Source organism: Lutra lutra, chromosome 12 (assembly GCF_902655055.1).
Source record: "Lutra lutra chromosome 12, mLutLut1.2, whole genome shotgun sequence".
Classification (NCBI taxonomy): Eukaryota; Metazoa; Chordata; class Mammalia; order Carnivora; family Mustelidae; genus Lutra; species Lutra lutra.
In genome coordinates, this window is record NC_062289.1 from 7,586,359 (window position 1) to 7,708,254 (window position 121,896).

The 121,896-nt window shown below is 42.6% G+C and overlaps 1 protein-coding gene and 1 long non-coding RNA gene across 6 annotated transcripts; both read right to left on the reverse strand.

Moving 5' to 3' along the window:
• Positions 1–58,722: 58,722 nt before the first annotated feature.
• LOC125082473 (uncharacterized) lies at positions 58,723–82,620 on the reverse strand. The gene is made up of 5 exons (XR_007121980.1): positions 82,516–82,620; positions 61,195–61,368; positions 60,856–61,110; positions 59,601–59,731; positions 58,723–59,011 (listed from the first exon to the last, which is right to left on the reverse strand). It is a non-coding gene; the product is annotated as an uncharacterized LOC125082473 (long non-coding RNA).
• A 401-nt stretch (positions 82,621–83,021) lies between these two features.
• SOCS6 (suppressor of cytokine signaling 6) lies at positions 83,022–121,647 on the reverse strand. Of its 5 annotated transcripts, none has more exons than XM_047698165.1 (3): positions 121,544–121,647; positions 115,487–115,675; positions 83,022–88,666 (listed from the first exon to the last, which is right to left on the reverse strand). In XM_047698165.1, exon 3 carries the CDS (start codon positions 88,545–88,547, stop codon positions 86,940–86,942), a length of 1,608 nt encoding a protein of 535 aa, XP_047554121.1. In that variant the 5' UTR covers positions 88,548–88,666; positions 115,487–115,675; positions 121,544–121,647; the 3' UTR covers positions 83,022–86,939. The 5 variants fall into 5 exon arrangements, with proteins under 5 accessions (XP_047554121.1, XP_047554122.1, XP_047554124.1 ...); XM_047698166.1 differs by lacking the exon at positions 121,544–121,647 and adding an exon at positions 120,482–121,008; XM_047698168.1 differs by lacking the exon at positions 121,544–121,647 and adding an exon at positions 88,954–89,141.
• Positions 121,648–121,896: the final 249 nt, after the last annotated feature.

Genomic DNA, 121,896 nt, shown 5'->3' on the forward strand with positions numbered 1-121,896 from the left:
GCTTTTTTTTTTTTATTCTATTGAGACTGAATATTGTTTCAGACCTATGTTGGCCACCCAAGGGTCTTCATCTGTACAATGCATGTCAATCATTAGAGAAGCCTTGTTAAGCATGGAATCATGTCAGCAACCTTGACAATGAGTTTGTGGGAGGTGTCTGCACTCCTACTAAAACCCCTCTACTCACGCTATTATTAAATGCCCACATTGCCCCTGCATTGCTGCGTCCTAAGAAAGTTCCACTTGTGCTCCATGGGTATGACACAATTTCCACGCCCTCTGTCACTGATGGAGTGAATCACTTAATACCAAGTGGCAAGATGGCTGTCCTGGGCCTGGGCTCCACGCCGATTAACGTTGAATGCAGACCCTCTCGAGATGACTCTTCCTCCTTTTTCAAGTGAACTTTGCCTCCTTAGATCTTTCACTAGCATGTTACTGGGTGACACCTCCCCCTTGATGCAACGACCCATTAGGGCTGTATTTCTAAACTGGTAGAAGCTCCTGCTGCCTGCTGTGTAGCTTCGCTGCAACTCTCACCCAGCGCAGTACGGCCGACTGGATTTTAGAAGCTGTTCTCATGTTTACATTAATCATTATTATTTAGTGCCCTTTGTTTATGGTTCTCACATGCATTCCAGAAAAATAAACAACTCCTATGCAGTGAGCTGCACTGCACAAATACAACCTTGCCTGATATAACGGACCCTTCCACATGCTTCATTAGTTAATTCAAGCATGGCTAGTACATGCGTGTCATTTTCCTACATTTTATATTCTTGCATCTTTTCTCTTTTTTTTTTAAGATTTTATTTATTTATTTGACAGAGAGAAATCACAAGTAGGCAGAGAGGCAGGCAGAGAGAGAGGGAGGAAGCAGGCTCCCTGCTGAGCAGAAAGCCCGATGTGGGGCTTGAACCCAGGACCTGGGATCATGACCTGAGCCGAAGGCAGCGGCTTAACCCACTGAGCCACCCAGGTGCCCCTTCTTGCTTCTTTCCTTTTCACATTTATTCATCTGAACTTGGAAGTTGGGGGAAGATATAGAAATTTAAAACAACAACAACAAAAAAAAAACCACAGTGAGTCTTCTCATATGAAATTCATCCCAGTATTAAAACAAATGAAAGAATATTGTGTGATTTCCAGGAAAATGTCAATAATGCCTGGCTGAATTTGAACAAATAGCAAAAGGCTCAGCAATGCTTTCATCCCAACCAGAGGAAATCTTCCAGGGTAAGTCAGGGGAGGGAGGAAACCGGGCCACAGCCAGGGACTGGGGAGAGTCTGGGTCCCCCAACCCTGCACATCCCCAAGGTTTGTTTGTCCTGAGTTTCTGATGAATCCCGCTTCTCTCGCTTCAGAAGCTGCCCTGCATTCTGGCTGTTCCTCTATGCAGATTTCAAACCACGAAGTAAACACAGCATGCTCCAATTTTGTGCTGGTGGATGATAGGCTAGCGATATTTGAATGTCATCTAACACTGATTTTCAGAATTTTCCTTAAAGGGCATATCTTGATAGGCCAGATGTGAACACCAACCAGGGTCCCCAGTGCACAACAGGCTGCCCAGCTCAGGGGTTGGGGCCCCCCGGCTGCCTCGTCGTTGCACTGTACCACTGAGCTTCCACTTCCCTGTCTTAGAATCAGAAAACGGTGCTGACTTCCTCACAGAGTTTCTGGGATTAAATAAGGGATACATGTTGAGTATGTGATCTGTCGGTTAAAAAAAAAAAAAAAGCAGCAGTGAAAATCAGCATCTTCTCTTACAATTCAGGAACTAACTGGCCACAGGCAAGAGAGTTCCACTTTGGCTTTCAGACATCACCACAGAGAAGATAAAGGCGATAACATATTTCCTCCCTCCACCAACCTCTGGCCATAATCATGTATGTGAAACTCTGAATTCGAATTCAGGAAATGGTCGAAGTCTGAAGTCTGTGAATTCAGCCCTTATTTGTATGAGTGTTGCAAACTTATGGAGATGATCTGACCCATCGAATGTTCAGATTAGAATTAAACAGTGGCTTTATTGTGATTCGTTCTCATGACTGTTTCCCGTGGTACCTACCATCAAACTCTTCTTAACGGCATGGACTCAATACCGAATCTATAGCCTTAGTCCTAGCTCCTAGATGGAGGTTATCATTAACTGAAGTGACAGGTTTTGAATGAAAAGTGGATTATACATTTTCATTATCTCAAGATGTAAATCATTATGTTGTAATGGTACCAAAAATCCATAGAAGAGGTCTTCAAACACTCTGCATTACTGAGCCCTTCACCTGGGACAACCATTTCTGATCCTTGTTTCTAGGAGCTTTAAGTACTAGGAACTTAACTTCTCAAACCATTCCATCCAAACCTAGAAACGTTTCAGTAGATCCCTGAATTGACTGATTCAGCAAACATTTGCTGAGCACTGCCACGTCTTGAACCCTCCTCTCGGAAGGGCAGAGATGCCAAGGGAGCGGACGTTAAGCAGTCACACTTGAGGGCTTCACGGTCTCTCAGGTGATGCAGAAGTGAGTCAGGAAGGGCACCTGTAGCAGAAGGGGACCCGCTGCATAGGCTCCACGTCAGCAGCTCTGAGGTGGGAGATCTTCAAGACTTCCTAACGCAGGACAAACTCTTCCTCGGTGGGGGAAAACCGCGTATACCAGATGGCCAAGGACGGTTTCTGGAGGCGATCCTCCTTATCACTCACCACACCACACCCCTCCCCTCTCGTGCCTCCAAACAGCTCCGAGCATTTCTGCAAAGAGGTTCCTCTGGTAATGCAGCAAGCCCTTGCCTTCTGTTTACGAGGCAGCAACTGCCACTTTGTTCCGCAAGAAGAAAAGTCGCTGTGCTCTGCTAAAAGTAGGTGAGGAAGTGTCACTGCTGGCAAATGAATTCTATTTTCCTGCCATTGCCAAGAGTGCCAGGGGAAGAGAATTTGGGAAGAAAATAAGTATTTTGTCCTGACCAACCCACCTGGGATTGGGTCCCGATGCCTACCGAGAAAGGAGAGCGAGTTCAGGGTTCAGTAAGGATCAGTTTTAACCAGATCCAGGCAGGTGACGGCCCAGATCTCAGGAGCTCTGCATCATCCGTTCTGGAGCCAAAGCTGAAGAAAAAAGCCCTTTCTCTGCCTCTTAACATCTTCCTCCATAATAAGATGATAATAAAACACGTATTTACATCACAAGGAAGCTACTTAGAAAAACTGGCTTAAGTAGCTTAAGTTCAAAGATCTTTGAACAGACTCAGTGCTCCCGAGCAGTGTAAACCATCCTACTCGGTTAATGCCTCCTCCCTCTGACAGGCCACCCACCTGGCCTGGCAGCAAAGTTGCAGGAACTTTTCAAAAAGCCAGGGCAGCAGACCACCCTGCCAGGGTCACGGGTCTCCAGAGCCTCAGAAAGATAACGACTGGAAAACAAGACTTGGAAGATGGAATGTCTTGCATTAGATGAGAATTGATAAATGTGCCAATTTTTTTAAATGTTTCTGAATGTAACATCAGAGCCTCTGGTTGTTTCCTGCAGGAAACCTCTGTCACTCGAGGGCAGAAGACAGCCCCCAGAGGGAACGGAGGACAGTACTAGCACCACAAGACAGTGTGGTAGGGCTCCCGGTGTGCCGCTCGCGGTCGCCCCTCTGACTCAGCCAGCCCTCCGCTGAGCCCGAGGAGGCCAGGCCTGTAATGACTCCCTTTTCCGTGGAAGGTCACTGAGGCTCAGAGTTAATAGAAACTAGAGATACTCATGCCAGGACCATGAAGAGAGGAGACCTGAGCAGAAGGGGACACAAAAAAGCTTTGTTGCATGCTTCGGGCCCATTGATGGGAAGCTCATTTAAATGATTAAAACCTCTTATGTACTCTCCAGGATATTTCTAAAGAAACTACTTCCTCTTTTCAAATACAAATAGGGACATCAAAGAGAGAACACAGTGGCCACTAAAGGTTCTTGTAATGGACGGTCCTTTGCTGTATGAACTTGGTAAGCCTACAGGTCTATTTCCACTCATACACCTGTCCAAGGGTGACTGGGTGGTGCGGCTGGTTAAGCAGCTGACTGTTGATGTCAGCTCAGGTCAGGATCTCAAGGTCATGAGATGGAGCTCTGTGTTGGGCTCTGGGTTCAGTGCGGAGGCTGCTTGGGATTCTCTCCCCCTGCCCTTCTTCCGCACTCTCTCAGTTTTCTCTCAAACTATAAATAAATTTTTAAAATCTTACACAAACATCTGGCCAAATGCTGCTGTGAAGCGGTTTTGTAGATGCGAATCAAATCCATAACCAGCTGACTTTATTCAGGGCCGTTCTCCTAGGAAATCTGGATGAGCTGCTTCAGCTGGTCGAAAGACCTGAAAAACAGGACTGAGGCTTCCCTGAAGACATGCTGGCTGGGGACAGTGCCTTTGGAACGTTCCAGAATTCCCAGCTTGCCCTGTGGATTTCAGACGTGACCAGCCGGCCTCACAATCGTGTAACCCAATTCCTTGCAATAAATCTCTTACAATCTATCGCCGACTGGTCCTGCTTTCCTGGTTGAACACTTATTCTGAGCCAGTTCTGAAAATGTTCACCGTAATTAGTATATATAAGCCTGAGTTAGTAGTAAGATACTGTGCATGTATAAAAGCTAGTATTACAAAGTGCATTTTTAAGTGGTTTTAAAACTTTCCCTGCATTCCTATTTACTGATGAACTTAAGCTCTCTCAGAGGAAGGGCTCGGAAAATCACCTTGCTAAGCCAAAGTAAACTTCAAATTAAAATTCCTTTTAAATGATTCTGAACAAATGCTGAATGAACAGTCTTAATAAAATTCCAGAATGTTAAAAGACAGGGACTCCTTCCCTCTGATTTAAAGGACACATTAACGTACCCCCATCAGAGGGTGCCCACCTAATCCCCATGGAGATTTCAAACAGCATTAATTAATTAACAGCACAGAATATTCAAATGGCATTAAAGCAACGCCAATGACATCCTGAATGCCTCTAGCTTGGTGACCTCGGACAAGTCTCTCAACATCTCTGCATCTCCGGGTCTTCATCCATGAAACAGAGATACAAAGAGTGCCTGCCTCCTAGGACTATCACGATGACTAAGTGAGTTCATATTCTGACATGCTCAGAAGAGTGGCCGGCACATGGTACGCAGCATTTATTTGTGGGTTTGGGAAGCTTGGCAAGGACTTCACAGAGAAGCTGGTGCTAGAAAGCTTTGCATTAGGGGCAGAGCACCAAGTTCGCTCCCGAGTAAGGGGGAAACTGGTCTGAGCAGAGCTTAGAGGCAGGAAAGAGGAAAGCTCCTACTGCTGACCCTAATTAAACCAGCCTGGATGGTTCTTACTAGAAACCCCAGGAGAGAATGAGTGTCAGATAGTGGTCAAAACGAAGTCCACATTCTTTTTTTTTTTTTTTTTTTTTTTTTTTTTAGATTTTATCTGTTTATTTGACACAGAGAGAGACAGAGAGGGAGGGAACACAAGCAGGGGGAGTGGGAGAGGGAGAAGCAGGCTTCCGGCTGAGCAGGGAGCCCGATGCGGGGCTCGATCCCAGGACCATGGGCTCGTGACCTGAGCCGAAGGCAGACGCTTAACCCACTGAGCCACCCGCCGCCCCCAAAGTCCAGATTCTAAGTCTAAAATCCCATGTTGGAGATACCTTTAAACCCACATGTTGTTTTTCAAAGGCATTTTATGGCTAAACAAGCTTACAAACTGTTAAATGAAGCCTGACAGGTTTCCTTAAAGGAGGACGCCCCTCCTCTAGATTAACCTCCATCTCCTAATGTGTTGCCAGTGGGGTGCGCCCCGCAGCAGCTCCCGAAATGGACACCGCAACCCTCGTCTCCCGAGCACCTCCCAGGAGCACTGGTCACAGGGGCACCTTGTGCAAACGCCGGCGGCAGGAGCTCTATTTCTGAATTCGTGAAGCTTGGCCCGTGGGGTCCCGCGGACGCCCCAGCTCCGCTTTCCCACACAAAGCGCGCAGCCCGCGCGCGCCCACCACCCCGCTCTGCGGCTGCTGCGCCCCAGGCTGTAGTCCTCTGTCCTGATCATCCCAGGGTCAGGTGCCAGCGAGACGGAGCCTCTGCCTCCCAGGGCCCACTGAAACGATTCACACAAGCCAGTTCTGAGCCTGTTTGCCCTGCCTTGCTTGCCTTTCCTGAGGAAATCACCATAAACGCTGCGGCGCCCGCTCTGCCCTCGCTCCCACCGGCTCCTGCCCCCTCTGCTGCTTCCGGGGGTGACCCCGTGTGGCCCGGCAGGCCCCTCTGCTTGAGGACCGTGAGTGGCGAATTATCTCTTCAATAGCAGTTGCTGATCTGTTGGCCTCACCATACCCAAATAATCATAAAACGTACATTTTAAAACATTGGTGTTGGGGCACCTGGGTGGCTCCGTAGCTTGAGCGTGTGACTCTGGGTTTCCACTCAGGTCATGATGTCGCAGTTGTTGGGTGGGATCGAGCCCCGGGTCAGGCTCTAGGCTCCACGTGAAATCTGCTTGAGGTTCTTTCTCGGTCTCCCTCTGCCCCTTCCCGTCCGTTTGGCGCACGCGCTCTCCCTCTCTCCCTAAAGCAGATAAATAAAATCTTTTTTTTTTTTTTTAAGATTTTATTTATTTGACAGAAAGAGAGAGAGAGATCACAAGTAGGCAGAGCAGCAGGCGGGGAGCGGGGGCGGGGGCGGGGAGAAGGCTCCCCGCTGAGCAGAGAGCCCGATGCGGGGCTCGATCCAGGACCCCAAGACCATGACCTGAGCGGAAGGCAGAGGCTTAACCCACTGAGCCACCCAGGTGTCCCAAATAAAATCTTTTTAAAAATAAAATAAAACATCAGTGTTGGAAATGAAGAACTTTTAAAGACTTTTAAGAGTCACATTATTATGTTTCATAAGTGTTTGTCTTAAGAATTACCTCCATATCTCTGCCCCACATTCCATTTCTCCACAGCGTCCCCGGAGTCCCGGATTGAACATTTAAGTGAGAGATGCAGCGGAGTCTGGATCGCCCAAACTCCCACCTCTCTAGAAGTCCTGATAACCTTGATGCGTATTTGTGAGCACAGAGGATCACGAGAACGGACACTTAACCCAGCCCAGATACCCTGCAAGTGTGGGCAAAGGAAGATGATGGACCATCAGCCAGCTGCAGCTTCTTCTCTGTGTGTAGATCATTCTAGAGGCTATGGCAATCAAGATTTGTGATTCACCCATACTTTTCAGTCGGAGATACATTTAGGGAATTGAGAAAACTGATCCTGTGTCAACACTTCAATCTCATTTTTACTTTTTTTGCATCTGCAATATAAGGGGAGGAGGTTTAAATCTGTTATTTTTGCAAAGTAACCTCTAGCTCTGAAATTCTGTGATTCAAAGTTACTCTATATGGCTCCTAATTCCAGCAAATTTTATAATCCTATAAACTTGCTCTAAGTCATAAAAAAGATTGATGCAAAATTTTTCCATCCCCTTTTCTCTATTATGCCTGTTCTCCAAAGCGTACTTCTCTTTTGTTAATTACAATTGCCCTACTATTTATTGTGAGCCAATTAAAATAAATATTTTACTTTGGAAAAGGAAATGTACTTTTTTCCCTAGACTGGTGCCAACCTTCATTCCACACCTTGTCCCATCATTTAACCAACTGTAAGCTTTATCCGCACTTGGAAAAGGCATTAGGGAATTAATGACTCATTGCCCCACCAAAACTCTTTTAGGTTGAGAGGACACCGGCTGCCTCCCCTCCCCTGAGGCGTAGCACTTGGCAGGGCTCTGAATGGGAACCACAATGACCTTGCTTGAAAGTAAGGAAATGAATCATAGGGCTTGACCAAAACTTACTAGTTCTGTCTCCAAATGAAGGAACAATGATAAAGTCGATGGTTGCCTGACAAGCAAATTGGAATAAAGAGTGGAAGACGGAAGTCCATTAGCTTGATAGCTTCTGAAGGGAGAAGCTGCTTTGTGGGCCTGCCAGTTTCTTCTCAGGTGGGAGCTCAGATTCCTTGTACGTACAAGATCAGGTTCAAACCAGGTGATATTTCAAATTAGTATCTTTAGTCATTGACCAAGGAGTCAGTTCTGAATCCATTGGCCTTTGTTTTTCCAGTAAAGAAAATAGATTCCCAGGTGTGACCGGATTATAATAAAGCTACGAGAGAAGTATGATCCTTGCTTAAGAAGGTATTTGTGCAAAGGAGAAAAAAGGCCCTACAGTTGGGAGCTTGAATCTTGACAGGCAGACCAAAGTCCAAATGCATGATGGCACAATCAGAAGAAGAACGCGAACAGCAAATGAAAAGACAATGGACATTTAGCTTGGCCAAGGGATGATCAGTCACGAGAAAGAAAGGTAAAAGCAGTAATAAAGTAGCAAAGATCTGCTCCATTACTCAGCAGTGTGGAGAAGCAGGTATATAATGACATATCATTATATAAATCATAGCAGGTATAAATGATAGCAGGGACACAGGAGATGTGGACCATGGATTTCCTATTTTCAGGACACTAGTGCTAGAAAGATTGTCCTTGTGCAAGGGCCCAACTATGCAGTCAGAATAATTACTCTTATTCTCCTATAGAAACTGCTAGATGTATTCATTCAATATGCATTCACTGAACTTCTTACTGTACGTAACTGAACTAGTAAGCACTAAGTATCTATAGATATAAATAATTGTTGCTTTGACATTTGCTCTTAAGGGAGGAAATGGGTGAATTAACAATCCGCTGTAATTGCAGCGCTGCTGTGGAAGCATAAACAAAAAGAACAAGGGAAAAAATATTACAACCAAAGACTCCTTGCCGAAGACAAGACCGAAGTCCAGCATTAAAGAACGAATAAGATTTTGACAGGCAAACAGAGGAAAAGCATTCTAGAAAGATGGAATGGAGAGAATAAAGGCATTCCTTAAGATGGTTTACAAAACTATCCCAAATATGATCTCTGCTTAAATGTCCAGCTCATCGGGGCTCCTGGGTGGCTCAGTGGGTTGGGGCCGCTGCCTTCGGCTCAGGTCATGATCCCAGGTCCTGGGTTCGAGCCCCACATCGGGCTTTCTGCTCAGCGGGGAGCCTGCTTCCTCCTCTCTCTCTGCCTGCCTCTCTGCTTACTTGTGATTTCCCTCTGTCAAATAAATAAATAAAATCTTTAAAAAAAAAAAAATGTCCAGCTCATCATTATTTAGGTGTTGTCTTCAGTGGGGGAAGTCCCGAACCCGCTCAGCGCATCTGGACATCCTTCTTGGCCGGCTCCGTGGCGAAGAGAACCTTTTGCCCCTTCAGATAAATGGACCGCCTCGAGCCAGCATCTCAAGCGTCTCTCAGACTTCAGGAAACTAGATGCCATCACGTCAAGTGTTTGCTTTATTGGTCAAGGGAAATTAGCTCTTCAGTTTCAAGCTCGAGGGTGCCGGGCAGAGCTATGTCTAGAAGATCTATTGCAGCGCGTGGCTTGACCTGAGTGAGCAGTCCCAGAGTGGAATGCTTCCGACACAGCCTCGGGGGCTCCGCTGGGACGAGCCCGCTGCATCCCCGCAGGACTTCAGGTCATCAGGAGCTGCTCTTGCTACAGATCTCACAGAGCAATTAACCAATAATCATTTCTAGCGAAGCACTAAAATACAATCTGGGCAGCGTTTTGAGATTATTTTCTTTAACTAGAATGGCAATACTTCTGTGTCTTCCGAATGTTTAATATTTTCCCTTTTCCAAAGCTCCCAAATTGTTGTTCCAAAGTATACTAAATACGTTTTTTAAAAAAAGATTTTATTGACTTATTTGTCAGAGATCACAAGTAGGCAGACTGGCAGGCAGAGGGAGAGGGAGAAGCAGGCTCCCCACTGAGCAGGGAGCCCGATGCAGGGCTCAATCCCAGGACCCTGGGATCATGACCTGAGCTGAAGGCAGAGGCTTAACCTGCTTCATGGAATGAACCACCCAGGCGTCCCCAAAATAGGTTTAAAGATTTCCTCTGTAAACTGTGGCTATACAGATATACTTTCTGAATTCAGAAAAAGTAATCGTCACAGGTTGAGAACGTCCCAATCTGCTGTTCTAGGTAAAGCAGCCTCTTTCGATGTCTCCGGGCACAGGTAAAACGCGTGTACCTTTGGCCCACGGAGAGATGCTGGAGCAGCAAATGCTCGCAGAGATTCACGGAATGAAAGGATCAAGACGGAAGCAGCATCTGTCCCTGCGCACCAAGAACGTCGCGAGAGGCCGGCCGCTCTGTGTCTTGTCACTGCCGCACAGCTGAGTTCTGGCCAAAATGAAGGGCAAAGGCGGGCAGGGGAAACCACGGGCCGGGAGGCTCAGAGGTGGGAGCCATGCCCCCGCCCCGCCTGCCTCCAGGGCAGGGTTTGGGGCCCCGGGCGACCCTGCTGGTCCGCCGGGATGATTGCCCACTTGCTGCCCTGCATAGGGAAGGGGGCCACGAGGCGCCATCAGATGTCACACTGCCGCCACACACCCTGCTGGTCGCGGCCCTGCCTCGTGGGGAGCTGGTGCCCGGGGAACGTGCTCTGCCGGCCGGGGCCCCAAGCCTGGCTGCTCCTTCAGTCACAACTTGGGCTCCAAACTGAGCGGTAGCTGATTGGGACAGGCTGTCAAGAGAAAAAGCCGCTGAATTTGCTGTCCAGTGAGTCTGAGAAAAACAGCTGTCACAGCCCTTCCACGGGAGCCGAGGGCCACGCAGGGTCCCTCCATCGGTAGAGCCCAGTTAGTACCCCCGTGGGAAAGAGTCCGCCACAGGATGGCGGGGACAGCTGCCTGCCCTCTGGTCTCATGGACCCCAGGGCAATCCATGCTGCTCCTGTCCTGGGGGCCTCGCCTGGGCAGACTGAAGAGGATCCCGAGTAGAGGACAGAGGAAGACTCACATCAGCGTCAGGGGGTTCTGGAATCTTCCTTGGCCCCCACATTACTAAGTCAATCTGCTGCCTCATCCAGGACAAGCCCATGGTGAGTAACTCGAGTCCTCGGTGGGGTTTGGGTATAAAAAAGCCAGAAACCACCCTAAGTGCCTAGAGGTCTTGAGAAAGAGGCATAATGAATTCTTTCGCTGCGGACAAATGGTAACCGCAGATCCCCCTTATCCATTCTTTCCATGGTGAGGCCCCATGGCCTTGCCCTTACCTTCACCTTCAGCCATGGCTTCAGGACCAGCCCCATGTCTGCATCTGTCCAGGTGGTGGTTTTCGGTTTTTAAATCTGAGCTAATAGGCATGCCTGGGTGGCTCAGTCCGTTAAGCTTCTTCTGCCTTTGGCTCAGGTTGGATCGAGTCCTGCACTGGGCTCCTTGTTCAGAGGGGAGCCTGCTTCTCCCTCTGCCTGCCGCTACCCCAGCCTGTGCTCTTCTCTCTGATAAATAAATAAAATCTTTTAAACAATCAATCAATCCATCCATCCATCTGAGCTAACAGACCAGCCTAGCGTGAGGGGATGGGGGGTGGGTAACAGGGGACTGAAAGTGGTGATGAGGTCGGCTCTGAAACACTGGATCGGGGAGGAGCAGGTCTGGGGAAGCCACTGACCAAATCAGGGAGAACGTGCGGGATGAATGAATTTATTTCTCTCCCGCGTTGTTACTGCAGTCCTTGCTAAGGCTCACATGTGACCAAGAAGGATAGAAAATACTTATTACACCATTTGTATTCGTTTGCATTGCAGTGACCTTTGGTGTACAGGCTGGGACAGTGTCGAAGCAGGGAGAACCTGCCCCGGACACTCTCCCCTCCCCCAACCGGCCCTCACTTTCCGTTCCTATTTCCAGTTTACTCCCTCAACTTCATCAGGGACTTCCTGTTTCCCCAGTCCCTCCCCAGGTAAAAACAGATTTTATATGCTTGAATGAAACTTATTTGTGTGGAAAAACTTCCCCTTTGCCTTTAACTTGTAACAGTATAAGCAAATAATACTAAGGAAAGGTCATCCCTCATATTGCCTTCGGCTTAAGACTGGTTTAAAAGGTAAATCCATGCGTGTTGTAAAGTAATCAGAAGAAATAATCTGGAGTGAAAGCTGGTGCTTTGCTTGTGAGACCTCCCCCTCCCCACGGGATGCTGGAGCCCGCCGTTCTGGGAAACCTACATCAGAGCACGTCTGTCGACTTGGGTGGCCGGTGGGGGGGTGGGGGTCTGGACTCCATGCCCCAGCGTCCAGACTAAGCAACTATTTTCTTTCTTCCTTCCCATTCCTTCATTAATTTACATTCGTTCCCTCTTCAATCTTGGAAATCCCAAGACTTCCAGGCACTGGAAACCCAAGTGTCACTGTTGTCTCTTGCCTGCTTCCTTCAAGCCCCATGGTTAAGATCAGGCTCCGGGTAAAACACGGCTGTGACCAGGGCTCTAGAGTAGGAGGAGAAAGGGGAAGTGCCGGGTTCCCTGATCCTCCCAGCAGTGCCTATGTCTTGGTCTGATTAGGCTGTCCCGGTATTACAGACCTGGGGGGTGGGGGAGGGGGGTGTTAAGTGACATAGATTTTTTTCACCATTTGGCGGCCAGAAATGGGTTTCTGGGGAGGGTTCTCTTCCTGCCTTGAGAATGGCCCCTTCTCCCTGTGTCCTCACGTGCCGTTTCCTCTCCATGGAGCAAGTTAGCTGCGTGTTTCCTCCTCTTATGAAGACTCCGATCCTACCAGGGTAGGGCCCCACCCCTACGATTTGTTCAACTTTCCTTACCTCCTTAAAGGCCTTCTCCAAATATAGTCATACTGGGGATTAGGGCTGCAACATATGAATTTGGGAGGAGGGAGGACACAATTCAGTCCGTAACTGAGTGAACTGGTAAGGCTGCGAGGATTCAAGAGTCAAACACTAAACCTTTACCTCCAACACGTGATGGCCACAGGGGAGGATGACGTGGAGAACAGCGGCCATGACACGTGTGGTAAAACTTTACAAATATCAGATGAGCAACAAAACTAAGAGGAAAAAAATATGGCTTTGACCTAAGTATGTGAGATTAAGACCAGTATTAATTATAATCATTTATTTAAAATGTGTAAGCAATTTGAAACAGAAGGGCATAAGGGGTCCTTAACCCCCATTGAACCATGCTACGAGCCCTACTCTTCATTTTACCCTTAAATCCACAGTAGCACTTGATGGATTGAATGAACTATTGAAAAAAGTAATTGCTTGGAAGAAGGAAGTGTTAGCAAAAGAAGCTGGAAAAAAGGAGACGGAGAGTCTAATGGGGTAGGGTTCATCTAAGCGCTATGTAATGGAGAGGAGACTATGGCCAACGAAGTCTTAGAGCTAATTCACTCATCCATTTATCCCCTAATTACTGACTGGTTGTCTGTTGGTGTTTGATGAATCCCACAGGTGAAATCAAGCTGGCATCTTAGCAAGATGACGGGCTGCCCCGTGGAAAAAAGGATGGGAAGGGGCAAGGTTGGAAGCAGAGGTCACTGCAGTCAGTAATCCTGGACAGAAATAACAGAAGCTTAGAAGGAAAGAGGCAAATTCAAGGGATAGGTATTTGGAAGGTAGAATTTCAAGAAACACTTCTTAAGATCAAGGTTATAATAATGGTAGTTAAAGACTAATGAGCATTTGCTGTATGTCTTTGCGCTCTTCATCTAAGCGGAGTTAGAAGTAAGTCAGTTAGACGTTTGCATTCAGATCTTAGCTGCCCTCACTAGCTCTATGACCTTGAAAAGCTCTTAACCTCTCTGTGCCTCAGTTTCCTTGAGAGTTAGTGAGGATTAAATTAGCTCATACATGTCCCTGTCCTCATGCATTTTGATGTCTAGTCTAGTACATTCTTTCTCTGACCTTAAGATCCACTAACTCACCTTCTCAGGAAGCAGGTACACCAGACCACTGATACTCATTAGACTGTAACTGGTCACTTTAATCTATGTTATCCCCAGGGCACAGGTCAGATCCTGGCACATCCTAAGAAATTAATTGTGAAATGGTGCCAGATCCGTTAAATGGCTTCCCTGATCACACCCAGAGCCCTTCCGTCCCTCAGGGGAGCCCTTCTCATGTATTCCTAACAACCTCGTGTGATGAGGCAATTTAGAATATTACCACATGGACATCAGATTAACTTTTTAAAGATTATTTAATTACGTTGGTATTATTTGCTTAATATTTATACTTTGTATAGCATTTTAGCAGCGAGGTCCACCTCTCGATAATTATGTTAGTAAGGAAATTCTTCTCAGGCTTAGCCCTACTGTCAGAATTCCATTTCTAAACAGGTCAGAAGACAAGGAGAACTCTAGAAGTCTGGGATGCTCTTTGCCCCGCGCAAGTCCCATTGGAGCCTTCCTACTCCCCTCTTACTCGAAAGCATCCTCTTACACACTTAATCCATGGGGATGTTTCCGGAATTTCCCTTGGAGATTAGTTAATTTAATTAATTAAAGCATAATTAATTAGATTTTAAATTTGATTTTTAGTACATTTTAAGTGATTGCAAAACCTAATTTGTCTTATTAATTTTTTCTGAATTCAATGACATTGAGTAAGTTGCTTTGGGTTATTTCCTCACTGGGACTTTCCACATTTTCCAAACAAATGGGTGCTTTTCTGAGCCTGGGCTGGGACTCCTGTCTCACATGGACTTAGCAGTGAAATCTGCCAATGGTTTTTCACTAATAGCTATTACTTTAAGACAAAACTGGTTTTCTTCACAATTTGTTAAGTGCAATTTTCTCCAGTGACTAGAAGTCCAGGAAAAAAAGTAAAGAATATCAAAATGATTTCATAACCAAGACCAAAGGCTAAGTTAAAGAATTAAATGGTTTACATTAGGTAAACATTTACTCAGTAGGATAGGGATCTGCAGTAGAGATAAATATTTAAGGGATGAAGTCATCCAGGATAAAGGAACTATAACGGTAGATCACCAGAAACAAAGTAACATTAAGATTCAAATACAGGGGACGCCTGGGTGGCTCAGTTAGTTAAGCAGCTGCCTTCGGCTCAGGTCATGATTCCAGCGTCCTGGGATGGAGTCCCGCATCGGGCTCCTTGCTCAGCAGGAGCCTGCTTCTCCCTCTGCCTCTGCCTGCCATTCTGTCTGCCTGTGCTTGCTCTCTCTCCCTCTCTCTCTGACAAATAAATAAAATCTTAAAAAAAAAAAAGATTCAAATACAGATAAGTATTATAATAATTCTATAAGACAGAATCTGGCAACACACTGGAAGAATAACACAATCAAGTAAACTTCATAAAAAGAAATCGTTTACTATTCAGATATTAACGGAACTGTGTTAAGAGAAAAATCATGTAATTATCTCTGTAGAGGTTAAAAGCATTTGATACAATTGAACATTCTTTTTAAAAAACCTCTAAATGTAAGTCTAAAATATAAAACTAAACATACATCAGTGCACATACAGTATGCTTAGTGAAGGAACACTAGATGCATTCGTACTAAAATGAAAAATATATCAGTAGTCCAGTATTATTAAAGTCCAGTTTATTATATAATAATATTATTATAATATAAGAATATTAAGCTATTATAGTATATAATATATTAAATATTATATATCTATATTGCATAATATATAGATATATCAGTAGCCCAATATTATGAAAGTCCAGTTTATTATATAATACTAATAATATTATTATTATACAATAATATTAAGTATTATTATAGTATATAATATATCAAATATAGATATATTAAATATAATATATCTATATATTATAATATATAAGTATTATTAAAGTCCAGTATTATTAAAATTGTTCTGTAGTTATTAGCCAATGAAAGTATTCAAATAAAGGAAATATAAAATATAAAAATTTAAAATAACACACTATATTTGGAATTTCTTTCTTTCTTTCTCTTTTTTTTTTTTTTTAAGATTTTTACCTTTAAGTGATTGCTACACCCAATGTGGGGCTCGAACCCACAGCCCTGAGATCAAGAGTCACACACTCCACTGACTAAGCCGGCCAGCTGCCCCCTGGAATTAATTTCTGATGACAGATTTGTAAACAGAAAACACCCAAAGGAATGGACAAAAAAATCTTACAAGCAATAAGAAAATACAAGAATTAATAAACAAAAGCCAATTACCAAGTAAGTAAAGAACATGAAGTTAGAAAACCTGATGGAAGGGAGAGCCATGTCTGCAATGATAAGATAACTAGTGGTAAACAGAAGAAGACATCTAGCAGCCGAGTTGTGTTTAATGCAAATGCTACGGAGGGACTGGGACGGACACCACCTGCCCCGTTCTCCCACTTTCCCCTCAGATGTTAGCCGGGCGCAACCAGCCAGAATACAGATTGTTCTCAGTCTTGCTCGCGGTAAGCAGGACCCTGCGGCTAAGTGCAAGTCCGTGGGCTGAACACAAGTGGGGCGCGCTAACCTGGGGCGAGGAGGTCTTTAGAGAGGAGGCAGCACGTCCCCCTCTCTCTGTCCTCCTTCCTGAGCAGGGGCAGGTGGGGCTGGACCAGCCACCTCGTCCATGAGGTAGTGCCTGCGCTGGGGGCAGGAGAGCGGTAAACAGGAGGCCGGGTCTCTGATGACAGAGCCCTGGACAAACCCCTCGGTGCTCCCGGGAAAGGATTCTCATTTAAGGAAATGTTACTCCGTGTTTGCAATCAGTCACAGCCAAACTTGGAAGAAGACTGAGAAGCAGGACAGGCTGAAGCGCCGCCCTCCTTACAGACTCTGCTTTCTGTGTCGATTTCACACCAATTACCAACCTCCCTTTCCTCCATCTCCCACTTCCCCAGAGGAGCTCTTTTCTGTCTCTGTTTTATTGTGTTTTTATGTTGCAAATGCCTGAAAATAAATAACTACTTCCTAACCCCTTTCTTCATGACCCCCATGTGACCTAAGAATGCATTCTCCATACTGCTCTGCATTATCTTCCTAAATTACAAGTTTGGTTCTGCCAGTCTTGCGCTGGAGATCATCTGTCAGTATTACACCACTTACAAACTCCTTAAACCCTTTGCGACTGGACTGGCCCGTGGCTCTCTCTTCTGCTTCCCTCCTACTCCACCCCCACGGGCACCCCAACCTCCCACCTGGACAGAATCCCCAGCTGTTCTCCCGGTGTGCTGGGCTCGGTTGTGTCTCCTCCTCTGGGAACGCCCCACAGCTGCTCTGCTCTGCTCACCCTGCACCCTTCTCGCTCACATTATTAACGCCCCCGACACCCCCTCCCGCACCTCTTCTCCGTCCCCCCCCCCCCCCCCCCCCGCTCCAAGCAGATGCTCTTCTTTTATGGTCCTTTGCAGGGTTTCCCTGATACCCTGACATAACCTCGAAACATCCTAAACATTGGTTTCTCTTCCTCCTGCCTCCAGGAGAACATAAACTCCTTGAGAACAAAGCCTGGACCTTGTGCACGTTTGTGTTGCAGTAACAGACACAATTTGAGTGACTTAGCAAACCGTTAAAGCAGCTGTAACCTCAAACGCAGCGTTCCTCAAGCCCTGAGAATTCACGGGGCAATCTAGAATACTGCCTCCACGCCCAGTTTGAGAAACATTGCATTAGAAGTTAAACAGCATCACTTTATTTTTTTTAATATTTTATTTATTTATTTGACAGAGAGAGAGAGGGAACGAGAGAGCACACAGGGAGGGGGAGCGGCAGGCAGAGGGAGAAGCAGGCTCCCCGCTGAGCAGGGAGCTGGACGCTAGACTCCATCCCAGGACCTGGCATCTTGACCTGAGCTGAAGGCAGACGCTAAAGGACTGAGCTACCCAGACGCCCAAACAGTATCACTTTAGATGGTCAGTGAACGCCGGTTCAGTTAAAAACACAACACAGACGCTGAGCCCCAACAGTAGCCCTGGGGCATGACAAGTTCATTCAGATAACCTTGAAAAAGCTTATGGGTTTTTAAAAATTATTATCCACACAAACTAGCCAAGTATTTGAATAATAATGGCATATCCGTGTGTGTGTGTGTGTGTGTGTGTGTGTGTACAATTTTTAAATATGTCCATATTCACTGCACATCCCTTAAAAACATGTCTGTGGATTCTAGCTTGAGAAGCAGAGCTGTTTATTACTCCTGTAGGAGTCATATACCCCTTACCTCAGAACAATGCCTATTTTGCAAACTATATGTGGACGTGGTCTCATAAATGCCTCAAGTCTCTGGTGGGCCTACTTCACCGCTAACATGAAGGCTGTGGAACACCAGCCTCTCGTCTCAAGCAGAACCGCTGCACGGCGGGGGAGTCAGCCCTCGGGAAGCACCGGGTGAGGCCAACCGTCTCCTCCATCTTACTAAACCATCCCTGACTTCCCAAAGGATTACCCCCCAAGAGGAATTTTGCTCCAGATCCAGGCCAAGTGAACCTTGGACCCAAGTTCAGCCAAGCGTCTCTAAACCCCCTCCCTCCAAAGACCCCGCAGCCTCGGTTCCCTGGAGTAGCTGCACACACAGCCCACGCTAAGCCGTCTGACATGCACACGGGAGACTTGAAAGCCTAATGGAACACGAGAAACCTCAGGGACAGAGAGCAGAGAGCCAAGCACAGGAAGATTTATTTTCCGTAACACTGGGACGCTCCTTCTGATCTGGGCTCCCCTGGAGGCACCTGTTAGACCACGCCTCCCGCAATGAATTACTAAGGCAGCCAGAAGGCAAGGAAAAGCAAAGTGGTTCCCGAAAAGAATCACTGAAAAAAGGATTCAAGGTCAGCACGAGTCTATTTGGAAAAAAGGAACCTGGGAAGTGTGAAGGAATATTTTGATAGCTCACACGCAGTTAATCACAACATGCTTCAAAAGATGAAGGCGTGTTTAACATATTTTATACATTCAAATAATTTTCGCAAACAAAATTAGTCCTAAAATTGCATGCAGTTTTGAGAAGCCATGTGTCTCTTCCTTATATTTAACTCTGTAAGTGTGGCCACATAACGAGCTTTCGTTCTATACTACCGCTAAAATGACTTCTTAAATAGGACACACGGCTGTACCCCAGGGGAAGCCAGAGGATGCTGAGGTGCTCCATAGGTCTTTGGTTGGGAAAGAAAAATCAGAACTAATTATTCATTCTTTCAGTTCTCCTTCTAAACAGAATTTCCCCTCATGTCACCATCCTGTGTATACAAATGAAGTCAAGCAAATTGAACTAATTTGAATTTCACTAGATTATACAAATTACAACACATAATCTTACTATCATAATTATCAAAGCGGATAGCAAGAGGTAGAAAGGACATAAAAGAATGCTTATTTCACTGTTGTCCACTGAATTGATGAAAAGAGGAAATACATGTTCTGAACATACGTGAGAAGAATGTAAATTGCTAGCTATGTTATGAATTATTTTCAGTGGGGGGTGCCTGATGGTTCACTTGCTCAAGCATCAGCCTTTAGCTCAGGTCATGATCCCAGGGTCTTGAGATCGAGCCCCCATCAGACTCCTGGCTCCATAGGGAGCCTGCTTCTCCCTCTTCTTCTGCCTTTCTCCCTAGCTTATGTTGTTATCTATCTCTCTATCTCTCTCTCTGTCAAATACATAAATAAAATCCTTTAAAAAATTAATAATCTGGGAGTTTAAAAAATATGATCATACTATTGCTATTGAAACATTGCTTTCTACAATAGACCTGACCCTTCTATCTCTGTGGGGCTATGCTGTTGCTGTGTATTTATATGGTCATGAGATTTTAGTGACTATCTCTGAAGGAGAATGTGTCAGAAGAAGATAAAAAAATGGAACATATATATATAGATTAAGTATTCAAAGGAGCAGAATTCAGTGGGTAAAAGTTAGGGATAAATAGAGGGGGAAAATGTGAAGGGGAAAAAAGGAGGGAGAAAAAAAGAATTTAAGGTGCATAAAGAAGAGAAAATAAAATGGGACCATCAATAAGCCTTCATACTAAATGTGAGGAGGGGACGAAAGAGAGAGAGAGAGAGAATGGGAAGGAGGAAGAAGGCAACACTCAGAATGTAAACACACCAGCACAAAGGAAAGGAGAGAGAAGGACGAGATACCAAGGGGTAAAGACCAGGGACCAGAGCAGATGCTATTGGTGGCCCTCCCACATCACTTTTGCCGCCGTGGTTGCTCTAGGTGTTGGTGACCTAGGTAGCCTATGACTGGCCCTGAGCATTGAGTGTCACACCCTCCCAGAAATGGCCAGGAGGTCATGCCTTCCCACCACAGCCTCAACGTCATGTCCAAGGGATGCAAAATAAAATACAGATTTAAGTGTGAAGTGCAAAGCTTTAAACTTTTAGAAGGAAACATAGATAATCTTTGTGATTGGGATTAGCCAGGAATTCTTAGATAAGACACCAAAAATAATCCAGAAAAAAAAAAATGATAAATTGGGACTTCATCAAAAGTAAAAACTTGCTCCGTGAAAATACTGTCAAGAGGATGAAAAGACAAGGCATAAAACTTGGAGAAAATGTTTGCAAACCACATATGCAAAGACACATAATGAATTCTCAAAACTCAACAGCAAGAATTTAACTCGGAAACTGAGGCAGTTCACCAGAGAGGTTATCGGATGGAAACAAGGACATTTAAAAATGCACACATCATCAGCCATGAGGGAGATGCCAGTTCAAAGCACAGTGAGGTGCCTGTACCCAGCTGCTGGAAGGAGGCGGGGGGAGCCCCGTGCTGCTGAGAAGGCAGAGTGACTAGAGGCCCCCACATCATCGGGGACAACGCCAAGTGGTGGGGCTACTCTGGAAATCCATTTGATATTTCTTAGAAAATTAATCATACTCTTAACATATGACCCAGCAGTTCCACTTCTGGCTACTTACCCGAGAGAGAAGAGAGCAGACGTCCATCCAACAACTTGCACACACATGTTCAGAGCAGCTCTATGTAGCCAAACTCGGGAATCGTTTACTCTAGAATCTTCGCCTCAGGTTGTGTTCTAAGGCACCGGGTTTTCAAGATGAGGAGGAGTCCTGAGTAAAGATGAATGTGCAGGGGCACCTGGGTGGCTCAGTCGGTTAAGGGGCTGCCTTCAGCTCAGGTCATGATTCCAGCGTCCTGGGATCGAGCCCTGCATCGGGCTCCTTGCTCAGCGGGGAGCCTTCTTCTCCCCCTTCCCGCTGCTCCCTCTGCTTATGCTCTGTCAAATAAATAAATAAAAATCTTTAAAAAAATAAAAATAAAGATGAATGCACAAATAACTGAATGAATGAATGCTAAAAAACAGAGGAATAAAAACTGAAGAGGGGCATCTGGGTGGCTCAGTCGGCTGACCCAGGTCGTGATCCCCGGGTCCTGGGAGTCTGCTTCTCCCTCCACCCTTCCCTGTGCTCCTGTGCTCTTTCTTTCCCCCTCTCAAATACATAAATAAACTCTTTTTTTTTAAAAAATGAAGATAGAGGGGTGCCTGGGTGGCTCAGTGGGTTAAGTCTCTCCCTTCGGCTCAGGTCGTGATCCCAGGACCCTGGGGTCAAGCCCCGCATCGGGCTCTCTGCTCAGCGGGAAGCCTGCTTCCCCCTCTCTCTGCCTGCCTCTCTGCTTACTTGTGATCTCTGTCTGTCAAATAAATAAATAAAATCTTTTTTTAAAAAATGAAGATAGAACTGCAAGAGAGTTACAAATAATAGAAGATTGCCAAAGTTGTACGCATGTGACCTCTTAGACACAAATTATTGCTTAAGCCGGGAACAAATAAAGACGTTTTAAGGGATGAAAAACTTAAGCACAGGATTAGTCTATATAAATGGCTTTTCTGGAATCCCCTCTGGAGAATAGCTTGGCAGTTCTTTTCCAAAATAAACATGTTCTGACCAAGCAACCCCAACCTGGAGGTTTTAGCCCCAAGAAATGAAGACCTCGTCACACGGGAACTTGCATACGAACGTGCGTCGCTGGTTTTTCATCGTGGGCCAAACTGGAGACCACCCAGATGTCGTGCAATCGGGTGCGTGATCCCCCACACCGGTCCACCCGCACCACGGAAGACCACTGAGGAATAGGAAAGGAATGAGCATTTCCTGGACGAGTCTCCAGGGAACTATGCTGGGGGGACGAGCCAGTTCCCAAAGGTTACTTACTCCATGATTCCATTTGTGTAACATTCTCGGAATTACGGAATTGCGGAAGAGAGCAGCTTAGCTGTTGTCAGGTGTTGAGGACGGGAGAGAGGACGATGTGGCTATTGGGGTAACAGGCTGGAGCCCGTGGTGACCACACAGCGTGGTATTGTGGTTGTGATGGTGCTTATGCAAGGCCACACTGCACGGTGTGGTCAAACTGGATGGGGATACAACAAATAAGTGCATATCTAATGGTGAACTCGGGATAAGTCTATGGATGGTGCCACAGCAATGTGGTGGACACCGCACTGTTGCTCCATAAAATGTTCACGTTGGGGACAGGGGCACTGGACCGCCCCAGACATTTCTTTGCAACTTCCGGTGAATCTATGATTATCTCAAATTAAAAAGTTCTCAATTTTTAAAAATTAAGTAGAAGGGCTTTCTGAACACTATCATTAGCATTTTAAGCACACCTTTAAGTATTCTACAGACACGATTCCCTTAGGTCTTCCTTTTTCTATTAATTCAAATATTGTGCATACAGAATTCAGAATTCAGGAAGGTAACACTTTGCTACCAGATAAAGGATACTCACATACATTTAATGAAGTTTACAAAACTGACAAATATCTTACATATTTTAATGCCACATATTTCTTCAGACAACAAATGATATTTATAGCTGCAATGATAATGAGGTGACTCTTTACTCAAATTGATTTTTTCATAGAAAAGACACTGGCAGTGGGAAACCAGTCCATAGCCAGAAAACGAATGGCTTCCATTTCCAGTGAGAAGACCGATGTAAGCGGCGGCAGTCACTTTAAGTCTATCTGACAGCATCTGCATTTACTTCTATTAAATTCATTTACCTTAATTGATGGAACTTTGGTACTAAAGGAAGCAAAGGTTGCCTGCTTGCCCAATGACATGGAACCTTATATTTTTCAACTGTCATAAGCCCAACTGTGCAGTGCTGGTGACTGGCTATTTAGACAGATTAGAGGGGCAGAATAGAAAACCCCAAAATAGACTCACATGCCACAGGAGCATACAGTAGGGATAACAGCAGCATTTCATATGGCATTACTTAGTAAATGATGTTGGGGCAAGTTTACCATTAAGTAAGGGGGGAAAAAAACAGTTTTTATAGCTGAAAAAGGTAGCTTCCCATCCACGCACACTCCCGTTTGTGCCGAGAAAGCAAGTCGAAGATCCAGACAAGACCACCACACCAACGTGAGGGCTCGGAGTTTGGCTGCTTTTTAAGAGAAACCTGCTTTTTTCTATGAAATGTCCCAGTTTTTAGTTGATGGCAACCATTTCAAACATTTTTAAAACCACGAGCTGCCTTAACAAATTACTATGAGCTGGGAAGCTAGAACAACAGAAGCTTTTCCACTCATGCGTCTGGAGGCAAGGAGTCCAAAATCAAGGTATTGGCAGGGCTGGTTCCTTCTGGTGGCTCTGAAGGAGAATCTGTTCTTAGCTGCCTTTCTCCTGGGCTCTGGGGTTCTTGGTATTCCTTGGGTCATAGACTCATTGTTCCAATCTCTGCTCCTCTTATTTCCAAATTTGCCTCTTTTTTTTTCTTTTTTTTTTTTAAGATTTTATTTATTTATTTGACAGAGAGAGATCACAAGTAGGCAGAGAGTCAGGCAGAGAGAGAGGAAGGGAAGCAGGCTCCCCGCTGAGCAGAGAGCCTGACGTGGGACTCGATCCCAGGACCCTGAGATCATGACCTGAGCCGAAGGCAGCGGCTTAACCCACTGAGCCACCCAGGTGCCCCCCAAATTTGCCTCTTACTTCTGTAAGGACACCATTCATTGGATTAGGGCTCTCCTTAGTCCAGTAGGACCTCATTGAACTTGACGGCATCTGCAAAGGCCCTATTTCTAAGTCAAGTCACATTCCCGAGTATAGGGAGTAAAGACTTGAACGTACTCTTCTGGGGAACACAATAAACCCAGACACAAGCAGAACAATCAGGAAGCCCAGTACAGAGCAGGCCACTGGTTTGTCTTGTCTTTCTGCTGGTAAAATAAATTCTAGATGGTTTAAAACATTTGTAAAATAAAAAAGCACCAGGAAAACATTGAAGTGAGTGTTTGCACACTCAAGGCGTAGAGAAAGACTTTATAAGCATAACTTATAAGTGCAACATTTATACAGAAAAAAGAGACTGAAACATTTGACAGATTTAACAACCAAAATAGAAATATCTCTCTATGTTAAAAAAAAAAAAAATTACATAGTGCAGTGCCTGGGTGGCTCAGTTGGTTAAGGGTTTGACTCTTGATTTTGGCTCAGGTCATGGTTTCAGGGTCTTGAGATCACGTCCCACATCGGGCTCTGTGCTCAACTGAGTCTGCCTGAGATTTATCTCTCCCTCCCTCTCTCTCTCTGCCCCTACCTCCCTCTCTTTCAGCAAAGAAATAAATAAAAATTTTAAAAAATTAACATAGTAAAACTACAGATCAGGAATAACAATATTATAGAAGACCAAAACAGTCTGAATAAACATGATTAGGATTTCATTTTATTGATTTATAACCCTCAAAAGAAAAATTTGCGTAGGACCATAACAGAAACTTAACAAAAGAGGAAACACAAATTCCGTAGATATATGAAAACAAGTTGAACGTTATTAGTGATCAATGCACTGTAAATACAAAGCAATGACAAAGCTTTTTCTCCCCATTAAATAAATCATAATTAAAACCCAACCAAGAAACCAGTGAATCCCCCGTGGTGACAAGAGGGGGTGGGTATAGGGCCCATCTCACACCAGCAGTAGAACTGTAACTTCTCCAACCCTTCTGGACTCAGTTTGCCATCTGGTAGTGGAAGCCTTCAAAATGTTCATTCTTTCTTAACAACAAAATTTTTCTTCTGAAAACATACTGTAAGTCAGTAAGTGAGGAAGACAAGTATTTGAACAAGGCTATTCACTGCAGCAAAGTTTCGAGCTGCAAAAACGTGGAAGCAGCCTAAGCATCAAATAGGTGGCCTTCCTGGGAAATAGGGTATGAGACAGAGCTTTTGGGTGTTACTGGGGGGCTGCTGGCCGGAGCGAGTGGGGAAGGAAGGCTGGGAGCAGGACGAGGGGAAGGGAGGGTGCGCTGTGTTGCACTGGCCAGGAAACCTCAGCCAGGATCCTAGGAGACGCTCTCAGCGGAGATGGGCGAGGCGCTCTCTGGCTAAGGGAGGGCCATCCCTGCATGGTGCTGGGAGCTCTCAGTGGCCAAAATCTGCCCTGCTTTCTCAGTACCCCCTGTGGTTGCCACAAAGGTACATCTATTGCCAGTTCCTGGGCTATGTCACACCCCTCTTTCTTCCCCAGCGTTACTGGTGTGCACCTGACAGATAAAAGTTGCCTACATTTACGACGGGCACGTGATGGTTTAATACACATACTGAGCGGGAAAAGATGACCACAACCAAATGTGTGTGGGAAGAAGGCTCAAGATCTACTCTGTAAGCAGATTTCAAGTGTACAATGCAGTGGTGTGAACTAAAGTCGCCGTGCTGTACAGGAGATCCCAAAACCTACCCATCTTTTTTTTTTTTAAGATTTTATTTACTTATTTGACAGAGAGAGAGAGATCACAAATAGGCAGAGAGGCAGGCAGAGAGAGAGGAGGAAGCAGGCTCCCCACCGAGCAGAGAGCCTGATGCAGGGCTCGATCCAAGGACCCTGGGATCATGACCTGAGCTGAAGGCAGAGGCTTTAACCCACTGAGCCACCCAAGCACCCCCGAAACCTACCCATCTTATAACTGAAAGTGCTAAGTCGCAGTTCTCGACATCCCTCAGTAAGATTAGGCTAAATTCATTTTCCCACCATCTCATGAATTACTGTGGAAAAGTCTTAGAGCAAAGCATGCAGTGATAGAAAGCAGTTAATCAAAAACTGTGTACTTATCAGGAATCTACCGTATGCCAAATGCTATTGTAGGCACTAGAGCAGATAAGAAGATAAGGAAGATAGTCACCCGAAGGTGACGTCACTCTGGTGATGGGCAGGTTGTGGAAGTGATGACATTTTTGTTATTTTAAAAGGACATACACAAAGAGACGCTTATATTAATATACACACAGCCATGTCATATTTATAATTTATATAAAAATTGGAAAGAATAACCACTAAAACGCTTTCACCCCAGTTGGTGAAATTATGGATAATTTTAAAATCTGTATTTTTGTGGATTACTTTTGAAACAAATGGTGGAGAATGAAAGAATACTTTTAAAAAGGAGGAATATTTATATTTTTAACTGCCTTTTTGTACACTGGGGGAAATCACAGTCCTAGTACTTACTCCAACTGTATCTCAAAATTGTAGTGTCTCTAGAAATGTTGGAATTATTGGCCCACAAAGCTTTGGGCACTGGTCCTGTCGCCCGGGTTTAGCTCCTACAGGCTCCTGCGTGCAGACAGGCATCACTAGAAGCAGATCCCAGGGAACGGGTAAATCTTTCTTCCGAAGAACAGAAGTCCATTTGCAGAAGCGACTGTGTACTTTCACTGGGTCCACAAAATGCCACGAGGTTACCTTTAGGGCTGGAGGCCTTTGATTTAGAGGCAGGTCTAGGCCTGCTTTCCTAAGGAGACAGGGAATGGTACTTCGGCAAAGATTGTGGTAATAAAGAGTGTTGACTGTTAGGAGCATAAAAACCAGTGAAAAGAATAATGCAAGAAGGTTAAGAGTACACGGTAAAGAAAATGCTGTTAATGAAAAGTATCAAGGCTCAACGTATATGGTAAGCGGACCATCCCTGTTGAATGATCTGTTGTAATGCATGATCCGAGACTGAGCCAAAGGTTGATTTTATTTCACTGTTGTGTGTCCAGATGAGCAAACTAAAGAGAAAATAGTGACAAAGGAAGAAAAGCAACAAAAGCATCAGGTATTTCCCCCAGAATATCGTTTGTGTATTCTGTCAAATTCACAGAATAATGCAATCAAACTGGGATGGAATGTTTGTATGGAGGCAGATATTCGTGTGATACAGTGGGAAGTCACATAGACTCAGGATCACTGGTTCACCTTGATGGCTTGCAGAATCCAAATGCTTCACCGTTACTAGAACCAGAGTTTTCCTGGGAAAATAGCGTCCAATTTCTTTTCACATTGAAATAAAATCCTTGTTATATATATTAAGAAACTTCACAGACCTCCATTCTCTTTTTAAAACACCTGGTAATAATGTTTATTACTATTTTCATGTTTCTGAATTTCTTGTGTGAATTTCCACTTAACAGAATGAAACAAATCATTTATTTCTCAAAGTATGTGAGATGACAAGTTGTTACGTAGAAGGAAAGACAAATACAAGTTTTGAAACCAAAGACACTTGGGGTTTGGAAGGCATGTGCAAGAGCTTAAAAAAAAAAAAAGACAATACAGGAAATTGTGGCAAAATAAATAAGAGTCCTCCAGTTCCATCCCATGATCTTTTATCAAGAATCTATTTCACACCAGTCCTTGCCCTGTATTCAGGGAATTCGAAGATGAGTAAGACACAGTCCTAATAAGCATATATATGAGTTTGGCAGACATGCATAAATAAATAGATCATTTGGATAAAATGCTCCAGTGCCATGTTAGAGGTATGGATTGAATTGTAAGCGTTCAAACAAGAGAATTTTTTAAATGCACACGGAATGTCTTTCTAATCAACTGAGAAACAGAGAGATACAGAGATACTTTATAGTATGTGTGGTGGGCAGAATCATGCCCAGAAAGACAACCCTGTCCTAAGCGGGTCTGCTAGGTTGTACGGCGAGGGGGAGCTAAGGTTGCAAATGGAATCCAGAATGTCCAGCAGCTGACCTTAACCCAGGGAGGCTAGCCCGGATTATCCTGCCTGGCCCAAGAGAATCGTCCTAAAATCCTTACAGATGGAACTGGGAGATGGAAGGTCAGAGAGCCGGCCAAAAGGGGGTGAGTCCACCGCGGAGGAAAGGCACAAGGGATGGGTCCCGCCCAGCGGGTTTGGGGCCAGTAAGGGGCCAGGAGCGGAGGAGGGCAGGCAGCCTCCAGGCACCTGCAGGGGTGGGAGACAGACCCGGTGGGAGCCCCCAGACACAAGCAGGCCCACGCGGACTTCAGCCCGGAGACACCTGCGCCCGACTTCGAATCCCCAGAACCGTCCTGGCAGAAATCCGCGCTGGGGTGAGACACAGCAGTGGCGGTGACTTCCCGCGGCGGGGGCAGAGGCAGCAAATGGATAAAATACGCACAAGTACTGAGACCCCAACATTCTATTTGGGATCTAAAGAAGTAAGTTTTCAACATTTAAATGGTCTGAGGTCATGATTTAGTCTAAGTTATTTCCGACTTGCCTATGGTGGGCTTCCCAGGAGAGGCGAGGGGGCAGCCCAGGAAAGGGAGGATGAAGCTCCCAGGGCCCAGGCTCCGAGGTCACTGCGTCCTCCCCAAAGCCCTGTGCTCCACATTACAGAGAAGGAACCGGGACTCCGAGAACCCGCGGCAGAATGCGAGTGTGTCAGAGCGCACAGCCCGAGCTCCGTCGCCACACCACAGCCTTTGGAATAGAACCGCGGGCTCCCGAGCACCGTGCGCCGCGGGTTCGGGGCCGGGGAGGGCGCGCGTCCCGCCGGAGGCCCGCTTGCTCTGTCCTTAGCCCGGACCAAAAGAGACTGTTCTGCTTCAATACCGTATTTCATCTTTTTCTTTCACTTTTTAACATCCGCAATTAGGACGCATCTTCTATCCATAAAGCCTCACCGTGCCGTTTGGCAGCCGCGCGTCTCTCTCAGGGACAGAGAAAGTAACGGTGTGTCTTGGGATGGAGGCTTCTCTGGCCGGGAGTCAGGACAGCTCGCTTCCCTAAGCGCAGCGCGGGGCTCTACCCGCCCTTCCCGAGGAATCCATGCCATTGTTCGTTATTTTCAGTGTCAGGAAACATGTCGCCTTTCACCAAAACGCCTCGTGCTACAGCTGAAGTTCTCCCGCGGCTGTGAAAGAGAACGGCCCCGTTTGTCCTTCCCTAGTGCCTATTCTGTGAGCGAGGAGCCGTGGAAGGACCCAAAGGAGGGGGTTGATGGGGCCTCAACCCTCAAAAACCATACTAGAGGTAAAACGAAATGGGAAACCCTATAAGGCCGTACAGACTTAGGGACCTAATTGCACTGGCCACCACGTGTGGAGATCCGATCAACAACAAACAAATGCTCTTTCATTTTGCTTTGTTTCTTACTTGGTTTCTGGTTTTGTTTTTTATTTTTATTTTTTTTTTAAGATTTTATTTATTTATTTGACAGAGAGAGATCACAAGTAGGCAGAGAGGCAGGCAGAGAGAGAGGAGGAAGCAGGCTCCCTGCTGAGCAGAGAGCCCGATGCGGGACTCGATCCCAGGACCCGGAGATCATGACCTGAGCCGAAGGCAGCGGCTTAACCCACTGAGCCACCCAGGCGCCCCATCTGGTTTTGTTTTTTAATATAGTCTCATCGTTGAGCTTGGTTCATTAAGCTCATTAAAAATTTATATAAGCAAAACAAAATTTATATAAACACATTTTTTTCCTGAAGGTTTCACCTGGGGCATCAAGTAACCTAGTGTGGTGGGTTAAAAAAGCTATGCACCTCCAAAAGCTGGGCTCAAATCCTAATCCTAAAGCCTGTGAAAGGGACCTCATTTGGAAACAGTGTTTGCAGATGTGATCAAATTAAGAGGAGCTCAGACTTGCTGAGGGTGGACTTTATGTCCAATGGCTGTCGTCTTGACAAGAAAAAGGGGAGGGAGATTTGGATGCAGAGACCCAGAGGAGGCACAGAGAAGGCTGTGTGAAGAAGGGGACAGAGATCAGGGTGATGTTGCCCCAAGCCAAGGAACCCTGAGACTGACCAGGAGCCAACAGAAGCTGGACGAGGCCAGGAAGGATTCTTCCCCAGAGCCTTCGAGGGGAGCATGCCGTGTTAACAACTTGATTGCACATTTCTGGACCACAATGAGAGAGCAAGTGTCTGTTTTCAGCCACCAAAGTCACAGCACTTTGTTAAAACAGCCTCAGGAAACATGTACATCCGTATGTCAGATGTTAAAGTAAGCTGTGGCACACACTGCTTAGTTAGACTTGCAACTTTTCAAAGGAAGATGGTTATAATGAAGCTGCACCCTTATCGAGTACGAAAGGGTAGAAGGCTTTGAGGTGGGGGTGAGTTTGGAAGAAGCTTCTCTGCAGAGATCCCAGGACATCCGCTGGCAAAAGGACTTCCAAAGGACCACTCAGGGAGTTGACAGGCCCCCCATATCTAGAAGGGTCCAGTGCACAGCGTCTGACTCCATCCTGCTAGGTAGGGAATACCCATCAGGCTAGCTGGCTGCTTCGGGGATTGTAACAGACTTAATGTTCTATTTCCCCTAAATTGTTCTGTTGAAATCTAACACCCAAGGTGATGGTATTAGGAGGTGGGACCATTGGGAGGTGATTAAGTCATGGGGACGGGGTCCTCATGAGTGGGATTCGTGCCCTCATACAAGAGAGCCCAGAGAGCTCTCTTGTTCTTTCTGTCATGTGAGGTTACAGAAGGAAGACAGCCGTCTAGAAGGAAGCAGAACCCCACCAGACACCAAGTCTGCAGGTGCCTCCATCCAGGCTTCCTGGCCTCCAGAACAGTGAGAAGTAAGTGTGTTTTATAAGCCACCCGGTTGATGGTATTTTTGTTATAACAGCCCAGACAATCCAGTACCAGATATTGGTACTGGAAAGTGGGGGCGCGGTTGTAACAAATGCTTCACACTGCAGAGGAGGCTGGGAGACTTGGCAGGGGGTAGGGGCTGGGGGTGCTCTGAGGTGCACCCAGGAGAATTGCTAGAAATGGACCATCAAGGATGATTCTGGTGAGAGCTCAGAAGAAAAGGGGAAGGCTGTAGGGAAAGCCTCAGTCTTCTCAGAGAAAACCGGGGTGTTCCCGAGATCCTCAGGGCTTCTTCTCCCATCGCAGGCCTAGAGGGCAAGGGCCAGGGGGTGCAGAACGATTTCAAAGGAGGGGCATCAGCCCAAATGGAGTGAGGCAGTTCTAGGAGTGGTCCACATGGCAGAGACAATCAAGCACAGGATGCGTGAGCATCTTGTATGGACTGGATCTGGGCCACGTGGGGGGAGGGGCCTGTTGAGCCTTCCGGTCCTTCCAGGAGGCCTGTCCCCTGTAGCAACAGAACTGCAATGGGACAGAATCAGGGCAAAAGAAGGTGGGGGCAGAGGGGGTGTGGGCAGCTCGATGACCCACCCAGGCTGTGCAAGGGAAATGCAAGCAAGAGGTCCCCAGAAGCACCTGTCACGTAGGACCGCGCTGACTGGCAGTATATACAGCTTTACAATCAAGTAAAGAAAAAATTTAGATATAACGTCATGTGTTAAGAAAGTTCAGGAAGGGGGCGCCTGGGTGGCTCAGTGGGTTAAGCCGCTGCCTTCGGCTCAGGTCATGATCTCAGGGTCCTGGGATCGAGTCCCTCATCGGGCTCTCTGCTCAGCAGGGAGCCTGCTTCCCTCCCTCTCTCTCTGCCTGCCTCTCTGTCTACTTGTGATCTCTCTCTGCAAATAAATAAAATCTTAAAAAAAAAAAAAAAAAGAAAGTTCACGAAGAACAAGATTCTAACGTGAGGACACAAAAATGATGGGGCGTATTGAACTCGAGCCAAAGAGAGGAGGGAGTGGTATTGGGGGAGCAATGGGACACAGACCACCTCCTTGTCACGGATATGTGACAAGGTTTTTCCCGAGAATAAGAAAACTGGCTCACAATCCATGGAAACAAAAGGATTTAACCTAAGTCTAAACTCATTTTTCTCAAAGCAAAGCTCTGATAAATTCTTGACGTGCCTTAAATAACTCCTGGAGGATAATTTATCAATTAAGTGTTGGAAAACACAGTAAAGCCATTATCAACGTGGAATTAGTTGGGACTGACTCAGATTTAGTTGGGGCTAGGAACATGATGGAATGCTAAGCTGAAAGTGACAAAGTCATCTCGGAGAATTTATCATCATTTAAACTAGAGTTACTGAAGTCTTACTTATGTCTCCTTAAGCCATATCGGCCTGGGCACTCATGGAGTCACAGGAATAATAACATTCCCGATGGCCCCTCATTTTATGCCAACACCCTTGACGTTACAGGTCCTTTCCTTCTTCATGATGTTCAGAGGAGAGCTCCATTTATACCCCCAAACATTTATGATTTCAGTTTCACATTTGTTGGCCAATTTTGTTGCTAAGTATTTTTTGATAATTTCAAGTCGCCCAAACACTGCAAGTAGATAGGCATGACTGGCTCTGGCTTGACGCATAGACTCTAATCGCCCTGCCTTCCAGGTCCAGAGAAATTCAATCCCTGCACCCAAAATATGCAACTTGAAACCATGCTTAGGACACTATGAGAAATTCCAAACATGGAAGGAAATGGGTCCAAAAGACAGAGATGACAACTTCTGGTCCTATTTGGATTAAGCGGTAAGCTCGGCTCTCAGGAACTACAGGACTAGGTTTGAAATGAACTCCTAGCAAAATATTAAAACAGGTTATAAAACAGATGCTTTGTCACAAAAGGGAGAGCAGAGGTCATGAGGAGCCTATCCAAACTCACTAAAAAACAAATCCTTCCGTGCTCACACTATCACTCCTGGAGAGTGAAAAGATAAACAGGCAGGATCCCGAGGACACCGAGTCTAGGAAGTGTTAATTTCAGAGTAATGCGGTGAGGTGCCTGGACACAGTCACCCAGACTTAGGGTTCATCAACCACAGCAGTGACCCTGGGTTCTCTATCCAAGCCTATCCTGTCCACTGTTCCAGTTAATGACTTAGGGGAAGGCTCAGGAGATGGTCATACCAAATTTGCAAAGGAAATGAAAATGCCAATTACAGAGGAAAGCACCAGAACCAATACTACCTGGAGAAACTGAAGTGAGAGGCCAAAAGTAGCAAGTGAAATATATTATTACCAGTGGTTAGCCCCAATAGTAACAATAACAATAGCAGTATTAGTCATAAAATATAAGAATAAAAGTAAAGATCAAATTTAAGGATGAAAATAATTGCACAAGGATAGGACTTGAAGAAAACTGGAAGTTTATATTTTCTTAAATTTGGATTTAAAATTAAGTACATATTTACTATTTACCATCTCTATATCATATCCATTTTTTAAAAAAAATAAGAGCTTTAGCAATCTCATTGTATTCTATATTGGCCAGAACACATTTTTTGTTGTAATCACCTGTTGAAGAAGAACATTACCAAACTGTAATGATTCTAGAAGTGTACAAGCAGGATGGTAGAATATAGAAATGTACAGCCAGCAAGAACCTTGAAGACCACAATCCCGACATGAACAAATTGAGACTGTCGAGATCCTAGAAGACTGAGATAAGTATCACCATTTTATCAAAGCTCACTTAGAACCCAATCTATGTACAGGTCACATAAAGAACATTTACAGGAATTAAGATTATATAATCTGGAAGAAGGAAAACATAATGGTGGAGTGGTGAGAGGGGTGGTTACCTAACAGAGAAGCCATCAAGAGAATCGAGAGGGAAGATTCAAGATCAAGGGTATGAGTTACAGCAGGGAGGTGTGTTAGAACTTTATACTGGTGAGAACTGTAAACAGCCAGGGTGGCTCATCTCTCCACGAGGAGAGGGCAAGGTCACCAGGAATGTTCAAAGAAAGAGTAATCACTCACTGGGAATGCGGCAGGAGAACTTACAACACTGAACAGGAAAGTGAAGGCCATTAAACTGTCAGGTTCTGAATTTCACGAAACCTCGGAACCTGGCCTAAAGTCACTAGCTTTTTCTTGTGTGCAGTGAGGACATTAAGAAGAACAACCACCAAGTACGAGAACTGCACTTCATTCAGGACATTTCAACCCCGAAATTTAATTAAGTTCAAAAACAAGGACTTTCCTCTAACTTGAAACAATTTGGCTTTATTTTCCTCATTCCACCACGGGCTAGTGAATTTACTCTTCATGGAACGTTGTATTTCCCAAAGAAGGCCATCGAACCATATCCCATTCCCCATGTTTTTCTTTTTTTTTTCTTTTTTTTTTTTAAAGATTTTATTTATTTATTTGACAGACAGAGATCACAAGCAGAGAGAGAGGCAGGCAGAGAGAGAGGAGGAAGCAGGCTCCCTGCTGAGCAGAGAGCCCGATGCGGGGCTCGATCCCAGGACCCTGAGATCATGACCTGAGCCGAAGGCAGCGGCTTAACCCACTGAGCCACCCAGGCGCCCCTGTGTTCTCATTTTTATAGAGAAGGATCCTGAGACTCCAAGACTAGTCATGACCTGGCCCTTCCCACGCAGGTCATCGGTGTTGGCCACCCCCAGGGCGAGCAGTCAGGCAGCTATCACGTTCCCGTCCTGTCACAAGGCTTGCCAACGCGTGAAGGCCACCACCTCCCTTCCACTGAGCAAGGCCACAGCCACCACCTCCCTTCCACTGAGCAAGGCCACACAGCTGACACAGATTTGTGCCAGTAGCTTCCCCAGGGGAATACACAGCAGACATGCGTAAATGAATAAACCTCAGGCTTGATGTTCTGTCTATCCAAAACCAAAAAAATGATTTTTTTTTCCTTTCATTCTTCTCTGGGGTCATCTCAGTGCCGGCCCAGCTCTCTGGCCATAGGCCGGCCCTCTGGTTCCCGTGTGGGTGACATGAAGGGTCCACGTTCCCTTCCCATCGCGTCTTGCTAAGCCGAGTTGCTGCTAAGCTGACTTGTCTGATTTTTTCCCTGTCCTTGCATGTGGGGTCGACTCCCTGGCAGGGGCCTGTTTTTCTTTGCTTATGTCTGCTTTTTTCTAGAGCACTCTTCCACTTAGGCAAACGGTTTGTATTTTCTTTTCCTTTCCGTGAATAAATAGCAGAACCGAACAAGAACTCAAAGTTGTCTGATTTCCAATTCATTCTCTTCCTACTGTATTACAAAGTTTCGTGCTACAGCGCATGGATTTTGTAAGAAACATAGTTCCACAAATGTTCACTGAGTACCAGGCTCTCTGCTAGGAGGCAGGGAAACCGACACAGTTAGCTCAAGGATCTTTCGGTCCAGGGGGTACAGAAGACACTCAGGCCATCATGATAGTGTGTGTTAAGGCATGTGTTAGGCAAACACAGAAAACCAGAAGGAAGAGCCCCCCCCACCCAGTGCAGAGGAGGGGTGCTTTGATTCTGGGGGAGATGTTGTGGCACGAAGGGACAATGCCCATGGAGAGAGGGAGAGAGCCCCCACGTGCGGGAGAGCTGTGTTTCTTCCCTCTGACAGCCTTGAGACAGTGACGGATGAAGTTCGGACTTTGGAGCTGATGGCAATAGGAATCAGAAAAGAGTCCAGAAAGATGTGAAAAGAGAGCCAAGGTTTATTCCACAGAGGAGATGGGTATATGAAAACGATGGGGACATCGTCCCTGGCTGCAAGGAGCTCATCACCTCCCAGGAGAGACAAATACATAAACAAATCATTACAGAACAATTCACTCGGTTCTAAATATACGGTGCACAAAGGGCTGGGGGACCCAGAAGAAGAGGAAGCCGCTAACCCTGCCTGGGAGGAGAGAGAAAGGTTTTGTGCAGGTGACAGTTGAGCAAGATGACAGACGAGTGAGTGGCCAGCAGAGGACGTGGACCTTTGGGTGGGACCAGGAAAGGCCCCTCCAGTTCATTACCCAAGCGACAGTAGGTGACCAAATGTTTGCCTTTCTCTTCACATTTCAAAGCCTCAGGAATCTGTCAGGTCCTGTTAGAGATAGCAAATGTTACACTGTAACTTACTGCTCTCTTCTCAAGGATTCTGAAGGTTTGTTTGCAGAGGACGCTCTGTCGGGGCATTCTAGAAACAAAAGCAACTTTTCAGGAGTCCTTGCAGAACCGGGAAGCTCTGCTCATTTCTAGAGGCTCGGTCCTCTCAAGCTTTGTGGTGTGATCACAAACTCAGGAGCAATCGGGACTAGTGTGGGCTGTGCCAGGGTGGGGCCCATCTGTGCCCAGTCTTGCCCATCCCCCCCTCCCCCGCCCGACAAACTGACTCCGAAACCATGCATCCAAGTCACCGGCTTAGAAAGAATCTTCCTTCTCTTTCGTGGCACCAAATTTTGCCAAGAACTGAAATGGGAAGAGTGCTACATGTACTGCGCTCTTCACGCACTCCGACAGATACATTGGTTACTCACAAAAAGTCATGGGATACAGGGTTCTCTTGCTTTTTTTACACACAGCTCAATCTTGGTACACAGGCAAGGCGAGGCTAAAAGAATATCTGTCTCTACTGACAGCACAACACGCCTTCTGCTTTGGAGGGAGGATGGTCAGAACAGACTCAGGTTCATTAGAGGAGCGGAGCTCTAAGGTTTATGGTGACGGTTGTAGAAATGTTGAACTGGGAACAATATAAATGATTTGAAAGGACGGAGAGTCATTGATCAGGGAAATACAAACAGAAGACAAGAATAGTAACATTAATAAAAGGTAATATGAAATTCCACTTTAAAAAGTCACAGAATTATTTGGCAATGATAGAAAAAGATAGTAGAATCATGAATCTTTCAGTACTAAGTAACATAGTAGTAAACACATGTGAGAATAAGTCTTAAAATCTACATGGAATTTGGTAACACCACAATCACTATGACACAAGGCTTCTCGACCGTGGCGATCTTGTCCCCTCTAGGACATTTGGTGATATCTGGAGACATCTGTGGTCATCACAGCGAGCTGGGGGCGGGCTGCAGGCAACAGTCCAGGCCAGGGAGGCTGACAGGCCCCTGTAAAGCCCAGGACAGTCCCACAACCAGGAGTTGTCTGAGCAAAGTGTCCACAGTGCCAACGATGCTGAGGACAGAGAAGGACCGAGCGCAGCTGCAAATACTGACAGGTGTGGAGATCGCCACGTCCTAGGTGGTGCTGGGTCCCCCAAAAAGTGATGTTCAAGTCCTACCTCCAGTGAGTGTGACCTTACTTGGAAATAGGGTCATTACAAATATAATCCAATCCAGACGAGGTCGTACTGGAGTCTAGGGGGCCCTCATCCAGTAACTGGGGTCCTTACAAGAAGAGGGAAATTTGGACACGGACATGCAGAGAAGAAGGCTCCGTGAGACAACGGAAGCAGAAATCGGAGGATGTGTGCACAAGCCAAGGACTGCCCGCCACCTGCAGAAGCTCGAGAGGCCCGAGCAGACTCTCTCTCAGAGCCCCGAGAGAACCAGTCCTGCCGAACCGCTTTGATCTGCGACTTGCCGCCTCCGGACCTGCAAGAGCGGACGTTTCGGCTGCCTGAAGCCCCCCGCGGGCGGAGCCTTGTTACAGTGGCCCCCGGGCCCTGCCACACACATGGAAATCCATTCACCCCCAAGCTGTCCGGGTCTGTTGCTTCCTCACCATGAACGCATCTCTGGTTTTCTCGGGGATTTAGGCGCAAAAGCGGTCACTATGACACCTTCCAGACTCTAACCTACTTGATGCGCAGATGCATTTCCACCACCAAACTTAGTGCCTGGGTTGGGGAGCGAGAGCCACCTTAATCCCATGCTTCTGTCCAACAGACGGTGTGCCAGACGGGCCGGAGAGCCAGGGAAGGTGTGCAGCGGAAGACAAGAAAAAGGGACGGCAGAGCCCGAGGCCCCGAGGCCACGAACCTCACACGCACCGTCCCGCACCTCCGCCATCCTGACAGCCGGTGACAACCGTGTGGGACGGGGAGGACATTGGCAGCGGGAACTTTTCAAAAACTCATCTGCCATGAGGACCTTGTTCCCAGCTGCCTCCTCTCACGATACTTAACAGGATAAGACGTGGGGCAACAGAGAGGCTTTACAGCAAGAAAGGGGTCGCAGCAGCCCTCGGCAGCGTTGTTCTACGAAACAAACAGAAAGCCTACAAGTTGCAAAAAAAAAAAAAAAAAAAAGTAGGGGTTTGTGTGTGTGTGTGCGTGTGTGTGTGTGTGACAGTGAGGGAGGAAGAGAAGGAGGCAGGGAGGGCGTGGATAAAATAATAAAGCATTTGAGAAGGTGAGAAAGAAGGAACGAGTTTCCTTTTTTCAGTGAAACCTAAATGACAGGTTCCAGACCTTAGCAGCCAAACTGGGTTTCCCGCAAATACACGAGCGGTCTCGGTCACGTAGCAACCTGAGCCCACGTCTGTTTGGCTGGGGGTGTTCTGTCCGTGGACCTAGCCGTGCTTCTGCTTTGGTACGAACGCCCACAGTCTCGGCAGAGAGTCAGGCCAGAAGCACACTGTCGTGGTTAATGATCATCTAGGAAAACAGGGTCACTTGGCATAAGTTCACATGCCCCCACCTTTTTGCTCAGCTATTTGGGTAGTCTGACGGGTGGTTTCCCTTGCATTGTCCTAAATTTCGAATTCATTTTTCTCTTTAAAAAACAGATTCATATTGTTAGGGCTACTTGATTGCTGTTTTTTAATTAAAAAGTCTTGATTAAAATGTTTTCACTAAACACGTACTGGCAAACTCTCAAATTATTTCAAAACATTTCATTCTTTGCATTTCTGTTCCCAGTGCTGTCCCAGCCACCCTGTGGGGACTCAGCTGTGGCTGCAGACTTGTCAGGCAGACGTAGCCAGCAGCCAACAACAGATGGCCAGACCCTGTCAGTCACTGCTGATCTGGGCCAAATCCCGAAGAGTGAGCATTTCAGGAAGCTGGTCACCTTCCAAGGTAACCCAAACAAAAAGGAACCAGGAATACCTACTAGAGTGACAACTTGTAATAAGATAAAGGCAAAGATTAACAATTAAAAAATCAGAATTATCTGTTAAAAATTTACCTTACTTGGCCATAAAGATTAGGAGTGCTTTTCTTTCTTCCATTATCAGAAAGCCAAGAGGATTTTAATAAAATTGTGCTAAATTATTCCAAGGGGGAAGTGTAAGAAATTATACAGTCTGATACAATTCTCCTCCCAGATCCTGAGGGTTACAGCCCATTTAGAGTAAAACTAAAAAATACTTGACTTACCCTTTGTTTGATTTAGCATCTAAATAGACTATTCACTATTGAAGAAATAGGGGATCATATGAACTTCAGTTATATTAAAAGAGGAAAACAATATTCCTCCTCTAAATTAGAGTATATCCTCTGTTCTCTAAATACCAACAGAATATGTGTATATCTTTGCTTACTACGCTAATGGTTAATTTCCATCTAGTTTTAAAAACTTTAATGTTAATTTTCATAAATTATCAAAGAAACTGAAATTAAAATATCTAATCGAGTCATTCCACACTGACAGCAATATTGTTTTTCAGGTTATTTCAAATGAGTTCGCTGTGGTTGACCTTTTTCATCCAAAAAATGGAGACTCTATTTGAAAATCTGCATCCTAAGATAAAAGACATTATCCTGTATGAACTGCGGTAATGCACCAGCGCCAATCACACTATTAAATGGCTTGGGCAGACAATAAGAACAAAACGCTGAACCTGTCAACCCTCTGGTTTTATGGGTCTCCAGATAATATAAGGCACAACAATGAAAGACCATGTGTCTCTGCATCCAAACGCTAAACTGCAGAAAGCCAAGTAATAAAGATATATTAAAATAACCCAAAGGGAAACTCTTCCTGCCAATAAGCTATATGGTGCAGTATGAGACAGGAGATTTTTTTTTTCCTTGAGACATAAGTGAAAATGTAATTAGGTTTGTCCTAAGAATTGGCTAACGTTTTCCTCTTACGCTGTGGTTTCTCTTAAAACTGTTCCTTCTTAATGATCTCCTGGCTCATATCAAATTGCAAACATAAATTCAACAAATTACTACAATGGTCTTAAGAAGGGTAGAAGGTATGGAATATTTGCTTGCTTTACCAAATGAGCTTAAAACTTTATATATACATTTTTGACCATTGCCTCTGACTCCTGGAGAATGCTGGTGCCAATTTCTATCTCCACAACAGAATGTTAGCCCCCTTTTTACTTTCTTTGTTTTTAAGCAGAAAAAAAAAAAGTAAAACTATCCTTTTACTTGTATTAGTTTATTTCAAGAATGCTGACTAAGCAAAATTATAGAAAATGTATACATGTTTAAAAGAAAAGAAAAATTACCCTCATAACCCAAGCATGACAATTATTTCTATTTTGCATATCTTCCATCTTCCTGTCCACAGTTAGTTTTAAGCATAATATACATGCAAGTTTATATTCTGCTTTTTTAATTTAAAATCATAATAAAACACTGACTAAGCAAAATTATAGAAAATGTATACATGTTTAAAAGTAAAGAAAAATTACCCTCATAACCCAAGCATAACAATTATTTCTACTTTGCATATCTTCCATCTTCCTGTCCACAGTTTTAAGCATAATATATATGCAAGTTTATATTCTGCTTTTTTTTTAATTTAAAATCATAACAAAACACTTCCCCAAATGTCCACAGATATAATTTCCACTTGTATGATAGTGACTTATTGCTATGTGAGATATTTTTGTTCCTCCAATGTTTTACTATTGTAGACGGGGTTGCAATTAATATCTTCATGTTTCTAGAACAGGAATGTTTAACCAGAGACTGATAACCTTTCAACAGCAGGTTTGTCGTTCTAGCAACTGGGCAGAGGGCAGGAGTGGGGGTGGGGGGAAGGTTAGGGGTGGGAGGAAGGGAGGGAGGTTTGGAGGGAGGGATGACACACTGGAGAAACTTCTATGTCTCTTCCATCCTTAAATTCTATGATCCCTTCCATCACCATGATATGCGGGATTTTCCTTGGCGCTGTCCTCCAGCATTTTTCTAATTGTTACAAATTAATTATCGTAAGGTGATTTCAAATACCTTTTGGGAAAGTCGCAGCTAGCATGAAACGAGGGAGTGAAGGTAAAGGTCACCAGGCTTTGTTTGTGGTGAGTTCAATGCCACTATTACTGTTTATACAGCACCGCAGATATGCTAACATACTTTAGAGATTGCAATTAAATAATTTTTAAAAAGCAAATGCACTCTGTACTAAGTATGCTTTCTCTACCATCTTGTTCTGTATTCTTCTTGAGCAGCAATTGTCATCTCGTGGATTTTATTTCCACTTGCGGCTAATTATATTTTCTCATTCCTATCATCTAAATAACGTTGCTACTATCTTTTGTTTTCAAGTCTCTGAAAATTTTTAAAGAATTTTAAAGCTTTTTATTGACCTAACAGCTCCTTGGTGCCCCACTGCAATAATAAATTCTCAGTCAGATGCTAAGCAGGATTTATAAGTGTGTCTAACTTCTTAGTTGTGATGGACTGGAAACACCCGATTTAAAGGCTTTTAGTGTATAATGGAACCCCCCCCCCACCACCACCACACACACACACACATCACTATTTACAAAGGGACAGCTAGGACCAAATTTCTGTTTTAGAGTAAGGATTTCAGAGGAAGTTTATATGGTACTAAAGGCTACCATGTACAAAATGCTGTAAGATTTCTCTCTGGTCTAGTTTATTTCAAAGTTGCCGTCTACTGTAACATTAGAACCTAGGAACTCCACGAGAAGAGAAGTCTTATTTTCTTGTTCAGTGTAACCTCCAGGGAAAACAGGCTAGTAGTACTCAAAAAGTGAAGCACAAAGTTACTATATGACCCAACAGTTCCACTCGGTAGACATAAATCTAAGAGAAATGAAAACATATACCCACACAGAAATTTGCACAGGAATGCTCATAGCAGCACTGTTCCTAATAGACAAAGAGCAGAAATAACTCAAATGTCCATCAGCTGATGAATCAGTGGACAAAGTAGTGCAGACCCAGGCAACAGAATATGATTCAGCCATAAAAAAGGGTGAGGGACTGACAGAAGGGAGACACTGAGGAACCTTGAAAACGCTATGCTAAGTGAAAGTAGCAAGTCACAAACCACAACATACAGCATGATGCCCCAGTATGGAGTGTCCGGAACAGGCAAATCCCTAGAGAGAGAAAGTTGATTCGTGGTTGCCAGGAGTTGGGGGGTGGGGGTAGAAATGGGCAATGAGTGCTAACAGATGTGGGGGTTTGGGGGGGTTGGGGTGAGAGAAGGGATGAAAAGGCTCAGAAGTGAGATAGTGCTGGTTGTACAACCCTGCAAATATCCTAAAACCACTAAATTGCTCACCTTAAAAGGGTATGATGGCAGATGAACTACATATTAAAATACATATTAACAATTTTTAATGATATCACAAAAAATAATCCTGCCCAGGGGTGCCTGAGTGGCTCAGTGGGTTAACTGTCTGCCTTCAGCTTAGGTTATGATCTCAGGGTCCTGGGATCAAGCCCCGCATCGGGCTCCCTGCTCAACAGGCAGCCTGTTACTCCCTCTCCCTCTGCCTGCCTCTCCACCTGCTCCTCCTCTCTCTCTCTCTCTGTCAAATAAATAAATAAAATATTTAAATCATCATCATCATCATCATCATCATCCTGCCCATTGCTTTGCAAGAAGAAACACATTAAATGGGGAAAAGAAGATTTTTAAATTATAAACTCCTATATTTTGAGGGTTAATATGTCTTATTCACCTTTCTAAGTGCAGGAGCTATTATGCTCCCTAGCCTGTAGACTATACCTTCTGCATCAGTGAATATGCTTCCCATTATCGGTTAAGGAAATGCAACTCAAACTCACCTAAATAATAGAGGAATTATGGGTCCATTTGACTTTAAAAAGTCCAGATTTAGACTTCAGGTAAGGCCGGGTCATCAGGGACCCAATTTCTTTCTTTATCTCAATTCTGCTCTTCTTTAACAACTTAAACCCCTAACTGGATTCCTTCTTACTCTTAAGACAGCATCCGGTAGTTTCTAAAGCCATAGGCTTCCTTATTTAAGTCCCCGGTAACTGACTCAAAGTCCAGGAAATGATTAACTCTTGGTCTTTATTGGGCTGATTTAGATCTTGGGCCAAAATGAAACGAATCCCTGAATCCAGCAGGCTGTGTCGGAGAGTAAAGCAGAGCAGCCCAGAGCGGAGAAGCAAAGCTGAGGCACTGTTCTTGGTGGGAAAAGAGAGCCGCTCATTCAAAACCCAAGTAGAAGAGACGGGGAGAGAGACACAAGAACAAAGGGGTTTTGATTCCAATTAGGAGGGCTTCTAGGCTCTAAGTGCTAACTATTTGGTGGTTGGGCCGGGGGTGGGTGGAAAATTCCTCCTTTTGCTGTGTTGTTCTTTACATTCATGCGACAAAGTGCACGTGTGGTTCTCTCAGGTAAGATCTCAGTAAGAGACGTCAGACTCCGTAGCAGCACCTTTAGGTGCAACAGTAGAGCCGGACAATTAGATGTATATTCTAAAAAAACAATGGTAAACGCTTGCTTGAACTCAATCAGTCTCACCCCTCTGGGTCTTCCGTCAGAAAGAATGAAGAGGTGCACCTGGGTGGCTCAGTGGGTTAAAGCCGCTGCCTTCGGCTCAGGTCATGGTCTCAGGGTCCTGGGATCGAGCCCCGCAACGGGCTCTCTGCTCGGCGGGGAGCCTGCTTCCTCCTCTCTCTCTGCCTGCCTCTCTGCCTACTTGTGATCTCTGTCTGTCAAACAAATAAATAAAATCTTTTAAAAAAAATAAAAATAAAAATAATTTTAAAAAAGAAAGAATGAAGAAATGGTCGCTGGCAAGGGAACATGGGCATTGTCCTCGCAGCTCAAGCACCGAATGAATCAGAAGGACCAAAACAACAGGGTGAACCGACAGCAGGGGAGGAAGGAAGACGGGCCTGGGGTGTGTGGGGAGCCCCAAATCTCTTAGAAACAGGTTTCTAGGCAAGAGACAACTAAAAAATATGCCAGTTTTACTTCAAGATATTTATCCACAGATATTCGCCTCCTTTTTACATTTAGAGATTTGTAGCTTAAAAAAGACAACCGGATGCTGTCGAGTAGCAAGAGAATTCTTTACTCGTTAACCAGGGTAACGAGGAGTACATTTTCATACAAGAGATTCTTTGTGTTGGCGAGAACATAAGAAATCCTCAGACGAGAGAGTTTCTCAAGAAAAACGTTCCAGAGCAATTTGCAAATGATTGACGTCTCCCCATCGACAGGGGCATAAATGACCGAAATCTTCTCTCCTCATTTTACCACAAGCCATCTTGCTTCCTGTTTCTAAGATTTTTCCCAGTCTAAAACTGATTTCGCAATTATTGAGTTTTTTCCAGCGCATGGGCAAACACACTAAGAGTTAACGAGTCTGTTGTCCTGCTCTTCCACGACCTTCAGAACACAAGCTCCAGAGTCGAAGAGAACAAAGCCGGCCTCCGCAGCTCACTGGCTAAGTGACCCAGAGCCTGAACCCTCCATCCTGTCCCCTTCAAAGAGCAGTGACAATACCCTCCTTCGTAACAGTGTTGTTCTGACCATCAACTGAAATAATGCCTATAAACCACTTGGTCCAGTGCCTAGAAACACCACCCAAAAAATACTGTTGCTATGTTATGATTATGATAGTTCAGAGGAAATGTGTTCCAAACACTTGAAATGCAATCATTTATTTAAACATTATTTAATATTCCCCATGTGGCTCTAAGATATGTACATCTGAGAAATGAGGCAGAACTCTCCTCATTGATCAGACGCAGAAACTAAGGATAGAAGGGCCACATATTCCACAGAGAGAGACGCACAGCCAGACAAAGACGGACCAGTTGCCTACAGAGGCAAAAGCTGCCAGCTCCCAGGAACGTCGACTCTTGGAGCCCCAGACTGCACTAACTAGTAGCAGGATAGAGTCCCAGAAAGTTCAAAGAGGGCAAAAATCAGGCCAAGCAATTATTTAATGATCTAGTTAGTTAAAACAGATCTCACAGCCTCCTAATAAAAGTAATAATGACAAGAGCCCACATACAGATTTTTTTCTAGTCACTGGAATGACTCATTACCATGTCTCGATGCGTTCCATATACTGACTCAGTAGACTTTCCACATACTGACCCCGTATATTGACTCACGGTCTTTACGACAGTCCTTCCAGATGGAGGCTCCACGGAACCGAGCAGATTGGGAAGGGCAAGTTTGGGATGCAAACCCTGACCACTTGCCTCCGTGTCCTCTGTTGCCCTCTTACCCTCCATGTTCTTCATGGCCCATGGTAGCCACCAATCACCTGTAGCCATATTTAAAATTTAAATGAACTCACTTAAAATCAATACAATTACAAATTCAGTTCTTCAAGTGTATTAGCCACAATTTAAGTGCAATCAATAGCCACACGTGGCCCGTGGTTTCCACTGGACAGTGTAGACAGAGTCTTTCCATCATCGCAGACATTTCTCCTGCCACCCTGTGCTCCTGACCGTCACACTTCACTGTCCCAGGGACTCTAGTGGTCTGTCTGCTTTGCCTGTCTATTGTCATAGTTTCACCTGAATTTAAAAAAAAAAATTAAGTTATTTCCTTCTCTTTGAACAAGCAGCTTACTCAGGCCTACAATTTACACAGCTAACATAGTAAAGGTTGCAAAGCAATTAGAAAACATATTCCCTGCTCTAAAAAACTTAGAATCTACTTGAATAATGAGTTCTCTGAGGCTTATCACAATTGGGCAATGCTGACTTCTGGTGGAAAGAAACATAAAGGATAGAAGAAAGGCATCCCACAATAAGCAGACCGGACTCGCAATACTGAATTAATTGCCAAATACTTTCCTGCACTCTTGTTGCCGAGAACCATCATTTCATTCTCCCACAGAATCATTGACACATGTTGTGCTTAGTTCCTTGTCCGGCCTGACCAGAGCCTGCGTAACCTGGGCTCCCCCGAAGCAAGCTATCATTTGTTCTTACAGGGCCTCCCGTCAGCTGTACAACCAGAACACGGAATCCGAGGGCCTCTGATGTACATTCTGGCTTGAAAATCCTTTGTAATAGTGGTTCTTCTGAGACAAGGATTTGTATCTAAGAAACCCCAAAATTAAACTCAGGTAGGAGTCACGAAAACATGACAGGCATAGGGACAAAGTGAAGGGTGATTTGTGCTGATCCCATAGTGGAATCAAGCTGCACCCCATATGGGATCTTCTATCCCTAACCAAAGTCAAAACTCCCCGAGATGAAGGAGTGCTTGGCGCCAGCCGTGTGTTTCCCGTGGGCACCTTGGCTCCCTACGCCACCTTCTACCTTCGGTTCTACTCTGCTCCTTCCCTTCCCCCACCTCCCTCTGAAAGTGGTCCCACACACTTTTCAGGATGCAAGTGTTTCATGATCTATTATGAGAATCAGGGACTGTGTCTTCCCTCACAACCCTCCTCCTTTTCTCCCCCCCACCTTTTCCCATTCCTCCAACTACCATCATGGGGAACATTTTGTTGTCAAAGCATCCTGCGACGTGTTTCATTCCCATCATCTCATTTAACCTCAGAGCAACCCCATCTGGCAGGATGACAAAAGCCACTCACAGAGAGAAAACCAAGGTCTAATTCAGCCAGGCCACATAATAAGAGACACATTCAGGTCTGAGTGTCTCCAGGGACACTGCCTCGTCACTGCAGAGGGCCCTGGGCAGTAGCCTCGAACCAGCATTGCCTGGGATGGTGGGAAGAGCCTTCCCAAGGATATTTAAAAACCTGGTTTTCATCTTATTCCAGGATAACTTCAACTGTTATTTGGGGGAAATTATTTAATGTCTCTGGATTTCAGGTCTCTCATTTGTAAAATGAGGAGTTGGGGTAGAGGATTTTTGAGGTCACTTCTGGCCCCAAACCAGGATTCTACCACACCACTACATGCACATTTCAACGTTCCTCCAAAGTACATGACATCTGCCGCATGTTGGCAGATGACAACTAGTACTGACTGATTGTTGCTATGAGTCAGGCATTTTTCACGCAGTATCTCATTCAATCTTTATGACAATCTTGTAAAGTAAATACCACTGTGGAGTAAATTCCTTTTATGATTCTGAAACCCAGGCCCCAACTCCAAAGGACAGAGGCCAGACCCAAATTCAAGGCATCTGCCTCTCTACTGAAAGGCCAGGCACTGGCTCCCAGTCGTGTCCACAACTCATACCCACTGCCCCTGTGGTCAGAGGCCAGACGCTGCACTTCCCATAGTATAAAATATCTAGGACTCGGGAGTCATAATGCATAAGTAGATTAACTCTCAAGGGGGAAAAAAAAACAGAATAGAGAAAAAAACAAATATACTTTGATGACTAGCCTCCTGATAGACTTTGACGGAGCAGGCATATGCAACTTTCACCCGCCTCATTTAACCTACAGAATTAACCTTTATTGGTGAATGAAGCTGACTTCTGTGAATCTTTAAAAAAATCATATGACAAACATTGATGTTGTACCTCCATTAAGCTTAAAATCCTTAATATCTATTTTTTTAACTGGCATTTCTCCCTACCAGTTGTTTTAAGGTGAAAGCAAATCCTGGCTCAGTAATACGATCAACGAATGAACATTTAGCATGTCCACACCTTAACTCACTAAAGTCCTGGCACATTAACAGCTTCATATGGGACCCATATGCCCACCCATACTTGGCAAACCATAGTGGTATATAAGGGCAATTAGGACATTTCTGGAACTATCACTCATTATTCTCTTGGACTAGATCTCTCCTCATGAAAGCAGTGACTATAAACTGCTTTTTTTTTTAAGATTTTATTTTTTTATTTGACAGACAGAGATTACAAGTAGGCAGAGAGGCAGGCAGAGAGGGGAGGAAGCAGGATCCCTGCTGAGCAGAGAGCCCGATGCGGGGCTCGATCCCAGGACCATGGGATCATGACCTGAGCGGAAGGCAGGGGCTTTAACCCACTGAGCCACCCAGGTGCCCCTATATAAACTGCTTTCTTATTAGCTTAATTAAATGCATCATATGAAAATTCCTCTTGCCAAGTGAATACAAGGACAGATATTTGATAAAGCAAACATAGTAATATTTTAACAATAGAACCAAGGTAGTGAATATGGATGCTTACTGTACAATCCTTTTAACTTTCATATTTGAAAGTTTTTTAAATACTTGTTATGCATTCTACAGATATTATGGACTCCTTACTATATACCGGGCACTGGTAAATGCTGAAAAAGGACCTTATAGTTTAATGCAACAATTCTGCAGACCTGGCTTCTACTAGACTCAGAACCCAAAGAAGAGAACCAGATACTCTTTCAGTCCAAAGAGGAAACCCCCTAATGAGCCTACGTAGCCTGGAAAGGAGGCAGTTATGTGCCAGGGATTGAGAACCAATCAAAGATGGCAAATGAATCTGAAAGCCAATCAGGAAACTCCCTGCCCACTATCCATTCCCCCCACCTCTGTATCACTTCCAAAATCCCCCACACTAAGGGAAAGTCCCTCCCAAATAGGACATTGACCAATCAAAGACTGTCCTGAGACTTCCTCCTTTTTCTCTGTAAAACCCATTGTCCTTTTAAATCCTTGTGAGTATCTAGTAGCCAAAGGACTGCGATAGTAGCTCACTCCCTTACTATAGTAAACTCTGTGAAAACAGACTTGGATGAACTCTGTTGCGGCCTTCAACTTTCTGATAATCCTCAACTACCATCATCTACATGGTTAGTTAAAACAAATTGTGACAATTCTTAAATAACAAATGTCATATCTATATGTGTTTTCCCTCACAATCCCCTCCTTCTTTGTGTTGTTCTTAAGAGAGAAGAGGATAAAGTTACCAGTTGCTTGACCAGAATGGGCAAGGAACCTCCTTCAGAGCATCTTGTTTGGGAAGGTCATCTGTAGTGCCTTTCCCTGGGGGAACATGCTGAGAATCACTAAGTGTTCAACTTTAACTCTGCATCCCTATGTTAGCAAGTGCTTTGCTCACCCCATAGTAAAGGACCAGGAAATGTGGACAGTAATGGTTGCCTGTAGGATGCATATTTATGAAATACTAGCCTGAATAATCATGACTGAGTCACTCCAGCAGATTCAATAAAAATTATTGCATTGGTCCATCCGTGTTTATTCAATCTGTCCCCTCCCATTTGACCAAACACTGAAACACTCATCCTGCAAGATTAATTCAAGCCTCACCTCATATATGATGCCTTCTCCCGTCATGCCAAATCAGACAGATTAACCTCTCCTTGAAACACTCATAGTTACAGCCTTAGAAAGAAGGAAAGAAAGGGAGGAGGAAAGGGAGAGAGAGAGAGAGACATGGAGGAAGATAAACCTGTTCTAGGGACGCCTGGGTGGCTCAGTCTTTAAGCGTCTGCCTTTAGCTCAGATCATGATCTAGAGTCCTGGGATTGAGCCCTGCATCAGGCTCCCTGCTCAGCAGGAAACCTGCTTCTTCCTCTCCCACTCCCCCTGCTTGTGTTCCTTCTCTCACTGTCTCTGTCAAATAGATAAATAAAATCTTAGGAAAAAAAAAAGATAAACCTATTCTATAGTCTTGTGGAAAATGGAGAAAATCCAGGATCCTTGCAAGGACATAAACTCAATATTTTACTTCTTTTTTTAAGGTTGTATTTACTTATGAGAGAGAGAGAGAGAGAAGAGGAGGAGGAGGAGGAACACAGGGAGAGAGACAAGCAGACTCCACGCTGAGCACTGAGCCTGATGGGCTCAATCTCAGGATCCCAAGATCATGACCTGAGCCAAAACCAAGAGCCAGACGCATAACCAACTGAGCCACCCAGGTGCCCCTCAACATTTTACTTGTAAAGATGACAGTGAGAATGGCAAATAACACTGTTCTGTTTCTTTCTCCTTCACAGCCATCACATTTCTCAGCTTTGACCCCAAATTTTTGCTGCTCTTCATATACACTGTCCCTCTAATTTCCTCATAGAGACTCATTAACTCTATCAACAAAGTTTCTACAAAAGGGAAGCCCTAGGAATGTAATGCAATAGCCTTTTCTGTCAATTGTCAAAGGGGATGTTGGAGTTTCACTATTGGTGGGAGATGATAAAATCTAATAAAAGAGGTCAGCCCAATACAAGCCAACAGCTTTCTGACATATTATTCAAAACTGGAAGACGTGTGGGATTGTGAGTGTCTCATCTTTGGATGTCTACACACGGCACCCAGAGAAGTTCCTCTAGGGTTCCTCCAGATGGAAAGTTAGGAAAGGTGACTTCTTTAAGTCTTTCTAACTTGAAAATTCAAACAAGATCTCTAAGACAGAAATTAAATAGGGTGGGGGTGGGGAAGAAGGAAAGAATAGGGAGGAGGAAAGTTAGGAGACAAAAATGTTCCAATTTGGGTCTTGGGAGGAAGCAAGATGGAGGAGGAGTAAGAGACTGAAATAGCTTTAGGTCCCATGAGTTCAGCTAGATAGTTATCAAATCATTCTGAACACCTACAAACTCAACAGGAGATAGAAGAGAAGAAAAGCAGCAATTCTAGGAATAGAAAATCAACCACTTTCTGGAAGGTAGGACACGCAGGGAAGTGAATCCCCAGCAATGGGAAGATAGACTGTGGGGGAAAAGGGCCGGCTCCCAGCAAGCAGTGCAGCAGTGGAACACAAAATCAGAACTTTTAGAAGTCTGTCCCACTGAGGGATGTTGCTCCAGAGGCTAAGTGAGGGTGGAGCCATCATGGGGACAGTGTGGTCTCAGGTCCCGTGGGGTCACAGAAAGATCAGAGGTATCTGACTGTGGCAGAGCTACCAGGTATTGGGTCAGGGAAGCCAGCTGCAGAGATGGAGCTGATGGGGCTCTCAGCTTGGGGTTACCTTAAACTGTGATCCATGGCACAGCCAGACCACTGCTCTTCAAGTAGGGACCCCACAAGTGGCAGATACGGAGAGACTCCCTCCCTCCTCTGGGAGGAGTGGTGCAGGAGCACAATGAAGGAATCTGCTGGGTTTGGAGACTCCAAATGGGGCCATGTGCCAGAGAAAGCAATGCTAAGTCAGAGGCCGGGTGAGCTCAGAGCATGGCCAGAGACCAAGGAGATGGGAGGGATTGACTGCTTTCCTCTGAGGGAGCACTGAGGAGTGGAGCCCCAAGCTATTGGCGGCTCCAGGATAGAGACTGGGAGACTACCATCTTCATTCCCGACCTCCAAAGCTCAAAGGAAACCATATAGGGAACAAAAGCTACCAAGAGCGAACCCAAGAAGATTACTTAGCCCAGTCCCTGGCAAGGGCAGTGCAATTCCACCATAGGCAAAGACATTTGAGAATCACAGCAACAGGCCTCTCCCCCAGAGATCATAAGAACATCCAGCCAAGACCAAGGACATCAGTCAATGAGAACTGCAGAACTCCAGAGCTAGGGGAAATCAACACATAGAATTCATGGCTTTTTCCCCATTATCCTTAAATCCTGAAAAGTTAAATTTTTCTAATTTTATTTTGTTCTCATTCTATTTTTTTAAGTAGAGGAAAACTCTTTCCTCTTTTAAAGATTTTTAGCTACTTTATCTTATCAATACCTTTTTTTTAAAAATCATTATAAATTTTCATTGTTATAGTCATATTTTATGGCTTCATTGTATTTAACCTTATTTTTTCTATACATATAGCTTTTTTTTTCTTTAAAATTTTGGGATATAATTTCTTCTAATATATCAAAATATACCTAATTCTAGCTCCAGTTTGATCACATTCTTTCCTCTTTTTTTTTCTTTTTTAAGATTTTATTTATTTATTTGAGAGGGAGACAATGAGAGAGAGCATGAGAGGGGAAAGTATCAGAGGGAGAAGCAGACTTCCCATGGAGCTGGGAGTGTGATGCAGAACTTGATCCTGGGACTCCAGGATCATGACCTGAGCCAAAGGCAGTCACTTAACCAACTGAGCCACCCAGGTGCCCTTTTTTCTTTTTCCAACCAACTTCTCTTATCAATTCTTTTTTTAGAATCTTTTAAAATTTTCATTTTTATAGTCATATTCCATCACTTCAGGCTTACCCTTGTTTTTGTATATATATAAGTTATTCTTTATTTAAAGTTTTGGAAGGTAGTTTCTACTAAGACACCAGAATACACCCAAAATCAAGCGAGTGGCTTTGTTCGATTCACCAGTATAATATATATATATTTTGTATTTTGTATTTTTTACTTTTTTCCCCTTTTCTTCTCCCCCTGGTTTCAGGTCTCTTCTGATTGGGTTAGCATATATTTTTCTGGGGTCTTGGCCACCCTTTTATTATTTTACACTCTCATTCATATATTCTTATCTAAATAAAATGACAAGGCAGAAAAAATCACCACACACACAAAAAAAAAGAACAACAGGCAATACTGACGGCTAGGGACCTAATCAGTACAGACATTGGTATATGTCAGAACTAGAGTTCAGAATGATGAATATCAAGGTGATAGCTGGGCTTGAAAAAGACATGGAAAATGCTAGAATCCCTTTCTGGAGAAATAAAAATCCCTTTCTGGAGAACTAAAATCTAACCAAGTTGAAATCAAAAAAGCTACTAAATGAAGTGCAGTCAAAAATGGAGGCTCTTGGGTGCCTGGGTGGCTCAGTGGGTTAAGCCACTGCCTTCGGCTCAGGTCATGATCCCAGGGTCCTGGGATCGAGTCCCGCATCGGGCTCTCTGCTCAGCAGGGAGCCTGCTTCCCTCTCTCTCTCTCTGCCTGCCTCTGTCTACTGTGATCTCTCTCTGTCAAATAAATAAATAAAATCTTTTTTAAAAAATGGAGGCTCTTACTGCTAGGATAAATGAGGCAGAAGAGAGAATTAGTGATATAGAAGACCAAATGACAGAGAATAAAGAAACTGAGCAAAAGAGGTACAAACAGCTACTGGACCAGGAGGGGAGAATTCGAGAGATAAGTGACACCATAAGACGAAACAATATGAGAATAACTGAGATTCCAGAAGAAGAAGAAAAAGAGAGAGGGGCAGAAGGTATATTGGAGCGAATTATAGTAGAGAATTTCCCTAATATAGCAAAGGGAACAAGCATCAGAATCCAGGAGGCAAAAAAAAAAAAAAAAAAAAAAAACCTCAAAATCAATAAAAATAGGTCCACACCCCATCATCTAATAGTAAAACTTACAAGTAATAGTGACAAAGAGAAAATCCTGAAAGCAGCTCAGGACAAGAAGTCTGTAGCATAAAATGATAGAAATATTAGATTGGCAGCAGACTTTTCCACAGAGACCTGGCAGGCCAGAAAGGACTGGCATGATAGATTCAGAGCCCTAAGTTAGAAAAATATGCAGCCAAGAATACTATACCCAGTTAGGTTGTCATTGAAAATAGAAGGAGGGGCACCTGGGTGGCTCAGTGGGTTAAAGCCTCTGCCTTCGGCCCAGGTCATGATCCCGGGGTCCTGGGATCGAGCCCCACATCGGACTCTCTGCTCAGCAGGGAGCCTGCTTCCCTTCCTCTCTCTCTGCCTGCCTCTTTGCCTACTTGTGATCTCTGTCTGTCAAATAAATAAATAAAATCTTAAAAAAAAAAAAAAAAGAAAAGAAAATAGAAGGAGAGATAAAAAGCTTCCAGGACAAACAAAAGTTAAAAGAATTTGCAAACACCAAACCAGCCCTACAGGAAATATTGAAAGGGGCCCTTTAAGCAAGAAGAGAGCCTAAAAGTAGTAGACCAGAAAGGAACAGAGACAATACACATTAACAGTCACCTTACAGGTGATACAATGGCACTAAATTCATATCTCTCAATAGTACCCTGAATGTAAATGGGCTAAATGCCCCAATCAAAAGACACAGGATTTCAGAATGAATAAAAAAATAAGACCTATTCATATGCTGTCTATAAGAAACTCATTTAGACCCAAAGACACCTCCAGATTTAAAGTGAGGGGGTGGAAAACAATTTACTATGCTAATGGACATCAAAAGAAAGCTGGGGTGGCAATCCTTATATCAGATAACTTAGATTTTAAGCCAAAGACTATAATAAGAGATGAGGAAGGACACTATATCATACTCAAAGGGTCAGTCCAACAAGAAGACCTAACAATTTTAAATATCTATGCCCCTAACATGGGAGCAGCCAATTATACAAACCAATTAATAACAAAATCAAAGAAACACATTGACAATAATACAATAATAGGGGACTTAAACACCCCCTCCACTGAAATAGATCATCCAAGCAAAAGATCAACAAGGAAATAAAGGCTTTAAATGACACACTGGACCAGATGGACATTGCAGATATATTCAGAACATTCCATCCCAAAGCAACAGAATACACATTCTTCTCTAGGGCATATGGAACATTCTCTAGAATAGATCACATTCTGGGTCACAAATCAGGTCTCAACCAGTACCAAAAGACTGGGATCATTCCCTGCATATTTTGGGACCACAATGCTTTGGAACTAGAACTCAATTGCAAGAGAAAGTTGGAAAGAACTCAAATACATGGAGGCTAAAGAGCATCCTACTAAAGAACAAGTGGGTCAATCAGGAAATTAAAGAAGTGAAAAAATTCATGAAAACAAATGAAAATGAAAACACAACTGTTCAAAATCTATGGGACACAGCAACAGTGGTCCTGAGAGGAAAGTATACAGACATACAAGGCTTTCTCAAGAAACAAGAAAAGTCTCAAGTACACAACCTAACAGTACACATAAAGGAGCTGGAGAAAGAACAACAAAGAAAGCCTAAACCCAGCAAGAGAAGAGATATCATAAAGATCAGAGCAGAAATCAATGAAATAGAAACCAAAAGAATGGTAGAACAGATCAATGAAACTAGGAGCTGGTTCTTTGAAAGAATTAATAAGATTGATAAATACCTGGGCAGACTTATCAAAAAGAAAAGAGAAAGGACCCAAATAAATAAAATCCTGAATGATAGAGGAGAGATCACAACCAACACCAAAGAAATACACTTATAAGAACAAATTATGAGCAAGTATACACCAGCGAATTTGACAATCCAGAAGCAATAGATGCATTCCTAGGGACATATAAACTACCAAAACTGAACCAGGAAGAAATAGAAAACCTGAACAGACCCATAACCAGTAAGGACATTGAAGCCCTCATCAAAAATCTCCCAACTAACAGGAGCCCAGGGCAACATGGCTTCCCAGGGGAATTCTACCAAACATTTAAAGAAGAATTAATACCTATTCTCCTCAAACTGTTTCAAAAAATAAAAATGGAAGGAAAACTTTCAAACCCATTTTTTGAGGCCAGCATTCCCTTAATCCCAAAACCAGACAAAGACCCCATCTAAAAGGAGAATAACAGACCAATATCCTTGATGAACACGGATGTGAAAATTCTCACCAAAATACTAGCCAATAGGATCCAACAGTATATTAAAAGGATTATTCACCAGGACCAAGCGGATTTATTCCTGGGCTGCAAGGATGGTTCAACATCCGCAAATCAATCAATGGGATACAATACATTAATGAAAGAAAGAACAAGAACCATATGATACTCTCAATAGATGCTGAAAAAGCATTTGACAAAGTACAGCATCCTTTCTTGATGAAAACTCTTCAAAGTGTAGGGATAGCCTCAATATCATCAAAAGCCATCAATATCATCAAAGCCATCTATGAAAAACCTCAATATCATCAAAGTCATCTATGAAAAACCCACAGCGAATATCATTCTCAATAGGGAAAAACTGAGAGCTTTTTCCCTAAGGTCAGGAACATGGCAAGGATGTCCACTACCACCACTGCTATTCAACATAGTACTAGAAGTCCTAGCCTCAGCAATCAGACAACAAAAATAAATTAAAGGCATCCGAATCAGCAAAGAAGAAGTCAAACTCTCACTCTTTGCAGGTGATATGATACTTTATGTGGAAAACCCAAAAGACTCCACTCCAAAACTGCTAGAACTTGTATAGGAATTCAGAAAAGTGTCAGGATATGAAATCAATGCACAGAAATCAGTTGCATTTCTATACCCCAACAGCAAGACAGAAGAAAGAAGAAATTAAGGAGTCAATCCCACTTACAATTGTACCCAAAACCATAAGATACCTAGGAATAAACCTAACCAAAGAGGCAAAGAATCTGTACTCAGAAAACTATAAAGTACTCATGAAAAAAACTGAGGAAGACACAAAGAAAAGGAAAAACATTCTGTGCTCATGGACTGGAAGAACAAATGTTATGAAAATGTCTATGCTACCTATAGCAATCTACACATTTAATGCAATCCCTATCAAAATACCATCAATTTTTTTAAAGAAATGGAACAAATAAGCCTAAAATTTATATGGAACCAGAAAAGACCCCGAATAGCCAGAGGAATGTTGAAAAAGAAAGCCAAAGTTGGTGGTATCACAATTCCGGACTTCAAGATCTATTACAAAGCTGTCATCATCAAGACTGTATGGTACTGGCACAAAAACAGACACATAGATCAATGGAACCGAACAGAGAGCCCAGAAATAGACCCTCAACTCTATGGTCAACTAATCTCCGACAAAGCAGGAAAGAATGTCCAATGGAAAAGTCTCCTAAACAAATGGTGCTGGGGAAATTGAACAGCCACATGCAGAGGAATGGAACTGGACCATTTCCTTAAACCACACACAAAAATAGACTCAAAATGGATGAAAGACCTCAATGTGAGACAGGAATCCATCAAAATCCTTGAGGCGAACACAGGCAGCAACCTCTTCGACCTCAGCTGCAGCAACTTCTTCCTAGGAACATCGCCAAAGGAAGGGAAGCAAGGGCAAAATGAACTGTTGGGACTCCACCAAGATAAAAGCTTTTGCACAGCAAAGGAAACAGTCAACAAAACCAAAAGACAACTGACAGAACGGGAGAAGGTATTTGCAAATGACATAAAGGGCTAGTATTTAGGGGTTAGTATTCAGATAAAGGGTTAGTATTCAGAATCTATAAAGAACTTACCAAACTCAACACCCAAAGAACAACTAATCCAATCAAGGAATGGGCAGAGGACATGAGCAGACATTTCTGCAAAGAACACATCCAGAGGGCCATCAGACACATGAAAAAGTGTTCCACATCACTTGGCATCAGGGAAATACACATCAAAACCACAAAGAGATACCACCTCGCACCAGTCAGAATGGCTAAAATTAGTAAGTCAGGAAACGACAGATGTTGGCGAGGATGTGGAGAAAGGGGAACCCTCCTACACTGTTGATGAGAATGCAAACTGGTGCAGGCACTCTGGAAAACAGCATGGAGTTTCCTTGAAAAGTTGAAAATAGAGCTACCTTATGACCCAGCAATCACACTACTTGGTACTTACCTTAAAGATACAAATGTAGTGATCCGAAGGGGCATGTGCACCTAAATGTTTATAGCAGCAATGTCCACAATAGCCAAACTATGGAAAGAACCTAGATGTACATCAACAGATGAATGGATAAAGAAGATGTGGAGTACATATACAATGGAATACTATGCAACCATCAAAAGAAATGAAATCTTGCCATTTGTGACGACGTGGATGGAACTAAAAGGTATTATGCGGAGCAAAATAAGTCAATCAGAGAAAGACAATTATCATATGATCTCCTTGATTTGAGGAATTTGAGAGGCAGAGTGGGTGGTTGTGAGGGGTAGGGAAAGAAAAAATGAAACAAGATGGTATCAGGAGGGAGACAAACTACAAGAGACTCTTAATCTCACAAAACAAACTGAGGGTTGCTGGGGGTTGGGGGGTCGGAATAGGGTGGTTGGGTTATGGACATTGGGGAAGATATGTTTTATGGTGAGTACTATGCAATGTGTAAGCCTGGTGAGTCACAGACCTGTACCCCAGGGCAAATAATACATTATATGTTAATAAAAATAATTTTTAAAAAATGTCCCAATTTGTATTATGGTTACAAATTCTGTACTAGGTCCATTGGCTTGGAACTCATGGTATACTTCAGGCTCCTAGAATAAAAGCCTGGGATTTGTGATGTGATCAGGCTGGACTACAGTATTTCTCTGGCTCTGTTTAAGTACACTGCTGACCTGCTGTCTCTGACACCATTGGGAGTGGTCCTGCAGACCCAGATAGACAGTTAGGTTAGGCACAGCAGAAAAAATGGGCCACCTGATGACTCAGAAGCTACTCCTCAGCCTGAGGTTCAAAACACCTCCAGGTCTACTCAGCATTGAGCGGCTGGTTCCAGAGGGGAAGCCAGGATGCTGGGACCATGCAGGGAGCACAGCAGTCCTGAGGTGAATCCTAGACCCCTCTAACAGTCGAATGAATTTGGCCTTTTCAGAACTCATGTCATCATCCAATGAACCTTCACTTTCTCACTGAGAAACAGAATTATATGTAAAATTGTGCACATAAATTAGAAAACAGAGTAAACACGAATGAGAAGGCTACTATTGCTTACTTGGAAAAGAAAAGAAAACGGCGAACTTTTTTTTACATCTGATCACTTTCACCTACATTTACCATGGAAATAGACATGGAAAGCAATGCCTACCGAGTGGACTCCCAGACATGGTTTGCCAATGGTGATGGGTGTGGCATAGCTTGCCCGTTGCTTAGACAATATCACTTCCCTATTTCATCCTCCTTAAGAGAACCCAGCAATATCAATGTGTGCAGTTAAGAAACTAAAAACAGTCACTGGACTCCCTTGCAGCTAACAGTGACCGTGGGACATGGTTCATAACAACAAGATACATGTTTCCTGGGATTTCTGGGAATGTCCCAAGTCCTGATACAGCCATTTATCCTTCCTTCTTTGTCTTTCTGGAATGTTGACCTCATTTTTAGATGCTCGGCAGTTCTGCTTGAAGGACAGCAAAGCAGAAGGGCAACATGAGACTGACCCTGGAGCAGCACCCTGGACCCCAAAATGACCACCTTCCCCCTCTATGCAAGAAAAAGTAAACCCTTTATTTTTTTTGACAGTATCAGGGTTTCTCAGCTAAATCCATCCCAAGTAGAGAGTATTGATGCAGAAACAGCAAGATTTTCCAAAGTTCTTAGGGTTTTATCGATATCAATTTGTTCCCTTTGTTTTCAAATCAAGGAGCTCACGCTCAGTAGGACATACGTCACCTTCACTCATCATTACAACAGCCTTGCCACACTCAGAGTTGGGGTCCTGTCATCTTGGTGATAAAGTTTGACTGTCTTTACAGTTAAACTTCATTGCACTTCTCTTCCAAGGTAAAGTGCTGAACTGCATATCTTACTGGATACAATAAAAACAAACAGACTCATCCATAAAAATGATGCTAATGATAGCTTCTATATTCCTGTCAATGGGAAACTACTCTAGAAATAGTACATAGAGTTAATTGCATTATATATGGCCTTATTACAAGGTCATTCCATGCCATCCTCCAACTATTTAGAGCCAAAAAATACAATTTTTAATATAAATGCAAGGAAATGAAAAAAAAAATAACTTAAAGGAGAGCACCATCTCTTTCAGATGATAAACTCCAACCATCAGTGGACCTATACCCACCATGTTGTGAAGAGAAAACTTACAGTCCAGGCACCTTGGCCATTTGGAACCTATAAATAAAACTGCTCACACCCAGTTCCTAGAATTCGAAGAGCTACCCATTCAACTGTCCATCCTGTATTTATATAATCATCAGTATTAATGACTGCCTGCAGCCTTCACAAGGCAGTTGTAAGAAACAGATCAAGACTCATTCAGTCTTCTTTCCCCTCCATTCCTCTGCGTGCACAGGTCTCGGTGATTTACTGTGTAAACTTCAAAGCAATGTAAATAGACCCGTTCCATCCACTCGTGCACAGAAGCTGATTACCTTTCAGGAATAGTGCAACAGCATTTGGAGCCCATTCTTCCATCCTTGATGGGATGCATCAGCGGTCATGATGGTAACTTTGTTGGAGTTCATTCCCAAGACTGTGGTAGGCTGTTGGCAGGCAATGACTTCTGTGAGCAGAATAGAAGGGAAAGAAAGAAAAAGAACTTGTTAGTGTTGACTAACACTTTGGTCAGTCATTCCTTATCCCTTCTCCTTGCCCACCTCTGAATGTAGGTACTGAAAAAGCAAAATACTCCCTGCCACCCTTGCTGCTCAGAGAGGCTATGAGATCCCCTTCTGCCCAAAGAGATGTGAAGTAGAGGGACTCTGGGGACAGATTTTTATTCTTGCATAAAAGAAGACAAGTGGGGCCCCTGGGTGGCTCAGTGGGTTAAGCCTCTGCCTTTGGCTCAGGTCGTGATCCCAGAGTCCTGGGATCGAGCCCTGCATCAGGCTCTCTGCTTAGCGGGGGGCCTGCTTCCCCCGCTCCCCCTACTTCTCTGCCTACTTGTGATCTCTCTTTGTCAAATAAATAAATAAAATCTTTAAAAAAAAAAAACAAAAAAAAGAAGAAGACAAGTATGTGAGAAGAGCCTTCTCTCTCTCTCTTTTTTTTATGGTATTATACATTTTTTATTTTATTTTTTTTTACAGTGACTATTTCAACTTTTATTATTCTTTTTTTAAATTTTTTATTTTTTTAATTTCTTTTCAGTGTACCAGAATTCATTGTTTATGCACCATACCCAGTGCTCCATGCAATACATCCCCTCCATAATACCCACCACCAGGCTTCTCTTGCCATCTATCGACTCCCTACTTCTGTACTCATACAACACCTTGTTAAGACTCACTCTCTGTGGTATGGCAACCATTTGGTGACGGAAAAGCATCAAACCTAAGGATAAAAACTAAACGTGCTAGAGGTTGGAGCAAAAGGAAAGAATGAGCATGGGACACACAAGATATTGTCCCTAGCCACTCTCAAAACACCTACCTCTAAATCATCTTATTACACTTACAATAAATGTCCTTTCTTAAAAGGTAGATTGTTCCACTCTGCTCTAGTATTCTACATCTATAAGAACACTCAGATTAAGTGTGTATAAGACTCAGATTAAGCATCAGGACCTATAAAATTATAGGGGTTCTAAAAATATAACACAAAAGTAACTCAAGAACAATACAACAGTAACAGCCAAGCCCATGAATAACCAGTCTACCCCAGCTTGTAGTTCGTGGAAATATTTACCTGGCAGAGTTTGAACCAGCTGGAACCACTCCAGGGCTCCTCAGCCTCCAGGTCCATTTAGAATGAATACCAGACTTCTGTGGAAGGAATTTCAAAATGGCCCCTTCATTGAGAAAGTGCTTACTTACCCTATGGGCACAGCCACGAAGGCCAAGGAAATCATGAGAATTGTTTTCTGTATTTATATGGCAAACACCTCTGGACAGATTGACAATTTCATTTTGTTTTTAGTAATAATGAAGGCTTTACTATTTCCTGGTGGGGAGATGGAGGGATAAAGGATAATTATTGCCATTTTTGAAAGGAAAAGCTACAAAGAACATGAAATTAAGTGATTACCTATAAACCCCAGTCAAAATGCAGCCCCATGTAGAGACAGCCAGTGAGCCGGCAGAGGTCAAAATCCAGAAACTGAGTCCCAGTCTATCTCTGCTCCTCAGGCTCCCTCTTTCCCGATGACACAGCACACAGTGTGGTGAGTCATTCTGTTCCTTGAACCTCCCAGAAGCTGGGCTAGGATACAGAGAGAACACAGATTAAAAAGGCAAATCAAACCAACTCATTCAAAGCACTGTAATTAAAGTACCCTAGTGATTTTTGACTCTCAAACATTTAGAATCAAGGGACCTGAGAAAAAAATAAAAAGAAGGCACCAATATAAAAGAATATATGAGAACATTGAAAGTCAGAATGACTTTCAAATAGTGTCTACAAAGTAAGCAAAAATGGAGTAACTAGAAGTAGCAGAGAGAGAAGAAATATTTTCAAAATACATTTATTATTCAAGAGTTAACTGGGATTGGGGTACCTGGATGGCTCAGTTGTTAAGCGTCTGCCTTTGGCTCAGGTCATGATCCCAGGGTCCTGGGATCGAGCCCTGTGTCAGGCTCTCTGCTCAGCACGGAGTCTACTTCTCCCTCTACCCCTTTTTCCCTGTGTGCCCCCTCTCTCTCAAAAATAAATAAAATCTTAAAAAAAAAAAAAAAGCCTGGAAGAAATTAGAAAACAAACAAAAAAAATGTTACATGTAGAGGAATAAAGATAAAAATTACATCCATCTTGCCCTCAGAAATCATGCAACCAAGAGAATGAAATGAAATATTTAAAGTGTTGAACAAAAAACCCACAGAAGCTAGAGTTCTGTATCTTGAGAAATTATCCTTCGAAAGTAAAGAACAACTAAAGACTTTCTCAGACAAACAAAAACTGAAGGAATTTGCTGCCAGCAGATCAGCCTTGCAAGAAATGTTAAAGGAAGCTCTTTAGAGAGAAGGAAAATGATGTAGGTCAGAAACTCAGATCTACTAAAGGAGGAACATCAAAGAAGGAATAAGTGAAGGTAAAATAAAAACTTTTCCCAATTGACCTAACAGATAAATTTTGTTCAAAATAATAGCAAGAATGTATTCAACTATGTGCGCTGATGTCTATACCTCGTATGTACATATGTATGTACATATGCCTATATATGCTGATAACTGAAATGAACGACAGCAATGATTCAAGGGGTAAGGAGGAGGATTAGGATTATTTTGTTGGGTAAGGCATTCACAATATCCAGGAATCAATAAGCAATTCAGGGCTATTTAAATGTGAACTTGGGTTAGTTGTAAGAGTACATGGCAAACTCTAGGGCAACCACTAAAAAAAAAAAGTAAAAATAATAAAAATAAAAGCACAACGGATGTGCTAAAAATGAAGAGAAAATAGGATTATAGAGAATGCTCAATCAAAACCACGAAAGACAGAAAAAATGGAAGACAAAAGTAGGTATTAAAAAAAGAGTAACAAATAGAACACAGTAACAAATATAGTAGATATTAATCAAACTATATCAATAATCACTTTGAATGTTGATGGTCTAAATACACCAGTTAAAAGACAGATTGTCAGAGTGGACCAAAAACAAGACCCAGCTATATGTTGTCTATAGGAAACCCACTTTAAATATAAAGGTACATACAGTTAAAAGTAAATAGGTGGGGATGCCTGGATGGCTCAGTTGGTTAAGAGTCTGCCTTTGGCTTAAGTCATGGTCCAGGCATCCTGGAATCAAGCCAGGCATCAGGTTCCCTGATCAGCAGAGAGGCTGCTTCTCCCTTTCCCTCTTCCTGCAGTTCCCCCTGGTTGTGCTCTCTCTCTCTCTCTCTCACCCTCTCTCTGTCAAGTAAATGAATACGAATCTTAATAATAATAAAATAGCAAATGGGTGAAGAGTTAATTTATCTGAAGTTTCTAAGGCAAAGCCTCACTTAGAGTAAATACTATATAATTATCTTTTATTATTGGAAGAATTCAATAATATAATCAATAGATTTTTTAAAAAATATATTCCATATATTTATTTAATATAAACATTTGGAAGAGTTAAAGAACTGATCATATTTTAAAACATTAAGAACACCTCAATAGATACTAAAAATCACACAATGTAAAACACATTCTCTGGCTAAAGTGCAATAAGTAACCAATAATTTTTTTTTAACTGGTAAAATTTAAACATCCTCTCCCTGCCACTTAATCCTAATTCTAACCCTGAATATCTTTTTTTTTTTTAATTTCTATTCAGCGTAACGGAATTCATTGTTTTTGCACCACACCCAGTGCTCCATGCAATACATGCCCTCCTTAATACCCACCACCTGGCTCCCCCAACCTCCCACCCCTCGCCCCTTCAGAACCCTCAGGTTGTTTTTCAGAGTCCATAGTCTCTCATGGTTCACCTCCCCTTCCAACTTCCCTCAACTCCCTTCTCCTCTCCATCTCCCCATGTCCTCCATGTTATTTGTTATGCTCCACAAATAAGTGAAACCATATGATAATTGACTCTCTCTGCTTGACTTATTTCACTCAGCATCATCTCTTCCAGTCCCGTCCATGTTGCTACAAAAGTTGGGTATTCATCCTTTCTGATGGAGGCATAATACTCCATAGTGTATATGGACCACATCTTCCTCATCCATTCATCCATTGAAGGGCATCTTGGTTCTTTCCACAGTTTGGAGACCGTGGCCATTGCTGCTATAAACATTGGGATACAGATAGCCCTTCTTTTCACTACATCTGTATCTTTGGGGTAAATACCCAGTAGTGCAATGGCAGGGTCATAGAGAAGCTCTATTTTTAATTTCTTAAGGAATCTCCACACTGTTCTCCAAAGTGGCTGCACCAACTTGCATTCCCACCAACAGTGTAAGAGGGTTCCCCTTTCTCCACATCCTCTCCAACACACGTTGTTTCCTGTCTTGCTAATTTTGGCCATTCTAACTGGTGTAAGGTGGTATCTCAAGGTGGTTTTAATTTGAATCTCCCTGATGGCTAGTGATGATGAACATTTTTTCATGTGTCTGATAGCCATTTGTATGTCTTCATTGGAGAAGTGTCTGTTCATGTCTTCTGCCCATTTTTTGATATGATTATCTGTTTTGTGTGTGTTGAGTTTGAGGAGTTCTTTATAGATCCTGGATATCAATCTTTTGTCTGTACTGTCATTTGCAAATATCTTCTCCCATTCCGTGGGTTGCCTCTTTGTTTTCTTGACTGTTTCCTTTGCTGTGCAGAAGCTTTTGATCCTGATGAAGTCCCAAAAGTTCATTTTTGCTTTTGTTTCCTTTGCCTTTGGAGACATATCTTGAAAGAAGTTGCTGTGGCTGATATCAAAGAGGTTACTGCCTATGTTCTCCTCTAGGATTCTGATGGATTCCTGTCTCACATTGAGGTCTTTTATCCATTTCGAGTTTATCTTTGTGTACAGTGTAAGAGAATGGTCGAGTTTCATTCTTCTACACATAGCTGTCCAATTTTCCCAGCACCATTTATTGAAGAGACCGTCTTTTTTCCACTGTATAATTTTTCCTGCCTTGTCGAAGATTATTTGACCATAGAGTTAGGGTCCATATCTGGGCTCTCTACTCTGTTCCACTGGTCTATGTGTCTGTTTTTATGCCAGTACCATGCTTGGACATCTTATTTTATGAAGGTGGAGAGCTGGTTGATTATTAGTGATGGTGTTTCTCATGGAAACATGAGAAATTTTCCCCAAGATAGTTGGTCTTAAAGTCCTTGAGTTCTGAGTTTTCTTACCTAAAAAAAAAAAAAAAAAAAAAAGGCTAAATTTGTTTTGTGAGACGCAGTCATGGAAATGAGTTGTGCTTGGAGAGTAATAGAAGAAGGTGACCCAACTTGGAAAGACTGTTGGATTCCATAGATTAAGTCTTGGGGGCTTCTGTAGGACTTGGTGGTGGGCTGGCTCCTCAGCCCCCAGTTAGGAACCAAGCACCATGGGTTTTGGAGTTTCGGCCAGGATCTGCAAAACCAAATATAATCTTGAGGGTGCAGAAGCTACCATGAGAAGTTGCCTTCTAATAAAATATTTTACAGTCGTCTATTACTATATTACAAACTATCCCCAAACTTTAAATTGTTGTTGACTTACGACAAAAGAGTTATACTACAATTTCTGGTTAAATCATTATCGAGCTGTTTACATTATTATAAGCAAGTAAATTTTTTAAAAGATTTTATTTCTTTATTTGACAAAAATCATTTTATTATATTGCACAGTTTTGTGGGTCTGGAATGCGAGTATGGATCACCTGGGTGATTCTTCTGTTCCATGTGGGTTTGACAAAAATGACTCTGGTATTCAGTTGGCAGATGGGCTGGCCTAGAGGGTCCCAGGATGACTTCTGTACATGAAGACTCATGCACGCATGCCTGGACAAGGATGGTTGAAGAACCAGTAGAACCAGGTGTATTAAGTAGAGCACCATGCATGACCTCCCAGCATGTGATGTCAGTGTAACCAGACATTGTACCTGGTAGTTCAGGGCTCCAGGAGTGAAGAAGGCAAAAGCAGCATGGTCTTGTATAATCTAGGCCCACACGTCACCTCATGCCACTTCTACTGTTGACTGGTAAAAACCATCACAAGCCAGCCCAGATAAAAGCAAAGGGCACATAACCCCAACTCTGACTAGTACCAAAAACTTAACAGCCACTCTTTTAAACCACCACAACTATATAGACATGGGCTTAGACCACTTGGAACTTCCAAAATGGACTGAAAATCAGGGGCCCTTCTACAATTTTAGGAACTGCATAAACCACCAGAATTCATATATAACATGCTTAATGGAAACAGAACCAAAAGGAGGTTGACTATTGGCTTAGTTATGTTTTTAATTACATTAAGAAATATCAACTCTTATTTACTAAAGCTTTAAAAATATTACATATTTAAAAGATTTATTCACGTAAAAAGTAAAATGTTCTACAAAGCTTAAATAAAATACCTCTTCCTTGCCATATTAGTTTTCTATTGGCTGCTATAACACATACCACAAATTCAGTAGCTTCAAACAACACATATTTATTATATTACAGTTCTGTAGGTCAGAGTCTGGCACAGGCCTCGCTAAGCTAAAATCTTAAAGTCCACAGGGCACTTCCTTTCTAGAGGCTCCAGGGGAGAATCTGTTTTCCTTGTTCCTTCAGGTTCTTGGCAACATTTGGTCCTTGAGGTTGTAGAACTTGAGGTCCCTGTTTCTTTGATGAGGGATGATCCTGACTCTTAGATGCTACCTGTGTTCCTAGGGTCATGACCACTCCTGTGGTCACATCTCTCTCTCTCTCTCTTTCTCTCTCTCCCTCCTCTCTGACCCCAAATGTTCATGTGATTGGATTCACTTAAATAACCCAGGATAATCTCCCAATCTCAAAATCCCTAATTAAATCACATCTGCAAAGTTCCTTTTACCATGCTACTTAACATAGTCATGTTTTCTGGGGATCAGGACAAAAGCATCTTTGGGAGGATCTGCCTACCATACTCACTACTCCCCATCCCAATTCCAAAGTCTTTTTTGTTATACCAGAGTATAGCATGATTTCTGGATGTTCTTTTAATTTAACCCTTAACACTAAGATAATGATTTAACTCTTTTATGTGCCCACACATTCACACACACATACATATTCTGTCTTCCCCCATTCCCCCAAAAAGAGTTATACCACAATTTCTGGTTAAATCATTATCCAGCTGTTTATATTATTATAAGAAAGTAAATTTTTTTTCAGATTTTATTTATTTATTTGAGAGAGAGAGAGAGAACACAAGCCTGGGGAGAGACAGAAGAAGGGAAGCAGACTCCCTACTGAGTAGGGAGCCCAAAGCAGGGCTTGATCCCAGGACCCCAAGAACATGACCTGAGCTGAAGGCAGATGCTTAACTGACTGAGCCACTCAGGCACTCTTAAGCAAAGTAAATATTTTAATAACTAAAAACATGTTATGCTATGATTATTTCTTTCCTGTATAATTGCAATCACTATTTGCCATCTTTCTTTCACTCACTTAATTTTCAGTATATTGATCATCTTGGAAGTTTTCATCAGAATTGGAAATCATTTCTCAATATATTTTAACACAGCAAGAAATCTATCAAATGTTTTCCTTGCTTGAAAACATCCCTCCTTCGCCTTATTCCCTTTCATTGGAACTTGGATTGATTGCTATCAAATCTATTATAGCTATTGAACTGGAAATATTCTTTTAGTATCACTTCCAGAATTGACTTTTTATTTCTCCTATGTTGAGGATCACCTGTCTCTTGGTCTACTCCCTTTTTTTTTGCTGCAGTACATGCACCAGTAACTCTCTGAGAAAAGGCGCATGATTTATTTTATTTTATTTTTTAGTTTGCATGTCTTAAAATCTTTTTTTTTTTAATTCTACCTTCATATTTGCTTAATGTTTAGGTTTTGTATAGTATGCTGGGTTGGACTTCTTCCTCCCCCATCTCTAAAATGATGTCAAGATTTGAGTGAGGATGGTATGGGGAGCAGCCTGTATGGTATCTTATAGCAAAGGAATAACAGAGGTCAATTGTGAAAAGGGAGTTAACCAGAATGACATCTCCACCACAAGTTTGTTCTTAGGCACATCATTTTTATAAAAGAGCAGATGGTATTTGAGGATCTGGGAAAGGATTCCTTTAAACTATCTATGCTTGCATATTTTAGAATAGTTATGTACTTAAATTCTTGACTTTCATATACCTAACCAATTTGAACATTTCATTTACTTAACCAGTTTGAATAATGCTATTCTAAAGCATCAACTCTTCCTGGAAGACGGGTACCTCCAGGAGTAGAGAGACAAAAAACACTGGCTCCCTCATTCTCTCCTTCTTTTCCACTTACCATCCCTGAGGACCAGAAACAAAAAGCTTTAGAAAACAAAAGTAATTTCTTTCTACTATATCACATCCTTCTTCCACCTTATAAATATGGTTCAATGGCCTCTTTGTGAGTCTGTTGCTTAATAACCCAAATTTCTCTAGAGTTTGGAATACTTATAAATAAAATCACCAATAATGACAATTTTCATTTATTTTTCCTTTTAAAATGTATATCAGAAATTTATATGGTCCCCTTTGAAAGATGATAAGAATTTAAGAAATATATATATTATAAATTTTTTAAAAAGACTCATGATTTGTAAAGATTCAAGATAAAGAAAGAAAGAAAGACTTCAATGATTTTCTAATCACATTTATCATGAACAATTTTGGCCTATGTTTCTACTAATGAAAACCATTATTAATTTTAGTCAAGTTGTAAAGAAAGTAATCAAGTCTTGGACACTGGATATTATGGTAATGTTATAACCTTATTTCCCAGGCTTTTATAATCTCCTTGTAGAAACCAGACAGTTTTATAGTGAACAGTTAAGCAGTCTATGATTAACTGCTAAAATGAGAGCTATAAGCATATAATATTTGACTCCATATCATGAAAGACCTAGGTTATTAGCAAATGTGTTGCAGAACTTTATCCTATAACCTACCTAAATAAAAAATAAAAGTTACTAAGCTGTAAGTTGGTGAGAAATGCAACTGAAAAACTCATAGTAAAACTCGAACAGATTATCTTAATATATATATTCAACCTCATGGTCCAAGCATATTCATGTCTAACACAAGTTCTGAATAGAAACAAACATTATGATATTAAAATTGAATTTTTACCCTAAAGCTAACATGGAAATGAAAACTGAAAAAAAAAAAGTACATTTATTTCTTTTACCCAGATTTTTCCTAAGAGTTTTAAGTTATTTGTACATTTGGACCTTTTGCATTTTAACTTCCTCTGAGAACAATAGAAGTATATTCCCACCCTGTTACAACCTTATCAGCCAGTTCTATAGAGAAATCCTTTCAACTAAAACAGTTAACAAGGTTAAAATCCAGATTCTATCAATTAATGATGAAAGTTAGCAATTTAGTAGTTGATCAATGTTACATGTTTAATGAACTTAGATGAACAGTTTCATGCCTTTGAACTAACAACTCACAATAATTAATTCAGTTAAATGCAGAATTCATATTTGATCTCCCTATCACATAGCAAATGTAGACAGCTTGAAAAACCATAACTGGCTACAAACAATGTAAATGTGCAGGAATTTCAGTATAGAAAAGCAGAAAGGAAAAAAATCTAGAGCTGGTCCAAATTGTTCTAAAAACTAAAGTTTAGATTTCCCTTTCTATTTGGCAGTTGCTGAATTTCTGAATTCCACCAATTGTCTTTAAATTCTAAACAGTGAAAAACTGCTTCCTCAGAAGTACTGGGGGGAAAAAAAAGGGGGAAAGAAAAAGGAAACTAAATTGCTTTTTAAAGTATTCAAAACCAACCATCAAACATCATTGCTGGGGAAATAAGGAGCCAGTATTGAGTGAGACCTCAAAGTATAAATACCAACTTCTGTAGTCCATGCCTTGGCTCTACTTCTCAACTGAAGTCTCCTAAATTACATGGTTTCTAGGAAGTGAATTACATTTACATTTTTCCCATAATCAGAGGATCCAGATCAAAGTTTGATTTCATAATCTTGTTGCTTCCTAAAGAGGTGTTCTGTCGTGAAAATGAGGTCATTGCCTGGGTAAACTGAGAGACCAGCTCAGAAAGTTATCAAAACTATGAAAAAACTGGTTTTGTGACTTAAGGATGTACAAGCACATTTTATTGAGAGCCCCAAGGTCCCAGGAAAGTACTGATGTATATTTTTGCCTCATGCTTTGGCATTTTTTTTTTCATTACAATGGTTACATTTGGAGATCCATAAGGAAGAGCAGTGCTGTACCAAAGGAAGGAAAAGGGGTTGGGCATATTAACCTTTAATGGAATAATTTCAGCAATTTAAATTTCCTTTTAGCTTTAATCTGTTCATATGCTAAGACTGGAGGAAATATTTTGGGATTGACTCTCTACCCCAAAAAATCAATTCTTGTTTTTGAAAAGGGAGTTTTTATTAGACACTGGAGTAACATGCACAAGTGCAAACAGAATTAGTACAAATGCTATCTCTGGAATAAAAACAAAGGCTGGGTTGGGGTTAAAAGACTCCTGGGATGGAGGCCACAAGAACACAGTAAAAGCAAATTAACTACAGGATGTTTTCCATCCAGAGTGGATTCATCTACTGACAATGAAAGGGGAAAAAGTTCTCTTGGTTATGGATTGGGTTTGTCTAGAATTTTTAAACAACCAAAATACCATTGTAGGTTCATATGCCTGTGAGAAATATCATTACAACTAAACATTTAACTAAAGAAGGAAAAAAATTGAAGTTTTGCCCATTAGCCAATACTAAGTTCTTTAAATTGTTATCATAAAAGTTGCTCATTTAAATAATTCAGTAAGACAAATATTTTTCTTTATTTCCATAAATGGGTCAAAAGGTACAAGCAATACCTGGTAATGTTCTATAGAGTTCATTCATTCATGTATCTGAAAATTGCTAGCTATTAAAAGATTGTTAATCAGAGTTATTCTTAATTAAGATGCTTTTGAATTTTTAGATATGTTTTAGTTTAGATAATATTTATTAAAATTTAAATATAGTAAAACCAGTAGCAAAGTTAAGATAGTCTCCCCCCTCTGTGTTCCTCATCTTAATGCTCCTTAAAAATCATTGAATTTTGGGGGGTGCCTGGGTGGCTCAGCCATTAAGCAGCTGCCTTTGGCTCGGGTCATGATCCCAGGGTCCTGGGATCAAGCCCCGCATCGGGCTCCCTGCTCAGTGGGAAGCCTGCTTCTCCCTCTCCCACTCACCCTGCTTGTGTTCCCTTTCTCACTGAGTCTCTCTCTGTCAAATAAATAAAATCTTTAAAAAAAAAATCATTGAATTTTTAAATTAAGAATTCCAAATAGTGTGTTCCCTTTTCCTCTCACTCCTTTGGCCCAAACAACTAGAAAAGGCTTTATTTTGACACGATTTTTACATTTTCTTTGATCTCTATTAAACTCATGTACACTGAGTGATATAGTCACTAGATTTACTAGGTTAATATATGGTAGTTGGAGATATAACACAACAATTTCTGACTAGAGATGAGCTCCCTCCGAATGAGCACAGAAAGGAAATTTTTCAATCAGTAAAGCTTGTTTAGCCATTAATGAATCAATAAAAAGTTTTTAAATCACATGACACCTAAAAGATTTCAAATGTTTTCACATAATTTTCCAAGAAATAGTCAACACTGGTATACTACACTGTCTCACATCTCTACATTCCAGGTACTTTATTCCTTGATAGGCCAGATAATTCCACTATTCCACCAAAAGAACAAACAAACAAATCACACACACACACACACACACAACCCTAATTATGCCTGTAAGTAGGTGACCTTACTCTATTATTCTTACACTACAAACCATTTCATAACTGATTAGCTATCTCATCAAAAACAACTATAGGAAAACATGAAGAAGGCACTGGAGAGCAACCAAATTTGACAGATTACAATGCTCAAAGCAGGAGAACATAGGAGGTCCACATTTACCCTGTCATTTTCCCTAAGCACATTTTCCAAAAGGGAGAACACAGGAAAAGTGTCCAAGCTGAATGGCAGTCTTAGCAGAAAAAGAGACAACAGTCAGTATTTGGAGCTGTCAAAGCACTTGGATCTGGGCAAAACCAAAAAAGAAGAGAATCACAGAGAAAGAGCCTAAAGATCTTCACACAAAGTCCTCCCAAGTCATTGTCTGACCCTGAAAATGTTCATGGGCAGTGTAAGCCTTCCTGAAGAAGAAAATAAAGAACCCTGGGGAAAAAAAACAGAATAGGGTGGCTATAGAGTCAACAGAACCCTTAGCATCTAAGAATTACTGGGGAAACAGAGGTCAGAGTTCAAGGTAGAATGATCTTGGTTAACATTCAAGCTTGAATTTGAGATCCTAGAGTGGCCGGGAACCATGGCTTTGTCATAAAACTAAGGGGATAACCTTAAACAGACCAGACTTAACAATGCTTGCAATCAAGTTTCAAAAGAATCAAGATGATCTGCCAATTTCCTAGTTGCCTTCCAGAAGAAAATTAGACCTCTTCAGAAGAACAGAGTAACAGTCCAGAGTTCTTAAAATGTTTTAACCATAAGGTTCATCATCCAAACAAAAATTACCAGGGGTAAGACGTAAGAGGGTGGAGGAGTAGCAGACTGAAATGACATCAGATCCCAGGAGTTCAGCTAGATAGGTATCAAACCATTCAAAACATACAAACTCAACAGGAGATAGAAGAGAAGAAGAGCAGCAATTCTAGGAACAGAAAATGGACCACTTTTTGAAAGGTAGGATGAGCAGAGAAGTGAGTCCCAAGGGATGGGAAGATAGACTGCTGGGGGGGAGGGGCTGGCTCCTGGCAAGCAGCAGACTGGTGGAGCACAAAATCAGAACTTTTAGAAGTCTGCTCCACTGAGGGACATCGCTCCAGAGGCCAGGGGCTTGGGAGGGGGGAGACCCTTGCAAGGACAGTGTGGTCTCAGGTCCTGTGGGGTCACAGAAAGATTGGGGGTACCAGAGTGTGGCAAAGCTGCCAGGTATTGGAGTGGGGAAGCCGACTACAAAGACAGAGCCAGAGAGTGAGCTTTCAGCTCAGGGTTACATGAAACTGATCTGTGGCACAGTCAGACCACTGCTCTTTGAGCAGAGACCGCACAAGTGACAGATCCGGGGAGACTCACCTTTCTCCACTGGGAGGAACAGTGAGGCAGGAATCTGCTAGTTTTGGAGACTCCAAATGGGGCTGTGCGCCAGAGATACAAACACTCAGTCACAGGCAGGTGAGCTCCGAGTGTAGCCAGAGACCAGGGAGACAGGAGTGATTGACTGTTTTTCTCTGAGGGCGAACTGAGGAGTGGGGCCCCAAGCTCTCGGCTCCTCCAAGCCAGAGATTGGGAGGCCGCCATTTTCATTCCCATCCTCCAGAGCTGTTGGAAAAGTGTTCAGGGAACAAAAGCTCCAAGAGTGAACCTGAGCAGATTATTTAGCCCAGCCACTGGCAAGAGCGGTGCAATTCCACCTCAGGCAAAGACATTTGAGAATCACGGCAAGAGGCCCTTCCTGCAGAAGATCAGCAAGAACATCCAGCCAGACCAAGCTCACCAATAAAGGAGAACAGCGGAACTCCAGAGCTAGAGGAAAGCAATGCATAGAATTCATGGCTTTTCCCCATGATCCTTAAGTCTTGCAAAGTTAAATTTTTAAAATTTTACTTTTTTTCTTATTCTATTTTTTTAACTTTTCCTCTTTCTGCTTTTAATGTTTTTTAACTAGTTTAACAATATCTTTCTAAAAAATCTCTTTAAACCATATTATCATAATCATATTTATCCCTTCATTGTATTTAACCTTATTTTTTATATATCTATAGATTTTTTTTTCTAAAAAATTTTGCAATACAGTTTCTTACAATAGATCAAAATATACCCTAATCTAGCACATGGCTTTGTTCTAGTCTCCAGCCTAATCACATTCTTTTTTTTTCCTCTTCCTTTTTCTAACCAACTTATCTTATCAATTTCTTTTTTTAGAACTTTTTTTAAATTTTCACCTTTACAATCATATTCTGTCCCTTCATGTTTACCCTTATTTTCATGTATATATATAAGTCCTACTTTCTTTAAAATTTTGGGAGGTAGTTTCTTCTAAGAAACCAAAATACACCCAAAATCAAGTGGGTGGCTCTGTTCTATTCACCAGTCTTATATATATATATATGATATACACACACACACACACACAAACACACACACACAATATTTTATTTTTTATTTTAATTGCTTTTTTCCTCCTTTCTTCTCCCCCAGTTTTGAATCTCTTCTGATTTGGTTAGTGTATATTTTTCTGGGGTCATTGCCACCTGTTTAATATTATATTCTCTCGTTCGTATATTCTGGACAAAATGACAAGGCAGGAAAACTCACCACAAAGAAAAGAACAAGAGGTAGTACCGACAGCTAGAAACCCAATCAATACAGACATTGGTAATATGTCAGAACTAGAGTTAAGAAAGATGATTCTCAAGGTGCTAGCTGGGCTTGAAAAAGGCATGGAAGATATTAGAGAAACCTTTTCTAGAGAAATAAAATCCCTTTCTGGAGAAATAAAAGAACTAAAATCTAACCAACTTGAAATCAAAAAAGTTACTAATGAGATGCAGTCAAAAATGGAGGCTCTTACTGCTAGGATAAATGATGTAGAAGAGAGAATTAGTGATATAGAAGACCAATAAAGACGCTGAGCAAAAGAGAGACAAACAACTACTGCACCAAAATTCAGAGATAAGTGATACCATAAGACGAAACAATATGAAAATAACTGGGATTCCAAAAGAAGAAAGAGAGAGGGGGCAGAAGGTATATTGGACCAAATTATAGTAGATACTTTCCCTAATATGGGAAAGGGAACAAACATCAGAATCCAGGAGGCAAAGAGAACTCCTCTTAAAATCAATAAAAATAGGTCCACCTTGTCATCTAATAGTAAAACTTACAAGTCTTAGTGACAAAAAGAAAATCCTGAAAGCAGCTTGGGACTAGAAGTCTGTAGCACTAAATGGCAGAAATATTAGACTAGCAGCAGTCTTATCCACAGAGACCTGGCAGGCCAGAAAGGACTGGCATGATAGATTCAGAGCCCTAAGTTAGAAAAATATGCAACCAAGAATACTACATCCAGTTAGCCTATCATTGAAAATAAAAGGAGAGATAATAAGCTTCCAGGACAAACAAAAACTAAAAGAATTTGCAAATACCAAACCAGCCCTACAGGAAATATTGAAAGGGGTCCTCTAAGCAAAGAGAGAACCTAAAAGTAGTAGTCCAGAAAGGAACAGAGACAATACACATTAACAGTCACCTTACAGGTGATACAATGGCACTAAATTCATATCTCTCAATAGTACCCTGAATGTAAATGGGCTAAATGCCCCAATCAAAAGACACAGGATTTCAGAATGAATAAAAAAATAAGACCTATTCATATGCTGTCTATAAGAAACTCATTTAGACCCAAAGACACTTCCAGATTTAAAGTGAGGGGGTGGAAAACAATTTACTATGCTAATGGACATCAAAAGAAAGCTGGGGTGGCAATCCTTATATCAGATAACTTAGATTTTAAGCCAAAGACTATAATAAGAGATGAGGAAGGACACTATATCATACTCAAAGGGTCAGTCCAACAAGAAGACCTAACAATTTTAAATATCTATGCCCCTAACATGGGAGCAGCCAATTATACAAACCAATTAATAACACAATCAAAGAAACACATTGATAATACAATAGTAAGGGACTTAAACACCCCCCCCTCACTGAAGTGGACAGATCATCCAAGCAAAAGATCATCAGGGAATTAAAGGCCTTAAATGAGATGCTGGACCAGATGGACATCACAGATATATTCAGAACATTCCATCCCAAAGCAACATAATACACATTCTTCCCTAGGGCACATGGAACATTCTCCAGAATAGATCACATTCTGGGTCACAAGTTGGGTCTCAACCAGTAGCAAAAGATTGGGATCATACCCTGTATATTTTCAAACCACAATGCTCTGAAGCAAGAACTCAATCACAAGAGAAAAGTTGGAAAGAACTCAAATAATGGAGGCTAAAGAGCATCCTACTAAAGAATGAATGGGTCAACCAGGAAATTAAAGAAGAAGTGAAAAAATTCATGGGAAAAAATGAAAATTAAAACACAACATTTCAAAATCTATGGACACAGCAAAGGCAGTCCTGAGAGGAAAGTATATAGTGATACAAGCCTTTCTCAAGAAACAAGAAAGTTCTCAAGTACATAACCTAACTCTACACCTAAAGGAGCTAGAGAAAGAACATCAAAGAAAGCCTAAACCCAGCAGGGGAAGACAAATCACAAAGCTCAGAGCAGAAATCAAGAAATAGAAACCAAAAGAATGGTAGAACAGATCAACAAAACGAGGAGCTGGTTCTTTGAAAGAATTAGTAAGACTGATAAACCCCTGGGCAGACTTATCGACAATGTGGAGGAAATGGATGCATTCTTAGAGACACATTAACTACCAAAACTGAAAAAGGAAGAAACAGAAAACCTGAACAGACCCAAAACCAGTAAGGAGATTGAAGGGGTCTTCAAAAATCTCCCAAAAACAAGAGCCCATGGCTAGACGGCATCCCAGGGGAATTCTACCAAACATTTAATGAAGAATTAATACCTATTCTCCTGAAACTGTTTCAAAAAATAGAAATAGAAGGAAAACTGCCAAACTCATTTTATGAGGCCACATTAACTTGATCCCAAAACCAGACAAAGACCCACCAAAATGGAGAATAACACACCAATATCCCTGATGAATACAGATGCAAAAATTCCCACCTAAATACTAGCCAATAGGATCCAACAGTACATTAAAAGTATTATTCACCAGGACCAAGTGGGATTTATTCCTGGGCTGCATGGCTGGTTCAACATCCACAAATCAATCAATGTGATACATTAATAAAAGAAAGAACAAGAGCCATATACTCTCAATAGATGCTGAAAAAGCATTTGACAGGGGTGCCTGGGTGGCTCAGTGGGTTAAAGCCTCTGCCTTTGGCTCAGGTCATGATCCCAGGCTCCTGGGATCAAGCCCTGCAGCTGGCTCTCTGCTCAGCAGGGAGCCTACCCGCCCCCGCCTGCCTCTCTGCCTACTTGTGATCTCTGTCAATAAATAAATAAAATCTTTTTTTTAAAAAGCATTTGACAAAGTACAGCATCCTTTCTCAATCAAAACTCTTCAAAGTGTAGGGATAAAGGGTACATACCTCAATATCATCAAAGCCATCTATGAAAAATCCACAGCGAATATCATTCTCAATGGGGAAAAACTGAGAGCTTTTCCCCTAATGTCAGGAACATGGCAGGGATGTCCACTACAACCACTGTAATTTAACATAGTACCTGAAGTCCTAGCCTCAGCAATCGACAACAAAAATAAATTAAAGGCATCCGAATCAGCAAAGAAGAAGTCAAACTCTCACTCTTTGCAGATGATATGATACTTTTATGTGGAAAATCCAAAAGACTCCACCCCAAAACTGCTAGAACTTGTATAGGAATTCAGAAAAGTGTCAGGATATAAAATCAATGCACAGAAATCAGTTGCATTTCTATACCCCAACAGCAAGACAGAAGAAAGAGAAATTAAGGAGTCAATCCCACTTACAATTGTGCCCAAAACCATAAGATACCTAGGAATAAACCTAACCAAAGAGGCAAAGAATCTGTACTCAGAAAACTATAAAGTACTCATGAAAAAAACTGAGGAAGACACAAAGAAAAGGAAAAACATTCTGTGCTCATGGACTGGAAGAACAAATGTTATGAAAATGTCTATGCTACCTATAGCAATCTACACATTTAATGCAATCCCTATCAAAATACCATCAATTTTTTTAAAGAAATGGAACAAATAAGCCTAAAATTTATATGGAACCAGAAAAGACCCCGAATAGCCAGAGGAATGTTGAAAAAGAAAGCCAAAGTTGGTGGTATCACAATTCCGGACTTCAAGATCTATTACAAAGCTGTCATCATCAAGACTGTATGGTACTGGCACAAAAACAGACACATAGATCAATGGAACCGAACAGAGAGCCCAGAAATAGACCCTCAACTCTATGGTCAACTAATCTCCGACAAAGCAGGAAAGAATGTCCAATGGAAAAGTCTCCTAAACAAATGGTGCTGGGGAAATTGAACAGCCACATGCAGAGGAATGGAACTGGACCATTTCCTTAAACCACACACAAAAATAGACTCAAAATGGATGAAAGACCTCAATGTGAGACAGGAATCCATCAAAATCCTTGAGGCGAACACAGGCAGCAACCTCTTCGACCTCAGCTGCAGCAACTTCTTCCTAGGAACATCGCCAAAGGAAGGGAAGCAAGGGCAAAATGAACTGTTGGGACTCCACCAAGATAAAAGCTTTTGCACAGCAAAGGAAACAGTCAACAAAACCAAAAGACAACTGACAGAACGGGAGAAGGTATTTGCAAATGACATAAAGGGCTAGTATTTAGGGGTTAGTATTCAGATAAAGGGTTAGTATTCAGAATCTATAAAGAACTTACCAAACTCAACACCCAAAGAACAACTAATCCAATCAAGGAATGGGCAGAGGACATGAGCAGACATTTCTGCAAAGAACACATCCAGAGGGCCATCAGACACATGAAAAAGTGTTCCACATCACTTGGCATCAGGGAAATACACATCAAAACCACAAAGAGATACCACCTCGCACCAGTCAGAATGGCTAAAATTAGTAAGTCAGGAAACGACAGATGTTGGCGAGGATGTGGAGAAAGGGGAACCCTCCTACACTGTTGATGGGAATGCAAGCTGGGGCAGCCACTCTGGAAAATAGCACAGAGGTTCCTCAGAAAGTTAAAAATAGAGCTACCCTATGACCCAGCAATAGCACTGGGTATTTACTGTAAAGATACAAATGTAAAGATACAAATGTAAAGGTACAAATGTAATCATCCAAAGAGTGCACATACGTGCACCCGTATGTTTATAGCACAATGTCCACAATAGCCAAACTATGGAAAGAACCTAGATGTTCATCAACAGATGAATGCATAAAGATGTGGTGTATATATACAATGGAATACCATCAAAAGATATGAAATCTTGCCATTTGCATCGATGTGGATGGAACTAGAGGGTAATGCTGAGTGAAATAATTCAATCAGAGAAAGATAATTATCATATGATCTCCCTGATATGAGGAATTTGAGAGGCATAGTGGGGGGTTGTAGTGGGTAGGGAAGGAAAATATGAAACAAGATGGGATTGGGAGGGAGACAAACCATAAGAGACTCTTAATCTCACAGAACAAACTGAGGGTTGCTGGGGGGAGGGGGTGTGTGAGGAGAGGGTGGTTGGGTTGACATTGGGGAAGGTATGTGCTAAGGTGAGTGCTGTGAAATGTGTAAGGCTGATCATTCACAAACCTGTACCCCTGGGGCAAATAATACATTATATGTTAATAAAAATAATTAATTCAAAAATTACCAGGAATGCTTAAAAACAACAAACAACAAAAATAGGGCCAAAGGACTGCAAGTCAGGCAATAAGGAAAAAACACAATAGAAATGGATGCAGATGAAAAAAATCTCAGCTGAAAAATGGAAACTATCAAATAGAACCAAATAGAAAGTGGAATCAAAGAATACCATTAAAAATTTACTAGCTAGGCGTAACCAACAAACTGGAAATTGCAGATGGGAGGATTAGGTAACTCAAAGATAGATCAATGAAAATGATACAATATGAAGAGGTGAGAGAATGGTTGAAAAAATAAAGAGTTTCAAGGATATTTAGGAAAGTATCAGTCTAATACACATGAAATTGGAAGTCTACCAGGAAAGAACAAGAAAGGGATAGAAAAAGAAGTTAAAGAAATAATGATGAAAAATTTCCTGAAGTTAGCAAAAGAAAAAAAAAAAAAGATTTAGAGATCCAAGACACACAACAAAATCCAAGTAGGATAAATACAAAAAAGAACCACACCTCAGCGCATCAATAATTGGACTACTGAAAAATAAAGACAAAGAAAAACTAAAATATAAAAAGAAGTAAGAAACAAAAGGAAAAATCTTAAAAGTGTGTGGTGGTCGGTAGTGAAAGAATTACACATAATTTACAGAGAAAGAACAGTGCAAATGGCAGCTAATTTATCATCAGCAAAAACAGGGTCCAGAAGAGAATGGTATGACATTTTAAAAGTAGTTACAGAGCAAAGGAAAAGGTCAACCTAGAATTCTATACCCAGTGAAAATATCTTTCAAAAACAAAGGGTAAAATGAAGATAGTTCTGTTAAACAAACGTTGAGAGAATTCATTGCCTTCAGATTTACACCATTGGAAACACTGAGATGCAATTTTTTAAAAGATTTATTTATTTATTTTAGAGAGAGTCGTGGGAGGGGCAAAGGAAGAGAATCTTCAAGCCGACTCCCCCTGAGCACAGAACCCAATGCAGGACTTGATCTCAGAACCCTAAGATCACAACATGAGCCGAAACCAAGAGTCGACACTTAACCGTCTGAGTGACCCAGGCACCCCTGAAATGCCTTTTAATTAGGATTTAGCTATTTTCAGTTTCAGTTCATTGTCCTAAACTTGCCAGGCTAGTCATATGTGCTGATAGGGTTTAGGACAACTATTCAAAGTTTATAACAAAGAGATTATTTCTGTTTTAATGATACTGGGCTAGGTATAATAGAAATGGCTATTTTCCATAAGTGGGGAAGGGAATTGACCTTGAATTCATCATAACAATTACCATAGGAACAGAGATGGTGATTTTTTTCCTATCCATTTAGGTGCAGGCCAAGAAGTTAGAATGTAGAGTGTAAGTATAGTTACAACTACTTCCAGAAGGAAGTTCCTGTTCAGGATGTGCTACTACAAAATGACAGGAAGTTTAAGAGAAACGGCTGAGCATGGGTATATGAAATAAGAAAGAGAGGGTGGATGGTTTCTTTTGTCTGTTAGAAAGCATACAACTGTGGCTCCTTGCACAACAGGGCACAAGTGTCTCAGGCAATCTGATCAAACACATAAGCAAAAAAGAAATAACATTTTCCTTTATGCACCAAACATGTGGAGAAGTCCTCCCAAGAGTTACAATTCAACTTTACCTAATCGTGTTCCTATATTAGCATATCAGACAGTTTTCTTTTAAGTGAACCTTTCCAAGGCCATGCAAGGGAAAGCCACGTTCCCTTCCTCAGGATTAAAAGGCGAAGCCCATAAGATACACAAGTCAGGTCCCATAAATGGTTACCTGCCAGTGCCCGGACAGAACATCTTTGTTTAAGCTAAAGTAGTCCCCTGGAGAAGAAAGCAGTAGGCAATTCATTTGCTTCTGCTAAGGTTTCCCCCTGACAATCAGAAATAAATATTCTAAACAACAGAAAACACCAAGTAGAGGAAGTATATCATACTGCATGACAGCATGGATTTTGGAACCAAACGGCGATAAGTTTGTAAGCCAGTTCCGTCACTTAGTATCTTTGTGACCTTCCAAGGTTCACCTTTGCATCAGTTTTCTTTTTTTATGATGCTAAGATGCCTGCCTCACAGTGGGCTGTTTCAAGGATATAAAATATATGTTAAGTAAGAGTTAGTAGTACATACATTAGCACAGTTTAAGTTCACTATTATTTTACTAAGAGATAAACGATGTAAAATCCAGCTCTCCATTTTCACCTATTGATTCCAGGAGATTCCAAAACCCATATATTGCAGAGCAATGGATTCTTCTGTATTACAAGATATACATCCCTTTGTTTTCTAGGCAATTGTTACACCCCACAGCACTATGAGGATGGTGACTCTCTGGGGCAAATGGTGCTCACCACCTGGCAGCCACAAGAAAACAAGAATGCCAAGGTCTACAGTGAGGAGAGGGAAATGGTTTGTGGCAAATGCAGGAGGTAAACAAGTGGCTTGAGAATGAGTTCTCAGTGAAGAAGAGATGCCACCTCTTAAATTTGCTAGGGGTGTGCACCTGGATGGCTCAGTCAGTTAAGTGTCTGACTCTTGATCTCAGCTCAGGATTTCATCTGAGGGTTGTGAGTTCTAGCCATGCATTGGGCTCTGAGCTAGGCATGGAGCCTACTTAAAAAATTGTTAGGGGTAAGGTGAGGCCAGAGAGCAGATTATCTGCACAAGGGAAGAGGCTTTCTCTAGTAAGAACCTTGGGTAGATTTCCACACACATATATGGAAAATACATACATACATACATACGTATGTTTGTGTGTTTATTTTTTTGAAAGAGCGCACACACACGAGTGTGAGAGCAGGGGAGGGTCAGAGGGAGAGATCTTAAGCAGACTCCACACTCAGCACAGAGCCTATCATAGGGCTCGAAATCCCAACCCTGAGATCATGATCTGAGCTAAAGTCAAGAGTTGGATGCTTAACCCAGTGAGCCACCCAGGCACCCTTAATTCCATGTACTTAAGAAAACATTTTATAAATTCACTTGTGACCTAGGCCCAGGGCAGGATTTGATGGCCCAAAGTGACCTCTAGGCAAGACAGCCGGCCCTGTTGATAAACCATATAGAAATAACCCCTGCTCTGGCCAACCACTCTTTGGCTTTTCACACTCTTAAGGGAGCCTTTCCCAAGAGGACGTCTAACTCCTTAGAGGAGGTGGCAAAGCTGCCTGGTACTAAGTAGGGAAAATACAGTTGAAGACGAAAAGTGTAACCCCCGGAGTTTGGGTGCAAAGCCAGCTGTGTTCAGAAACATACTTACTCAGATGCCGCTACGACTGGGTTCTCTGCCAGTGTCAGGCCCAGGCATTACTGCGCCATGGACTTTGGGGAGAAGGCTTCGGGGGGAGGGAGAGTGGGAACAGACGAACTGGTGTACATCACCCATTAGCAAGACAAGTCATGCAAAAGAAGAAAACAAGAGTCAAAATTTTTAAAAGATATTTCAGCACAACCTTCTTCCAGTGAAGTTTTATTACTGCACTCATTTTAAGTAGTCTTGGTCTCACAGATGTTCTGCCTGCTTACTCCCAGCTCTATGTTGAAGGCTTTCAGGACAGTAATTAACATTAGCTGATTACTAATTCATTTCATGTCTCCCACAAGCAAGCTATTTCACTTTTTCCTAATTTTTTTTTTACTAATTTTGCTGGTCCCTACCCTCCAGTCTCTGCCCAGCTTATGGGGCATCCAGAAACTAACTAGTTAAGCTGATTTAATTAAACTTCAGACTCTGTATCCAGGTTATTAAGTAGACTACAAGGCAGATCTTGTGAACGAAATTTTTATTTACACACTGTATCTAGAAGCAGATACATAAATTCTTATACAATTAATTTCCAAAAATGTGCAAGAAATTACTATAATTTGTTTACAAACCAAAACACATATTAAAATCAATGGACTTTGGATAATTCATTCTGTGGTGTTCTCAGTACAAATGGTACACACCTGATTTGAAACATACAGAAAAAGTGTAAACTACAGCAATCTGGATTGCAAGTATTAATTTCATGGCACTCCGACGACTATAAAATTTCTTTAATCCAACATGTATACTTATTACAAAATTCTATAAGAATTTTTCATCATCTCTGGATGTAGAGTTTAGATCACTTTTCAGAAACAGCAACTACACATTCACCATATTATGACTGATCAATAAAAAGAATGTTTATTTAAAAAAACCCTTAATAGGATTTTTAAAAGTAGCAAAAGGAACCAAATTTGTGATTACTAACGTACCAATACTTTATTTTGGAACTTTAAAGTTATTTATGGAGCTGGTAACTGCTCCTTATTAGAGTTTTCAACAAAACTGTCTATTGCTGGTAGTGTGATTTCATTTTCAAATTGACTTCACATTCGATGACAAGCCATTAGGATTTAATATATATTCTTCTGAATCATTCATGAAACAAATTATCTCTCATATATAATGTGAAATGTACAATGATTAAAACTGGCATTTCTGAAAGCATTGTTAAGATATTTAGATTTGTAGCACTAGCAGGGGCACTGCGTATAACCTATTTAAGATTTTAGTAATTTTTATCCTGTTTCATTAATACTGGCTCAGAAATTATAATGTATACTTTGTGTTTATTTCCTATATGCCAATGATTTTTGTCTTTTGGCACACGATTTTCTTCAACAGCAAGATGGTTACCCTTGTAGCCGGTTTCCTTAAAAACTATTCTTAGTTCTATGATCATTTCCTGTGATATGTTTTTGACCTTCTAGATTTTCAGATTACTGCACCAAGTAGAAAGAGAACAGTTTTCCTTAGAAAGAGAAAGAGTGAGATATTTTTCAAGTACTTTCTATGCTTTCTTATTATTTATAAAAATGCCTAATAGTGTCCTAGTAAGCCTAGAATTAGCTTCTGGCCTCCATCGTGTTTTGTGACGAAATGTTCGATTAAAAAAAAACGACTCTGATCCATTTACTATGGCAAAAGGATACAGCTTTCCTGTTTTCTCTTTCTTGCCTTGAGCTCGTATTTTTTAGAAGCACATATTTTGAAAACCACTTATAGGTTTTTCCCACGCCATCTAAACTGCCATTCAGTAGAATCCAGAAATTTACCCAAATGGTATCTAAGCCAAACTACAGGACAGGGACTTCTCTCTTTTCCCCTTTCCATTTTTAAAGACTATTTTATTTTAGGATCCTATAAAGCCAGTCTGTCACATTATGTTGTGCTGCCTACGCCAAATGGTTCTCTCTACACAAAAGCAGAAAATATTCCAAAACTCCTTTGTTGGTAAATAATTTCTTGGCAAATACTTTTATTTTTATCAGTACACTATCAGACCGTAGCAATTTCAAACTGGATTAGAATAGGGAATTTCACCTTGAAGTATTTTATATTACGACTACACAAAAGCACATAAAAAACTGGCTTTCTGAATTAGAACAGCATCAAGACTTGCCCTCCATAAAACACAAAATACAATTTTAAAAACATCTAGATGAAAATCAAACTAATCTTAACTTGAAACTAAATAGCTAGATCTTGAACACGTGGTATCATGAGGAAAACATGGGGGGCAGGCTTTGCCCACATGACAAGACAGGGTTCAGGGCAGTCCAAAGACCTCTGTGCACCATGATCTCACAAAGAGTACATGTAAATGCTTCTAGAAACACGGAGAAGCCATTTCAACATTTATTATTAATACACAGTGACTCTGTGACAATACCTGCCATCTAATATAGATGCACAGGGACTTTTAACTCACCCTAGATATATTTTAAATTGTTTAAAAATAAATAGTTTTGCAAAAAAATAGTTTAAATGTCTTGCATTAATTTGATAAGTTTACAACTCTGTTATAGTTCTTAATCCAAATAGCTTATAGTGAACACTTAAATTATATTATTACAGTATACTCCATATTCCATCTTATTAGGTGAAAACGTATCAGAAAATGAAAGAGGAGTCTTTGCGACAAGGTACAATCAACATTCCACCAAAATTCAGTACCTTTCCCCCTTTAAGTCAAAATACCGTAACACGGTATTATTGTGCCTTTTCTTGGTATTTCTCAGTTCTGACCCTAAAAAACAGAAACAACAACAGCAACAAAAAATAGGGACACTGGCGTGTCTGAATGACAAAGCCATTAAGGGTGACCTAAGACCTTTACTCTTACTTTTAATTGAGGGGTAAGAGATAGGAAAACTGAGTGGCAAAGGAAGAAATGTCTTAAATTATATGTTTCATCGGAGGTGGAAACATTTTCTAGATGGGGTGCTTCCAAAACACTCACTGAAGCGAATAAACACTGAATTTCAAAATAACCAAAGTACTGGGGATAACACACTCCTTTCTGTGCCCCAACCCAAGCGACTGAATCAGAGATAAAACAACTAATGCTGGCTGCCAATTTACTTAAGACTTAGCTAAATTTAAAACAAGACAAAACAAAAAACCGATTTTTAAATTGCAGTATATACGATGGGCAACAAGATTTCCATATACCTGATATGGTTTTAATATTCTTCTTACAGGAGGCTCCACAAGTTCCACAATTTTTCAACTAAAGTCATCAGGTTTTTTGGTTTTGTTTGGTGGAGAGAAGGAAGGGTCAAATCTAGCACATCTTAACAGTGACTACATAAAAGAAGAATATAAACCCAAATCTAAAACAAGGTTTTCTACTCAAATCAATTTAAAACTTTATATAAACTTAAATGTCGCAAGAGAATCTAGTCCTTTACGAAGGTCTGTTCTACATCAAGTTCACCCAAAGAAAATGTTGGCTAAGCTAAAGAAATCACAGATAAAACACTTTACCAAAGGAAAGTATAATTAACACAACAAAATTACTATCACAGGAAACTATGATCATCTAGTAGCTCTTCAATAATAGTTCTAGTCCCATAGGTCTTCTTATGTTATTCCAATTTGTACCAGAGCTTAATGACAGAAAAGGCAACAATTTCTAAATTGGTGGTATACACTTCTTTATGATTTTTTTTTTCATGTAAGGCCATTTATTAAAATAGACAAACCACAAGATGAAAATGAAGGCAACAGAAAAATTCAACTTTTCACAACCAAAAAACAGCACAACCTCAAAAACAATTTGGAAATAAGTGTTGTAGAAGTTATGTTGCAGATCTGCATTCCAATACCCAAGATTATGTCAAATCATAGTTCTAAATAAATCCTTCTGAAGTACGAGATTAAAAATCATTTTCAGTGTATGTGTAAATTCTGCGTTTTTTCATATGGGTATGTTTATTCAACACGATCTTTGAAAACGGGCCATTTAAAGAGACATAACAATATTCATTCTGTAAGTTTCATTCAACTTTACTTAGGGTTGAATACACATGAAATGTGCTTTTAATGCATAAAAATCACAGTGGATAGCAGCAAAGGACTGGGGGGGGGTGGTTAAGGAGAATCTGATCATTCACATTGTGATTATTCTGCACATTTATGAAAGATAATTCACACTTCCAAAACCGCAAGACTTCCCTTTTTAAAGAACCAAAATAAACCCAAGACACCTTGCTGACACTTCCCCACCCCTGAACAAATTGATCACTTTTACACATAAAACTGAAATAGTATGGCAGCAGAAGATTTTGATAGCAATGTAAGTTTGTAAACTGTATGTCAATCTCTTTTTCTTATTCCCAAAGTGCAAGATGCAGGGTTCTCGTCATCTTTCAGTAGTGCTTCTCCTGTAAGTAATCCTTCATTTTGTTTGGCAAAGGCAGTTTCTGAATCAAGTCTATCCTAGTATACTGCCGTATAACAAAACGACACAGGTACTGCAAAGAACGCACCTGCATGAACCGCGACACGGGATTGGTCAGCCTGACCGGGTAAGTTGCAGATCCAGGCAACCGAGACCGTGAATAACAAAAAGCTCCGTTTTCAGAGTCCCTGATGGAATGCTCAATTAGATCGACGATGGACGTATGTCCTTCTACGTCCGGCTGTTCATAAAAGCTAAACCTACCATTGGAGTGTTCGATTCTCGTGTGAAGCGTTTTGCCATGGGAGCGGAAGCTCAAGCTCAAAAGGTAACGGTCGTCAGAACTGTCCCGAACAAGGAAAGAGCCATCTGGCACATTCGCCAGCTTCCCTTCTGCCTCCCAGCGCGTGATGGGTCCCCAGTACCACCCTTGTTTCGCCAGTTTTTTCAGCTCCTCTGTAAGGCTCGTCACAACCATGGGACCGCTGCTCTGCACCGAGTCATACACTCTCGCCACCCCAGGGGCAGAGTTCGGGTCAAAATTCAAATGGCAGCGCACGCTTTCGGCCACGTGGGCGTCGGCGCCGGCGAGCGCACCGAAGTTCCTTTGGACTGGATTGGTCTGCATCGGAGGTAGCAACGGTGAGAGTGGGGGGGCGTCGTCGTGAGCGGCTCGGGGGCTCTGCAGCATGACTCCGGTGGTGCCGATCAACAGGCCGTTCACCGCCTGGTCCACGAAGATCTCCGGGGCCACCACGAGGTCCTGGTCTACCTGATTCTCGTCTTGGGCGAAGGAGCCGCCTCCCACCTGCGGAGGCACCGCGGAGACCTCCATGGGCGAAGAGGTGTCCAGACAGTAGCCGCGCGGCCCCTCCAGCGGGTACATCCCCTCGTCTAAAGGCACGGTGTACTGAATGTAGTCCTGAGGCACAAGTCCGATGACGACAGGCACGTGTTCCTCGAGGTGCAGGTGCAGGTCCCCGTGCTGGGACTCGGAACCCTTGAGGGAGCTGCTCTGCTCCGGGCACACGGTGTCCGACTGCAGGTCGTGAAAATCCTTCCGCACGCCGTTCAGGGCCGGGCTCGGACTGGACGTGTGAACCAAGGCCTTGACCCTCACCTCCATCTTGATGCACGTCTCCTCCGAGGTGGTGGGCCGCAGGGGCCACGGCGTGGGGCTGTAGTGGTGGCTGCGGAGCGACGTGGAGCGGATGGGCCGCTGCGCGCGCACGTCCTTGAAGACCAGCGGCGCCGACGAGGAGGAGAAGGTGTCCTCATCGGCCGAGCCGCCGGACGCCGCGCCGCCCTTGCCCTTCTGCTTCTGCTTCGCCGACAGCCGCCGTTTCAACGTACCCATGAGGCTCTCGCTCTTGGAGCGGCCCTTCCCGCCCTTCTCGTCGTCGCCGCTCAGGTCGCAGCCCGCCAGCTCCTTCCCGTAGCAGCCGCCGAACAAGGGCTCGTCCTTCCCGAAGTCGCCGGCGAGCGCCGGCTGCGGCACCACCATGAAATCCGTGTCCTCCTTACTCTTGCTCAGGTTGAACGACTTCCGGAAGGTCTTGAGGCTGATCTTCTTCATGGCGACGCTCCCGCACGAGGCTCACCGGCTCTCCGCAAAGCTCTCCGCACACATCCGGGGAGGCCGCGATGCCGCATCTACGGACTCGTCCGGCCTCGCAGACCCTCCGGAGCCGTCCTCTAGAAGAATAAAACGTAAAATTTAAAAAAAAAGTCTCATCACGGAATATTTCCACAAACGTTTTATTTTACTGTTTCAAGCCTTCAGCTTCTGGAGGCCGCCGCGCGTGTGGCGGCAGCAAGGTCGGCGCCGTCTGCGCGGGGCGCCCCCCCCCCCCCCCCCCCCCCCCCCGCCGTCTCGGCCCCTCGCCCCCGGAAGAGCCCGCGGTCCTCGGCCGGTCCGCGTCTGACAAACACCGCGGGATGCCTCAAGGACAAACCCTACTCTTCCTCTCTCCTTTCCGCACCTCGCCTTTGAGAAAGAGTCCAGGTTCCCGCCTTTCCTAACAACGCTCTGCCGGAGCGACGCTCGGCTGCTGTCCCCTGCGTCCCCAGCAGCACAGGCTCAGTGACGATGACACCAGGTCCAACTGGCAGAGTAACAAGCCTGGCTGATTCCTCAATAGTTTATACACACTTTCAAATAGTTAATCATCTGTAGGGACACATAAAAAGAATCCTATCATCCGCGAGAACCTGCAGAAAGTCTGGAGATGTCCCCGCATGCCTGCGAGTTCCCCAAGAAGGCTCCTGCACCTCAGCTTCCTGGCGCCCAGCACAGCCTGAGCCCCGCTCACTTTGGGGCACACCCAGCGGAAGCCACGCAGGTCTAAGTGTCGGTCTCTTTCGAAGAAGATTATGAAGCATATTTCCAGAATGATTATTTCTTCCTCCTCTTCTCCTCCTCCTCCTCCCCCCCCCCCCCCCCCGGCCCGGCAAATTTTTACTTTTGTATCCAAAAATATGTTTTCTAAACTATCGTATAAAACATTCCATCATAGAAAAGACAGGATTTTAACTCTGTAAAGACCTTCTGAATATCATTTTATAGGGAAAATTTGGGGCCCCAGAAGTGATACTGGTAACAGTAGTACCTGCCTTGCAAAGACATTCTGTTTTAAGCTACACATGTTTTATTTCCTCTCTGTCCAAGCTCTGCAGTTTCTGCAACCATCAAAGTATAATATCCTAAAATAAGATGATTAGCTTGACTTGAGCAAAATGCTAATAAAACTAAGAGCAAGATTCTCCCCACCCATCAGTTTAGCACCACTCTGTTTCTGGGCAAAAGAAAAAAAGCTCTAAGCTTGATGACATTCACAAATTCACTATGCATTTGCTAAGTCCCTGCTACACACCCAGCACTGTATGGTCATACACAGATTATTAAATCGTTTATGGCCTCATAATCTAGTAGCACAGAGAGATGTATGAATGTATGTATGAATGGACAATTTTTAAGACAAACCTATTAATAATATACTGATGATAACACAAAGGGAACTAAGAGGAGAGACATCTTACAAACGTTTACAGATAGGATTTGGTTACTGTGTGCATAGAATCTGAATGAAATCATTTTTAATAAAAGCCACTCATATCAGACAATCTATCAGGGGATCAGCAATATCATCTCCATAAAGGAAAAAGCAATTTTAAAAAGTCTTACTGTCATGTACTATGTTTTCGAGAAATTTGTAAAATTAAAATGCATATATGTACTTGGAGGGCCAGTTACTTTTAAACATACTAAGTTGTCTATTAGATGAACTCACTATCCAAGTATCATTATCTTCCACCAAGCATAAACATGTAATATTTAAGTTATTAACAATTTTAATTTGTTTAACAAAAATATGACCACTCATAAACATGAAATGGAGAGTGTAACAATATACTTTAGTTGGCAAGTCACTCCTTCTGAGTAGACCACAGAGGTTTTGTAGCCAAAGACAAATTCCAACATGTAATCTTTTCTGATAATAATAATAATCCAACTGTGGTTGTGATAGGTACATCTCTAAGTATAACACCGCCACACAGCAGAATTTAGAGATTGTGTTGCTATACGATAAAGATGAATTACAACCACTAGAAAGAAGCGGATATGAAACACAAGTTAAGTAAGCTCTTCTCTTACACAATACGTGTAAATTATGTTGAAATTTTAAAAGGTCAACAAGAAAAAAGAACAACAGAAAGGAGCCGATATCCTGTGTATCATAGAAATAATAAATAGTAAGTAAAAATGTACAAAGTGGCTTTCTGGTAAAAATCAATATTGTGTATTTGCATCAGATGAGCCCAATCTCATGGGCTTGTGGATGAGCAAGTCCTGGGCCAGGACCGTGACACCCTGCACCCCCAACTATGCAACCGCTCCGGGGGTCATCAACCAATGATGTCACAAAACCTACCACACTTAGAGTTTCCATAGTAATTATCATATCAACTTGCCTTGCTACAGAAATACTTTAGGAAGGCAAGTGTATGTAGCTCCATGAAAATCTGTACGCTGCATGTGCACATCCTTCATGACAGTATGAAGTTTTAAAAATGCCTGAAAGTCAGTCATACATTCTGCTCCAACTAAATACCACTCCAGAGTAACATAAAGTAATGTAATACTACATGTGAATGTGCCATGGAAATATCTGGAGAAATCTTTGCAAATAAACACTATCACACACAGAAGCAGGTCCATGCATACATGGAAACAGGGCACATGACAGAAGGCAAACCGATGGCAAAGGACACAATTCAGTCCTCAGCACGAAGACAACTGGTTATACGTCTGGAAAAACGAGAAAACTGGATTCCATACCTCACACCAGCAGTGGAAATAAATTATGAGCAGATTAAAGATCTAACAGTGAAAATCTCATTTTAGTTGGAACAAAATACAAAATATCTTTAAGACTTTGAGATAGGAATAAAATGTCTAAGTGCTCGCTTTGGCAGCACATATACTAAAAATAGGAATAAAATGTCTTAAGGCACAAAAAAGGATAAAGAATAAAATCGGGCACCTGGCTGGCTCAGTGGGAATAGCATGTGACTCTTGATCTTGGGGTCTCACATCAGTTTGAGCCCCATGTTGGGGGTAGAGATTACTTTAAAAAATAAAAGCTTTAAAAAAATAATAAAACTTGTTCGAAAGATACCACAAAGGGACTGAGATGTCACCTGTCAAATTCTTTTGTGAAGCTAAGAAAAACAACGTAAGTATACCAAAGCATCCACTAACTTCTCTTAATCAGAGAGAACTTTTTTTTTTAAAAGATTTTATCTACTTGATAGAGAGCGAGCATGAACAGGAGCAGCAAGCAGAGGCAGAGGGAGAGGCAGGCTCCCCACTGAGCAGGGAGCCCGATGGGGGGGCTTGATCCCAGGACCCTGGGATCACAACCTGAGCTGGAGGCAGATGCCTAACGAATAAGCCACTCAGGCATCTTCAGAGAGAACTTTTTTCTTTAAGATTTTTTTTTTTTAAATTTATTTGACACAGAGAGAGAGAGAGAGAGAGAGAGGTCACAAGCAGATAGAGAGGCAGGCAGAGAGAGAGGGGGAAGCAGATTCCCTGCTGAGCAGGGAGCCCGATGTGGGGCTCGATCCCAGGACCCTGGGATCATGACCTGAGCCAAAGGCAGAGGATTAACCCACTGAGCCACCCAGGCGCCCCCCCCCACCCCCATAGAGAACTTTAAAGTACAATTCTTCATAGCAGTAGAAATTGCATTTAATTGTCTTAACAGGCTGAAATGGTGACCTGAAGACTAATAAAACCTCCTGTGTTCGTGATAATTTTCTGGCTCACTAGCACAATGAATCCAATTTTGTTCATAAAAGAACTGGGCATCAAGTCACACAGAGATTAAGAAAACTTAATTACCAATAGCTATAAAACATAAAACTAAAGGATGCAAACATGAGACAAAACAAACATGTTCAACCCCAGTAACAGGGATGTTGCAAAGAAAGTACTGTTTGCATTAATTCTTTAACCCTCTCAGCCACCCAGGCATCCCATGTTTGCATTAATTCTTGAAAATCAGCAAATTCTCCACAAACTAGGTAGGTCAACAGATCAACAACCAGAATGGCTTATATATGTTCTGTCTGGACTGTCACTTCAACATCTCTCAAACCCAAACATGTACATCAACCTAAAATCTGACCCACAGGCTCAAGCCCAGTTCATTTTCTAGGAGTAGTATAAAGTGTTAGCTCAGTTTCTATCTTAATAACAAAGGTATTTGTTCTCCTGTTTCTGTGCCTGGTTATGCTATTCCCTCCTCCTGGCAAAAGTTCTCTTTATTTTTCCTAGTCCACCTTTCAGAGAATTCCTTAAAAAAATATTCCTCTTCCTGAAATCTGCTCTGATCACCCTCCAGAAGGGAGTTCTCTCTCCCTTCTCCAAACACAACCTGCATTTATTTAATAGTATGTCACACAGTGACCTAGAACTGCTTGCATTCTATTCCTATCTTACTCCCCAGATGGTAGTGCTTGAAGAAAGAGGCCATGTCTCATTCATTTTTCTATTCCTAACCAGGAACTACCACTACATATTTATTATAATTTGTTTAAAATCTTTGATACCAAATAAATATTCCTTCACTATTAAGTAAATGAAAGGAACGATGGGATAGGGAAATCATAGTGTACAAAACTGGCTAAATCTCCTCTTATCAAAATGGAGCAACTGATCTACAAAATCAAAAGTCATTATTACAAATGATGCAGGACTGGCAATTCTATCTAAAAAGGCCACACGGAAAATATCTGCCGATCATGACAAGATCCACCACACAGAATCCAGTCCCATACTTCCACATGGCATGTGTTCTGTGTTCCATCATGTAAAGGCTACTGAAGAAATGCTACCAAATATACTAGTTAAGAGAAAGAAGTAAAAATACTAAATGCCACCCCCCCTGTTACTTACTTCCACCCAGTTACAGAAGTACATCTAAAAAATAAAAAATTTGTTTTTGAAAATTGAGCATCCGTGGCAATATCAATACACTGAATTATGCTATCATGAGGAAATAAAAGTTGTACGAAGTAACTGAATCTTCCAGTAGGCACTTTGGACTTCCTTTTTGTCGTACGCTGTTATTCATAAAGCTCTCTATGGTCCTTCCCCCCACCTGCCATGTGTAAGATACTATACAGATCTAAGAGAAGTTCAACTGATACAAAACTAAGAGAGGACATCTGTGAGCTCCAAGAGAGGTCAAAGAAATGATAGGAAAAGGTTGGCCTGAGACAGTGTGATACAGTATCCTCAAGCAGTAAACTTTGAACATGACCAACAATTAAAAGCTGTCAGTCAGACTAGACTGTAAACAAAGAGATGGCGAGAGTATATGGTGACTCTTAACTTTGCTTCCCAGCTGCTCCCTGACTGCCCCATGTAGAGATGTGGGTAAAAGCCACAAGCAGGTCTTAGTGGCTCTGAGATGCCCCTGAACTTGGACTAAACATTCTGTCCTTGTTCTTTTCATCACTATCATCAGATCCTCAGAGGAGTCTTGACCCACAAAAAGTCTGTCTTCAGTAGAAGGAACAGCCTCTGATAGCCACAGAGCCCAGTCCATCACGGTGGCCGCTATATGGGGAGAGGCTGTCTGGGCAGCACAGACAGGAAACAAGTAAACCAAGGGAGACGTGACAATTAGTAACTGTGAGAGATACCATGAAGGAAAGGAAGCCATCAGAGAATACCAGGGGTTCCTACTCTAGGTTCCAAAAACACTGAAGACCCCTCCAAGGCCTCTCTAACAAGCCAATATTTACGCCTATGCCAGTCACGTAAAGGAAGGTTGAGGCAGAGAGAACAACTTTCCAGACTGAGGGAGGGGCAAGCTCTGGGCTGAAGTAGGAACTGCAGATGCAAACAGAATCTAGGGGCGCCTCAAGTGTATGGTGTGGAGTGGGGCATAAGATGGCACATCAAGGTATTTGGGTCTGACTCTAAGTGTGTTCAGAGGAATGAAAAGGTTTCCGGGGCGCCTGGGTAGCTCAGTCGGATAAGGGCCTCACACTCGATTTTGGCTCAAGTCATGATCTCAGGGTTGTTAAGACTGAGTGCCAGGTGGGGCTCCGTGGTCAGCGGAAAGTCTGCTTGAGATTCTCTCTTTCCCTCTCTCTTTGCTCCTTCCCCCACTGTGTGCACGTGCGACCACGCTAAAAATAAATAAATCTTTAAAAAAGAAGGTTTCAAGTATCAACATGTTCTAGTTTAAGTATGCATTTCCCAGTTGTGAGCCCACATGTCATCCTCCTCAAAATACATGTATATACAAACCCACTAGGACTGTAACTTGGGATGGCAAAAACAAAATCAAAAACGAAACCCAGGGTCTCCCATTACCTTACCCAAATAATGGATGAACACTTTCTTCACAAAATGCAGATGCTAAAACAATCAGTTGGGACTACTTGCGTAGCTCTAGGAGAACTACAGGTCCTCCCCTGGTAGACCACACGCTCCCATTTCTCATCAATAGTTGGGCTGAGAGAATTTCAGGTTCAACATATGAACACTGGAGAGAGTCAAACATGAGTCAACTGCATACAAAGGTTTTATTAATATCTAATTTCCATTTACAAGCCATTCTTGATAATGCCTCACTTTGTGATGTAATTTTAGTGACATTAACATTCAACTTCATTAAAAATTGCTAATCACTTGAAACATGATCTCTGACAGGAAACACTCAGAGCTGCAAACCCTTCTGGGTCCGCAGTTATGAATACACTAGTCATCATGCGAGAAACATGCGTCCGTGTGTGCGTGAAGGTGTGCAGACACAGATGATACAGTAGAAATACATACAGACTCATCTCGGGGCTGGGTGGAAAATATCAGGAGGACATGCCACATGCTGTAAGCCTACACTTTAGAGATCCATAATTAGGTAAGTTTTGAAAAGTAGGTATAGAAGCCGAAGAAAGCTCCAGACCTGATTGGAAAAGTAGGCCTGAACAGGAAAGAGTACGGTGGAGGACCGGAGCAGCTAGTATGGAGGCGATATATATGCCAACCTGCCCACAGACACTCTGCTTTTTCTGGAATTCAATGGACAAACTACAAGAAGAGTAACACCCCAAATGCTTTCCATTTGCCTCACGAAAAAGCACAAGTCTTGACGGCCGTAAGCCTGCCATAATGTGCCTCTCCCATTCTCACACTTGCTCTCTCCCCCACCTGCCACTCTGAGATCACCACCAACACGCGGCCGTTTGGGGCAATGGCTGCGACCACCACCCTGCGAACCCCTTACTCCCCCCAAGTCTTTGCTCTGCTGTCACCTTCTCCGTGAGACCTGGCCCGACCAGGCAGGTGAACTGCAGTACAGCCCCTCGCACTGCGTCGCGGTACTTTTCCCCAGCATACAGACACTCCTCGTTTATTGTGCTTTCTCCCCCTCCAGACGCTGGAGAATGTAAGCTTCACAAAAGCGGGGATTTCAACTCCGCGTTACCCACTGCTGCCCCCCAAGAGTCTGGGACCATACCAAGGGCGCAGGAGACACTCCGTCACTATGAGTAAGCCGATGTCAGACATGCAAACCTCATCCGGCATGGCGATCAGGTACCCTGCCCACCTTGACCTCAAGCCATAATTCGCCATTATTTACGAAAAAGTCACTTAACTCCTTAACACGGCGTGGCTCCAGTCACACTGAAAGCATTCATACTCACCACATTCTCGCTCAACACAGAACTTCTGACATACTGCCTCTTTGATTGGAAATGTTTCCTTCATCTTCCTCACCAACTAATTCCTTCACGTCTCAGCTGTTCCAGCAGTTCCTCAAGGAACCACATTCTGCTCTTCCTGAGGGTGAAGTGAAAACCCCCCAAGTCCAGGACCGCAGAATACTGCATACCTCTCCGGCCTAGAATTTTCATCTGGGATGTGTACTCAGATTTGTCTCTATGAACAAGTGATTAATGACTCTCACCGCAGCAGACGATCTATACTCAATATGAAAGCAAAGAACATGTTAATTATTTTTTTTTTGACATTTTTATCCTCCACACCTAGCACACACCTGGCCCCAAAAAGGCACTCAAAAAAATGTGCTGAGTGAACACGGCAGTGAAATGAAGAACACTGGTCCACAGTGAGAGGCAACATGACGTACACAGCTGCCCCAGCAGCAGAACTGGTAACTGATTCTGAGGGGCTACGCAGTCCCGTTTAAATTAACCTCACTAAACTTAGGGTTCAAATGGCTCTGATTCCCATTACTGCATCCCTTTTGTACAAAAAAAGACTGACAACCAGAGTAAAAGTACTTGGTAATTATCTACTTGATAATTATTCCTTTTCTAACTACCAATCCATATGCAACTCAACATTAACATTAAATAAACAAAAATCAATCCTGGACACTAAAATACTATAAAAAGTCCTGTTAGGCCATATGGCCTTTTATCTCTTCTTTTCATTTTTCTAGGCAAAGATCACTCTGGAAGTTTTAAGAGTATCTGTTTTTCTGTTTGCACCTCCAAAAATATATGCCATCTTTTTATAGGATTACCATCTGCCTCATCATGCCTAAGTAAATGTTCTGAATTAGTTTTATTGCTTTTTAATTGTAAAATTTTAAGTTTACACATACACTTGAAAATATGTCTAAAGGTTCAAAGGAAAAGGTTTTAGACATGAATACTTTATTCATATGGGCAAAAGCTAACCTCTTCAAATAATTTCCCAGCCTGTTTTCAAAGGAGATAGTCAAGCCTGACATTAAAACACCCAATGAAAACATTTAAAATACAACATCAACTATTTAACATTCAACAAGTAATACAGCTTTATTATTGCCGGTTTACGAGGGAGGAAACCAGGTCTCAGAGAGATTAAAACTTGCCCAACCAAGTTAAGTAATGTGTCACGAGGAGAGATGTGGAATGTGATCGTGGCACATCGAAGCTCCCATTCTCCCCCCCGTGACAGGCTGCCACGCAGCCAGCCCGCTGCTAACTCAGCAGTTCCCAACTTCCCAGTCTGGGGACTCCTTCATTCTCTTACAAATTACTTAAGACCACCAAAAGCTCGTGTATGTGGCTTTTATCTACTAAAACTTTCCCTGCTAGAAATTAAAACTGAGACTTTAAAATATTTATTCATTTTTCAATGACAATATACTCATTACATGTTAACATAAATAACATTTTCCTGAAAAAATATATTTACCCAAACAATAAAAATTCAGTGAGACAAGTGGCACTGTTTTACATTACTGTAAATCGTTTTTCTGTCTGACTTAAGACAGCTGGACTCTCATGTTTCCATCTGCATTCAATCTGCTACAATATGTTGTTCCAGTTAAAGCATAATTAGAAAATCCAACCTCCTACAGATACATAGCTGGGAAAGGGAGAAATATTTTCTTTAATAATCTTTTCATATAACCGTGGGTATTCTTCCCTGTGATATTATACCAAAAATCAACAAGTGATAGTTTTTTAAAAAGTCAGTTGCACTGGGAAATCTGGAACCCTTTAGATAACTTCTTTATTACATTCAAATCCAATGGTCGAAGCTTGCATTTTGAATCAATCATCCAGATATGTATTATTTTGTAGTATCATAGTGATTTCATTATGCAATCTCGAAAAATCCCATTTATTAACATTACCATTGGCTGATCCCATCAGGAAAGTCTAAGCACTGGGAAGCAGTAAACTAACAGTGGGAGACACAAGCTCTCCACCATTCTGATTTTTGCTTAAAAGCTTGGATTTATCACTGACACCAATACTGTCTGTAAATTTATGAAACTGTATTTACCGAAAACCTGAAGCTGAAAAACCGTAGTTTGTCAATAGGTCTCTTGTTAATTTATTTAGTTTTTGTTTTGTTTTTTTAAGTTAAGTTCTTTGCCCAATGTGGGGCTTGAACTCACGACCCTGAGATCAAGAGTCACACCACTACAGACTGAGCCAGCCGGGCGCCCCTGTCAACAGTTCTTTCAGGTAAAAGTGGTATCTCCTGACAGATTTCATGAAAGAGGAGCTGTACCGCAGCATCGCCAACAACAGCACAGATGCTTCCCCTGAGACCCCTTCTTCCATTAGTCTGTGGGAGAAACCATGCTCTATACACTTGCATTTCATCACAAGGATTTTGAAAAGACGTGTACTCAGGGTCAAGATTTAATAAACGTAACAATTTTTACAGCTTCCTCAGTGACTTTTTTTTTTTTTAAGATGTATTTATTTACCAGAGACAGCACACAAGCAGGCGGCGCAGCAGGCAAAGCAGGCAGAGGGAGAAGCAGGCTTCCCACTGAGCAGGGGGCCTGATGGGGGACTCGATCCCAGGACCCCGGGATCATGACCTGAGCTGAAGGCAGACACTCAACCTACTGAGCCACCCAGGAGTCCCTCCTCAGTAACATTCTTAAACGTAACTGTGACCTGCTTTTTACTGCAAGTGCTTAGAGGTGAAGAACAGGAGACTGCTATGAATGCTCAAATCACAGCTGGGGCCACAACCCTGGCCACGAGGGCACCACCAATTGTATCCACCATTGCTTCTGCACCCTCAGAGAATGGCAAATAATGTTTCAGCCTCATTATCAAAGGGGATCCACAGACCATACTTAGAACTACCAGCTTAAACTATCTGTGAAGACAGTTTAAAAGAACAAAGAGAGAGAATTTAAGATAAGCAAGGCATCCACATAAGTTAGCAAGACAAGGAGTTTCACTATCCTCTCTGCCCTAAAGGTGGCCAGTTTCTTAGCAAGCCATTGTTTCGTGCCCTTCCATTTCAGCTCCTCAGTTTCTATTCGTTGTTCCTGACTCTGCCAGTATATTTCTTGCCATTAACTTTATAAAAAATGAAAAATAAATAACAGATAATAAAATCCTTCCAGAAAGGGAGGAGAAAGGAGAGAAAGTAGACCATATGATAAAAAGCAAAATAAAGGCAATAGCCAATATTACATGAAATGCAACAGAATTAGGTCCCAATGTTTGTTATACCGATATATATAACTGGGATAAACTCAACTATTAGAAAAAGATTTTCAGTCTGGTCTTAAAAATCCCATCATATACGAAACACACTAAAATCAATGGTCTCAGAAAGCTTCAAAACACCATAAAATCTCTGCTAGCCACTATCAGACTATCCTCTTCTTCAGCATTCCTGCGATTATCCTATTCTATCAAGTGAATCAAGTTTACTTGTATTCTACTTGAGATCAGGAATGTTATCAGTCGCTGGTTATATCCCCATTACATAAAATACCTCCTGGGTTTGACTGAGGTTCATCCAAACTTTTTTTTGAATTTAAATTCACCGCATGTTTTAAGCATGCAAACAAGTAATTTTTTTTAAGTTCTTCCTACAAAAATAATTGATTCATAAACACTAAATAAATGCAGATGGCTAAAAATTTTCTGTGGAATTAAGTGTAAACAAAACCATTCTAAAAGCCAACAACACAGTACTTAAAAAAAAAATGTAGGCTTTTGTACAAAGATTGCTTTGCAAATATGATTAACTTCTACTTAAAAGAAATGTCAAAATGGAAATCACATATAATATATCATTTAAGGACAGATTTTACATAATTCAGACTGATAGAATTTAGTCAATGGATATTTAAAGAAAGACACTGGTCCTACATATGGAAATTACGAAAGAGTGCATATTTACTTGTTTCAATTAAAAATGAAATGTTTAAAAATACGTGAGTCCATACTTAAGTGAAGTTTTTCAGTTAACTGACAAACACCAATCTTAATTGCTTCAGGAAAAATCCTCTAACAGAAAAGAATGAAAAAAGGAATATGCGAACAACAAGAAAGCTAGTGTAACAGTAACAAGATAGTGAAAATGGTCATACAAATACAAAGGGGCACATTACATAAGGTATAACCCACACAGAAAATAAAAATGCCAAAAATCTTTACACACAAGGAGGCCCGGATGGCACAGTTGGTTAACCGTCCAACTCTTGGTTTCGGCTGAGGTCATAATCTCAGGTCGTGAGATTAAGCCCGAGACAGGTTCCACACTAAGCGCAGAGTCCACTCGAAATTCTTTCTCTCCCTCAGCCTCTCCCACACATGCTCTTTCCCTCTCTAAAATAATCAATCTTTAAAAAAAAAAAAAAATCTTTGCACACAAAATGGAACATTAAAATATCTTTTTCAGCCCAAGAAAAGAAATGAAAATGAAGATTACAGATTTAAATTACATAATTACTTTATTTAATATATGGATTCTGTACTCTAAAAAGTAAGAAAGCATCTGCTTTTTAAGAACTTATGGTATAGTTACCAAATGTGCCAATATATGAGGTCACAATGGAAATATCAGTAAACTGAAAAATCAGAAATATCTCATTGGGGCACCTGGATGGCTCAGTTAGGGATCGGACTCTTGGCTTCGGCTTAGGTCATAATCTCAGGAGGAGGGGATGGAGCCCCACACTGGGCTCCACTGGGCAAGGAGTCTGCTTGGGATTCTCTCTCCGCCACTCCTCCTGTCCCTCTCCCATCTCTTTAAAAAAAAAAAAAAAAGAAAAGAAAAAAAGAAAACTCCTCAAATGACAAGACAATAAAAACGTAAAAAGGAAAACAGAAAAATAAAAATGACCAAACATCCTCTTGAATCAAAGAGGAAATCTCAAAGAGAAGAAAAATGGTATACTCTTTATAAACTAAAGTCATGGAAATGCAACAGATCAAAAACTATGTGATTCTGCAAGACCCTATTAACTGCGCTCCCAGAAAACTTCTAAGCCTTAAAGGCTTACAAAACTAAACATTAAGGAATTTTAAAATAAATAAATAAAAATAAATAGTAAGGAATTAAAAGAAACAAAGTATGCATTCAATTCCAGAAGTCAGCAATGAGAACCACCCCCCCGCCCCCGCAAAAGATGAAAACACAAACTAATGAATCAGAAAACAAAAAATAGTAGTGGTAAACATTATAAGAGTTGATTCTTCGGTCAAAGGACAAAAAACTTAGTTGATGAGCAACTGGCTGTTTTAAGAAAAAGGAAAACTGTATTTATATGAATTAGAAATGAAGTAATTACAAAATATGTAAGAGTACTATGTAAATTCAATAAAAATTTGAAATTTAGATGAAATGGGTAATTTTAAGGCAAAATATATATTACCAAAATTTGCCTTACAAGAGGCAGGAATTCAAAAGAGACTAATAGTTGTCAAACAACTTGAGGAAGTCCTGAAAGAACTACCACGCCCCTCTTCCTTTGGGGAGAAAAAGGGACTAATTACTAAAAACACAAAATACAAAACTCACTAAACTACTTCAGGACATAGAAAAAGCAGCCTCCCAAATTTACTTCTGAAGCTAAAAAATACTGATACCACCACTGGACAAAGACAATACATTAAATACAAAACAAAACAAAAAACCCCACAGATCTCACTTATGAATACTGAAATACAAATTTTAAACACCAGAGTGGTGAGGGGAAACAATTCAGCTATGTAAGGTGCATCCCAGGATTGCCTGCACAGCTGATTATTTATAAATTCATTATAATTTACCATAGAGCAAAGGAGCAAAATCATATGACAACAGCCATAAATCTCTCTCTCTCTCTCACACACACACACCAGAAAAAAATATCAATCCTAACCCTTCAAAATAGAAGCAGAAGGACATTTAACACACGATTTATATAACAAACTTAAGAATCAGATGAATAAAGAAATGATAAAAAGCCAGCAACAAAGATGTGGATTATCAAGTATTAATTAACATTATTTTCAACATGCTAGCTAATTAATCAGACAAGGGTAAGGAGTATAAATATTGGAAAGGAGAAGGCAAACTGTCATTATTTACAGATGGCATGAGTGAGTACCTAGAATACAACAGATGCAGCTGAACAACTATTAGGGAAAAAAAGAAAACAAAAAAATTCCCTCTAGTGACTACTTACAAAATTTACATGTAAAAATCACTAGTAATTACTTTTAAAAAGCTGGTGGGGGGGCGCCTGGGTGGCTCAGTAGTTAAGCCTCTGCCTTCGGCTCAGGTCATGATCTCAGGGTCCTGGGATGGAGACCCGCATCAGGCTCCCTGCTCCACGGGAAGCCTGCTTCTCCCTCTCCCACTCCCCCTGCTTGTGTTCTTTCTATCCGTATCTCTCTCTCTGTCAAATAAATAAATGAAATCTTAAAAAAAAAAAAAAAAGGCTGGTAGGCAAATATAGCAAAAGACTAGATTTGATTTATAATAGTTTCAAAAAAGATGAAATTATTTTTTTCAAGATTTTGTTTATTTATCTGACAAAGAGAGAGTGAGCGAGCACACAAGTAGGGGGAGCAGCAGGCAGCGGGAGGAGCAGACTCCCCACTAATCAAGGAGCCCAACCGGTGCTCAGTCCCAGGACCCTGGGATCACAACCTGAGCCAAAGGCAGATGCTTAACTGACTGAGCCACCTAGGCACCCCAGATGAAATTAATTTTTCAAAAATGTCCAGAAATACATGAAAAACTTTAAAAGTCCTCAAGAGGATCATAACCGATTTAGATATATAGAAAGACACATCTTATTCTTAGATAAAACAATTAAATCCTGTCAAAACATTCTTCAAGACCCCAAGAAAACATCAATGGTATTTGCAAGAAACCAGATACAATTATTTTGAAATTGGACCTATAAACAAGGAAAAGAGGAAAAAAACTAAAGGATAAAATGAGCTACACAAGATATTAAAACATACAGCTTAGGGCACCTGGGTGGCTCAGTCAGTTAAGCGACTGCCTTCCGCTCAGGTCATCATCCCAGAGCCCCCTATCGAGTCCCACATCGGGCTCCCTGATCAGGAGGGAGTCTGCTTCTCCCTCTGACGATCCCCCCTCTCATGCTCTCACTTTCTCTCTCTCTCTCAAATTAAAAAAAAAAAAAAAAATTAAAAATTAAAACAAAACATACAGCTTAAAACTGGAGGGGGGAAAAAGACTAGAAAGTCGAGAAACAGACCAAACACACATCGAAAGAGTATGTGCCCAACAGAACACGTGACACTACTGGGGGAAGGAGAAATAATGATGACCATTTGGGAGTGGTGGAGAAAGCAAAGCTTTTACTTTCTTATGTAAAAGTACTGTGCAGAAGGATCAAATACACAAACATAAAAGAAAATACAAAAGTTGTAGAAAAATCTTTTTAAAAAATCTTAGCACTGCAGAAAGCTTTTCTATGCATAACATAAAACCATGAAACCATAGAGGAAAAGAATGACAACCCAACAATGCAAAAGTTATAAATCTCTGGATAGCTAAAAGAATGGCATAACTAAAGCCAAAAGATAAACCAGAGGAAAACTGCGAGCACATGACAAAGGACTAATTTCTGTAGCACAGACTGTGCTCTTAGAAATCGGTACGAGAAAGGCACAAAATCCCATAAGCAAACGGGCACAACATACAAAAGAACAGTTCACAGAGAAATAACGGAAGGAAAGAAAAAAGAAAGGCAAGAAAACAAGAGAAACCAAGCAAGTGAGAGAGGGAGAAAACAAATTCAAGTAGCCATTCATCACCCTAGAAGATTTTCAATTCATTCATAACAATGAAATTAAAGGAATCTGGGGTGCTAGAAACTGTTCTATATCTTGATTGTGGTAGTGGTTATACGACCGAATATATTTGTTAAAAATCAACAGATGGTACGCTATAAAGGCTGACTTTTACTCTAAGTATATTCTAAAATTTTTACTTATTTGAGAGAGAAAGAGAGCGAGCACACATGCACACACACGCAGAGTGGGGGGTAGAGGGAGAGGGACAGACCACTCCACGCTGAGCGCGAGCCCAACAGAGAACTCAATCTCATGACCCTGAGATCATGACCTGAGCTGAAATCAAGGAGTCAGATGCTTAACTGACTGAACCACCCCGGCGGCCCTCCCTGGAGGATATTCTATCTCAACTTTAAAAATGCACTGAAAGGAAAAGCAAAATGGTAGTATCTCTCACCTATGAGTTTGAAAAAGTTAAATCAGTAACAATGTTGGCAAGGGTATGAAAAACGGATAAAAAACTTAATACAAATTGGTACGGTTTGTGGAGAATTATTTGAAAATATTTATCAAAATTTTAAATTCACATATGCTTTAAATAAGTTAATTATGTGACCAGGAATTTGTGTTTTGGATATATACTCATGCCAGAAACAATGACATACGGAAAATGATGTTCCCTAAAGCATTAAAATTTTTAAAAGCTACTATTACTTGATCATTTACCTCAGTACTGGTAAATATAGGCCACACATTAGCCCAATGCATGCCAGGCTCTGGTTTAAGCCTTCCGAATACACAGCATCTCACTTAACCCTTAGAACCCTGTGTACTCAGTACTGCACACAAGGCAGTCTAACACAGTGGAAAGCACTCTGGAACCACAAAGCAGGAGTTCATGTATTTCCTGGGTCTATGATTTAACAGTTGTGTGATCTTCAAAATAACGGAACCTACCACTCAAGTCAGTTGTGAGGTTTAAACGTGTTAATATATGGCGCACCTGGGTGGCTCAGTGGGTTAAGCCTCTGCCTTCAGTTGAGGTCATGATCCCAGGGTCCTGAGATGGAGCCAGGCATCGGGCTCCCTGCTTCGTGGGGAGCCTGCTTCCTCCTCTCTCTCTGCCTGCCTCTTTGCCTACTTGTGATCTCTCTGTCAAATAAATGAATAAAATCTTAAAAAAAAAAAAAAAAGCGTTAATATATGCGGTGTCCTCACAACATGGCCTAGTGTGTATTAGGCTGATATGTGTCTGCAGCTAATAGTAGTAGTCAAAACCGTAATATCCCCACTGTAGAAATGGGGAAGCTGAGGTAGAGATTAACGGTATGCTTAAGGTCAAAGAACTGATTCTACAGAATGAGCCCATTTATTCACTCTACAGACATATACTGAAAAATTTATTTTGGCAAAAATGCAGAGTTAACCTAAATATCTGAAACAATAATAGACAACAAAAATCAGTGGACCACTTTAATAAACTATAATCCACCAATACGACAGGATATCATGCAGATAAACCAAAAGGTCCAAAATACATTGTTGGTAAAGGGCGAGCTACAAAACAAAACACAAACATGATCCCATTTATGTACGTATTTATATGCCTACACGTATAGAGTAAATGTCTCAAAGACTATCCGGCATCGATGACTGCAGCTCTAGTGGCGAGGGCAAGGGGTCAGGAAGCCCGACAGACTGCTCTTTTCCTATACAGGTATCGTCCGCTTTTTGAATGCGCCTTACACCACGTTAACTTTTACAAAAAGAGCTCCATCTGTACCCGGTTTGGCTGACCAAAAGAAATCCACAGAGGGTTTTGCTTTTGCAGAAACGGCAAAGAGCAGAAACAGCATTCCCTGTGTTTGGCAGTGAGCAGGGTGGGAGGCTGTGCTCCCTCAAGACGCGAGCGTGGCGCCCCCCAGCTCCTGCCCGGGGAACTGCACTCAAGTGTCCAGGCTTCCAGCTCCGGGAGCTTGGAACTGGGCCCGTGAGCATGTGTGCTTTTCCTGATTCACTCTGTGCTTCCATTGGCAAGACGTGTTCTGAGGTACCAGAAAAACCTCAAAGAGATTATTTTGGGGGGTATGGAAATGCTCAAAACATATCCCATGTAATTTATAACTGCTTCTTCACTTTACATACCATTTTGGCTCAGAAAAGGTTTCACAGGAACGCCCTACTTTCAGAGAGTGGGGGAATCCTGTATTAGATCTTTCGGTGACCAGGAAGCACATTTCACTTTACTACAAAACAACCACCCCCACCACACGCCCTGAGAAAAGAAAACAGGCAGGCTAGGTAAAATATGTATGTGTGTGTTTTCAGTCACCTCTTATCCAGAAAAGCAGGACGCTGATGCCCTCAGGATCAAAGGTCTCAATACTTTTCCTAAATCCATCTCTCCCTAAACCTTCCCAAACCATTCCCAGTTCTCCCTCGCTGTTCATCTCAAGGATGCAAACTCCTCCCCTCCATGCCCTGTGCCATTTCAGGTCCCTCACTCTCGTCTTTCGCTCCGCTGTTCACAAGCGGGCCTCTTCCTGTGGCGCCCCTCCCTCTGCATACCAGGTATGAGCACCTTATCCAACCCAAATCCCTGACGCCGGACAACCTTGGCACCCTGGGGTTCGCCTCATATGGCAAGTGCTTCTCACCACATTCACTATGATTTCTGTTTAACTTACACCACTCACCTCTGTGAGTCCCTCTCCCACCTTCTTCATCATTTCAGGTGACATCCTGGTCTTGACACTGTAAGACACTGCACTTCCTTGAAAAGCTTAAGGAGTTGCTGCCAGACCTACACAGAGATGAAAGGCCTTACCCTCAAGGACCGTAGACTCAAGTACAGACTATAAGCAAGCAGCATTTGCAGAAGACAGGGAGGGGCTGCACAGGCAGAGTTCGGGGGCTATCCCCATTCACAGGAGATACCCAGGAGGAAGAAGGAGGGGGTCCTGCCACCCGTTACTACCTCTACACCATACAACTTCCTTTACTAATACCAGCACTACCACTGCCCAGTCGGAGGGGACTACATCCTAAAAAACGTACATTCATCTTCTTGGATCCTCAAAAGAACTCTATCAGAAGGTATTGTCTTTATATCTTTATCTCCATTTTATAGAAGAGGAAGCTAAAGCTTAGAAAGTTTGAGTCTGGGACACCTGGGTGGCTCAGTCGGTTAAGCATCTGACTCTTGGTTTGGGCCCAAGTCATGATCTCAGGGTCCTGAGAGAGAGCCAGCATCAGGCTCTGTGCTCTGGGCAGAGTCTGCTTGAAATCCTTTCCCTCCACCTCTCCCCTTCCCCAACTCGAGCACATTTCTTGCTCTCTCTCTCAAATAAATAAATAAATAAAATCTTAAAAAAGGTTAAAAAAAAAAAAAGGAGGGGCGCCTGGGTGGCTCAGTGGGTTAAAGCCTCTGCCTTCGGCTCAGGTCATGATCCCAGGGTCCTGGAATCGAGTCCCACATCAGGCTCTCTCTTCTGCAGAGAGCCTGCTTCCTCCTCTCTCTCCCTACCTGCCTCTCTGCTGACTTGTGATGCCTGTCAAATAAATAAATAAAAATCTTTAAAAAAAAAAAAAAAAAGGGAAAGAAAGTTTAACAATCTGTCCAAAGTCACAAGGGAAGGGGCCAAGTAACCGACCCGAATGCCAACCAGCGGTGCATAGTCTAGAAACTACCACCTTTTCGGATGGTTTAGAATGGGAGAGCAGAGCCTAGTGACTAAGAGCACAGACCCTGGAACCACGCCACTTGAACTCAGATCACAGGCAGCATTTCCTAATGAGCGTGCGCACCCGGGCCTCAGTTTCGTCATCTAGAACAGACATCAAACAAGCGTCTACCCAGGGGAACTCGCTTCTGGCGTGATGGTACGAGGAAGCTGACAAACCCTCTCCACAAGAGGCAACCCTACAGTTGGGTCAAACTGTAGAAAGCAACCACTGCAGCACTCTGGAGATGAACTCACAGCATGTGAGAACTGAGAACCTTATTCGTGAAAAACCACTCAACTCTGGGACTGCATTAAAATTACAGACTTTTATACTCCAAAACACGTTGAGAGAGAGCAGGTCACAGACTAGGAAAAAATATTTGTACGTCACATATCTGATATAGCATCTTTATGCAGAACAAATAAAAAACCTTTACAACTGAATTAAGATAACCCAAGTTTTTAAATTGGCAGAGGACATGGATAGATCTTTTACTAAAGAAGACAGAAGACGTGCAAATGGCTAATAAGCACACGTTATTATTAAGGTGCTTAATATTACTGGTCATTAATATAAATTAAAAGCCACAATGATACCAGCACACAGCCACCTGAATGACCAGACCTAGTGTTAACAAGTACGTGGGGGAAACTGCAACCTTCATGCATTGTTGGTGGGAATGCAGAACAGCTTGACTTTTGAACTTTTCTCTGTTTTCCTTAGCGTGAGAAAAATGTTAAAGTGCGTGGCTAAATATACGTAACAAAAAGATTTTAGATAGAGCAGGTACATTTTAGACCCCCAGAAATCAGTGCCTATCAGTTCATAGGGACCCTGTATTTCCTTTTTCCTACAGCTGTAGAGTGCTTGTGTATTGACTTCATTCTTTTTGTGGCACCTTGAGGAAGTTTCTCATTTTATTTTAGTTGATTTTGTCAGTTTTCTTTTATTGTTTGCTCCTTTTGTTGTCCTAAGAAATCCTCCTGATGCTGGTCTTATACTCTTCCGTATTTCCTATACAACTACTGAAGTTTTGTTTTTCACCTGTAAGTCCTTGATTAATCTAGTATTGATTTATATAATGTAAGGATTAATTTACAGTTTCCCACATGGACAACCAAGTGGCTCAACACATAAAAAAAAATACTGACCCTCCGGCACCTGGGTGGCTCAGTCGGTTAAGCCTCCAACTCTTGGTTTTGGTTTCAGTTCAGGTCATGATCTCAGGGACCATAAGATCAAGCCCTGAATGAGGCTCTCCGCTCAGTGGAGAGTCTACTTCAAAGATTCTCACCCTGTGTTCCTCCCTTGACTCACAGGAACACTCTCCTCTCCTCTCCCTTTCTCCCTAAAACAAGTAAGTAAATCTAAATAAAATTTAAAAAAAAACAAAAAAACTGACCCTGATAAGATCAAAGAAACAAAATTAAAATAGAAATTACTTTCCACAACCCAAATTAGTAAAGATTTTTCTAAATGATAATATTCATTACTTGAAAATGTCTTAACATAGCTGTTTAAAAAAAAACTTGGTTCTATGCAACTCTTAGAAAAATATTCATACTCTTTGATCCAATAATGCTGTTCTTATAACTCTTAAAGAAATAACACAAAACCAAAGCATGACAACATCCCCTACATTATTATATATGATAAAAAAAATAAATTTTAAGAATCAGAAACATTCTAATTTCCAACAGTCTGAGAACTGTAAACAAAATTCTAGCACATCTACACACTGGAGCTTTAGGGAACCACTAAAACTGATATTTATACAGGGTTATAAATAACATGAGGGAAAAGTTCATATTGTTCATTTGTTAAGTGCAAAAACACAGGAAACAAAATCGTATGTACAGTGTGGTCTCGATTATGTAGAAAGAATAGGGAGGCACACCAGACCAGAAAGAAATACAGCAGAACTGCCATCTGGACCACAGAATGCTCCGTAAATAACTATTCTCAATACTCTATTTTCAAAATATCCTATAAATACAGAGTTTTTATAAGAAGAAGGTCTGTGAGTTTTCTAAAGGCAGTGGCTGAGTAAATCCATCAGGTTCAAGCAAAATGCAAGGCCTTTTCTTGGCTTTCAGTTCTACCACGAATGAACAAAAATATAAATCAATAGATAAGAATATTGTATTTTTTAAATGAGAGCCTAGGCAGCCTTCTCTTTCTCTTCACCCCACCCAAAACAAATTTTTGCCAATCTGACACTTGATTTTGATTTGTGTATAGTTAGGTCTGGCCTGAAATATTCAGTCTAATGAGTATTATATCAATATAGAGTTAATACAGGCTTAATATATAAATATTAACTCAGAATAATAAACTCATCAGCTTTTCAGTGACCCTCTTAACTCCTTACTCAGTTTATATTCCACACTCAATCATAATCATTCCCTCAATTCCCTTTCTCACTTTACTCTGACACACTCTCTTGGCAAAACATCACTGCTTCAATCCAACTCTGCCCATGCCATGTCTACACCCTTACAGGAAAATGTGGCTGGAGAAACACATACGACTCCGCCTGGTCTCACTTAACGTCATGACCATGAACCTCAGCTGGAAACTTAATGCTGCCTGGAAATCAAACTACACTTCCCTGATCCATTCACTCTCTCCTGTTTCTTGCCAACCAACGCACATCTTTCTTCGCACCTGTAACATGTACTCCCCCATCTTTAATCTCAGCTGATGGCCCAGCTTCCTATCTCACTGAGAAAATTAGGACATGAGAAGAAAACTTCGGACAAAACATCCTGTTACTTTACCTATCCGTGCACTTCTCTCTCAAGGCCCTCCCCTCCATTTGTCTACTGGATCTCCCTCACGTCCCAACAAGCTCCCCTCTCTACTGGATTCCTCCTAAAAGCATCATTTCTCATGTATACAAACTTGTCTTTAGCCTACCTTCCCCACCAGCTATGGTTCCGTCTCTTTAATTCCCTCTGCAACAAAACACCTTGGGAGAAACATACATACTGGAGACCTACTAATCCTTTTCTCCGGTTTTCCCTCTACGCACATCAGACACCTTCTCTACCACATCAAACAAACTGCTCTGGTCAAGGTCACCAATGACGTCCCACTATCAATCCAGCATCAGTGCTCAGTTCTTACCTGCTCTGTCGACAGCACCTCCCACAGCTGAGCAGTCCTCAGACTACCGTGTCTCCAATCTGTCACGCTGGATACCCGAGCACTCATGCTGGGTCACTTTTCCTCACACCCCAGTGACTTCACTCGGTCTCATACCTGAAATAGCACTGATGTCTCCTCCACTCCCAGATCCACATCCTTCACTAGCCTCATTTTAGTCAACTCCCTTCTTGACACTGCCTTGCACTGTCTTAGGAATATCCGAGACTAAATGTGTTCAAAACTAAACTCTGGATCTCTCCCATCGCAGCCCCATACCTGCTCTACTTGCAGCCTTTCCCACTTCGGTCTATGGTTACCCCATCCTTCCAACTGCTCAGCTCGAAACCTCCACAATCATCCATGGTTCCTCTCTCTCTCTCCCTCACCACATTCGGGGTCATGATTCAACTACTTTCAAAATACATGCAGGATCCAATCACCCGCTGCCACTTAACTGCCTGTGCTCTCAGCCGCAGTAGTTAACTGCCTCCCAGTTCACTTCCTTGCTTTCTCCTCGGGCCTCTACATTCTTTTCTCACATGCGGACAGTGCCCTGAGTAATGACGTCCTTTATCTCTGACCCAGGAGTGTCACGTCTTCTGGCAGTGATCATGAAACTGCCAGGCTAAGGTGACAGCTTGAGCACAAGGTGCAATCTCCTACTCGTCACAGTTCTGGACGACCACACGCAAATAAAAATAAATGAAAAATAGTAAATGGAATAGAATTCCTTTGACTTCTTTTAGGGCCTCCAGATCTTACACAACAAGCTTTATTTTACAAAGTATTATGATTATTTGCATGATTACAAAGGTAGATAAAGAAATTTAAAGATAACCAAGTTAAGAAAAACGAACTTAAAACTGCCAAGTAATTTCAAATTTAATTAAGAATAAATTAAGGGGCGCCTGGATGGCTCAGTCAGCTAAGCATCTGCCTTCAGCTCAGGCCATGATCCAGGGTCCTGGGATCAAGCCCCACACATCAGACTCCCTGCTTAGCAGGGAGTCTGCTCCTCCCTCTCCCCACTGCCCACGCTCTCTAATAAATAAAATCTTTAAAAAAAATAAGTAAATTTATAATTACAACAAAAGCTCTAATAAATTTTCAAGTGATTCTCTCCCACCCTGTAGGCTACTGACAGAAAAATATGGGGTAGCACTAGTTTGCTCTGTGACACTGAATCAATCTCTCCTTGGTGAGTCTGTTTTCCCATATAAAATAGATTGATCTCTAAAGCATGCCCAGTTCTGTAAGTACCTGACTCAGGGCAAAGAAAAATATGCAGAGACTAAGGAATTTAACCTGCAGAAACAAAATTTTACACGAGCATCTCTAAGCATCTTTTTAACTGTGTTCAATACATTTCTATTAAGTTAAATATGAAAATGTTCACAAATCCAATCATTTAAAATGTTAAGGGAGCTGGCTTAAATAATTGATTAATGAGCTAAATTCACTCCTCTTTAACTTTTTAATTCAGACTTTAACATTTAAAATTTAAAAAGCAGAACACTTGGGGTGACTAGCTGGCTTGGTCGGTGGAGCACGCAACTGTTGATCTTGGGTCATGAGGTCAAGCCCCACGCTGGATGTGGACGTTACCTAAAAAATAAAATCTTAAGGGCGCCTGGGTGGCTCAGTTGGTTAAGCAACTGCCTTCAGCTCAGGTCATGATCCTGGAGTCCCAGGATAGAGTCCCACATCAGGCTCCCTGCTGGGCAAATAAATAAATAAAATCTTTAAGAAAAAATATCTTAAAAAAAGAAGGTAGCACACCTATATACCAGTTCATCACCGTCTATGAAGTATACACATATTAAATGTTTAATGTATACATTTTTATACCTTTGTAAACACTTACCAATGTACTAGCTAAAAACTCCACAAGTTCCCTAAACAATTGTACCTAGGGGCGCCTGGGTGGCTCAGTGGGTTAAGACGCTGCCTTCAGCTCAGGTCATGATCTCAGGGTCCTGGGATCGAGTCCCACATCGGGCTCTCTGCTCAGCAAGAAGCCTGCTTCCCTCTCTCTCTCTCTCTGCCTTCCTCTCCGTCTACTTGTGATCTCTCTCTGTCAAATAAATAAATAAAAAATCTTTAAAAAAAAAAAAACAATTGTACCGCTTTCATTGCCGATGACCAAGTACAACCTCACTGGTTAAGTACCCAGTAGATAAGGCCCTTTGAGAACTTTTTTTTACCAACTGGTTAAAAGTAAGGTCCAAAGATCTATGTTTGCTGCTTTTGTTTTTATTCTGGCTTTAAAAGTTGAAAAAACTAAAAAAATTAAGATACTGATCCACGAAGTCCAACATCTGGTGAAGAAGAGCTTCAGTCAAGACAAGAAAATGTGGGGCGCCTGGGTGGCTCAGTGGGTTAAGCCGCTGCCTTCGGCTCAGGTCATGATCTCGGAGTCCTGGGATCGAGTCCCGCATCGGGCTCTCTGCTCAGCAGGGAACCTATTTCCTCCTGTCTCTCTGCCTGCCTCTCTGCCTGCTTGTGGTCTCTCTCTGTCAAATAAATAAAGTAAAATCTTTAAAAAAAAAAAAAAAAAGACAAGAAAATGAAAGGGAAGAAATTACAGAAGAAACTGGAAATTTTCCTGTAAAGGAACGACACAAGCTCACAGACTGAAAGGATCCATGTACGCTCAGTACAAAGAGGAACAATAACCAGGCACACCGTGATGAAATTTATAGGAGATAACAAAATGAAACTAAAAGCTTCCCCCAAAATGAGGGGAACATGACGTACAACTGATGGGAAACAGCAACTAACTCAGTAACGCTGCAAACTGCTGGTCCAACATCTTCAAAATTCCAAGGGCAAATTTCTTTTCAGTGCGGAATATGTTCCCAGTCAGTGACTTCTTGCGCGTGTGCACACTTCTCGGCACCCGTGCAGGGCCACAGCTTCTGATAAATGGACTGTGAGGAACATGACATGTGTCACTTCTGGGCCAAATAGTTCAGGGCCAGCGTGACCTGTGAGCTCTCCCCTGCACCTGCTGTGGTAACACAGAGCCGTCGGGGGACGGTGACGAGGACCTGCGGGTGAAAGCAGACTGGGCCCAAAGAAGACGCAGGAAGAGCCCAGGCGCAGTGCAGACTTGGGGAAAGCAAGAAAGAACTTCTATTTACCCGCGAAAATTTCAGAGTTCATCTGTCACTGCATCATCACCTACTCCATCCTGACTACAGCAATAACCGAGGGGCGCCAGGGTGGCTCAGCTGGTTAAGCATCTGTCTACAGCTCAGGTCATGATCTCAGGGTCCTGGGATCAAGCCCCACACTGGGCTTCCTGCTCAGCGGGGAGCCTGCTTCTCCCTCTGCCTGTCGCTCCCCCTGCTTGTGTGCGTACACATGTTCTCTCTGCCTCTGACAGAGAAATAAAATCTTTTTAAAAAATAAATAAATAAATAAAACAATAACCTAGAATTCTACACACAGCCAGACTATAAATTAGATATTTGGAACATACATGCTTTTGACAAAGACTAAACAAAACACAATAACCCCACCTTTCTCAGGAAGTTCCTAGAATGAGCTCCATTAAATCAAGGAAGTAAACTAAGAAACAGAATACAGGTAGCCTCACTCTGGAAAGAGCAGCAAAGAATCTCTAGGTTGCTCTTATAGCTCCTGCTGTTCAGCCTATTTAAGATAATGTCCCTGCCGCTTACGGCTCTTCCCAAACACAGCTCACCCTCCAAGAGCCGGCTCAACTGTTACCTCCTCCACGAAGACACAGATTCAAGTTCCCCACCTCCCAGGAGTGAATGAAAATATCGCGCATCCACAGGACGTGCCCTCCAGTTGAGACTCTGCTAGCGCTGTGGTCTATGACTTGGGGCCGACTGCTTCACCTTAGTCTCCCTTTCCCCAGGATCTATGCAAGGATGAAGCTGGCCAATAATCAGAAGCTTCCTTTTAATCCTCAAATGCAGTAATTCTCCAAATGCACAAAACTAGCAAAATCTTAAAATAATTCTATGTGTGTTAAACACTTACATACTTCCATAGTCTGTGACACTTGGTAATAACATTATTCCCTAAGTATAATTTTTTCACTTTCAAAAGCAATTGTCAACAGATAAATATGATTATTGTCATAGGGATGATATTTCCTTTAAAACCAAAATTAAGCTTTAATAAGAAACATCTCATTACTATAAACACCAAAACAAAATTCACGAAAGGAAAATCATACTAAGTAACAGTACACCGATTCACCTTACTTTACCGTTGAATTAACCCTGTGGCTTCAACCATCCAGTGTTGCTGGGGTACCCAAAATAACACCTATTCCCTACAAGGACAACCATTAGCAGTTCCAAATAATAGGCTATCTAGAGCACGTGATGAATTCACCTTTCCTAAATCATTCTAAAGAATAACATCAAATTCTTAAAATTGTTTTTGATGGACATTTTTCCCATTGGGAGCCATAGAGTCCTCTGTTCTCCTAAAAGGGAAACCTTAAACACAAGCACGCACACCAAATATAATCTCGTGCTGTCACTGAAGTGCTGTACGTAGACAGGTGCCTCTTCGGATGACCACATTTACCTGCTGCAAAACTTCAGGATGGCATAGTGACATCTCCAGGTTCACTGATGCTGAGATAACGGTTTGTCTCCCAGGCCTTCAGTGATCTCCGTCTTTTCTTCTTTCTTTCTTCTCTATTTCTCAACAGTCTGCTCCCAACGACAATGGGACAGCCACTGCTCCCCAAACATAGTCTCCAAGTGTGATGCCCTTTTAATAATTTTAAAAAAACATTTCAGTGTGATGGCTGTTAACAGTGATAAAAATATACGTCCATATATTGCACCGGTATGAAACAAGAGCCTGGAGCCCTGCAGAAGGCCGAGTGCCGTACCTTTGTTGGGCTACATCTCCCACCAGCTGCTTGCAGTGACCCAGTGCCAAGCAACTCGGTAGCTGCCCACATCTGTAACCCTCACGATCCTAGTAGCTGGCACCATCAATACTTCCATGGGCTCCCACTGTCTTTCTGCTTTTATTTTCATTTTTCTTGTTCCTTTGGTCTTACATCCTGTCCCACACAGGGCTTCCTTAAGAAAAACCAAGTCTTGGGGTGCCCGGGTGGCTCAGTTGGTTAAGTGTCTGGCTTTGGCCCCGGTCACGATCTCACAGTCCTGGGATGGAGCCCCACATCGAGCTCCCTGCTCAGCGGGAAGCCTGCTTCTCCCTCTGCTGCTCCCCCTGCTTGTGCTCTACCTCACACACACTCTCTCAAATAAACTAAATGCAAAAAAAAAAAGAAAGAAAGAAAAACGAAGTCTTGCATACACGTTACTGATCACCCAGAATGCTCCTTTTAGTAATCACAGTATATTTTAAACTGATTATTTTTTTAAAAGATTTTATTTATTTGATGGAGAGAAAGCACGCAAGCAGGGGGAGCAGGAGAGGGAGAAGCAGGCTCCGCAGTGAGCAGGGAGCCTGATGCAGGGCTCAATCCCTGGGATCATGACCTAAGCTGAGGGCAGATGCTTAACTGACTGAGCCACCCAGGTACCCCTAAAGCGATTATTAATATTAGCATGTTATATTCTGCACTGAATCCATACATTTCTGTGCATTTTCTCATTTAATCCCCACAATCTCAACAATGCTGAGAAAGGCACTATTACTATTTTACAGATAAAACAAGTAAGACTGAATTTATTTTAAAAACCTACCCTAGGGCGCCTGGGTGGCTCAGTGGGTTAAAGCTTCTGCCTTCGGCTCAGGTCATGATCCCAGGGTTCTGGGATCAAGCCCCACATAGGGTTCTCTGCTCAGCGGGGAACCTGCTTCCCCTCCAACCCCCCGTCTGCCTGCCTCTCTGCCTACTTGTGATCTCTGTCAAATAAATAAATAAAATCTTTTTAAAAATAAACAAATAGAAATAAAAACCTACCCTATAAAGTCACAGAGCTGAAATTCAAACCTAGATCCGCATCCCTATGAAAGACCGCCTTCCCCAACCAGTTAGTCATCTAGGCCTTGTACTGGTCTGATTCCAAATGAGGTTTTTTCCCTCCTGCTGAATTCTGCATCACAAAACTGAAAATGCCAGAGGTGCCAGATAACCATGGGTTTACCTTATCAAGCTACGTGAGCTAACATTAAGGGAAATGTGCCCTGGAGTTGTTACTCTCCATACACTCTAGAGAACTACACTTCCAGAAGTGATGAAGGCCTGTGCATCTTCGTGAGTGGCCAGCTGGACACTTGAATAAGCTTGGACCCACGTTATGGGTCTACAGCTAAAGACAGTTCCTGGGGTATCTGCCTGGCTCAGTCAGTAGAGCATGTAACTCTTGATCTTGGGGTCATGAGTTTGGGACCCATGTTAGGATGACATGGGTCATCCCATGTCATCCTAAGGCTTCCTTTTAAGGAAGTCATCCTTTTAAGGCTGACTTAAAAAAACATAAACAGGGGCGCCTGGGTGGCTCAGTGGGTTAAGCCGCTGCCTTCGGCTCAGGTCATGATCTCGGAGTCCTGGGATCGAGTCCCGCATCGGGCTCTCTGCTCAGCAGGGAGCCTGCTTCCTCCTGTCTCTCTGCCTGCCTCTCTGCCTGCTTGTGATCTCTCTCTGTCAAATAAATAAATAAAATCTTTAAAAAAAAAACATAAACATAAACAAAAATAAACATAAACAAACATAAAAAAATAAACAAACAGACCAAAAAAACCCCAAAAAACAAAACGGTTCTCTCTGTGTAGGGTGAGTTGGGCCCTAAAGTTACAAGAACGTTGGTCTTATTAGTGTTATGATTTATTCAGCTGAGCAGATCAGATAGGGATAATAAGCAACACAAAAAGCCAAAAGATTTCTACAATCTACACTGTACACCCTTGCCTTTAATGTGTACAGAACAACATAAAAACTACAAGCACTTTCTAATGCCATGTCCCTACGGGATGTGTTAGGGAGACACAGAAACACAGAGCACATTCTGCCCACGTGGGACTTTGAGGACGAGAAAGACCAAAAGAAATAAAACTGCAGTTATACGCTGCAGTAAATGTTATGATGAAAACATACAAACTGGTAAGACAGGACTCCTGAAGGGCCTAGAAGGAAGAGTAGTCGGGAAAGACTTCCCTGATGCCATGAACCTGGGATTGAGAGAGAATGAACTGACCATAAGAACAACACTCTAGGCAAAAGAACTACCACGTCACAGATGAGGAGGCCAGAAGCAGCCTGAACGCGAGAGAACAGAAAGGCTAGAGAGTTAACTTCATGGTGAGGAAGACAGGGTTGTTCGAGATTAATGGAAGAACTGGGCAGAAATCTTGTAGCCCATTGTAGAGAGTTTGGAGTTTACTTTAAATAAAAGATATATTCACAATAACTCTGTCAGGTGGATTTATTATCCTCACTTGAGCCCCACAGGAGGAGGACATGGAGGGGATATAAAAGGTGTTCAAGGTCACAAAGCTAGTAATGTATATTAAAGCTCAAACACCACCAAAAGGTACTCATGACCCTTTGCAACATGAGAATTCAAATCTTAAATGACTTTATCTAAGCACATCCTTTCTCGAAACATCAGTAAGTCCACGGGCACCTAAAAATAACTGTCCCATTGAGTAAAATTTAATGTTTGTATGCATCATCAGAGATCCTGAAGTCAGTTTAAAATGTGCCCTTAGTTCTAACACCTTCACTACTTATCTGCTAAACCAACATACTATACAGAATAACAAATTAACCACAAAAACATTAATGACAATTTCACCGTAGATGCAATTTAAAACATGTCCCAATGCTCTTTCGTTTTTACTCCCAGAACTACTCTCTCAATCTAGTCATAGAACAAAGATCCCCCTTTTTATGGCATACACTAGTATTATAAATTTCTCCCTTGTAAAAGGAGTAAATTTTACAGAAACACTCAGGCATCACAGATGTGCCATCTCTAAAACTGGAAAAAGATTAGGGATGGGGACCAAGAACTGAAATCATCTTCACTTCCCATAAAAATCCAACAAACAAAATAGCAAACAGTGATCCTAGCTTAGGTCATTTACTTACCTACCTACCGCTATTGAGTATTAAAATCCACGTGCACACATCCATTAGCTATACTATATATAAATAACATGGGGTATCTGACCTCATATTCAACATATTTGTGTAACAACCCATTCCACATGACTGCGTATTTTTGAGAGAACAGTAATTGCCATAAATTGAAAAATGGACATAACATTTCCATTTTTCAGACTATATTGTGACTTTTAAATAAGATCACACAATTACTTCTATGAGCAAAATAAAGGATACTTGCTATTTTTTTTAAAGATTTTATTTATTTGACAGACTGAGAGAGAGAGAGAGTGAGAGAGAGAGAGAGAGAGCATAAGCAGGGGAAGCTGAAGGCAGAGGGCAAGGGAAAAGCAGGCTCCCAGCTGAGAAGGGTGACCAATGTGGGGCTTGATCCCAGGACCCTGGGCGGAAGGCAGACCCCCAAAGACTGGTGCCACCCAGGCGCCCCAAAGATACTTGCTATTAATAACACAAGTTTCCTGAAAACCAACCACAGTGGAGAAAAACTACCAGAGTTTTCTCTGAGGAGTGAAGTTACATAACAAGACAGTCTTAAGCAGACACTTGCTTCTGTTCCCCCCCAAAAGAGGGGCGTTAAAAGGAAAACTCCGGATGGCAAAATGGGTAGGAATACAGTCAGCACAGCTTTTCCCGCCAGGTCATGGCAATGCCCAGGTAGGCTACAGCCCAGGTCAAGGGCACCCAAACCCCTTCCCTGCCACTCCCTATAAGGTGCTGCCTTGGGACGATGCCACGTGACACCCGAGGGTGTGCCCCTCGGTTCTGGGGAGGCCATGTTTAAGGCCTGCCCTATCTTCCCACTAAAAGAAGGCAAAGGGGCAGTGCCAGGTACCTCCGATCAATTTAGAAGGCATTTAAAGATCATAATAAAGGAAAAAATATTTCCAAAGAGATGCTGAATGGAGACCCAAAAAAGGTAAAGGCTCATCCTTAACCGGATCAAAGAGTGGAAAGCACTTGACCAACCCCAGACAGTAAGTTCTTCTGAGATTCGTTGTCAAGTGGACAGTCTGTGAGCCAGCTTCCCCAAAGGCAAGGAGAAAACATTTCAGAAGGTACTGGAACCAAAGGGTTGAGGCAATAAGACTATGTTTCGAACAGAGACAGATTCTGAAAGTTACCGCACCCGCGTAGAAGATGCAGCAGTGAGGAAAAATTAGCCCACAGGAAAAGAGAAATATCACAGGCTACATTTTCCCGCTTTATCTGTGAAACTCGGTAAACAATACCATTGATGTTTTTAAATAACGAGGATTCTCCACAGCACTGAGTATTCCACTTAACATTCATTCATTCAAATAAGCTAAGTGGATTTCACGCTATTTGTTGGGTTTTTAACAGCCAAGATAAATGTGCGCCTGCCATGGCTGAGAACACCTCCGACATCTCGTCCTGAAGTCGATGGCAGTTTACTTTTGTTTGATTACAAATATCTGTATTCCAAGAAACCCCGGCAATTTAAAACGTACTGGGGAAACGTGTGATGTCTCGTTCACATTTTTATTGTGATTACTACATTCTCCGTCCTCGCACCCAGGAGCATGGTGCCTCACCCAGGACAGACATTCAAGAAACATCTGCTAACTGAATTCAACATGGTCCATTTCGTTACCGGCAGCCTGAGCTTTGTCACCTATTCCCACCTGGCCCTTAATTCCAAAAAGTGGGGACGGGAACCCCAAATTCCACTTTCCGACTGTGAAGTTGGCATCCAGCCTGCTGCGCACATTCCAAGTTTTGTGCCAGGACCTGCCACCGAGAAATGTCAATAGTTGTGCTACATAATGAGCCACAATGGTGTCCCTGAAGTTGCCAACTCCTGAAGCAAATTGAAAATTAAGGCCTGTCTCGCTTCCAGGGGCCGTTGAAAAGCCCACAGCCCCCACATCCGTGCGAGTAAATCCCATCCAGCAGCACCGTCACGCGCGGCACACGCGGGGGGGCCCCGGCGCGACCTCCCGGCGGGCGGGGGGCGGCGGCGGCACAGACGCGGCCTGGGCCCTCCCGAGCCCGCGCGCCCTCCGGCCCCTGGACCGCAGCCCGAGCCCGAGGACCGGCCGAGCGGGCCGGGCGGCGGGCTGCGAGCCGCGCAGGCCCCGCGCCGCCGCCCCAGGCCTTCGCCAAGCCCCGGCCTCTCGCCGGCGGGGCTGCGGGCAACAAAGGCGGAGGCCCGGCCCGGCGCGCCGCGGACGGGGAGGCCGAGGGGTCGCACCGGCGCTCGGCGGAAGCAGGCCTCGGCCCTCCCCCGCCCGGCTCCCCGCCCGGCCCGGCTTCCCGGACGCCGCTTCCCCGCCGGCCGCCCCCCCTCCCTCCCAGCCCGCGGACCCGCCGCGGCGGCCCGGGCCTCGCGCCGCCCGGACCCTCGGCTGCAGGCGCGCCGGGCGGCCTCCCCAGCGCCGCGCGCGCCGGATCCGCCCCCGCCGCCCCGAGGGGAGCAGCAGCCCCCGCGGCCAGTTTCCCGGGTTACGGAGGAAAGGGCGCAGACAGCAAAGCCCGGACCCAGCCCGTGACTCGGCTCCGCAGACGCTCACCCGGCGGCGGCCCGCTCCGCTTCCTCGCCCAGCGCCGGCGCGACTGCCGCGCTCGTCCCTCCTCTCCCGCAACTCCTCCCTCCTCCTCCTTCCTCCTCCTCCTCCTCCTCCTCCTCCTCCTCCTCCAGGAGGGGCGCGCGGCGGCGCCTGGGCCCGAGCGCCGAGCCGGAGCGGAGGAGCCGAGCGGGCCGCCCCGCGCCCTCTCCTCGGCCCGCAGCGCAGGCGGGCGTCCCCGCGCGGGGGGCGGGCCGGGCGGGGGGGCGTCCGGGGCGGGGGGCGGGGACGCGCGGGGTCGCCGGCGTCCCGGAAGGGGGAGCCGGGGCGCGCGTAGGGCGCCGGGGGCACGGGCGCGT

Excerpts from the sequence above, each read along its gene's own strand:
- SOCS6 (XM_047698165.1), bottom strand. The coding sequence starts at position 88,547 with ATGAAGAAGATCAGCCTCAAGACCTTCCGGAAGTCGTTCAACCTGAGC.